The sequence below is a fragment of the Rhopilema esculentum genome, unplaced genomic scaffold (assembly GCF_057945365.1).
Source record: "Rhopilema esculentum isolate cy_ngs unplaced genomic scaffold, ASM5794536v1 HiC_scaffold_35, whole genome shotgun sequence".
NCBI lineage: Eukaryota > Metazoa > Cnidaria > Scyphozoa > Rhizostomeae > Rhizostomatidae > Rhopilema > Rhopilema esculentum.
The window spans coordinates 144,634-250,000 of NW_028300846.1; the positions used below are offsets into that span (position 1 = coordinate 144,634).

General features: G+C 36.2%; 7 protein-coding genes across 10 annotated transcripts; 1 reads left to right on the forward strand and 6 right to left on the reverse strand.

The window, feature by feature from the left end:
• Nucleotides 1–1,042: 1,042 nt before the first annotated feature.
• LOC148957268 (filamin-A-like) lies at nucleotides 1,043–14,883 on the reverse strand. The gene is made up of 6 exons (XM_089115626.1): nucleotides 14,233–14,883; nucleotides 7,375–8,976; nucleotides 6,270–7,121; nucleotides 4,554–4,814; nucleotides 3,081–3,401; nucleotides 1,043–2,237 (listed from the first exon to the last, which is right to left on the reverse strand). Exons 1-6 carry the CDS (start codon nucleotides 14,531–14,533, stop codon nucleotides 1,903–1,905), a joined length of 3,672 nt encoding a protein of 1,223 aa, XP_088971752.1. The 5' UTR covers nucleotides 14,534–14,883; the 3' UTR covers nucleotides 1,043–1,902.
• A 3,116-nt stretch (nucleotides 14,884–17,999) lies between these two features.
• On the reverse strand, nucleotides 18,000–34,480 carry LOC148957269 (F-box-like/WD repeat-containing protein TBL1X). Its single transcript, XM_089115629.1, has 13 exons — nucleotides 34,030–34,480; nucleotides 33,121–33,266; nucleotides 31,021–31,283; nucleotides 29,702–29,837; nucleotides 29,269–29,332; nucleotides 28,734–28,831; nucleotides 27,988–28,048; nucleotides 27,230–27,351; nucleotides 26,392–26,466; nucleotides 25,559–25,665; nucleotides 23,370–23,535; nucleotides 19,475–19,576; nucleotides 18,000–18,501 (listed from the first exon to the last, which is right to left on the reverse strand). The coding sequence occupies exons 1-13, from the start codon at nucleotides 34,085–34,087 to the stop codon at nucleotides 18,460–18,462; spliced, it is 1,440 nt and encodes a 479-aa protein (XP_088971755.1). The 5' UTR covers nucleotides 34,088–34,480; the 3' UTR covers nucleotides 18,000–18,459.
• A 94-nt stretch (nucleotides 34,481–34,574) lies between these two features.
• On the forward strand, nucleotides 34,575–36,837 carry LOC148957270 (large ribosomal subunit protein uL2-like). Its single transcript, XM_089115630.1, has 4 exons — nucleotides 34,575–34,692; nucleotides 35,129–35,418; nucleotides 35,551–35,885; nucleotides 36,618–36,837. Exons 2-4 carry the CDS (start codon nucleotides 35,139–35,141, stop codon nucleotides 36,780–36,782), a joined length of 780 nt encoding a protein of 259 aa, XP_088971756.1. The 5' UTR covers nucleotides 34,575–34,692; nucleotides 35,129–35,138; the 3' UTR covers nucleotides 36,783–36,837.
• LOC135684295 (uncharacterized) lies at nucleotides 35,140–50,203 on the reverse strand. 3 transcript variants are annotated; one of them, XM_089115627.1, is made up of 8 exons: nucleotides 47,295–50,203; nucleotides 46,753–46,871; nucleotides 45,478–45,790; nucleotides 44,851–45,055; nucleotides 44,279–44,328; nucleotides 43,375–43,457; nucleotides 43,161–43,260; nucleotides 35,140–42,148 (listed from the first exon to the last, which is right to left on the reverse strand). In XM_089115627.1, exons 3-8 carry the CDS (start codon nucleotides 45,737–45,739, stop codon nucleotides 39,300–39,302), a joined length of 3,549 nt encoding a protein of 1,182 aa, XP_088971753.1. In that variant the 5' UTR covers nucleotides 45,740–45,790; nucleotides 46,753–46,871; nucleotides 47,295–50,203; the 3' UTR covers nucleotides 35,140–39,299. The 3 variants fall into 3 exon arrangements, with proteins under 3 accessions (XP_088971753.1, XP_065055875.2, XP_065055873.2); XM_065199803.2 differs by having other exon boundaries at nucleotides 44,851–45,100; nucleotides 47,295–47,640; XM_065199801.2 differs by lacking the exon at nucleotides 46,753–46,871 and having other exon boundaries at nucleotides 44,851–45,100.
• An 8,334-nt stretch (nucleotides 50,204–58,537) lies between these two features.
• Nucleotides 58,538–97,199, reverse strand: LOC135684293 (DNA-directed RNA polymerase I subunit RPA1). Of its 2 annotated transcripts, XR_016145252.1 has the most exons (40): nucleotides 96,719–97,199; nucleotides 95,931–96,343; nucleotides 88,174–88,409; nucleotides 87,467–87,631; nucleotides 87,032–87,178; nucleotides 86,247–86,369; nucleotides 85,884–85,981; nucleotides 85,552–85,684; nucleotides 85,102–85,185; nucleotides 83,635–83,773; nucleotides 83,101–83,215; nucleotides 82,569–82,677; nucleotides 82,033–82,113; nucleotides 81,225–81,308; nucleotides 80,420–80,512; nucleotides 79,643–79,854; nucleotides 79,085–79,201; nucleotides 78,573–78,858; nucleotides 78,204–78,419; nucleotides 77,901–77,978; nucleotides 77,553–77,687; nucleotides 77,254–77,309; nucleotides 76,564–76,716; nucleotides 75,937–76,036; nucleotides 75,375–75,469; nucleotides 74,385–74,514; nucleotides 73,885–73,937; nucleotides 72,943–73,006; nucleotides 72,504–72,613; nucleotides 71,948–72,009; nucleotides 71,401–71,516; nucleotides 70,779–70,830; nucleotides 69,916–69,966; nucleotides 69,436–69,527; nucleotides 68,159–68,236; nucleotides 67,951–68,010; nucleotides 66,200–66,307; nucleotides 65,773–65,883; nucleotides 61,300–63,841; nucleotides 58,538–59,074 (listed from the first exon to the last, which is right to left on the reverse strand). XR_016145252.1 is itself a non-coding variant. In XM_065199795.2 (39 exons), the coding sequence occupies exons 1-39, from the start codon at nucleotides 97,063–97,065 to the stop codon at nucleotides 63,545–63,547; spliced, it is 5,199 nt and encodes a 1,732-aa protein (XP_065055867.2). In that variant the 5' UTR covers nucleotides 97,066–97,199; the 3' UTR covers nucleotides 60,793–63,544. The 2 variants fall into 2 exon arrangements, 1 of the variants encoding a protein (XP_065055867.2); XM_065199795.2 differs by lacking the exon at nucleotides 58,538–59,074 and having other exon boundaries at nucleotides 60,793–63,841.
• Nucleotides 89,636–91,076, reverse strand: LOC135684320 (uncharacterized). The gene is made up of 2 exons (XM_089115631.1): nucleotides 90,879–91,076; nucleotides 89,636–90,238 (listed from the first exon to the last, which is right to left on the reverse strand). The coding sequence occupies exons 1-2, from the start codon at nucleotides 90,889–90,891 to the stop codon at nucleotides 89,808–89,810; spliced, it is 444 nt and encodes a 147-aa protein (XP_088971757.1). The 5' UTR covers nucleotides 90,892–91,076; the 3' UTR covers nucleotides 89,636–89,807.
• A 1,044-nt stretch (nucleotides 97,200–98,243) lies between the features above and the next one.
• LOC148957271 (hypoxia up-regulated protein 1-like) lies at nucleotides 98,244–104,809 on the reverse strand. Its single transcript, XM_089115628.1, has 10 exons — nucleotides 104,606–104,809; nucleotides 103,600–103,738; nucleotides 103,300–103,363; nucleotides 102,910–103,001; nucleotides 102,264–102,449; nucleotides 101,547–101,686; nucleotides 101,219–101,429; nucleotides 100,334–100,552; nucleotides 99,791–99,965; nucleotides 98,244–98,795 (listed from the first exon to the last, which is right to left on the reverse strand). Exons 1-10 carry the CDS (start codon nucleotides 104,686–104,688, stop codon nucleotides 98,473–98,475), a joined length of 1,632 nt encoding a protein of 543 aa, XP_088971754.1. The 5' UTR covers nucleotides 104,689–104,809; the 3' UTR covers nucleotides 98,244–98,472.
• Between the last annotated feature and the right edge of the window lie 558 nt (nucleotides 104,810–105,367).

Consider the following 105,367-nt stretch of genomic DNA (forward strand, 5'->3'; position numbering starts at 1 on the left):
TTTCGAAAAAGCAACTTCTAAGAAGGGTCGCTTTTTCATAAAAGAGTAAGGCTATAGGCTTAGGAAATTTGTCGAAATTTTTCCATAAAGTTTTTCTTCATAAACAGGCCAAATCGGTTCTAAATGTTCAGAAAAAACAGTAATTTTATTTACTTCTTGAATAAAAGTCTTTGTTTTCGAAAAAGCAACTTCTAAGAAGGGTCGATATTTGATAAAAAAGTAAGGCTATAGGCTTAGGAAATTTGTCGAAATTTTTCCATAAAGTTTTTCTTCATAAACAGGCCAAATCGGTTCTAAATGTTCAGAAAAAACAGTAATTTTATTTACTTCTTGAATAATAGTCTTTGTTTTCGAAAAAGCAACTTCTAAGAAGGGTCGATTTTTGATAAAAAAGTAAGGCTATAGGCTTAGGAAATTTGTCGAAATTTTTCCATAAAGTTTTTCTTCATAAACAGGCCAAATCGGTTCTAAATGTTCAGAAAAAACAGTAATTTTATTTACTTCTTGAATAATAGTCTTTGTTTTCGAAAAAGCAACTTCTAAGAAGGGTCGATTTTTGATAAAAAAGTAAGGCTATAGGCTTAGGAAATTTGTCGAAATTTTTCCATAAAGTTTTTCTTCATAAACAGGCCAAATCGATTCTAAATGTTCAGAAAAAACAGTAATTTTATTTACTTCTTGAATAAAAGTCTTTGTTTTCGAAAAAGCAACTTCTAAGAAGGGTCGATTTTTGATAAAAAATGTAAGGTTATTGGCGTTGGATTTTTATAATTATAAATCTTCTGGAAAAAATGGTCATTTTCATAGGATTTGTTGTGAAAACAGTCTCCTTCGAAGGCCGTCATTCGGTTGTCAATAATCTTTGAATTTTCCTGAAAGTAACCTCATCAAATTATCAGAGTTTCATATCTCAGTCTACCAGAGCTCAAAGTACAGGAGTTCAAACAAGCAGAGTTGAAAATGTCAAGATGTTGGCTGGATCCTGCAACAAAGTAAGACGCATAAAACATAGGAAAGAAATCATTTCAAAACAGCCACAATCTTCATAAGCCATTTACGTCCAATATTCTTAAAAACAACAATACATGTGAAATTTTACATTACTTATGTAATAAATTTCACTAACAATGCAGACAATGAACATAAATAAACATAGAAAGTGACCGAGAGTTAACGAAATTGTTCTTACATGATTTTCTACCAGCTGAATATAAGTTATTAAAAGTTATATTTTAAATGTGTTTATTTCCCTTTTAGTTTCAGAAACTCAGACACATTAGTATATGTTTATGTCTGAACATCTCAAAATGATTAATAAAACCAATACTGCAATATACAAACGCATGATGTTATCATAAATCAACGCAGAGGTAAACTGACTATTAAAATTTTGTGCTCTCTATTTTGCATTATTACAAATAAAATCAAAAGAAACATCAAAGAAATACTAATAATTTTGCTGGGAACCAAAGAATATGTTTCTCATTTTCTAGTAGGCAGTGGACCACTGATATGAAATCATTTAACATCACCAAATTGCCTTGCAATTTTATAATCGGTGTCAGTTGCTAAAGAACAATGTGGTCAATTGGATCTACCTTTAAATATTTCTAAATGCAAACCAAAACATAACAGATACACTTAACGATTCATCTAAAACAGGTGTAGATTTCGAGCATCCAAACTTCAAATTATTACTGAGAAGGAAAATAAAACATGAAGGCAAAACAAAACAAAAAACATTATCAAAATAGCCGAGTACTTTATTTAGCCCATATTATGTTTCAGATAGGGCATTGCTAATATGCATAACAAAGTAGTAATTAGTTATCTAAAATATTATGTAAATCGTTTACAGTATCAAAAATTATTTTAGTGTATAATAATCGCAAAGCATTTCAATTAAACCCGTTTATCCTCGTACCCATTGACCTGTTGTCCATCTGTCCTCCCAAACAGACTAGCCCCGTTGTCATCCAGCATCTTAGCCAGCTGCTGCTTATTTTCTGCAACATAAACTTGATACGGACTTCCCTCGGCATGCTCATCCGACCACATTACATTGACCGTATACTGACCTGGTTCCGTAGGATGGTACATGACACCAATTGTACGATCTTTGGCACTTTCTCGGTACATTTGGACTTTGAATGCCCCCTTTGGTCCATGAATACGAACCTTCAGTGTGCCAGGTCCAGCTCCTCTCGTTTCGACGGTGAATTTTCCTTCGTATTCACCTGTCAAGACAATCACTATGATGCTACGAAGTCATAAACAGTTAACCCCCTGATAGCAGCTGGACAAAAGAGCTGCAGTTATGGAAGTATCTAAGTCATAATTTTGACAAAATGCGTTGTGTTACAAATACAAAAGCATCTGTATGAAATGCATAGGATAAAAAATTGAGGGAGACATTGTTGACAGGGATAGTAGTCAGGGCTGAAGAATATTCTGTGCTGAGAATATTGACATAAATTAATAGCCGGAAAAGGAGGCAATCTGGCAGGACCTTTTCAATGCATTTTCGCCCAAAAACTGTCTTAAAACTTCCAATGCGGTTACAGTGTTTCGGTAAAAACCCAACAAATTATTCAAAAACATCAGTGCAAGTCTAAAAAGCTACGATGGTCTCTGGACACTCCCATAAAACAGCCAACACTATAGATGTCATGACTGCATTGAATTGACTGCACTGTCAGTTTAATTTAAGGGTGTGTCTTGGGACGTCGCTGGGTGGGGCTCGTATAATCCTCCCCAAAGTGAGCTGCATTCTCTCGCCACTTGCTGCCATCTAACGCGGATTTACAGGAGGTTGAGGAGATCCAAAACAGAGGAATTCATTTAGCTTCGAAGGAACGTTTTGACTGGATTGGCTCACTGCCCAGAGAAAGGATGAGCATTTTTCTGGATCTTGGCGATAGGGTATATGGGAATGATAAAGATGAAGTTTGATAGGAAAGGAGAAGTCTTATTTTTTGTTTGTGTAGTAATGACAACAATGTAAGCCCAACAATAATAATAATGTTGCTTGAACAATAGAAAAATAGAACAATATTGATAAGAATTATTGAGAAACTTACTAAGAAGCCCGCTTTTCAGGCCAGGTCCATGAACTTTCACTTTGCCAACATCCGGTGCTTGCATTATTCGTACCATAAACGGACTTCCAGGCACTGGTTTGCCATCCCATTCTAAATGTACACTATGCACACCAGGCTCTTTAGCATTTAAATCGATAGTAAACGTCCCATCTTCATTGTCTGATATCAAAACGTGAGTATCTTTCCCGTTCGGAGATTTGCAGTTGCATGCAAGTTTTCCTTCGCCTGCCTTCCTGCTGTCTAGCGTAAACATTACTGGCTGGCCTGCAGTTCCTTCTTTCAGTCCAGCTCCAGAGAGAACTACGAATATATTTTCTAACTTAAGAAAAAGCGACGTCTCACGTCCTTAGCTGCATCGGATATTTTGCATATGGCAAAGAAACAAAAGAGTTCTTTCCGCATTGCAACGATTTAAAATGGGATGTACTTTGCTTATTCATGCTCTGGAAAAAGCTAACAAAGGCAGACGAATTCTGGCATTGTTACCTAAATCGTACTTAATTGGATTCACATACTTGCTGTGATATCCCCATTTAAGCTTACAGAGGCCTTATCTATCAATACAAAATACAGATACAAGTAAAATCCATGCAACGTTGTTATTTAGGCCCTTTTTATGCGAAAATGTATCACAAGGGAGTCACTTCCATTAAAGTGGCCTCGTTATCAATCGGTATCCAAATCGTGTTGAGTTTAGTCCTCTACATGGTATTGTTTCATTTTATATTGATTAGCATATTTATACAGGTCACGTCGAACCTGAATCGAAACGTTCATCAACACGATATTGAATGAAACAGAAGGATTTCAATGACTGAATCTGCCATGGTTTGAAAAGGAGGCCACTTAGGATACAAAAGGCAGTCTCATTTTAGATCTGCTATTTTAGATAGACGAAAACAGTCAGCCAAGAAGGTTTAAAGTACTTTTAAAATAAGGTCAGAAACATCGGGTAGGGTTGTGAAAGATCTTCATATCGTAGTATTACGGTGGTGTTTTCACCTCAATTTTTTAAAAGTACGGATCTTACTGTTACAAAAGGATAGGTCCTAGACCCTCCCTTATATTGTCTCTAAATATTGTCTTTTAATAATATCGGCATGTTGCATTGATAAATAGACCAGTCATCGTGTTCTCTAGCCCCACCTGCCATGGGATAGTATTGTATGAAATATTTGTAAGCATATTTTATATGAAACAATTACAATACCAAGACTGTGAAGGCTTCAGAACAGCAACCTTATTTATCCACCCTTAAAGGCAATCGACAGATACTTGAGTGGCTTAAGCCATCCGTCAGTCAACAATTAACCAATGAGTGGCTAAGTTTGATTGACAGATGACTTAAGCCACTAAGTGATCAGTCTATTGCTTTTTAATCTGGTTTTAATCTGCATGTTTGTAGCTAGTTAGTTTGTAGCTATCATTAAATGAAAATGGAATACAACTTACCAACTTCTTCCGGGTGTGCTCGGTTGAATCCAGTTACCATAAAAGGACTCCCAGGAATATGTACGTCATCGTACTTAATGGCAAACTCATAGGAGCCTGTGCTCGGTACTGAGTACGTTACTTCATATGCGTTATCTCCAATGGACCTCACTGCTACAGGTGACAATACATTGGTCCCTTGACCAACAACAACAGCAGTTAGCTCGCCTTTCCCTGCTCGTGTACAATCAACATGAACCTTTGAAATCTCGTTTACAGGAGCTAAGGAGAAAAAGAAACATTGTTGCCCATATGGAACAAATCACAAACAGAATACCTCTGCTCTAAAAGACAAATAATTCAAAATACGGGCACAGAACATTTAAAATAAGCGAAAATAAGGCCTAATGTCATATTCTAAGCTCCTCCTCTGTTTCTTTTAGAACTATATACCATGTATGGATATATAAAATTCAAAAATCGTAAGATCCAATAATTAAAAAGCGCCTTGTTTGATAAAGCTACAAGTCATCGTGAGCTATGATCAGACCCCGACATTAGAAGGAGAAAATATCTGCAAAGTTGATTGGGCAAAATATTTTTTTATTACGTGAAACAAAATAGCCACGATGCCGACGCAATTCCACATTATTCATAAAGAAGCTGTAGGCCCCGAAACTGGATTGCTAGAGAAACGGGCTGACATTTGCGGTAACACAATAGTTCAAACAAAAGTTAAAAGTTTGCTTCATATTTTAAAATAAGCCCGCAGTCAGACCTCTGTCCTTAACCTTATAACTCTTCCACTACCCGATTTTTAGCTTCCTCTCATCTTTACTTTTTAAACAACCATTGTTAATATTCGAACTATGATCCAGTCGATGTGTAAAGAGATTCTTCAACTAATCTGTGCTCCATCAACTGCATGAACATACAAGTTTAACTGGCTATGTAACTTTTGTACAAGACATGGCAGTGACATTTCACCACCTTCGCGACAAATGCTAGGAGACCGAGAACTCTATCGTTTGAAGAAAGTGATCTTTGAAAACATATTAAATAATTAAATACGAGGTGGTTTCATTTAAGCATATAATTCAATAGAAAGAATAAAGTAACCTGCTCTGTACGATATTAAACTGGGATATTTACGAGGTAATAGTTCTCACACTGGCTGTTTACATTTCAGTTTACAACATAAAGCAGTTAACAGAAATTACCGACAAAAAGCAGCGTTCACTTGCGAACAATTCTTTTTATGACTTTTGTTTAAGCTGTTACGTCTAACTGATGAGGCGTAGATCTGAACTTTCGAAAAAACTCATTTTGTTACTTTTTCATTAAGTAAGGGTCTGACATGAAATAAGAATATGCAGTTATAAATATCAAAATGATTTTGTAATTTTAGTTTCGAAAGGACCAGTACATACCATTTCAAAGGGCTTGCAATGCAAGCTTTTGCCAGATTTAGCATAATCTTCGAATTAGCATAATCTTCGAAAAATATCTCGATTTTGATAATTGTACGGTACATTCCTTTCTATTCTTTTAGAAATCTGTTCTCTTTAGCAAATAATAGCAAGGAAATAGTTCACTGCTTTTTTACCCATTCTATATCTTTGAGAAATGACGCCTTTTAGCATTTAAGCTTGATCTAGCAATAGATGTTTTCTTAGTTAAGGTCGCTGGTTCAAAATTAATAAGGAATGAAAATAGTAGATAAAATGCTTTGCCTACCTTGATGCAATCCATCTCCATTTGCAACGATTCTCGATGCATCACTGGCTTCAAGTACTTCTATCATGTATGGACATCCTTCTAGTGGGGCCCCTGCGAAGCACACATTTACCTCATGCATCCCAGGCTGCTTTGGGGTGAAATGTATTCGCTTGGCGCGTTGACCGTTGTCAATTATCATTACTGGTAGCTCTACACCACAAGGGCTTTTAACAGTGCATGCTACATCCCCATGCCCTGCTTCTTCGTCAAAGTCTATGCTCAATGAGTACTCTGAAGCTACTTTTACCGGCTTGATATCAACAGTGTGGAAACGACATTTTTTGGGATTTCCAACCTTGACTGTGAAGGGACTGCCTCGTACTGGAACTCCGTTAAAATCAAGGTAAACATCCAATGGTTCAAGGGTATCTGGATAATACTGCCCGCAATAGCTATTCTCATCTAATTTGTCTAGTTCAATGGGGATGGTCTCGTTTCCGCATTGGGCGTACCCGTGGACTTTACCTGGTCCTGCACCGATCGTGGTGACTTCAAAGCATGCAGCTTCGTTGAGTCGTGCCTGATACAATCCTTCTCCATGAGCCACGCATTTACCAGGGTCATTAACGAGCACAGTGAACGGGCAACCATAGACTTTCCTGCCGTTCCACAAGATGTCCGTATGATACACGCCAACTGTGGGGGGTTCGAAAGTAATGCTAACAGAGCCATCGTCATTCTGTATAATTGTGGTTGGGGTGTCTGAATAATGAGGTCCGGACGTTGTTGCTGTGATTGTTCCTGGTCCGGAACGAGACACGTCTATCGTCATAAGCACTGGTTCATTCGGAGCGACACAAATCTCTTTCCCTGCAAATAGATTATCTTAAAAAACCTGCTTGTTTAACATCAAAACAGCCACATAAAAGAGGTTTGACCCTCAGCTAGAATAAAAATGCTGTTTCTAGTACTTTTTGGGAAACCAGATAATCAATACTATATAAGGCTCTCTTTAATATGTTCCTAAAAATTAAAACGAACACGATTCCAAATATTTTGGGGCAATAAACTAACAAGGGTTGCAAAGCAGTGTAAAAATTATCACTAATAAGTCGAAACTCACCATCCTTTTGTTGAGAAGAACTGACAACGACACTGCCAGCGTCGACAACTTTTGCCACGTAAGGACAACCAGGTAGATTTTCACCATTAATATTAATGAAAAGTCCATGAAGTCCTGTTGCTTTGGGTGTGTATCTAATCATATATATGCCTTCTCCTTGACTAATTACAGTGGCAGGAGACTCTTCCATTGTGGGAGAAACAGTATACGCATGGAGTTGAGCACTGTCAAGCCCAGTTTCAAGCTTTATCTCAGCCGGTTCATTGATAAACACTTCGCCAAGTCCGGAGCCAGAAACAGTTACTCTTGTCAAATCTTGCACGATCTTTATGCTGATCGGGCTACGATCGAGATGCTCTCCCTTGTATGTCAGGTCGATTGTGTACAAGCCAGGGGTGTCTAAAGGATATTTGCAGACAACAAGTCGACTGTTCATTTGTTCCTTATTCAATGGCATGATTCTGTCCTCTTCCCCCGCATTCAGACCTGGCCCAGTTACGATAACTTGAAGATCATTGTCATCAAAGTCCTCTTCACATCGGATATAAAACTCATTGTTCTCATCCATTTGGGGATCGGTTAGGCCAGTGCCAGATATTGAGAACATGTCTGCCGTCACAACTTTTTCTGGTTCTGGGGCAGTTTCAGTATCAGCTGCAGCCTCAACTCGAACCACCTCCTCAACTTGAACCATTTCCTCAACTTGAGCCACTTCTTCGACTTGAACCACTTCCTCAATTTGCACCTGTTCTTCCAAGTTTTTGAAGATATCTTCTTGATCAGGTGAGGTCTCCTCCTTAGCAATTTCTAAAATAACCATGGGTTCTTCCTCAGTCTCTTCGATTATACTCACAATGCGAGTGGTTTCCACCGGCTTTTCAACAGAAACGGCAACATCTCTGAATTGCATCAGATAGGCCATTACAGCTATCTCGGGTATTTCAGGTTTGATGAGATCTTCGGGCGTAAACAATTTCTTTACACCAAATTCTTCTTCGGCTTTACTCATTCCAAGCGTTGCATTTTCAAGGCTGTTATCTGGGTTCAGGTTTTTGTAGTTTGGTATTGTCCCTGGCTTGATACTCTCCACAAGGGTGCACAATTTGATGCCATCGTTCCAATCAGTGTTGAAATTACTGAACGTGATATCGTGTGACCATGATGCGACAAGCTCCTTCGCATACTCTTGCCCAATCGCGTCGTCCTGAATGAAATATGAAAGATATGCAATCATACTTTGTTCGTCGATGCTTGGGTCTGCCATTTGCTCTGCAGTCAATAGCATAGGTATTCCCAGCTTCTCTTTTGCCAAATTCAGCCCGAGTCCGCAATTCTCGACCTTATCCTGGGGCTGCAGACTGGGGTACTGGGGACACGTTCCAGGTTTCACTGACTCTATTAAGGCACAGAGCGCGATTCCAGTGTTCCAGTCTCTTGTGAGGTTGGTAATTGCTTGTGTGGGTATCACATTTTGTGCCCAAAGGAGAACCAGCTTCTTGACCGGAATCTTGATCGTCATAACTCCAATCTGGTAATGCAGAATCATGCGCCAAATCAAGCCAAGAATGAGCTTGAGGCTTCCATTCACGATGTGTTCACTGTCTGCAAAATTAAAGAAAAGGCGTTTTTAAAAGTTTAACACACACCGCACAATTGATAGCAAAGACCGTCTCTATACCAGGGGGTTTCTGATAGTGTAACTTGGCTTACTCTGGCTAAAAGGGCCCAAATGGGTACTAAGGGGTATCTGATGGTGTAACTTGGCTTACTCTGGCTGAAAGGGGGTATCTAGTCACTCCTTAAATGTCACAAGTCAGCTTTCCTTATAAAAACTCGGATGCCTTTGATTTCATTTACTCTTCTAGCAGTAAGGAGAATGAAAGAAGAGCGAGACATGTGTTCATTTCACTCAACACTCTTTTAAAAAAGACAAAAAATGCTTGATTAAGTAAACTTTATATCTACTGACCAAAAAACGATGTTCGTAATGCACATTAAGATAACGGCAGAAACCAAAGAAACAAATAACTTAAAAATAGCTAAGTGCTAAGGAATCTCTTTAAAAGTATCATGGCTTTGCTTCTTAAAACGAGAAGGGTGAAGCAATAGTAAACACGATGCTTTTCAAGGGCTACAAGAAGAATTAAAGATTCTCTATCTGCAGAAATTTTTGAACCTTAACAGCGAGGGTACTATACTTTTTTCCTATGATATAAAAAGCCCCACATTATATGTAAAGTTCGTTCTAAAAATTGTAACAGCTGTGAAATATTTCCTAAACGTGTGAAACCAGGCAGAGAAAATCCCCCGTGTACCTCAACATCTGCGTAGAATACAAAACATTGTATTTTCATTATGAATGGCAAAAGAAACACAACTCAAACCTAACCTGAACTAGACCCCAGTCTATCAACCTTGGAAGATGTCTGAATTTCTTGAGACGTTATCACTTATGCAGTTATCCAGTGGCCTATGTATTCTCCTGGTGACTTCCCATCCTATTCCCACCCCCCTGTATAGTAACTTCAGATACAAATATCTTCAAACGATTGTGACGTTTCTGTCGTTGTCTTGTAGCAAGCTTGAGGTTTGTTGCATTAACAACAGTGAATAGATAGGTTGGATTTCGCATGATAACGTGAACCACAATTAACAAGTTTAAAATATCAGGTCGACCAGAGGTCTTTGTTGAATTAAAGCACTAGCACTGATTTGTTATTCATGACTCACTTTCCACAGGCAAGATTACTTCATCTTAAGGTGACTTGGAAATAGAGCGTTACCTAGATACAAACAGTGTTAGCGAAATGAGACAGGGTAATAAAAAGATAAATAAATCATATACATAGCATCGCCGAAGAAAACAGGGGGTAAATTGATTCTCAATACACTTCTATCCTTTTATCATATATTTTATATCGTGTCGTCTGCTATGTAGAAAAAATTTCAAAATTGCATCATAACTGAAAATTTGATGTTTTCTTATCGAGTAAATGTAATTTAAAGCCAAGACAAACAAATGGATGAAACACAACTCTTGGATGAATTTGAGTGACCATATTGTGACAAGGGTGGGGGAGGGGAAGAAAATTGCCCTTTTATGCCACCACTTAAACAAACTCGCTGAAAATCATTGATATGCCTTTAAAAACAACCTTGTGGCGTTTTTTTATTTCAACACTATGTCCTTATGACCAATGAAACACTTAACTTGCAACTTCAAGTAAAAGTTTAATATTTTGGTGTTAATTTTTCGAATTGATAGCAGTGGTGGCGCCAGGGGAGGGCTCGGAAGCATCTAGCCCCCCCCCCATCGGAGGAAATTTTAGGTTATTGTCGGAGCAAATTTTAGTCATTTTAGCCCCCCTGTCGAAAGCTCCAGCCCCTCTGTTGGAAGATTTCTGGCGCCACCTCTGATTGATAGTGGATTGCCATCATTCAAAAGCAACATAATAGAGTACTCTCCTCCACAGAAGCTATTGTGAAGCAAGAAAGGGAGTGAAAAAAGGTGGAGCTGCGGAGAATAGTACGGGGAAGACGGTCGAGAAGAGAAAAGGGAAAATCTGGCGCACTCTCCTCCTCCCTCTCCCTCGCAGCTCCTCCATTTTTCCTTTTCTTCCGCAGTTCCCTTTATCTATCATTTTTCCCTCCCCATCTCATTCTCAAATAGCCTCTATGGAGGAGAGTGATAATAGAGAAAAAGGATTGTTCACGCTTTACAAATAAAACAAAATCTAGAAACACAAAGGATATCACAGATAATTCATACTTATATCAAATTTTAACATACTTTTACTTAGAGAAAAGAGGCAAGCAGAAGTTGGCGCTTTGAATTAAACAATATGGGACATTCTGACTTATTGGTAAAATATAACAAGGTACTGCAAAAGAGCTTACGAAAAGAAAGAGAAGAAACTGCTCCTTTGAAATGTAAGAAAATTAAATTTTATAAAAACTTCTAATGGACATTAAAAAGAACATGGAAAAATTTCAAGTCTTCTCTTCAGTTACATATTCTTTCGAAATAACTCCTCTCCCCCGAAACCAGAAAAAAATTTGATAAAATGGACTTGAAATTATCTCGATTAGTGATGGTATTCTTGTCACTCAGTTGGAGATCGATTTATCTTCAATATCCTAACGGTAATGAGTCTTGCAATATTCTAAACAAAATAGTAGAGTAACAGCCTCCGTTTCATTAGAAAACGTATGCTTTTTGAGAGTTTAGTGAGGCTGTTTGACTAGAAAGCATCCCCCCCTCCCCCTCATGATGTAATAGGACTGGAATCTAATCGCTTATTCATGCTAATTCATCATCATCAGGTACCATCTTCTATCAGAAGATTGGCTACCATGACCCTCCAACTATCCAAAAACCTGAGTTTTGGTTTGTTGTCATGGTCATAGATAAAACTAAGGGGCTAATAGTAGAGATGGGCCCCCAGAACCACCTCTACTATGCTTATCTATCATGCTAATTATGCTTATAATAACCTTCCTGTTTGTATATATTGTAATCGCTGTTGAGAATCATTAGTCAGCAGTTTTATTCAGTTCATTACATAGAAATAAACTATTGCTGTCGATATCTATCTACTCAAACCTCATTACAATGAAACATGCTTTGGAAAGGGTAAATCGATGACTGAAGATTTAACACACATGAAATAAATAATATCAAGGTTTATAAATGAAGCATAGCAATGTGGGTCTATGCATCCCTCTTTTCAATTGTATTTAATGGTACTCATTCTTCGTACATAAAAATTCTCAAAACATTTTCTGTGACGTCATAACTTAAGAACACTTTAAATGAGTCATTGAATTCGTGACAACAAACAGAACTGCTCTCCTTGGAAACAAGACAATTTACCGTGACAACCATTCATGTGGATGCCATTGGAGCCAAGGAATTCCTTTGTTTTATAATTCGATTCTGAGAAACAAAACTGTAGTGATAATAAGTCAAATTATATCCATGGAAAAGTGAGGACAACTACACAAAGAGCATTTATGCAACCTTGTGTACATTCACAGCATTTTTGTCCGTGCGTCGCCGAAAGCCGCTTTATAAATTGTATCTTTAAGTGGGCCTATTATAAGCAAGAGCGGCGTCAAAGGGAAGCTGGGGGCTTCAGCTCCCCACTTTTTTGCAAAAAAAAGATTTTTAGGAAGATTAGATGAGAATAAAGGGAAAGAAATAGAAGAAAAGAATAGCATAATAAATCCTTGTATTGCTTAATTTCAAAGGAATAATCCGAAGTCCATTGCAAGAAATTGACTGCAAGAAATTCAAATAAAATCATGGGCATAACATATCGTGAAGCATCTTAGTGCGTTTTTCAAAAATGTTTTTTAGTAAAATAATGCTATCAACTCAAGCCCCTTCCCCACTTTGAATACCCGCTTAAGCGTACCCTTATTTCTCCGGTATTCGTTAACTGTGAAAACTTGTCCCCAATATATGTAACAGCACCAATTTCGTTAATGGCTAACCGCACTATCCGCAAACTGCTCTCAAATTGACGACAAATCCGTATAACCGCGAATCTACAACGGGCCCACATTGAAGAGGGAGGTTGTGAAGTGGAGAGTTAAGGGGCGGGGGTGAAGAGGGGCGGGGTTTGGTGAAAGAGAGCAAAGAGCAACACACAGTCACAAATGGGTAAGCAGCATTTCTTTGTGTTATTCCTTCGATATAAAATAAAACCTAGTCATAACTTTGGGTTTGGATGATCTGGCTTGGGAAATGTTGGACATTGTTGCTTTTGTGTACCTTTTATACACTCGAGCAACTTTTCTAATCACGTAAATATTTGATAGTAAAGTTAGTGCTATCCTTAACAATTATTTGATGCTCAAATACTCTTTGCATCTAATCTCTTGAAACCCTTTGGGGATTTAGACCTCAAACCCCTTTGAATACAACCCTCAAACACTCGGGATCATATAACCTAACAACAACGTGGAATATAACCATAAAGCACCTCTGGGAAATATCTCTCCAACTCCCAGGCACATACCACCCATAAAGTATACCGCTAGTGCGTCACCCCCTTTGGAGATTAATAGATTAATTATATTTCCGTGAGGATTTACTTGAATCACACGAAACATCTAGCAGTAATATCTATAATCCCTCACGTAGAATTTCAGAAAGATGCCTTGTTCCTTTTACGATGCAGAGTGGTGTCAAGAAAAGTCGTCTCAAAATGCGTTCCGAGTTTTCAACTTCGCTGAAAAGATATGCTTGCAAAGAGGTCCAGTGGGAAATAAGAACTCTTCCCATAAATTTTACAAGAGGAAAAGAGTAGCCCCCGGATCCAAAACACTCCCCCATGTGCTGGAGGCAAATTTACGATGGAAAATATTTTTATAGACAGCGGAAGATAAGACCTTAGACACCAAAATTATGTCAGAGCGGAACATGGGAACAGAATGCAAGCAAGAACACACAGAAACAGGAGAAGCTAAAACCCTTAACCCTAAAAACTCGTATTTGCCTGGGTAATTGCCCCCCCCATGCATTATTAAGCACAGGTGTTAAAAACAAGTAAGCTTTGAGATTGGCATAAGCATTAGAGGGCCGCTGTGGCTTGAAATTAAATATTGATTACAAAGACCTAAAGATTTTTATTACCCGGGACTAAAAGCAGTCAGAAGATGGGGATACATTCATAGATATTTTCGATGTCTTTGAGATGGGTGCGGTCATATGTCAACACCACAACTCAGTTATAAATCCGCAAAATTTATAAAGAAATGACAAATATTTACCCATGTGATTCACGAGAAGTCAGACTGCAAAACCTGTCATTAAATTAAGCAAACAGTTTACTATTAGGTAATAAAACATACCAATGCTAAGCAGATTAATGCCATCTTTTTCCATCGCCTTCAAAGCCAGTGTTACATTTTCGATCATTTGAGTCGGCAGCTTTGGTTTCTTGGTGTAACGACCGATCTGCTTCTTCGAAACAACCTCATAGAGATTGATCAATTTTATGCCGTCAGAAAACCCTGTTTCAAACTCAGCTATTTCCATGTCGCGTAGAGATAAATTTTGATTTACCCAGTTCTTGAACACAGCAGATTGCGTTTCAATCCAGTTGTTTTCATCTCCTTTCACCGAAACGTGTCTCCTCGTTGAAGCTGGCATGATTTTCGCTTTTCTGAAGAAACAAGCTCGACGTAATTCCCTCCCAAATTAGCTGTATTGCAAGAACAAACGCCGATCTTTCTCCTTTCTGAAGTTTAAAGTTCACTGTTGTTCAGGTCAGTTCCGCGTGAGCACCAAAACAAACGGGAGATCAGGACAATCTCGGAACTGCAGTTACTCCTTTCGCTGGAAAGTTCGATCTAGATCTAGTTTGCATCCAGTCGATATATTACTGTGAAATATTTCAAGCATGATTGAATGCACACGATCTTCGGGTTGCCATGTTGTTTCACGCTCCGCATTGTTTTGTCAAGAATGAAATAGTTTCCGTATTGTCCTGCATTGTCAAACCAACACGCCTCCAATTGCAAGAAATAGAGATTCAGATCAACAATCTAATCCTTAGTAATTATTCATAAGATGACGCAAGTGCCTTGGAAACGAGGTCAAATTCAGATTATTTCCTTGCAACGGAATAAGATTATTGTATTCTTAAACATTACTTACAGTCCAAGTAGAGTAGTGTATTTTATGTGGATTCTAGTTTCAGCTTCTTGGGATGATTAAAGATAGACTAGGGGTCGAAGGATAGCTAGACAGAGAAAGGAAACATAAACATGTATCACTAACAATCTATCGTAAACAAAAAAATCAGGATAAAATGTTTGCATATATTTTTTAGGGTAGATCTTGAATCAAATTTTTTAGGGTAGACTTTTCTACAGTGCACAAAGTTTCTACGTCAAGTTCTAAACTTGAGTTGGCACAACTTAATGTAATTCCTTAATTCAAGGTCGTAAAATTTATAAGAAAAGTCCCCCCTCCCCCCACTAAAAAGCAACTTGAAAACGATATCAACTCCTTTTTCATAATAATATCATCATAAAAAACCGAGGGGCACTCTAAGAAAATCTCGTACACCTTTTGTGAAAATCCTATTGTTTTATCTGAAAATCTCCAGAAATCCTTTTGTTTTAGGCAAAATCTCGTACGCTATTTGCAAGAGCGAATCGCCCCTCGCCCCTTAGAAAATTGAAAGATCGTGCCCTCGAAGTTACTTTAAGGGATGGGTTTTCTGGATAATTCGATATGAGGATAACTTCAATGCGTTTTTGACATACAGTATGAATGACATAAAGTCAATTCAGTTTGGGGAAGAAGTATTCAAAGAACATGGTTAAAAGTAAACCCCTTAATGACTATTGTGGCACATGTTAAATAAAAACACCAGCAATGAGTTTTGATTCAGTTTATTTTTGCTAACTTAGTCATGGTTTTGTTTGAAAAGGTCTAAAAAAGATAGTGCAAATCGCCATTGGCTTCATGGGAACATTGCCCGCTCTTGAATAAAAAACCATGCTTTTGTAAAACGAGAAATGTCGGTTCTGAGTGCTAAAAAATGAGACACAAATATGCGAGCTGAACCTCAGTAATATTTATATTATATTTTTTGGTGATTCTGAGGTTGAATATTCTTACGAACAACATTCTTAAAGAGTCTATAGTGTCTTAAATAGCTACTTCGTTTAAGGTTAGCCTACGACGTTAGCCTTCATTTAACAATGACAGTTTTGGCTACAAAATGAAAAGAATGTTAAACCGACAACCTCCAAAGCTGTCTTCCATATTTCATCTACAAATTCCAGCGCCATGAGTATGTGGATTGGTAAAAAGTTTCCAAGGACACCGGACGCGACAATATATTATTTGCAAAGCTTAATATCTGTAGTCTCTTGTGTTGGATTCAATTGCAGATAATCTTACCGCGAAATGGTCTTTAAAAACTTTGCGAATCTTTGATGGCATAAAAAAACCTACAATTTCAGTAAGTTACCTTAAGAAAATACCAGAACAGTTTTTATAGAAGGACCAGATAAATTTTGCTCGATGGCTCGATGTTATAATCTTTAGATCATGTGTTCTTAATGTTGCTCTTGTCTTAACATTGGTTTGTTTGCATTAACATACAATAAATTTTTCCGAGACCACGAAATAACAGATTCTCATGCCACTTTTAGAAACATGTTTGACAAGCTGATCAAATATCCTCCGATTAATAAACATGAGAAAAAATTAAAAAAGCTCCCATCCAAGGACTGCTCATAGTTCTCAACTTTTCGGTCCGCAGTGTCCTTATAAATTGTGATCTCATATAAAACAATGGAACAAGAAATGTCTTATACCGTACTCCAACAGTCTTTAAATCATTGCTGTCAAGTTGCTGTCCAAGTGTGCAATCCGGGTGCAGTGGAAGTAAAACATCTGAATTCGCAAACTAGAATCACCCAACGCATGCCTAGGTAATCAAGATATACTACGTCTGCGATTAACGATCCAAAACCCCAATAAATCCGATCTCGGACACTATCTTGTGACATTGCTAAAGACCTTTTTCCTTACGTGTAATGGCCTTAGGGTAGTTGCAGGCTTTTGCTCCCCGGGGTATCGTCTCTAGTAGTAGTGTGTAGCAGTTTATTGTAAATAGTGTATTCTGCATAATTAAGTTGTAACTTCTAGGTGAAATATGTTTATATAAGAGAAACTTAAACGGTTTTCAAATGATAGTTTGTATCCGTTATATCGACGTGATTTGAGAAATATATTGTGATAGATGACAACATAGTTTCATTGATATTTATTTATTAAAACCAAGGTTCAAAAATAGTTTACATCTTAAAATATCGTGATTATTATTCAAAAATGTAATTCAGTGCTTAAGTATTATTGTGCAGGTAAAAGTATCGAGGGAGTTGGTGTTAATCAGCCAGAAGGGTTGGTTACCCTCTGACGTCACTAGCGATCAGTCGGAAAGGGATTGGCTTAGGACGAAAATATCCACATACGTCGAGGATATCAACGTATACTTGGATGCTGAAGTAACAAATCGAAGACTTTCGCTTCATAATCACGCGGATGAATGATCACTTGAATTGAAACTACTTTGAAACCCTATGGTAGCCATGGACCGTCCTAATCTGTACTGTAGTTTAAATACAGCCACGTGCAAGCATGGCTCATATTTATTGTTTCAAAGCGTAACCCACCTTCAAATTTTGTCTTTGCCCTTTCAAAAATTTCCAAATGTTTCTACACACTTTTTACATATAAGAATACTTCATTTTTTGCTGTGTCTCGAAATTCTTAAATTTATTTTGGTTCTGAGCCAAAAATGATTCAAAATCATTCTAAATCGACAGTGTGTAAATTTGGTAAAAATCGAGAAAGAACATATCATTATTTCTTTACCATTAAAATACTTCAGAAAATTAAACCTACAAGCAGAAATAAATTCAGTGCCTCAATATTCCTATAAGATTTATTCTTAAAAACGTGTGTAATGCTTGGAAGATTTAGAAAAAATCGAGGATTACCCCCACGTTTCACATAGAATGAAAGGAGAAGAATACTGTTGAAATTCTTTTAACTACATACGACAAAAGCTTGGAAATGACAAAAAACGGACGGGTTGGTAGGAAGAATACCGGAATAAAGGAAATACGGAAGCAAATACATGACAAATACAAATAAAATTACAAAATTATAATTTGAAGCTCCAACGCAAAATTGATTTGACGAAGCAACTCAGTGATGACTGTTCTTATGTCCTAGAATAAATTTATAATAGCATACGAAAAAAATTGAAATTATAGGATCCGCCTCCGTAGCTTGCTGTTAATTCATCCCGCACAAAGATAGAGGAACATGTTCCGGCCCTGTTAGTAATCGGTCTCAGCAGCAATAGTCTATTTATTGACCAGCCGGTCATGGCAGATAAATAGGACTTTATCTCAGAGATAAAGTTTCTCACTGATTTTTAAACCGCCTGCGAACAGATCACAGCGAAATCGTCAAAATTGACCGAATGCTGGAATAAGAGCTTTCTGGTTTCTGCTATCATTGAAGCATCTGTACCCATCGTCTCTGTATCATGAAGTACCTGTCAGCTTCAAAGCGTCTAAAACCTTCACCTACAAAAAACAGAATGTCACCCAAACTAGAATTTACAGAGCTAGCTCGTTGTGTATGGGAGAGGTAGTACCCAATTGATGACGTCACAAAAATCCATTTTTAGAAATTTCAATTTGACTATATAACCAAAATGGAATTATGAAATACCTCTAAATATGCAAAATTAGTTGAATGTGTTACAAATTGGCTGAGATATGGCCACGTAAGCACACGCGTCTTCCCCATCAATGCTCTGTAATTTGGTCTTGGTTCATAACTCTATGAACCAGGCCAGAATAACAGTAATCCTTTAGCAAACTTAAAATCTTTCATTGGCCGTATCTCGCCCATTTTTGAACACATCTAACTGATTTTGCACATTGAGAGGTATTTCATGCAGTTCTTTCAGATTTTGTGGCCAAATTTAAGAAATTCTAAAAATATATTTTTGATGCCGCCACACTTCGGTACTCTACTGTTGATAGATAATTACGGCTGCGTGATTAGCGCACAATTCCTCAGAAGCAGCAGTTTTAGCATAACCACAGCTTCTATTGAATTGTCTTACCAAATATAGGTATTTGTCGTTATCTAATTGGATTGCCGATAAAGTAACGTAATGCACCTGACCAAATTGAAAATTAAAATCTTTGCAAAGACGTGTAATATCATCATCAATCATTATCAAGGTTAAAACTAGGCATTGCACGATCTTTTGGCAAATCTGTCCCCATCCAGCTTAAATCGATATAATGCAATTTTCTGCGTCGAAATTGGAATGTAAGCGACTGCCGTCATTTTTAAATGAAAATCTTAGGATTAGTACCTACTTGAAATGATTGATGTTGATCTTATTACTTGGAAGCTTCTGATTGGTCTAACAAACCATCGTTTTGAAAACGAGACTCGCAACATATGGCAACCTTAAAATTGTAGAAGACAGAGAGGTTAACAACTACTTCAAAAAATTAAACCTGGCTGAAGCGTAAATACCTGTTTGTCAGATTGCGAAACGGCAAGTTTAGTGCCATCGGGGCTCCATTTTACTTGAAACAACCCACTTGAGCTTCGATGTGTGTGCACAAAATCACCACTCTGCAACGAAAATAAAATTTTTCAACAATTGAATGAGAGCTTTTGTCTCCAGGTGGACTTCATAGAAAAAACGGTTTCTGCGTTAAAGCGTTACAAGAAGATTCTGAAGTCGGGGCATCAGTCAACAAATACAAACATGTGATGGTCTTTTATTTAAAAGTGAACAATTTCTTAGGTTATTTCTTTTCTCATATGTCATGTTTTGCCATTGGAATTCATCGAAACTTATTAGACTTTGAAGAAAACAAAAACCGTAAAGGATTTGGAACAAAGGACAGCAAAACCGAATTTTTTCCTGGGGTAAATCACCACAAAATTTCAAACGTATATTTAACAATTCATGAAAATTCAGAACGCATTAACAGGTACCGGGCTAATTTGTTTTATACGCAATTTTAAGAGTCTTGAAATCTTTTATTTGGATGCTTAATAATTAACAGCGTTACCTGTCATAGCAATTGAAAAATCTTTGCAAACCCGATAAAAATAAGCTTCATGCAGACAGCCTCGTCTCGCAATTACATAACAGAAAAGGAAACTGGTGGAAAAGCTAACTGCGTTTGTAACGCACTAAGTAGTGCTGAGAAAAACATCCACGCTTTTAAGAACAACAACAAGCGTTTCTTCACTGCTAAATACATAGCTGATGAGAAATGACGCCTTGTTAATGCGAGTGAAAACAAAGTCTTGGAAAGTCTTCTCTGACAGGGCGGTCGAGAATAAACAACAAAAGCTCAGTTTTTAGTGGATCTCTTTGTACCAAAGTAGAGAAATGACATTTTTAACTGAATAAAATTAAATCATGGTGAATATATGCTGTAAGAAAAGTACTGTATTGCAGGAGTCGAGTTTAGCTTCCCACTAGATTGAGTACTACCACAGAATGAGGAAGGGTACTGGACCCCGCATAAGAATAAGAAGAACCCGATGCTACAGTGCTACAATGCACCAAATTGAATCATGGTGAATATACGCAAAAGGTATTCACGAGAGTATGTCTCAGGGTAAAGTGCAATGTCAAATCACAGAAACAAGGCCAATTTGTAAAAGCTATTTCCTAACAGTGAGCAATAAGATATATCCTTCAAAATGAACATCAGAAATGAAATAACAAAGAGATAATGAACATGTGATCCCGTTTGAAACACTTCTACATAGCAACGTAATCGAAATTTGATAAAAAGAATCTACAGATTGAGACAGTCTTTGAAAGATGTTATCTATTCAAGTACGAGAAAGTCCTGACTCCATTTCTAAGACGATGATTGTCAAAACCCGCCTGCTTTGGGTTATCCTTCTAGCCAACTACAGGCAAAACAACTTAAAATGAGACTAAGCTAAAGATAAAAGTATTGTTTATTCTCTAAACATCTGATATCACTGTTTCAAAGGTTGAATAACAAAGAGATACAGCCAGTGTTAAGAGGTTATGACTATCATTAATTATGAAAGTTGTTTTTGAATTCACTTCTATAGATAGATTGGGGCTGCTGATCGCTCTGATTAAAGCAGCAAGTATCAAGTTTACATCTTGCCTTTTCAAATTCGTTGTCACACTTACAATACTCCAATCCACCATCATTCTATTAATACAATGCTACTATGGAAAAGAAACTTTCTGCAGAGTTGACCCCCTTTTTTAACAGTACATAAACTTTGATATCATTAATCGTTACCAACAGTTACCAAAAGTTACCCATTACGCCGAATGCCTTGTGAAAAGCCTGTGAACTAAATTAATCTGAAACGATTATCTGAAATTTGAAAACTAGTCGCCCTCCACTTATGGATTTCATCTTTTGCACCCATTCTATATTGCAGCCTGGGTTTGCATCAGGTTTGACTATCTTAATGGCGTCTGATCTTAACACACGAGTAACTTTTGTGTACATTTGAGGGTTTTCTGTCATTTGCTCTAACAAACAGAGTAAAGATACACTCTGGCATGAAGTGATAATGGCGCAAATTTCATGATAAAGTGACACTGTGTCTGGTTGTAATAATAAATTGCAGATACCAGTGAACACTGCTGGAACTGAGACAGCTTGAGAGCGTTTAAAAGAAGACAATAGCTTCTTTTGACGATGCAATTGTAAGCAGATTGTCAAAAGATTGCAAGAAGCATAGCTTATTTTCACGACATGCCATGTAATAGGTGGTCTTGTTGCATGGTAATATAGTTGCACGTAGACGAAGAAAAAGACCAAGTTGTATGAAAAGATTGGTGTTAGCGACATAGAGATGAGAGGCTAAAAAATTTTCAAGAGGTGCATGGAAGCGAACAGTAGAGCAGGATTTTTGTTTTACTTCAGTGCGCATCAGGGTGCGCATGTATATATTGCTGAAGAAAAGCATAGTAAAGAGCGTGCCAATATTGTAGCGGTTTAGGGGTGAAGAGCGTACGGAATCCCAACAGTAGTTTGCTCGAGGAAACCAGCACCGATAACTCAACTAATTGATAAACGGCAAGTGCCATTAAAACATGATAAAAGATCCTAAAAGATAAAACACAAATACCCGATGGATGTTATGTTAGTTAGCTATTTGAAGGCGAATGGTAATAAAGCTACCAAAGAAAAAGGCAAATATCAAAGTAGAATCACTCCTGTGAATGACAGTTAGATACGGAAGTTGATGGAATTGGCAAAAAACCAAAAGTGCAAATGGCAGGGCAAAAAGTCTTGGGAACAGAGTGAGGAAACAACTGAAAAAAGCTTGGATTGATTGGAAAACTAAAAGATTGGAAAATAGAGCAAACTGAGCCAGATACAGGGGATTATGGCGTCCGAAGTACATTTAAAAAGCGAACAGGCAAAGAAATAAAACGGGCCCTTTCAGGAGCTCATCAGAAGAAAAATAGTGAAAAAATAGCAGAATGCTTCAACTGATGTTTTGCATATGTGTGAGAATAATTAGCAAAAAGATTGCAGAAAACAACCTAGATAATGTCTAGCATATATGAAAAGAAATTCCAATTATCAGAGCAGAAATTACTGTAGAAAATTCAAAGAAAGATTGAAGTTCGCAAATTTTACAGTTTACCTTCCTGCAGAAGTTGGCAAAAACATACATAGAATAAGAACAAAAATCCCGCCCAGGGCACAAAACTGATTATAAGATTAAAATGAAAGCACTACTGCTCCTCAACATATAGAATAGTTGATAATGAAAATATAAATAATAATCAATTTCTTACACGGGGAAAAAACATTAAATAGCTCTATCATAAGACATTGCCACACCCCTCATCCATATGGGCTATATTCCCTCATTTTAGGAAGAGACGATTGGCCGTCGATGTGTTTCGGTACAAATCGCTCCACCTAACCAATATAAACACTAAACCTTAAATATAACTTAATCAAATTACATAGCAACACAAAAATTTGCTTTGTCCCCATCCGCTGCACAGGTCTGTGAGAGGGGATGAGAAACGAGAGGTATGAGTGGGGAAGAAAAACATGAATTACTTAAAGAGCGGAGTCTATCATGAATAAAAAAACATACTGTGAAAAGAATCCTGCGATATTAAAGAGGCTTAACCTCTAAAATTTTAGTTGGACAGAAATACGATCTTTGACCCTAATTTTTTGGAGATTTCAGATTTGATAATCTCTAGCGATGACGCAACGAGGCGAGATTATTCTCACGGGGATAAGGGCCCTTGCACAATTGGAGCAAATCTTCAGAAAAATGTTTGAAGAAAGCAAAATGACGCGTTGTTTCCATGGCAATTTGGATGGTCATATTTAGGATCACTTTTTTTAAAAAAAATAGACGAAAAAAGGCTTACCTGTATGGACCAAATGTTTAATATTCCATCTAACGTTGCTGAAGCTAAATATTTACCATCTGGACTAAAAGATATCGAGTCTACTGGTTCTAGATGTCTCGTTAATGTGTGTAAACACGTGTCCTGTTCAATGTTCCATAACCGTATCGATGCATCATAGCTTGCACTAAAAATGAAAAAAAAAACACGGTAATATAGAACGACACAACACTATAGTGCGGGTATGGGTGACAGAAAAGACAACGGAACATTTAACTTAATTATGTGTTTGGGAATAGAGAGAGAGAGAGAGAGATGAGAAGTAGATAAAAGTGGGTGTAGGGCAAGGTTGGAGATCATAGGAGTAAGGATAACATTAAAAATACTCCTGTCATGTGATTATTTTAAAGGATCAAAGGCTTGGAAAGGAAGGAAAACGAGTGTCGCAACAGCAAATGACAAGGCGCTTCTTAAACACAATGATTCATTTCTAACATAATTAAAATATTTCGCGGATTTGTGGGAATTTCCGTCATATTAAAAGGACTTAAACCACAAAATTTAAAACGTGGTATTGAGCATGCATGAAGATATAAGTCTTTTGTCTTGGAAGTTTCAGAATACATCATGCCTAAACGCATAACGCCTCGCGAAGTAACCAACTATTGTTCTATTGAAACAATACAATAAAAACTATCTGCAAAATCGGTTTCTCTATGAAAAGTCATTGATGAGTTGATTTCTTTACAGTTACTATTACAAACCAATGGTCTACATCTAGAAGTAAGAAGATTAGGCTTTACAACTGGTAAGAGACTGTCATTCGCTGTCTTGAGAACAGGCTTGTATCAAACTAATGGAAGCATAAATATTTTTATAGGAAAAAAATCGAGAATTATAAAAAACTCTGTGTAATCGAAATGCTTGCAGAAAAATGTTCTTTGAGTATCAATCATGTTAATAGATGTTTGAGGAATGGCATCTACAAGTTAACAAAATCCAGCATCTACTTCAGCTCAAAATTATTGTATACAAGCAATTTCTGGAGACAAAAAACTAAAAACTAGACGGTATAAAATTCCTTCTGAAAACCTACAGATCTCTTTACTTTTTGCGGTTGGTTACGAGCCATTAAATGGCATAGCTGTGGACCCCTTCCGTCGACAATCGTAGTTAGAATCGAGGAAGTAAATGCGGTAAGTTCCAACAGACCTAGGCAGACCTCTTCCAGCTGCTTCATCATTGGTTTCGATAAGTTTAACATTACCAATAAACCTTTTACCACTGTTCCGCAACTAATGGCGCAACCTTCAAGCCTATCTAGATTATGATTAAAACTCGTAAACGGTAACCAAGAATCGTGGGATTTGGTAAGTCTCTTAGATTAATTGGTTTCAGGTTTTTCTCAGTCTATTTATAACTTAAGTATTTCTCACGAGGATAACACCTGGAAAGCAGGCATAAAAATTAAATCGAATTAACAGATAAAGGTTCCTATGTTTTTACAGAAAGGCTACTATTTTTTGCATTAATCATTATCATTAAATAAAATTTCAATTAGCATTTGGAACTTAAATTCGACAGCTTTTGTGAGTTCTCAAATTTCGTTCTAGCCCTGTTCAACCTTAAAAGGCACACACATATCAAGGCATGTGTGTGACCCCCTATGGGTTATTGTCTTGAGCCGTAAAAAGGTTGGGTCAGTTTTATTTCGTAAAGATATTTACGGTTTCAGTTTTAAAATGGTTCATAACTTGCTTTGTAGCATCATAAAAGATGGTAATTATTTTTCCGACTTGCACAATCCATGATTAAACATAAAACTATCCTCTGAAGATGACAGCATTCGCCATGGAAGGACATGCTTTGGTCTAGCAGACCATTTACCACTTCCTTCGCAAGAAAAATTACCGGGTCTGCACCTTTGTCTCTGTACATTAAAACATCCAATATTTTGTTATATGTCTATCTTCTCTTTTCTGAGTTTTCTAAAATTTCAAATTCAGGTTTAGTCTGACTGCATTATTGTATCTCGACCTGGCAGTGCTCTACGTGGGGTTTCAGGTATAGTTTCCTGAGCCCTAACACCGCCCTTTCAATTTCACTGGCTTTGACAGAATTTAAAAAGAATGGACCAATCAATTTCTGTTTTCTGAAAGACATATTCAATAATGAACATTGAATTATAACACAATAAATGATAAAGATACCTTGCTAAGATATTTGTTGAGTGAATCGGACACCATTCAACAAGTGTAACCTCCCGAGTATGCCCCGTCAGATCGTGAATATGATTATCTTGTTTCAAATTCCAAATCTAAAAATTCCAAAAGGCAAGATTATTATAACTAGCACATTTTACAGTTATAAACTTCAGATACAAAAGTATCAATTTGACTTAACAACATATAAATATAAGACCATGGATATAATGTCTGTGATATGAACTAGATAAAGGTATGTGGAATCCTTTAACAGTCTTCATCAAAATGCCAAACCCAGCATGCAAGAATAAGTTAACTAAGCACTTTGATACACAGGCATACTTATAATAAACAAAGAGTTATGTTACCAGTTTCTTGTTTTGTGTTTAATGTCGTAAACAAAGCTGTAGTCACTTGGGTGTGTAGAACAGAATAAGTTGCCTATCATCATATCATATTAAGCGTAAAGTTCAAAATAGCTTCATAGAACTTCCTATATTGAACAGCCATGTTCATGTGATAAATCAAGCATATCTGATATGCAAATCAAAAGCTGGGGGAAATGTTTCCACGAAAGTCACTGTATAATGAGTCTAAAAAGCAGTTCAACAACGTAAAGGTCACAGTTATAGAGATACAAGCTTAGAATGAATTGTGTTCGATTAAAAACGGTTTTTGGGGCTTTCCAAAATAGAATCTGAAGAAAGACTTATCAATATGATCTTTTTAGAGAAGAAAAAGGTTAATCGGTATTTTTTGGAACAGGCGAAGCTAAAATGGTAAATAATATGCTATGTGGCTCTAATAATTTAGTAGAAGATTATTGTGAATTATGTTACCTTTACAGTTCTATCATCAGAACACGAAGCCAATAAATTACCAGATGGATCCCATCTAACACAATTCACCTCTTCCTAAAAATAAAAGTTAGTGAAAACTTTTAACTACAAACTGAAGCTGACATAGCTTATAGGAAAGCTGCAAACATGATTTGAGCAAACCTCAATTTTGAATTATGTTTCTTGCATTTATAGAAATCTCAAATAAATATCAAGTTTGCTCTGCCATCAAATCCAATGAACCTTTAAAAGCCAACTGTTTTCAACAAGATGTAATATATATTTAGGGGATATCATAAAAACTTCAGTCTGTAACTATTTGTCCTTTCTTCGCTAGAACATTTGATAAAAAGATCAACATTCTCATCCTGTTTGGGTAAGATTTTAGGTACAATGAATTATTGAATAAAGCTGCCGAAAATTGGTCTTCAAAATCTGGTAAAATATTGTGTCAAGGAGCAATCAATTCGTATTTTCAGGAAAATTAAAAATTGTCGCTATTCCTTTCAAAAGTGTAGCCCTACAAAGCTCTTTCTCATTTGAATAAGCCACAACGCCGTAGTTTCAAAATATTACGGGTAACGCATAGCTTGAAGTTTACTTCATTCGAACAGGATCTAATCAATATTAAGGGGAACTGGGCTCTAACTAGCACATCATTGAAGCAAATCTATCACAAAAAGAAGAGAAGACAAGAAATATTCTATTATCATCATATATAAAGAAATACTATTCTTGCTTGCTCCTTGGGAAATAGCAAACAAAGAGATATACTTTGCCATAAATCCAAAAACCTGTTCCTTGGGAATTTTAACAAAGTTTGCCATAGAAACCTTACCGTGTGACCAGAAAAGGTCTTAACTGGTTTATCTAGCCCAATTCGGCAGACTGTCACTGTCGTATCTGTTGAGCACGTCGCAAAAGTCGTGTTGTTCTGCCAGTCGATATCTAGCACGGGACCTGAGAAAGATATGTCATTGATTAACACTTCTGATACCTTCATGGTTTGACAATCATTAATTTTTCTACATAAATATACGCAAGGAGAAAACTTGAACCAACTATCCAACACACATTGGCAAACGTAGGAACAATGGTTGAGACGAGCAGGGTTTAAAAAGTTTGCCAAAAGGACGATTTAAAGCAGCAAAGATAAATAGACTTGTATTTAAGGCAATATTTTGAAAAAGACATGTCTGATGAAAGACACTGGACCTCCTCCTCAAAGCCATTCTAGTTGAAGGGTTAAATGTCATAACTTCTTCGCAGGATTTAATTGGATAACGCCGAATCCCCAAGAATCATACAAAGAGAACATTGTCTGAATGGGGAGGAATAGCACCAATTTTGACTGTTTGCAGACATTTTAACATATGCGGGAAATCTCAATGCGAATCAAAAAATTGAAAGGGGGTCTATCAGACGGAAATCGAGAACACCTAAGCTCCGATTTGAAATAGCAATCTTTACGATGAAAAATAAAATAACAAAACGGTAATAACAGGGGAGATGATAACCGAAAATCGAATGTCTACTTTTGAGAAAAAAAGCAAACAGAGACTGAAATTATTGCTTTATTAAATATTGTACACTAGCCTTGATGATGCTCAAATGCTTGCTTCAGCTCCCAAGATGATGTATCCCATACTAGGCATCTCTGTGTAAAAAAAGATACAATTTGGCATCATAAATACCTTACGTAAAAGACAAATATTCAACAGCATAATCAGACGAGGCAACGTATTCAATTTGATTGGTCAAAATGAAGTCAATAAGGAGCACACCCATTTTTGCTGGCTAAACCTGCACCTGTTTAAAAAATGATTCATCCTATCATTACCATTGCAGTGTTTCAAATTTCAGTCAGTTTTAGATGACAAAGTTATCAAGATTTATGCAAGTCCTCTCGATTTTCCTAAGGCATTCACTGAATTGTGTTATTATTGAAAGAGGATTTACTTCAGAAGGAATGAAACTTGGGAGATTGAAAAAAATCTTTGAAAATTGTAACCGAAAACGATTATTCATTTTTATAGTTATGAGTTATGAGAACTGATTATTCCTTTTTCTAGAATCAAATTTCTAGATTAACAAAAACTTTTACATTCCTTGGGATGATAATTAATGGTGCTATATGAAGTATAAGAAATACTTATAGAGAAACTGAGCCCTTAGCCATTGACAGGTGACAATCAAAAACTTTAATTCTACTTATTTGGAAGAAATCAAGAATTGCAGAACTATAGCTCATTTACTGACTTTAAATTCCATGATAAATTCAGCTCTATCATTCAGCTCTATCCACATTATTCATACAAAATCAAACAGGCAGTGTATCAAACCTTATCCTGACTTGCACTTGATATGTATGAGCCTTTCTTGTTCCATTTAATTGCAAATATCAGCCCCTTGTGACCAACAAGAGTTATTGTCTGTTGTCCTAAAGTGAAAGAACAAAAATCAGGGGCTTAACATCCTAAGGCCCACCCATGGAGAAGATAGAATTGTTAACACTGCCAACAAGGACCAACAAGGAATAAGATGAAACCAAAGCGTCACTTCAAGCAATAGTAAGCAGCAATGTGGAATTTACTACAAACAAGCAAAAAAAAAATAAAACAAAGAAATGAGGAAGCAGAGAGGAAGGAAGGCTCAAAAACAAGCTCAAAAAAACATAAAAATTGAAAGATATTTTAGGAGCATTTTAGGAGCATTTTAGGAAAAAAGTTAATTTGAAATCAAGAGTGCATCTAGAAAAAAACAAACAACAAAAAACCAACTATGCTTTGCTACCCTCTAAATTTTTAACAAGCAATATGCAAGTTCAATTTTCAAAGCAACAAGTTTCAAGAAAACATTCTTAACAAATTAACTTACCCTCAAGGCTCCATATTCGAATGATACAATCAATGGCAGCACTTGCAAGTGAATTGCCAGTAGGCTTGATGAAAAGGAAATAAATGATAAAAAAACAATGCAACTTAGGTAGAGAGTGCAAGCCTTGATATTTCAATCAGAAACCTTCTCAGTAATTTGCAATAAGTTAGAAAATCTTGATATTGTATAATCAGACAAACTACATCAAACATTTAGATTTTCCGAAGATATTTTATTATTTGTAATCCTATGAATCAAAATCTACAAGGAAATCCTAAAAACATTGTCATCATGTGAATGAATCTAGTCTAGGCTATTCCATATGTAATTTCCCCCCTTATTTCTCTACAAAATAAGCCTGGGGTAAAGTAAGAGATAGCAATTCTATGATAGAAATTTTATACAAGACGTCATGAAAATCTACAAAGCTTACATTCCATTCCATTGCTGTCACATCTTTTGTCATAGATTTGAGGTTTGAAAGCTGATGATCTAACTGGACAGATTTTACATTTTTACCATCAGTCTCATCTCCAACATACCATAACCTAGCCATACCATCAGAAGACCTAGGATTGCAAACAAACATATACAACCAAGGACTTGAGCCCTCTTCACTTCAACATAGTTCAGATGCAATCATTTTCTTTTCTGGCATGATAAAAGTTGAAAGAAAACAATTGTCCAAAATTGTCCAAGGCGTGCAAATAATCACACGCCCAAAACAAAGAATTTACCATAAAATTTCTTAAAAAAGCAGCAGTTAAAGTAGCCAAATTCAAAGGCAGTTCTGTTGTTTTCCAAAGTGTTGTTAAAGTATTCCCATACAGGATTTAACAATGGCATCACAAAGTAGTTACAACAAGATCACTTAACATAACAGTTATTTAACCAAGGGGGTGCCAAGGGGGAGTAATCTGCAATCAACACCTGGTGCTTTAATAACTTTCAAAACTCTATGATTTAAAGTTTCGATCCAAGAGTTGTCTTCACTGTTCACCTGATAATTCTGTTCTTTGGTGATCGTGGTGAAAGGAAACAAAGTGGAGCTGGCAACATTTATTGGTTGGGGAAAGAACGGAATTATCGGAAGACTACAAATGCCATACAGTGTTGTGGTGATGCGACTTCGAATTGCAACCAATATATGAAAATTAAAATATCTTGAAAAGGGCAGCAGTGCTTCATCTTTTAAAGAGCAGAAAACGAAAGCTTGATAATGGCATTGAAATATCGTAGAAAGCTGAGCTAGAGAATGAGGAGGAAACTTAAGAAAGTTCTGAGAAAGAAGAAACAATGACTGTACTGTTTTTAATTATTCCAAACTGTTATCAAACGATTTTCAAGATTAAGAGCTGTAAAAACTTGTTTTTGAGTTCAAAGAAAATGTGTTTATTTCAACCTTAGTGTCATTTCTGTACCCATTCCTTCTCATTCGGTTGTGAAAGGAACACCAATCAAATGGTAAGATGTTTCTAAGAATATCTGCTCTGATATCGGCTATGTTAATGATGAAACTGAAGTCAGGGATAAAAAAGCAGTGCACATCGCATGAGCAAAGTACATGTGATGACATGTGCAACGCCACACACTGCCTATTTTCATATTACAAAGACTGTGATAGTGGTTGAAGGCTTGCTTGAAGCAGAGTTCAATGCTCCAACTGGTAAACAGAATAATGTATTAGAATTGTTTGTAGAGCTTCTAGGGTTTCTTTATAATAATAAAAGATTTCAAATGAGTCAAACATACCCAGTGGCTAGAACCCTAGATGCACAATTCCATGTGCAGAAAAACACTTCACTCTCGTGTCCATTCAAAACTAAATGATTTTCAATATGTGCATCAACATCCATAGCTTCAATATTCTCAATTGTGAGATCTTTTACTGGGTCTGAACTCTGGACTGCAGACTGTAAAATATTTGCAGCTCTTGCAGCAAGGGCCTCTGGGATGACAGCATCTATTAGTGGTATTGGCTCCAAATTTTCAAGATCATCAATTAGTGTTCCATCCTGAAAGAAAAAAGTCCGAAATATCTTTTAGTTATCATATCTTTTCAGAAGTTCAATGGTAACTTTTGAAACTCTATGTTAGAGTTTAAAGCCCAGATACAGCCTCAAGTATATAACATCTTTATTGTTCATATACATACAAACATACATATAGGTATTTGAATGTATGCATTTCACAAATGAATCTTCATACACTCTAGTACATATACATACAATTAACAACAACCAATAAATCACTTTTTTATATACCGTATTTCTTCGAAAGTGCACCTGGGGCACTCATTTAAAAGTCCGCTTTTAAGGGGAGGCGCTCTTTCGAGGAGGGCACTCTTTCGAGGGGGGTGCTCTTTCGAGGGGGGTGCTCATTTACAAATCTGCCTTTTTTGGGGGTGCTCATTTCATTTCGTGGACATACAAACCCAATCTTTCCCTATAGTTGAAAGTAGACACAAAAATGCAACATTAAGAGATAGGAAATACAAGAAAAAGGGAATCAGTCAAAAAACCATATGAAAATAAAAAGGCTACAATGCAATATAAAGGCAAGTAACAATGTCCATTTTGTCCTCTTCATCGTTGTCTATAAGCTTGAATTCTGGTGTAGCATCGACAATATCTTTTTCTGAAACCAGCCTTTCAACGGATTGAAGTCTGGTTCATTTAAAGTTGATAATTGTTGCTGAACTTTGAAGGGTTCTAGATTATTTTCTCAAGTAACAAGAGGACAACTTCATCAACACCCAAGTCAGTGGTAAATGAAAGCACAAAGTTGGCTTGGTTTTTCCCACTGGATATACAGCACACACAAAGGAAAAAATTGCCCCTTAATATTACAAGCAGAGTTGAAGAAAAAGAAGGAACTTTCTAGCCATTTAGATTTCTTTGTAGAAAATATGTCTGTAGCCAGATTTCCAACACATTTTTTAATGGTTTAATTGATATAACATGTTTTATTTGAGTGGTTTGGTTTGAATGAAACGAAAACATGGTATGTCTGTCATGTCTTGTCTGTCTGTCAAACGAAAACATGTCTGTACAAAATGAAAACATGGTATGTCTGTCAAATGTGAGCTCAAGACAAAAAGCCAATTACCAAGGTCTTCTTATACCTCAGCCTCATCATGAAGCGAAATTAATTATAAATTTCACCTCTAAATTAAATTTTTTGTGAGCATCCCGGCGAAGAATGTTAAATAAAAAAACCAGTGGGAGAACCAAAAAGCATCAGATTAGGAATTGATTAACAATAATTCTACAAATATTTTTCTAAAAGTGTTATGAATGTTTTTATAAGTCCTTGTTGCTTTAAGAAATGTTTCAGCATCAATATTCTGGTTTCATAAAGGCTTTGAAAGTATTTAAGTTTTTGCTTTGATGGGGGCCAGGGGACTCTTGATAACTTACTTAAGGGGCTACTCCTTACAATTATGTTAAGTAATTTATATTTTATTTTTAGTCAGTATCATTAAATTTTAGTTTGTAATGTTGCTGTGTATTTAGTTGTAGCATGCATTTATTGAAAATTGTATTTAGGATTGGCTGATGAGGAATGAAATCTAACAAAATGTAGCCTCCTTGTTGATCTTTGCTCAAAGTGTAAACCAGTTTACATGCTTTTGTTTTCATTTCATACCGTCTCTGAGTTACATTATGAATCAGGGGTGTAGCTATATAAGGAAACTCTCATGCAAAATATTACAGATAGAATACCTTATTTTGTATTGAACATAATCATTTTGTCACTTTAAGCAAGACAGGATTTCAATAACACCCATTTCTAAACATAAATACATATAAATATATATATATACAAATTTTGAATACTTAAAATTCTTACATCATGAATACATAGCTCTGCTTCAATATATTGAACTCCTTTTTGAATAATGTTGATAAGAGCACCTGGTGGAACCAAATTCCTATTAATATTTGAATCAGCAACATGGCTCTCTTTCCCAAAAGTAAAGGCTGAGTGCTTGTATCCTTAAAAACAATGATTCATATATATAAATAATTTATAAGATATAAATAAGTTAAAAATAATATTCATATATATCTGATAAAAAAGTGAATAAAATTACTGTTTAAAAATCTGTCAATAAACTGCTATACTTTCTGGGGAATAGGCAGAGCTGTAAACGCTTTTGTTGTATGGAACAGGGACAAAAGGGTATAATATAATGTAAGGGTGAGTATCTCACTATTCCTAGATTATTTCAAAATTCTTAGGAAAAATAAGCATGATCAACATTACAACTTTCTTGTGTTGTAATTTTAGGCAGGCAGTCTCAATTTTCAAATTGTCTGGCAAGAAACAAAGTGTCCAATCAGGGATAACTGCTTAAGGAACAATGTCTATCTGTTACCATTCAATTTCATAAACCACAAGATAAATTCCACTACATGACTGCATTCACCAGGGTGTTCAGACAATGATTATGACTGGAATCACCTTAGGTGACATGTCGGCATGCCCTTGTATTTTCAACAGAGAAAATCTGAGAATTTATAATTGTCAGCATTGGTGACCTGACTGTATTAACAACATGTTATGTGTCAGAAATCTAATATTCAGGCACCATTCTTTCAGTACCAGATGGCATGCCATTTTACCTGCATACAGCCTTTGACTCCATGCATTCCACAAACGCAAATCTTTTCACGGATCCCCCAATTGTTTCTGAGATGTGCCAAGTTATGAACAATGTTTAACAACAACGAGCAAATAGAAATCAAACAATCTTACCTGACTCTTGAAGATACCTATAGACCAGAAAATTGACCTCATCGCTTAAGATACTCATGGCTTACTGCTTTTGCCAGCATTCAAATTACTGAGCACAACTTAAACCGCGAGAATGGATGATTTTTCTCGGCAAATATTGTCAAAAATTCATATCGGCATTGAACTGTTATAGTTCAATTTCCATTCTTTTGTCAAGGAAGCAGAGGCAACAAAATCCTTTTGACGTGATCTACAAACTGCTCTTATTCTTCTGGGCCTAAGTACTGGTCGACTTGTATTCCAGGTGAAACAGCGTTTGAATGCAAAATATCCCAGCAAATGGTCTACAACCTGCTCTTCAGTATGGATCGAAAACATTAAAGTTGAAATATACACAGAGCCCTGGAAATAAGACCAATTATTGGCGTCTAAATTTCTCCAGTATACAAATCGATCAATTACTCTTTTCGGTGAATGGACAAATAGCGGCGGCAAAATCAGTAATCCGTTTGCTCATGCGCGAAGAAATTCGATCATATTTCGCGATGTTGAAACTGAATGCGATTCGCAAAACGTGACAGTATAATTCGCGATATCGAGACGAGGCTCAATTCCTTCCCAGGCTTTTTTGATAGCACGTCCTTCCAATCGGTCTTTCTAAAGCTGCCATCGGTAGAAACCCAGGTACATCTAAGAGTATTGAAAATTCCACTCTAATCATTAATAATTTGCAGTTACGAATAATTTCGACTATTTCATATGACTTAAGATGCCTTTTTATGAGATAAAAAGAGTATAGTTATAGTCTGCTGATGAAATAGCGTTGTTTATGAACATTGTTATATTTAGGCCAAGGTCCTGTTTGCCTGGTAGCAAATGATAGAAGTTTGTCCTGAAATATCTAAAGTCGTCTCTTGAATCATAATTTATGATTACCAGGTCTTACGAGTGTTTGAAAGAATGATTTTACTAGGGCGATAAGTTTTGAGAGAATATATAGATTCATAAGATGCCATATAAATTAACGGATAAGTTCACGTTAGAGTTGGAGAGATTTTAACAATTTGGTGTCTCAAACTATGTGTTTTGTGATATTATATTTGACGTGTTGTCATTTTAGACCAATAAAAATGGGCAGGGTAATCAGAGGTCAGAGGAAAGGTGCTGGAAGCATCTTCAAATCACATACCAAACACAGAAAAGGAGCAGCCAAACTAAGAGCTCTTGACTACTCAGAGAGACATGGGTACTTGAAAGGTGTCGTAAAGGATATCATTCATGACCCAGGACGTGGTGCACCTCTTGCAGTTGTTGTCTTCAGAGACCCATACAAGTATAAACTAAGGAAGGAACTGTTTATTGCAACGGAAGGAATGCATACTGGACAGTTTGTGTATTGTGGAAAAAAAGGTAAGTTCTTGGCCCTTATTTACTTCATCGTATTTTGGACAGGAGAAAAGCAAGTCATGCTTTGGTTTATCAATATTCATGCCATTAAAGTTATATTCAAGACAATTTAATTTGTTGTCATTAATCTTTCAGCTACACTGTCCATTGGTAATTGTCTACCATTAAGTGCTTTGCCAGAGGGTACAATTATCTGTAATGTAGAAGAAAAGAGTGGAGACAGAGGAAAAATTGCCCGTGCATCAGGAGGATATGCCACCGTTGTAGCTCACAACCCAGATGCAAGAATCACTAGAATCAAGCTTCCATCAGGAATTAAAAAGTCAGTTCCATCATTTAACAGGGCCATGATTGGTATTGTTGCTGGTGGTGGTCGTGTTGACAAACCAATAATGAAGGCAGGACGGGCTTACCACAAATACAAGGCTAAGCGAAACTGTTGGCCTAGAGTTCGTGGTGTTGCTATGAATGTAAGTTATTCTTTGATTCCTACTCATGGTTCAACATTCAGTTTTGCAAATAATGCACATAATTTTATTACTTTGCCAAGTTAAGTTAAAAATTTACCTAATATATAAACAATTGCCACAACCTTTGTTTTTGCAATTTGGAAAGGCAACTTAATCACAAGTCCCAAAATGACGGAAGTCATAATGAAAGAGAGTGGGTGGAAAATTTCCCACATGACAATTAATTGGCGAATAGCTTTAAGTTGGTACCTGCCTTTTTAAACTGAAAACAGAAGGAGTATAGTCACAACACTAGTTTCTTAAAAAATAAATTCACATTCTTACTGATGCTATGACAATTAAATGAAAATATTCTTCTCTAAATAATTTTTGACTGTTCTGTTCTTTATGTGCTACCTTATGATGCAACAAGCTCAGTGGTATACACCTTGCTGTCTCCTAAAATAAACAAGGCTCAAATATAAGAAACTAAGGGGTCCAGAACATGGATGTAATTGATGGATTTTCAGGCTTAAAGGTAGCCATTAGTGAGAACTTAACCACCAGCTTGAGTTACATGCTAGTAGCATCTAGATGATTTCTGCTGTTTATAGGGTGATAAATTGTTGGTAATCATTCTTCTTCTAATAATATACGATGTAATCATTTGTTGATGGGTTCCCAAGACTATTGATTATTTATCTAGGGAAAGTGTTTATTCTTTTATCTGTATTTTACATCCATATTTTACAGCCTGTGGAGCATCCTCATGGTGGTGGTAACCATCAGCATATTGGTTTCCCATCAACTGTAAGGAGAGACACACCTGCAGGTCGCAAAGTTGGTCTCATTGCTGCAAGACGTACTGGTCGTATACGTGGTGCTCAAATTACCCAAAAACAGAAGGAATCAGAATAGACTTGAATGAGACTTCTGATAAATATTTTGAATATTATAAAACTCCTCATCCAAACAGTGGTGTTTTCTTATTGTTTTTCACAATGTATACACATCTGGAATATGATTTTATGTTTAGAGTGCATTGTTGTACACAAAAACAAATAAATTGATAAAAGACTGTCCAAAGGAAATTTTGGGATAGCAGGAAAGACAATATATGTTTTTCTCAGTTTTGAAATGAAATCTTCATATTCCAGCTATACCAAGTATTTGAAAATAAATGTGCAAGTCTGGTAAAAACTAAAGTTTGAAAATAATTTTTTAATGTATTGACAAAAAAGGGCAGTTGCAGGTCTGGTCTTAAGACTTTTAACAGGGGAGCAGTAAACAACTCTCCTAGAAGTATTCAGGTGAGCTTTAAGAACAAAAACAAAGGAAAAATTGATTTCAAGAAGAGCAAATTTGCTTTTTAGTACAATTTAGGAGAGCAATCTCTAGCTCCCCTCCAGCATTTGAGGAGAGCCTGGAGGGGAGCAAGAGCTATGGCTCTCCTCAAATGGCAAGGCCTGGGCAGTTGCCTAGACTGGATATGCTCAAAATACTTTTTTTTCACAATAAGATTTATATTGACTAGTCCTAGACCAATTGGATGTCTTTCCAAAAGTCCATTTCAAGCATTAATGGAAAAGAGTTATTTTTCTGATTTTTCAAAACTATGCAAAAACGAAATGTATGATTATGCAAGATACTATGAATATTCATTGTAATAGTAAACTTGCCTGCAGTTTGTCTTGGTAGGAAGATAGGCTTTCCTAGAGCCAAAAAAAGTTGTTTAGTAATGGCATGTGTGATTATGGGGAGAAGTTTTAGATGAATCTGATGGGAAAGCAAGGTCTTCAAAAACAATGCCCTGGAAGCATACAACAGCTAGTGAAATAATGCCGGTGGTATCAAAACGTAATTGGCCATTCTTACCAAAACCGCTGCCAGTTACCCTGAAAGAAAATAAATTTCCGCAAGATACATTTCCTCTAAATTTTAAAGAACTTGTTTTTCTAGAAGGTTTTAGGAAAATGCTCAGTTAAGTGTATCCCAGTTTAAACCAATATTGCCAGTTTATAACAAATATTAAAAATGCTCTTCAAACGCGATACATTTATTACACACAACTCTCTAACTCCACTAGCCATCTAAAACAAAATTCAAATATAAATTTACATGTATAAAACACTGAAAACAACATGCTTTATGCTCAATCAATTTTGCCCATGCAGAGTGTTATGATTCATTTTGGACACGTGGTTCGTTTCTATTTCACACTTGACTAATTCACAGTCATTTGCTTTTGACTTTCAAAGCATTTCAGCAAAATCACATATTCCCCTTACGGTCAAAGGACATAGTGAGCTTTTATCGAACTCAATGGGCACGCTTAGTGACTGTAAGCAGGGAGCTGCCTTCCTTACGTACGCTAAGGGGCAGCCTCTCATCATTAAGGCGTTAAATTATTTGCCTCTCTTACCATCCAAAACTTGCGAGCCCAAAAAACAGAAATGGGAGCGTTAATCTAAGCATACGTCATCGTGGACAAGTATTTAAGGCTTTGCTTTTGTAATTTCAAGGAAAGATATCACTCAGAAGGGGATAAGGAGCCATAATTAAGTACGGTACACTAACTTAACTATTCCCTTTATTGTTTACAATACAATAAATAACACACTTTGATAAACTAGAGAGTTGAAAATTCTGAACTGTAAAGGATTACTGTGAACTGATGCCTCTAAAACCAAGTAAATTTAATAAAAAGGTTCAATCTACATTATATCAATAAAACAATTTGAATAAATGAATTTTTACACTGTAAATAAAATGTAATGCAAATCGAAATATCTCAAAATATATCACCGTTTGCCCATGCTTCAAATTCGTTTTACGGTAGTCTCTCACCTCCCAGGGAATGAATAGCTATTTCGCTAGAAAAACCATTATACCGGGTTTCAACTTTAAATCTTAATTTATTTTCATCAAAATTTTCAATTTTAAGGAATGGAATCATGCCTATATTCTAGAATTTGGTAAGGGACTATTAAAAACATTGCATTCTGGAAACAGATATTGGATGTATATCTTACACACATGACAAATACCAGCAAATGCAACCGGGCGCCTACCGGAGGCTGCTACCACAAAAAGCTAAAAATTCTCCTCTATTCTTGGTACCCAGGGGAGGCACACACTACTTGCAGAGTGGGAGGGGTTATGGGTGTAGGCCATGAGAAATTCTTTAGACCCCCAACTTTCAACATCATTTCAGTGCTATATACCAGAAGTTATTTTCCCCAATTCTAATTCGTTTTTTAGAAGAAACATGTGAATCATATCTTGACAAGAGTTGGAAGTAATCAGCCCTAATAGCAGTCTTAGCGCCACCACTAATGGTGCCCCGATATAACCTTACGAACAACCTTGCGAATCTAAAGAAAAAATTCTGCTAAAGACGGTCTGGCTGAAACGAAACGTCAACAAGTTAAGGAATCAAGATACTGAATCTACCAGAAGAAAATCCCCAAAACTTGGGCCTCTTTTATTACTTGACTGGCTCTTGGACACTTTATTTCTTTGACCATCTTTAGCCTGTGTACCACGTGCTGTTTTTTGGGGTGTCGTCATGATATTTTGGCTCCAAGGGCCTGCAACAGGTATTGATGAAGGCATGTTATTGTAGATTTGATCATCATTTCTCAATACGTCTGGTCGCCATTTTATCGGTGTGCTGAAGTTTGCAGCTTGTCCGGAGGCTGGATACCCTTGGGGGCCGTTCGGTGTATCCAAGAAACTAAAACCGGGGTTAAAATTGCCCCTTATTGGGCTACTATCGATAAACGCGCCAGTCTGAAGCCAGCTTGGGCTTATGCATGAGCTGGAGGTTACTACGTCATTACGACTCATGATATTATCAATACCGTATGAGAGACTCGATTCCGTCCCGGCAAGCAAAGCATCAGTTGAGAAATCAGTGAATAGATTCTGCTGTTCTTGTTGAACGAGGGTACCGTCGTTGGGATTAACAACGGAATTCACAGACTGGTTTTCAATAGTACCGCCAATAAGGGTTTCGGCTGAAAAGTTCGAGAAAGTTGATTGGATAGTAGGCAAGTTGGAATTATTTGTCAAGTGTTGTGGATTTGTTGAATTTGACAATGGTAATTGTGTTACCATATTTCCTACAGAAGCCGGGGAAAAGATGTTGAGAATAGTAGGCAAATTGCCATCTTGTTCGGTATCACCTGAAAACACTTGTGTATTTGAAGGATTGTTGCTACGTAGTAAGGATTCAGCAGAGAAGTGGCCTAGGTTACTATTGTTGTTTATGTTACTCTCTCCCCTCGGATCTCTTTTTGCCAAAGAAACGAAATTATGTGCTTTTGGTAAACCGCTTCTGCTTTGAATAGATTTGGAAGCATTGTCATTCATTTTACCAGTCTGTCGTCTGGTTGGAGGCGATTCTTCAACCCTTAGCATATTCAAAGAAGCTTTGGTATTAAAAATGGTTGCAGAAGACTGCACTGTAGAGCTGACGATGTCGAAGTCGACTTCATTTCTGCCTTGATTTTGGTTTGTGCTCTTTCTTAGTCTTTTGGCAGGCGGTTTCGCCAAAGAAAAGGTATTGTGTAAACCAGCGCTTCGTATGGACGACACTGACGACTGCGTTGTTAATTGTCTAGTCTGCGACTTCGACGAAGAGAGTCGCTTACGACTAGTCGTTTCAGCTTTTGAAATTGCCGAGGACGAAGGTGGCTGGCCTTTTGGCTCCACTTGTTTTACACGCTTGTTGTTTTGTGTGTGTTGGGACACTATTTTTTGCTGTATCTTTGGTCTATCGGCTAGTATGGCTTCAATAGACAGTGCCGAATTCTCAGTTGGTGATGTCACAACATTGCCTAACAAGCTTGTTACAGTATGACAAGTCTGGGTGCTTGTTACTCCGACCTGACTAGCAGCAGAACCATCTTGCTGACAGGGAACAGGAATACTGATATTTTTGTCACCTTCAGAGGCACAATGTACAGTTTGTGATCTTTGGGTCTTATTCACCACCTGCGTTACAACATTGCCTACAGCGGAAACTATTTGTGGACCCACGTTCTTCGTTACGACATTAGTGTGACTTGACCTTGCTAAATATAGCTGCTGGGATGAAATAGCTGAAGCATTCTCGATTCGAACAAAAGAGCTAGTTATTGCACTAATTCCGTTTAGATCCGATTGCAAAAGACGCTCGCCGGAGCCTGCAATGACAGGCATACTAACAATACTACGATTGCTGGACAAAGCAGATGTATCGCAATGAGTACGGGGTAAATAAACGTTTTTGCTTGTTGCTGCACTTACCGATGAATCTTCATTATTTTCGAGGACAGGCATAGGCCCTGATGTAATAAATGACAAAGCATTGCCATTAAGCACTGCTTTAGTCTTCGGCTGCACAAGATTCTTAATAACAAACATTTGGCTTTCCATCGAAGGTGCTTTTGAAATTGTGTCTTTGTTTGTGCGCTTATTTTCGGCGTTACATGAAGTAGCTGTCATGCAGTCTGGCATGGTTTGCTTCGAGATATTTCCGGCATTGTTACTGTTCACGTGTATAGCGCTATCAACCGCAACGGAATAATCATTTGATAGGCTAGAGCCTTTTTCGGTCATGTGTTCGGCCAAGGTAGATTTATTAATACATCTTGTTCTTGTAACTGAGCTGGCATTTAAAAGAGGTAAATCAGCAGGCAAAATGAGTCGAGAGTGGCTTACCATTGCAACTTGACCATTCTGGTCTACCGCTATTGGTTGATCTGTGGAGAAAACTGAACCTAAGGTTGCGGCTACAGCTTCTCTTCCGCTGATAATTGGCTTTTTAGTTACACTCATATAGGTCTCTGCAACAGGAAAACTTGCCTGAGTACTTGAAGCTGACGCTAAATTCAAGGACTCACTGACAACCGTTAGTGTTTCTTGCTCTTCGTTAGGGACATGTGTTTGAATTGACAGGGTCGCATTGCTGTTCGATTCCATGTGGGGCTCGTTCAACTCAATGATCATCTGATCACTTGGAAAGCTAGAATTTCCTGTGGAACAAGGAATCAGGTGCTGTTGATCGCTAGCTGAGCTGCTATATTTGTTCAACAAAATCCCGTTTTCGTCTACTTGGCCAACAGATACAGTACCAGGGTTAAGGAAATCGAACTTTGCTTTCACGTAGGTCGAATTAAATAAAGATGATGGAGCAGGTATTTTATATTTTCGCATAACTTTCAAAAGGACATCAACTAGATTTTCAAGATCAGCTATTTTGCAAACAAGCTCTTGCACTGTACTCTCCTGTCTTGCATCTAGGAAACAAAACATGGTGTAGTTACGACAAAGCAAATAGGTAATTACTTTGGTTTTGAATGAAATTCCTGATTAAATTCAGCCATTCTATCTTTAATGGAAGGGAAAACCAAGAAGTTCGTCTTTTTAACACTAAGAGATATCACATTGGCATCAAGCCACTTCATAACATGCCTGGGTTAAATTTATAGTTTTTATTATCGTCAATCTTTTTCATAAAATAACATAAGCTTTTTACAGTCGTCTGCCATGTATTTAACATAAGGCAAAAAGAGAAGAGGACCTAGTACAGACCCCTGCGGCACCCTACAAGAGTCTTGCTATACATGGTCCACGCTGTAATGGTTTCATCATAGTAATGGTTTCATTCAGCATCGAACTTTGGAACTTCGAACTTACGATTATAATCAAATCATTCCCATTGCCATTGCCATATGTTTTTGTATGTTTTTGGCCTCACAAGGCAAGCCTCGCTTCAACGCTAGATTAAGCCACGTTTTCAATCATTACCACGAAGTTCCGTTCCTGTGACCGGTTACACAAGACAAAACATTGACGATTTGGGAACAGACCGAAAGAGTTTCGCTTTTTAGTAAATCCAAAGAAGAACGGCAAGGTTTATCGGAAACAAGGAGTTACTTTTTTCTGTAGTGTAAACGAGGTCAAAGTTTGACTAGCTAAAGATAGATTTTACGAGGAGAAGAGAGCTCACTGTTTCAACTTTCTTGCTAGTAATTTTCCAATATTTTGGTGTCCACAGGATGATTGATAACACGATGAATGACTCAAAGGCCGCATAATAAACTAATGCGCATTCGTGTTAATGCTTTTGTAGCGTCGTAGTGCCCTAACTGTAATGTTTTGTAGCCTTTTTCCAAGAAGACGCGGCGGGGGATCACGGTGGTTGATAATGTTGAAAATTTGCGTCAAGTAATTTCTAAACAGCCTTCTAACAGAGCGTTTTAAGTCGTATAAAGAAATAAGTGAACATGGACTGAAAACGTATCTTACCAGATTGGGTATATGCATCCTGTCTTTCTTTTTCCTCTTGATGCAGCTGTGTTTTCTCCGCAATGAAATCATATGCCTTTTCGAGTATATAAATCTTGTGCTGCCATAGAAAGAGGATATGGTATTGTTAAAGAAATGACTGAGAGGACTTTTGAACAGCAAGAGTTTGTTAGCAAAGGTTTAAATGAGAATTTAAATAGAATGCAGCACTTACCTGCTTCTCTGGATAGTACTTGAAAAGAACACTTGCGATTTTTGAAATCCATCCGTTTATTCTCTCTTTTCGTTTCTTCTCCGCTGAAAAGGGGAATGTATTTAGAAATTTTTTGAAAGCAATTGTAAATAAAGATTGACATTAAAAACCAAACGACGAATACGCAAAACTAGAGATAAACACGCCATACAGTGCAAGACATTGAAAAGCGTCATTCCACGTCAAATTGTCCATAAAAGTCATGAATGGTCACCCACCCTCTCACATTTTGATGAACATTACAGTATTTATTCATTCTCAGGTGGGAACATCACACCCAAAAGTTTAGCAAAATCAAGGCGTTCCTGAGATATGGCGAGTCAAAACTGGGTTATTAAGAGTGTGTTCCACCAAAAAATTTGTGCCAGCATTGAATAATTACATTTAAAATCCAGTAAATGATTTTTTTGGTTGTACTTTTTACATCAAATTATCAACATAGTGAAATTAGATAGTGCAGATTTCAAATGTGAAAATCCAAATATCACCAAAGAACAAAGCTAGTTACTCAAATAGTTGGTTAAATGTTTAAAGTAGACTTTCTACATTTTGTGACTAGCCAGTTTCAATACCTGCACCTTTCACAGTATGCCAGATTGAAGAATTGTATTGGGGATAACTGCCAGAACACACTCACCATAAAAGTTTCAGTTTTACTATTCATTTATTCAAAATTCTGACACACTAACATGCTTATAGTCTGGTGTTGCTGTATTATTAAGGGTTTTCTGGTCTTAAACCATTCCTTTTCAATTTCTTATGATTCTGTCTTTACTTTACAAAGCAAAATAGGCTGAATATGTGACAAGTTAACAAAAAAAACAAATATAAACTCATAAGCAATGTGAACTATGATACAACACACCTGCATTATGAACAAGTCTCTTCCGATTACCCCGTTGCAAGCCTCCACTTCTTAAAATAAAGAAACAAGTCTTTGCATTAAGATAACTTCATAAACAGAGAAGTACCACTGGTTGCAGGGGTACATAATTTAGACGCAATTTACCAGAAAAACTCCTGTTCCATATTTCGAACAACATTTTTATCTAATATACAAAATGGGCCAATTGTGTAGATAGCTAAAATGTTCTTAAAGTTAAATGGATCCTGTATATTCAAATTACATGCTTTCACCCCAATTCAGCTGCCTTGGATCTTGAATATAATTCCCTTTCCTGTGGCTAAAACAATAAAATAATATTGTTTTTGATTTCTGTAGCACTGAATCTTTTTCTTCCTGGCAATGGTGAATATACATATTCGTAAATGAATTGAAATGATAAATAATTCAAAAATTAAAATCTGATGTGCGAATGGTTATACCAGGATGGCAAAAATACAGCTAGGGATTCTAGCCCACAAACAAACTTTCTTATGATTTTTTTTGCTTAATGTATCATCTTATTTTGAACAATTAAAAATTTTTTGAGCTACCTCATGACAAAGCCTCCTGATTCAAATTGTTGTCCTCTGTTTTCTGCAAAAATGCTGCCATGGTGTGTCCCCTCGTCTTGTACTTTTCTTCCTCCAATTTCTTGCACCTTAGCCCCTTGTGCCCTGTCTAGTGACAATGTTTTTGCAATTTGAACTCCACTAGCTCCAGTAACGTGATAACTGACAGGGGTAACAACATTCTTTGCTGTGTTTGGAAAGGCATTTGTTTTCACAATTGTAGTAACAGGTGCTACAAAATATAATAAAAAATTTTGGACTCAGTGACTATGACTAAAAAGCACATGGACATCACTAAGATACTTTTGTTGAGAATGGTTGACAAATGACTAAGAAATCAAGTTGACAAATGAAGAAAAGGTCGCAATTATAGGTTGTGGGCAATTAAGAGTTTTCTGGTTTTGCTGTGGGACACAAACCAGATGCTGCATTGTAATCAGTTGTAAAAATAAGTTTCAGCAAGCATTTGCTAGTTGTGATAACATAATGTAATTAGCAACACAATGTGACATTAATAATAATGTAAATTAAAGTTACAAGAAATAAGTATATTTAATGGAAATTACATCAAAGATCACTCAAAAATCTTTAGAAATGTATTTGCCTTACCAATTACACTCGACTGTGGAGATATTTGAATGGCAAAAACTTTTGGTAAAATTGGCTTTTGTGAAACCTTCAATGGGAGCTTCTTCTTTCTTCCTCTTTTGGTTGATGGTTTAACACCTTTTTTAACATCAATTACTGGAGGCTTTGGCACTGAAGATATACTTGATGTTAACACTTGCAAAGAGGCTAAACAGTCTGCAGGTTCATTAGCTTTTGGCTGCTCAGATTGTTGATAATCATGTATTGTAGAAACAGCATCCATTTCTTCTTTAATCAAAGATGACTCACATGATAATTTGATCTTAATCCCAGTCTAAAGAGAAATTTAAAAGCTTATATCAAATTCAAATCACGTAATATCTAAACTCAGATTATCTTTTTTATGCAGTGCAATCAAAATATTAAACATTGTTGAAGGGCAGTCACCAATTGGAAATAATTATGCAAAGACACTGTATAAAAACTTAATAATCTAACCATCAAATAATCACTAATTTTCAAATGATTCAGATTGGACGAAATAATTTTCAGATGATTCAGATTTTCAAATGTTAAACAGGCAAGTTCTGTTAGAAAAAATCTATTGTTTTAACATATATTCAATTAAGTAAAAAAGGTTCCCTTGAAGAAAATAGGTGCAGGCTTGATTTTGCCTCAAAATATATATAGACAATATGGATTGATTTTGTCTCAAAATTTCCTCAAAACAAAGAGACCTTTTCCCTTTATTGATTTGTTTAAATTTTAAAATTGTATCCTTAACTTTTTGAAATGAAAAATGAGCATAAGATTATGTTTAGGTAGTGGCATTGCTTTTAAAATCCATTAAACTAACTGCTCAACCTGTATAAAAGTGTAGCTTTTAAAATATATACTACAAACAAATAATGAAAAGTTATATCTAGGCATCTTGCCAATAGAGTATTTAAAGCTATAAATCTTTACTTAAGAATCTGGCATTCCCTATCAAGAATCTTGATCAACTTTTCATATATCATAAGATCATAGCATATATCATTATTTTGATGCATATATACCAGACCATTCGTTTTGAATGTTTATATTTTGCAGACCATTTATTTCTATCACAAAAATTATACAATTTACCAAGAAGATTAAAAATATAATATATTTGGAAAACATTTTAGATCCCTAACCATTGTGAACAGAATATGAACTTATGATGAATGAAAGTGTAAAATGAATACAATAAATACAATGAATGCAGGCTAAATAGTATTCACTTTAATAAAAAAAGATAAAAAAGTTCCTCGCCTAGTCAGAAAAGTGGCAGCTAAGCAATGTCTTGACCCTAGGCAATGCTTGGACCTTGTTCTTTCCAATAATGATTATTCATTTGAACTTTCCGAACAGTATTATCGTTAAAGTATAACCTAAACAAATTGAAAATTATTGCATGAAAAGAGAGATATGGTCAACTTCTTAAGCTTAACATGGCTGATTTTCGGAGGGGGTACATGTACAAAACAAGAATCGGGTGGCTTGTTCTGGTTACATAAATGTGTATAACAGTTCAAACATCTAACCAACAGCATTCAATATAGAGTTCTATGGCATTCAATACAGATTTGCATATTCATATCAGCATAAGACCTTTTTGCTAAGACTCCTGCCTTGGGATAGGCCTAGAAAACCAAACTTGCTTTCGAAAAGGGTCGCGTCTTCTGAGAGAGTCCGTTGAGTTTTATTACAGCATGATCACCATTCCAACAGTTATTTATAGTTCTGGGCTTTTATGACCAAGCAATAATAAGATTTACTTTACATCCTTGAAATCACATGGTCAGTTATCTTACCTTTTTTTCGGCCAATGTTTTTCTTTTCTGGATTAAACTACAACGCCATCTTTTTATGATAGAACTGCATCAAAACGAGGTTACCAGTCTCGGTCGATATTCCAACTTCGGTACATTTGGTTCTTTGCCATAAAGAAAGTATTATAATAATTCAACTTTAATGCTAGGACTTCGACCTAGTGCCCCGCTCCCAAAATAGCATTTAGGAGAAATTTTTAGATGAGATCCTTCGTTGACAGTAGTTTCACGGAGACAAGGTGTATGAACTGTGGAAAAGGACTGGAGCCGAGTACAACGTTCGTGGTGGTTTCTTAATCCTGTCTTTTTCAGCAGCTGATATCATAAAGTACACGATGCGATGAAAATATCCCACTAAGAAACCAGACTTTGGTTATAGAGAGCTTGGATCATGTTTTTAGCTGGTTTTAAGAGGAGAATCACAACCTAAAACCACCAAAACAAAAATTTGTAACATGCAAACCTTATACGGTACATTTTTTATTTACCCGCCTAGAGCAAGAACTGACGAGAGATTTACGAGCCCTTAGATACCTTAGACAGCAAATTAAGAATCCAAATGGGGGTTCTAAGAAATTGTAAATGTATTGAGCACACCCTTAAACAGACTAAAATTCCCATCCAGAAAATATCTTATCTAGCAGATCTCTTCGATTTCGTTTGATTTCCTATTCAACAGTGTAATTATCAAAAGGAAAGCAATTACAATGTTGCATTTTTTGATGTAAGGGTATTCAACCTATTCGCACCGTCGTACAGAAACCAAAAACTAGACAACAATTTTGCAGGGAATGAAAGAGAGAAGAAACGCGCGTACAGTCAAAGGGTTTTACTAGTTGAGCATGGTTCTTTTACGCCATTGAATTTCGCTCACAGTGGTGGTTCAAGTAGAGAAACTGAAAAGTTTAGTTCCGTTTTATCTATGAAGATATCAGAGAAATGTGATCTAGCAATTTCACTGGTGACTGATTGGATTCGCACCAAGCTGTCATTTGTACTTCTTCGTAGTGCCATACTATGCATACGTGGTTCCAGGAATAGGCGAACAAAAGTTGAAGTGGACACAGCCAACATAGAAATCGTAGAAAGAATATCCCGGATTGATTAGTTAAAATTGTTGGAAAAAATAAAATAAAATTCAAGCTTTTCAAGTTTTATTCTAAACATATGTGAACCGGCGGCCTTTCGGTATAAAAACAGCACCAAATGTTGTATCATTGATGAGAAAAAAAATTACAATGATGCATGTATTGCAGCTGTCATGATGCATGTATATTTGTCAATGAATCTTTGCATTTCTATTATTCTAGGGGGCAATAGAAATCCTTTCCCTTCCACAGGAAAGCATTATAGATAAGAAGTAATGCCAAGAACGGCAGCGATTTCAGCGAATTTGACAAAGAACAGTGATTTTTGGACTTCTCTCCCCAATAAACTTGCATTTGAATATCGCTAACAGTATCAGGAACACAAGATTACAATCTTAAGTATTTTTGTAGTTTGGCATATTTACATGGCACAAGCAAGAGAAGTGAGCAAGGGAATTGAGAACATAAGACATGCCAGTAATGCACTTAGAAAACGCATCCTGTTCACATTTCACTTGTTTCAACTTTCTCGTTTAGATCTGTGCTGTGCTCCCCCTTTTCAGTATCAAATTTGCTTGAACAAAATTGATTGAATGGAATTTTGCATTGAAGAGTTCCATAATTTTGAAACTGTATTATTAATTTCGGATTAGCAGGCAAAATACAACAGTAAGATTTAAAAAAGTCACTTTTAAATTGAATTGTAAGCTCAACATAGTGAGGATAACCACAACAGACTTCCAAAGTTAAACTTGATTTAGTGGATGATTGCCCGATATTGTTGTTGTGAATTAGTTAACACTAATAAAGATCAAGAGCAGTTTTTAACATCAGAGAAGAAGGAATCTGCACAGTGAACGAGATCGAAACGGCTGCTATCATTGTAACAAGTACTTTTACTACAATATTATAACAGTCTCGCTAACCTACAATATTATAACAGTCTCGCCAAATTGATTGTCTTTATCATATCATACACATTAGCAAATGGTTTTATTATCAGTGAAATGCCAATTGAAATCTTAATCACTTAATGGAAGGAGACAATTCACTATTTTGTTGATGTATATTTTTAAAGCTCAAGAAATATTCAAAGGATTGAGCTCAAAAATTGAAAGCTCTTTGTAAATGGGGAGGTTATGAAACAGTTAGAAGTCAAACAGTAACAACACAAACTAATATCAAAATGATACAATATACATATGGAATGCTGCCCAATACAAGAAAATAACCTTATATTTCACACCACAAGAGACAGCCCGCCACAAGCAGCAGTCCATTGATATGTAATGTTTAGAGTCTCAAAATCTCGCAAAATTTGAAGTCTCTTTGTTGCGGTTCCGTAAAATGGTAAAACTGAGACCTAGTATTTGGGGCTCTGTCAAAATTCAAGACATTAACCTCTCGTATATAAATTTATGGACTTAATTTCAACCCGGCATACTGGGCTTAATTAAAATGACTGCTGCAAGTGAAATGATTTGGGTGGTAGCTGATTGGTGGATGTGCATGCATCGCAGAGGATTGAAGACTTATGGTAAAGAAGAACCGGGTGTTATGTGAAAAACTGAAACAAATATAGAAGAGGTTTAGATGGGTTAATGCCAGGCACCGCGCGGTGAATGGGCTAGCGTGGCTATAGCCTCCCCCCCCCCCCAATATTTTGCAATAACTGTTTGTATATACCTGTGACAATTAATTTTGAAGACCCTGTTCTAATGCTATGTCTAAAAAACAGACACAGTAACGCTCTTTAAAATCCCTCCCATATCAAACAGAGAAATCTAAACAACTATTTCCTAGCTTTTTGCATGCTTAATTAACAGATCCCTTATGCTTCCTCTAAGTTGCAATTGAAGAACAGTTTTACCATTTTTGTTTTGAGCCAGCAGACTTGGATTGCCTTGCAGCAAACTCTTTAGCACCGGTATATCACCAATAACGACAGCTAGGTGAAGTGCAGTTTCATCGAGAGGTCCTTAGAAAAAGAGCATTTCGTTTAAAAAGTTTGTAGAAGTCAGGGAATTTTGCTAAAACAGTATGTAGGTATGTATATTTGTATGTATATATATATTTCATTTTGTACAGGCTATGTATAACTTATGTTATTAGCCGATGTGGGCCTATTGAACAGTTGGTGAGTAACAAAGACATTTAAGGAATTTCTACTGGTAGGGATGCTATGCAAGCCAAAGAGCACCTTTTAGTGGGGAATCATGAGGTAAACTTGTGCTAAATTACTAGGGACTTAAGGGAATCTTTTTAATAGTTTACATGCATAAATAAAATGTCCAATAATAATAACGTCAAAGCCTGCCAGGACAATCTCTATCAGGCAAGAAGATTATGAAACTTTGTAACATTAAGAATTAGCCTTAATAACTTTAATCGAATTTTATTTGATTTCTTTTGTAGCTTTACTTTCGATTAAAGTGGGTTTTTGAAAGTTTTTGCGTAGTTCTTGAAAATGTTTCAAGAGTGCGTTTCATCTATGAATTATCCAGAAACCAAAAAGACATTATAATTTCAGAAGCTCTCCTCAGTTTTTCTGTCTGGCAGTAGATGTCACTAGAATGAGCGTAAGAAGGAATGCTGAAAAGTTTTATTTGCTTTTTTCTATAGATTGACATTTTTGGGGAGAAAATTCATACCTTTACTCGACTAGAAAACTAATAGCACACCATTGACGGCTATTTTTTAAAAGAAATCATAACTGAGAAATAGCAACTCTTAGTTAATAATCTATAATTTATTCTTAGTAAAATTTTACCCAAATTCCTAGCCATTTGCTATTACATTGTACGGCACGCAAGCTAGTATATTTAAACGTTGTCGATATTACCTCCCTTTGAATCGATGCAGGCGCCCATTTCAATAAGTGTCGTGACTGCATCCTCTTGGCACTGCCTCACAGCAACATGCAAAGGAGTCCATCGCTCATCCGTGAGAGACTCAGTATTTGCACCGCTTTGTATGAGTTCAACTATGCTTTCGACTTGTCCATACCTTGCTGCGTTGTGCAATGCAGTTACATTGTTCTTGCCGCATATGTTTGGGTTTACCCCATAATCAATTAATGCTCCTAGAAAGTGGGTGTGGCCATGCTGTGCAGCTGTTAGTAAAGCAATAGTGGCCATTTCTTCTGTCAGTTCAAAACCTGTTGTCTGTAAAATGCGACTAAGAAATTCAGTTTGTCCGCCAACAGCAGAATTATGAATCCAAGAAGGAAGCATATCAGCTGGAATATCTGGATAAAAACAATGTACAGAATACAGCAACTTCAAATCTCTAATTGGATCTTTATTATCAAGAATTGAAGTTATTTTCTACTCTGACCTGCTGCACAGAAGAACTACAAGCAGCTAAACAGTACTCAACTAAACAGTACGGATAGGCGTGCTAAGGCAAGGGACCAAACCATCAACCCAACAATTTTTAGCGTAAGAATTGGCTCAAAATTATAATTTTTCTACTCCCTGCAAAAGAGCGTTTGCAATTGTCTTTCTTCTATTTCATTAAACTTTTCTTATGTTCGAGACCCAAAGAACAAGTCAGAATTTCATAAATCCAGAAATGTAATGGTAACATGTAACTGACCCCAAAAAAACTTTTGCTCAAATTCTAAGCCCAAAAAGTAACCTGAGCAACCCTATCATAAACACATATGGGCAGCCCCCGAGCTGGACGAGGTGATTGTAAACAGCTTAAATGTACTATAAAGTTTGGAGGAATCTTGATGCTGTAACATCATGAAAATAGATCCAAAGGAACGGTATAGATTGGTATCTAAAGGAACGCATTCTTGGCTTTAGGAGATTTTAAAGAACTCTTATACTGGGATTTCTTTGGTTCCTGACTGCAAGAAGTTAAGCAGTAATTACAAATTAATTTTTTGTTTAATACATTTGTTGTTGCTGTGACAATAACGATATCTGATTACAGACCAAAGGTTTCTCTAACATTGCTTTGACATCGAGTTTTGTTCTGTCGTTCTCTTCACCTACAGAGGACCTTGTTCACTTTGATACCAGTTACTTTGATTACATTTCAGGGGTTTGGTGCCAGTACGCGAGTTTTAAGCCAAAATCTACTGGTTAAAAAAATAGATTAAGAAAATTCTGACATTTCTACTTCAGCCACGGAAAAGTGTTTGTGGCCAGTTCAAATACGAAAATCTCAAGATCGCGTCATATAATCTATTCCCAAACAGCATAGTGAAACTTGGGGCATAAAACAATGCAAAAGGCTCTAATAAAAGATCTAATAATAATTCCATGTTTATTTGAATTTGATGGTGATGTAGTGAGTGATTGAGTGCAAACTGCTCTATTCATGTGCCGGTGTAATATGCGTTTTGGTACCCTATGCAAAAGTGTAACATTGTGAAAGTGTAACATTTTGTATAAAATAAACCATGTTTCTGAGTAGCAAATATATAATTTACACTCGAGATTAAAGACCCCGTTTACACGAGACCTGGACTAGATTGGATCCACAAGTATCCGGATAATTTTGGATCCGATCCCTGAAAAGGCAATGCGTTTACACGGGATCCGATCCAGAACCATTTACGTTTACACGGGAACGGATCCAGATGAATTCAATTGGTTACGCGCATGCGCTTTTCGAAAATTGGCGCCCATATGACGTTTTCAGAACTTCGTGCGTGATCAAAACACAGTTCAACCTGAACATAGAGGGAGGTAACGCTAAAAAGGGTCAATTTTCATGGACTGAAGATGAAACTGCGCTACTTTTAAAAGTAGTATTGGACTACAAACTGCAAAGCTTGCAGGTGGATAGGATTGGGAAAATATGAGGACAAAGTACGACGACATATCGTCAAAGTTTCGTAATAATTCTTCAACATGGTAGTCTGTCAACTTGATTTTCGGTTTTCTGGCGCCAAAAAGCCACGAAGTACATATTCAAACTACCTTGAATTGAAAAATATTCTGTCTCACTTTCGACAAATAACGTAGACGGATCCGATCTGGACCAGATCCACCTGTTTAAACGGGATTTTACAGAGAGAGGCAATGACTACACTCTTTGACACCCAAATGAGAATAATACAAATCAGCTAAAAATAAATATTCTTAGTGAGGTCAAGATCTACAACGTCCCTCGTGAAATTAACCCTGATAGAATGTTACTTGATCAGCATTTTTCAAAGCATCTATTGCCTAACAAACGCAAGAAGTTCACAAAACTGGAAGAGCAAATTTTCAGTGCAAGCTGTCCATACTTATCTAATAGTTACATATTCATACAGAATTTAAATCAGCTTTCATTCATTTTCACCCTTGTCTTCATCTCCATTTTCCTTCGTTCCCGGCCTTAGCCACTTACTTTCGTCTTCGGCCTTTTTTGTTCTCGTCCTCATCCTCATCCTCATCCTCGTCCTCGTCCTCGTCCTCGTCCTCGTCCTCGTCCTCGTCCTCGTCCTCGTCCTCGTCGTCGTCTTCGTCTTCGTCTTCGTCCTCATCTTCACCCTCGTCTTCGTCTTCGTCTTTGCATTCGTCTTCTTTTTCATCTTCGTCTTCGTCTTCGTCCTCATCTTCGCCTTCGTCTTCGTCTTTGTATTCGTCTTTGTCTTCTTTTTCATCTTCATCTTTGTCTTCGTCCTCGTCTGAGTCCTCGCTCTTGTTCTCATCATTGCATTCCTCCTCGTCTCAATACTAATAAAGTCCTCGTCTTTTTCTTTGTTGTCCGTTTCTACCTAGTCTATTTTTTGTTTTCGCCTTCGTCTCTGTCCTCTTCGTCGTCGCGATCGTCATTGTAGCTGCCGACACCATCAATGGTTTTTTATGGGCGGGTTTTTTTTTGTCCAGAAAATCTGGAGCAAGGCAATTTTATCTAAGAAATTATTGTCATTTTCTTTTAAAGAAATGAAATCCATGGGTCAGATCTAAACGAAGTTTGTCTGTGTTATTGCAAAAAACTTCAGCCACACAATCAAACGTCGCCCAAGCACACGTCGCCCATTGTTGATGGTCGTAATTTAATTTACTTAATTCTAACTGTATATTTAGTGCCATGAAAAAAGCATAGCGGTAAGAAAAACAAGATTAAAGTGTTTTTATTTCTATTGAAGCTAGAAAAGAAGGCTAAAAGATAAAGAGAGTAAGAAAGAAAATTAAGTTGCATAAAAGTAAAATGTCAATCAAGAAGTGCCGTTGCATAAAGAGAGGAAATGACTAGACTCTTTATGTAAGAATGCTATAGATTCTGTCTAGTCTCCATGTTCTTAAAATTGGATATTTTCTAAATATAATCTTATATTTTCAAATCTGATATGATTTCAAGAGAAAATCGCTCGCTCGCGAATAGAAAACACGAGTTTTAAAAAGGAAAGAAATGTCAGTATTGCGATTTTGAAAATTGCAAAACATGTAAAAAATATGACAGAAAAAGGCGATTTGTAGCTGAGCAATATTCTCGTGATATTCTTTAGAACTGGATGATTCTGATCCTGAAAATTCTTATAAACAATATTCTTATAAAATAATAAATTATAAACAGAGACAGCAAAGCCGGAAACTGCTCAAGACCTGATTGATGCATAGCACACTTCATGCGAGTTTTGACTGCACAATTGAATAGAACTGGCGTTCTATATCTCGATTATTTATAAAGTTGATCCTAATTAATGAAAAAGTGTTATCAATCCAATTATAAAGTCATTAAAAGTACTAAGGAATATTTGTAAATAACTAAGAGCTGAAAAAGTACTAGTAATTAAAAATATAAATTATTGTTTTTTGAGTCATTTGCCCCTCAACTGTGTCCATAACACCTATCATAAATTGGTTGGTGGTGCCATTACCCACTGCACACTTCAATTATTTTGCTCTGTTGCCCCCCACCCCGAATGACATGACAGATTTATGGCTCTTACAAATACAAGAAAGTACAAAAAGTAGCCAGGAGCGCCACGGAAAGGAATCAGGGGCTAAATTCCCTTGTATAAATCCAGGAAGATTTTTGGGGGCTCAGTTCCCTCTCAACAAGCGAGCACATATTTAGATAGACGGATTCTGTGCTGGCAACCCTTTATATAATGCTGTAGATGTTTAGTGAATGAGAAAAATCCCATCAGTCTAATGGTGTGGTCTTGGCTATAACTTATAGTAGTTGACGATAGTAGAGCCCCCCTCCTAACGTTTTAATACGGCACCTTTGGAAACAACATGAGAATACGTTTTTGAAGACCATTCATAATTGGTAACGTCTACATATCAGATACTTCTTCTATATCTAATAACAGTTTAAGGCCTAACTGACGTCATTGAATATTAATTAAAGGCCTGGCCGTCGACCATGTCACACTATCCTGTCCTGCGATATCACTCACCTGTTGCTGATAAGTATTGCAATACTTTAGCATTTCCTCTCTTCGATGCCGTATCCCAGAGCATCGCATCATCTAAACCAAATTTCTTTGAAAGTCGCTTCAGACAGTCGATGTGATTATGACGCGCTGCATACAGCATCGGTGTTAGGTGACCAAGACCATCTTTTGGAATACCGTCTGCAGTCGCTCCGTGATGCAACAGTAGCTGCAATACCTCCAAGTTTCCTTGGAGACACGCATCATGTACAGGCTTGAATCCAAAGTTGTCTTCTATGTTTACATCAGCCCCACGTGCAAGAAGCAGCTTTACACAATTCATATGGTTGTGTCTTACGGCCAAATGCAAGGCACTCAGACTGCAGGGAAAGCCAAACTCGTGTCAAGCTCATTCAATAACAAGAGTTGCAAAAAACAACACTGAATTGGATAATAAAAATCGAATCAGTTACTGTTAGCATAATCATAACAGTTTCAACATAACGGTGATTACCATCTCTCTACAATCAGCAAAGCAAGCAGCATTTTGTGAACGATGATCTTCCATTCTTCCTATAGCTAAAGTCGCAAAAGACGGATTTTTCAGACCAGACAACATGGTCCGACTTATGCGGAGTACGGCAACACGAATGAAAAACTGAAATGAATCACCACAGAGCGAAAGCTGAAATCTCACATTGAAAAGCTGCATCAAGCACCAAAGAGCAAAGAATTAAGGATAGAGAGAACAAATATGCCATCACGTCAATAGCGCTAATAATACCATTAATGACTGTGCTGTTCGAAAAAAGTGACAGATCTGTTTCTCAAGACGACCACTGACATTAAAATATGTAGCAATACCTTGTCTTACAGTAAAAGCCCGACATATGTGATGCTATTTTAATACGGGACTTAAAAAACAATCCGACTAACGCAATGAAAATTGATATCATCTATACCGAATGGACTGGGACCACGCATTTTCCTCAGAGGTATGAAACGTCCGACTTATGCAATTCAGACTTACGCGTGTTCGATTAATGCAAGTTTGACTGTGCTACGATTTTATGGGAGTTTGTCCAAATACATTTCCCCTGCATTCACAACCGTTGAAGCTGCGGATCAAAGGCTGACCTGAAATCAGCTATTATGTGTTAAGTGTTCAGACCGCGTTACATCCTTCTCTAAGCAAGCTATTTTAAGGAACCCTTGTTTTCAACGAAGGAACCGCTTAATTCGATGTGATTTGAAACTAGGGGTGGAAAAAATCTTACATTAGACATAAAATTGAATTATCATCATATAAATGGAAGGCTGTGTTTTAGATAATAATCTTTTCAAATGCAAGGCTTTCAACTCTCTTTTTGCGCTGTTAATTGTTATCAATTATTTATCATGACGTCATCAAAGACCGCGTTGCGATGTCGAGGTAATGCGACAGCTGATTATATGGTAGCCTTTCCAGCGTGTCCACTCTCATTCAATGGCAGTGGCGGCTCCAGCCTGGGATAAGTGGGGGGACAAAAGGTATGACAGAGATCACGCCCTTTGGACCACGCCTTTCTTTCCCTGTTTGAAACATTTTCTTCCGGAGGAAATACCTCTTGTCTTCCAAGAAATGTCATTTAAATGTGACGATCTAGAGAACGTACATAAACCCCTACCCGAAGTTTTCTCGTCAGATTTGCAAAAATCTCAAGGACCAACTTTCTGAAAAAATGGTTGGGACTAGACTAGCCCCCCCCCCCCCCATTCCTCCCGTGGTCCCGCCACTAAAAGGTGTACCCAAGCTCATCTAAAAGATCCTAAGATAGCCCCGTTCCTCTGACTTATGTGTGAACTTTTTATACCCTTTTCACTGAGATATAATACTAAATAATAAAAACAATAAAACTTGTTCAAATAGACAAAGTAAACAGGAGTTCCTGCTTTGCTACACTATGTTTCTGTGAAACTATTTTGGCTAAAGCTGCACTTATTGTAAAAGGCTGAAGTTCAAGTTATATGATTCTTATTTTGATAGGTTTATAGGTTTGTCTAGAATGGTGATAAGTGTAAAAAGGAACACATTGTGAAAGAAAACTGCCAATACTTCTAGTATAAGTTGCAAATGACCTTATACATACAGAAGTCTTTTCTTCCAAATGTTGTATTGAGCCAAAAGGTAACCAACCCTTTTTCTAAGTGTCACAGTCCTAGGTTTGAGAAGAAGGCCACCCCTTTCTCAGAGGTTCTCTGGGTGAGCTTGGGTAAACCTCCAAATGAGATTGGACACACCGGGGTAGCCTTTACCTTTTCTTTCTTCCCACCACCTAAATAGCCAGCGAGTCTTTCCGCTTTGGAAAAATTTGAGAGACTTTGTGAAGCTGAGTCATCGTATTTTAATTAGACAAAGGTGCATAAACCGGAAGAAACATGACAGCCATAGGTTTATTATGCAATATAGAAATATAACAGATTGTATCGACGTTTTCTTTATATAGGGTTGTTAAAAGATGTGAGTCCTAGAGTAAGCATATTTGTTCTAACTTGGTGTCATTGAAATGATTAAAATATCACGAACTCAAATTGACTGTAGATTGTTCAACTCACCCTTGAGATGCTGCCTCCTTCTCTGGAATCACGTTTACATTAAGTTCTTTGTTTGATAAAAGTGCTTTCATTTCGTTGTAACTGCCATTTTTGGCACATTCGTGTAACGCGATATCTGTTGATAGATGCATTGGAGCAACGTCGTCTTCATCCAACTCGCTCACATCATTTTCTATACTAGACTTACTCGCTGATTTGGGCAGGCGGTCCATAACACTTTCTGTTTTCTAGCTTGCAGAAAAATCGATTGAATGTCGCATCGTCAAGAATTGACTAAGTATAAATTCACAGCCTGAAGTTTTATAAAGCTGAGAAATCTCCATTGACGATTGAAAAAATGTCTTAAATGTTAAACACGAGATTGGTTGCCGAATCTTTGTTTTGCTTCTTGGACCTTGGAATTCAGGAACTGGTTGGCTGATGTCGATCAAGGAGTCGAAGATACAGCATTGAAAACACCATGAATAATTTTACAGGAGCACTGGCAAAACAAACTAGAAATTAATTCACAGAAGTTTTCTCTGGCGACCAGACTTGCATTGTAGTATGTAATCAAAGTGTACATCACACGCAGCTTGGTAGTCATAACAACAGAGCTGAATTCATTCACACGATCGTTTACTTAAGAAGCCATGTTTCCAGGAGGATTAAGCTGCACATAATCCAAGTGCACTGTGATGTGTTTGCTAATGAGGCTCTGTGGTCTGCTTCTAAGGTATTATTTGATCAGTGCCTTTTAACATTCACTGAAACAGAGTGAGTTTGTTAAATCATTAGACTTACAACGTTAGCCATCTACAATTTAAGATATTTATTAGGTTGATTGTTATTAATCAAAAGGAAAGTGCAAGCATATCAGCGTGCATTTGCAATAGGCAAGAAAATCTCAATATAAATTATCCAATAGCGGCGCAGTATTCAGGTCACGAGAACAAAATGTATGTGATCACTTGACGAAAAGGTTGAGACAGGTTTGGCTGTCAATTCAAAGTTCCACAATAAACGTGAAACTTTCATGTGATCACATTTAAACTTTGCATAAAGGGCATGCCTCAACGGTTTGTTATTTCTAAACCGCTTATCTTACTTTTTCTCGTCTGTGCTCCAGACTCCTCTTCATTGAGGTTAGAGGTCGTGAACACAGGCTAGCTCTTTAAGGAACACTTCATCGATGTCGCACCTTTTACAAACTAATTTCACAATCGGCCTAACGGAGGTGATTAGGGCTCTAATAAAAAAAACTTGGGACAGTGTCCCTATTTACTTGCAGCAAGAAAGGTGTAGAGCAAGTCAAACACAATAGCAAGATGTAAACAAGATAACTTTTTTGCTGGCTAGAGGAGGGGAGGGTGGGGGACAACTGTTAAGGCTTTTGAAAATTTGATGAACTTAAGCTATTCTTAGAATATGAACATATTTAATTCAGGGGCCCCTTTTGATCGCGGAACCTTTGGCATCGAACTAAGCAGACATAAACTGCAATTAGCTACTTAAAAGTTCAACACAGAATATCATATATGTTATATGTCACTTATAACAGTATCTTTTAACATCATCTGTCTTTTGGTTAAAAAATAAGTGTTTATTACTAATATAAAAAACAGTTTTGTTACCAATCTTTCCTAGTACTCGGGTAATATGGATGACAGTCCTAATCTGTCATAGCATCTTAGAGACATCAACAGAAAATGCAGTAACTATCAACATATGTTTTATTAATGGTTTATTTGAAGTATTGTATATTGGCTTCTGGCAGTTAGAAAATTAGGTGATAAAAATTTCTGAAAAATGTTCCTTGCTGCAGCTGGCAGAACTTTAATCGTAGTATTCAACCAAAATATCTTGCGAATTGCGATTATAACTACATCTCAATATCAAGCGCAAAAGTTTGATCTGGCAATATGTTTTACGAGCAGAACATAATTTGCTTACAGTGATTCCATAGTTAACAGAATACGGTGACGATTAAATGATTTTTTGTTTCAAATTTTGCTTCAGACTATAAAAAGTGAAAATCGTCTCATCTTGAAGCGTTAGACACAGTCAGAAATAAACAGTAAAAAAATACGATCTTTAGCAAACTTCAGCAGTAACTGCGCGAGTTCAGGAGCTTTAATTATTTTCTAAGTCTGTTTTCAAGATCAATCATTTTTCAAAGTACGAGAACTCCCAGCTGCTTTTGCAGTTATGAATGCTTTTGCAGTTAAAATGAACACTTCAAGTGGTACTCTTAATCACAGTGGACTTTAACCATTTCTGCATGAAATTATCTGGGCAATACATAGCTCATTTTCATTTTCTAATCGCGTCTTTTAAAGAGAAATAATAAAATTCTTAGGAGGAATATAATTTCGGTTGTCAACTTTGGTAGGGATCCTTCGATGTAAATTTTCCTTTTTGGGTTGGTGGATGGCTGTGCCACATCAAACAGTTGATTTTGATTTTGTACTGATTTTTGTGCATCTCAAGCAGCGGGTTGCTGCGAACTGGGTGTAAGGTGAGGAAAGAATCGCGTCAAAATCCACGTTCCATCTCTTGATGAAGGGCAACCTTTAAAAAACAAAATCTCAAGAACATTTTATGTCGGCAACTTGCTTGTAATTTGCCTCCAGAATAACCAAATTGTAAGAAATCATTGATATGCTAAACGACAAGAAACTTAACGATAACTTACAGATACACTGCTGTAATTCAATAACACCCAATGATAAACCTGGCGGGGAAAATAACTGTTTGCAGAAAATTCTTTCACTATCTACAAACCAGCTACGTGTGTGCTGAAAGCCGCGAAAGAAGCGAGAAAGAAAACTTACAATTATACAAAAATGTAACTAAAATAGAAATTTGTGAATATACAAAATATTTGTAAATAAATGTAATGACAGACTTACATCGAAATCCTAGGGAAAACTGAAATTTCGAAATAATCCTTAACAAATATTCGCAATTATTGAGTGATATTTAGAATTACCTGTTCGATCGAGATTCGAGGACTGTCCTTGCTTTCACTCGCTCACAACTTTTATACATAAAACAAAACATTTCTGACACAAACTTACAGAATAATTCCTTCAAGAACAGTTTCCAATTCTGCAAGCAAGGGTTTTTGGACCTGCTAAAGTATTTCGACGTCACAAAATATCTTAGCAACGATATTCGCCGCTAATAGCAAGTTCCAATAGACTGTCGGTACTTTACCTGTATGCTAACGGATAAGGCTTATCATCGAGAGGAATTATGGTTGGATATTGCTCTAACAAGCAAGCAAAATTCTAGGTCATCAGGAGACTGTTCAGTGAGGGGCTGATTGAGAGCAAAGATTGTGCGGAAACGGGATCTCCGTTTGAACTAATAAGAGGGGTTGCTAAAACAATGTTACTGACGTATTACAGCAAGACCTAAGAAATATTATAAATTAAATGAGATTAATGTTGATATAGATTAATGAGATATACATTAATGTTGTATTACATTAAATGTGAGATGTATATCAACACAGTTTGGTATTCATGATGATAATTATGCACACACTAATTAATTCAATTTCAAGTAGAATAATTTTCAAAGAGACGAGGACGTTGAAATTATAAACCCAAGCGTCTTTGCGCAAATCCAGCTCGTTTTGCGGAGCTAGGAGTCAAGGAAGCTGGCTATTTTGCGACAAGCAATAAAGGTAGGGCAGAGATGGAAGAAAGGAGAACAAATGCATTTCTCACTGAACAGCAATTTCGCGTTGGAATCTCGATTCTTGATAACAGGGAATAGCTCTAAACATGAATCAGTGTGACTGGTTGCAAATTTTATAGCATGCACATTTCAAATTCTGGACACAAAAGTTAAAACATTTAGGCCTTCGACCGCATATTAAAAACAGAAATTTCGGGTCTCCAGTACTAATATTAAATTGTAGGGAAGTGCTTACATTTTATAGCATTTAGCTCAGGGTCGACAAAAATTGTTCCCATGGTAACTCAACAAATTCTTTAAACATCTGAGCACAATTTTCAGTGAAAATTCAGAGGGCACCAATCCGATAGGAGACCCTCTCTTTAAACGAGTGATTCTCTTCAAAACGCGTAAGCGTACCCGAAGATCGTGAGCAAATTATAGTGCCTAAAAGCATTTAGAATTGTACCCTATCTATGATTTTATACAATCAAAGGTGCAGTCAGCGAACTCCTTTCTAGATAGGAAAAAACCAAATATGGTCGCGTAAATCAGCTGCATACAGCTGAAAAATTCAAAGAAACATTGCTGAAAGCAAACAATCGGTAGCCAATATCCTTGCGATATTTTCTGAAAACAAGTCAATGTAAACTCGATGCCTCAGAAAAGATATCCTGACAAACTAAAAATTTTCTCGTGTACATGTAATACTCATTTTGACAACACGGTTTCTAAGGGAGATAGAAGATATACGACTTGTTATGGCAAAATGCTTTATCAAACAAATTTTTCTATATTTGAAATGGTTGTATAGTATATATCGCAACCAGACGATTATCAATCAAGGGAGCAGTATAAATAAAAAGTAGCTTCGGTTCGGAAGGGAGTGGCGGAAAACCTCAGTGGTCTTTGAGATGAAGGAAAACCGGTTGAAAAGGACGGCTTTACCTTTTCGGGGCTTCAATTTCAAGCCACGGAACTACAAAATAGACATGGGCATATAAAATCGTACCGTTCCGGGGCTGAACCTAAACATTCTGATCTTGTCCCTTGAGCAACTGCAGAGTCTGACATTTGCAAGGATGGGGTTTTATGAACGTCTCATACAGTTGTGTTGTATGTTGATGTTTGACACTGATTTAACACGAATTGAGTTAAACTTACATGAATAGAATCAAGTATTGATTTATGTAATCGCGTTTGCATATGAGAAATCACATCCTGAGCTAAAGAAGCCCTCGCACTGATCTTAACAGCAAGCTTTGGATTATTTAAGTTTATATAGTAATTTGTTCTCAGTATAAGAAGGTCCTTATTACGACAGTTCATAGATCTTTTGCGTAATAAGGCATAAATGAAGAGATCAGTGATAAAGAGAAATGCGCAATGGTTTAAGTTTAAAGAAAGGCCATTGCTATCTTCGCACTATAGCACCACTGAGCCACTGCAACACTCGCAATTCAAGGACTTCAGAGAAATACACAAAATTAACTCGTCTCGTCGTAGTTTCGTTAAAACTATCTCGAATCAACTATATTTCGCATGTCTTATTACCATTTAAGAGGCTGTCTTAAGTCGAAAATCCCGGTACCCGACTTTACAACACGCCCTACAACAAGCCTGGAGGAAGGAGAATCAAGAGTGTCCACGCGCCCAAACGCAGAAGCCTCGCGCAGAAAATGTGTGGTTGTTTCGAACGTCATTTTTTGTAGAGGGAATGGATTGCTCTCGATGCCTTGTCTGTTGAAAGGTTTATAGCTGCCTTCAAACGTCATGTAATCAGCCACCAAAGAAAGATGGCGCGGGTCTATCTGAATGCCATAGACTCTGAAAACATTTGTGATTTCCTGAAGGGAAAATGGAAAGAAAAATTAAACAATCTGACAATATGACTTTACAAATCTTTCAAAATCTGCTAATCATGCTTCTGTTCATCTAGGGTTTCAAATTTATTTCAATTTTAAAACTTTTAGAACAATCCAGGTAGGAGCAAGTAACTCTCAAACACAATTTAAGTTACTTTAAAGGATTAACTAAGAAATGTCTCGCTAACGCAACCTTAAAAATCTGTGTATTTATACGGATCAATCAATAAGAAACAAAAAGATTTCCAAATATTTGAATATTTAAAAAAAGTATTGAAATTTCAAGCATCAAATCTCTGATTAATCGGCAAAGACGTGAAACAGCTATTTACAAAAGCTATTAAGGTTTACAAAACAGCTATTGCTTTACAAAACAGATCTTTTGCAATTCTTTTAAGAATAGTTGTTTCTCATAACTAAAGATAACTGTAATAATCTGTATTCAAAGCATGCATTAATTTGGTGTATTATAAAGCAAGCATTATCATACATTTTTAGTTCATCAATATTATTCTACTGCAAAGAAATGCTTCATTGCTATATTAGATTCAGAAAGTTTAATTTCATCATAATAGGATGGTAGGAATTACGTGTCGAAATGACAACTTTATACAAAAGATTGCAAAAGGAATTCTACAACTGGCATAAAGTACCAAAGACTGGAACAGAGAACCAAAATGTGACGCCATCCAAAATATATTTTTGGAATATTTAATTTTTGACAAAAAAACCTGAAAAACATAATGAAATACTCCAAATATGAAAAATCCAGAATTTAAAATTGGAATAGATATGGTATTGAAAGTTTAGAGGTAGCTAAAGGATTTTATTTTAGCTTGGCATATAGAAACTGTTATTTTAGCTTGGCATATAGTTATGAACCAAGACTATATAACAGCGATTTTCGTAACATATCCAACTGATTTGGCAGATAAGGTTGTATCTCATAATGCTCTGTCAGTTTATGCGAGCAATGCTGAAATTTTTGAATTCTTTTGTGACGTCATAACTTCAGTAATCCCAAAATGCAGCGGGAAAAAGATACTACCTTCAAAGAGAAGTTTTAGGGCCCGTTTCAAACGTTGAGCTTCTCATATGCCAAACTCAAATCGAGAATCAAGTACATGAGAAGTGCGACGTTTGAATCAATTAGGTATGGCAGATTTAATTAACTGCGGCAGAAAAATTTGGATCGGCAGATATTGGCGAGCTACGCAAGCAAAGAGCGGCTGGGTTTCAAACGTCGAGCTTTTCATGTACCGAACTCAATGCATAATTTATTTTCTATCTCACAATTCCCTTCTTTGGCGGATAGTGCATGCCCATAATTGGATTTCGGCGCGAATCAACCTAGAAAGAACAAAGCCAACATCGAGTCTTCATATGCGGTTTGTTGTGATTGCTCTCTTGCTTTTAAGTATCGTGTTCCAGACGATATTCCAACAACCCTGGTTGCGTTGAAGTCTTCTGCATGTCCTGTTAGCCCTCATTCCTTGTTGGGGTCCTGTCAGTTTGCTCGAAGCTGTCAACAAGAAGACAGCAAGTAGCACCACTTGAAATCTCCTTCATCTTTGCTTCACTGCAATCTTCAATCTTACCTCTGCCAATCTCATCTTTCTTCTGGATTTTATCAGCAATCTTTTAACAAATGCGAAACGCATGTTTTCGAGCCATCTTGCATGTCCGTAATCAAACCCGAAATACTTAATGCAAAAACATTCATAGACTTAAGCCAGGTGAGCGGCACAATTAAGTTCGACGTTTAAAACGGGAGTCACGCTTAACAAGTCCAGGTGCTGCACCAAATTGAATTTAGTTCGGCAGATGAGAAGTTCGACGTTTTGAACGAGCCTTAAATGATTTACAAAACAAGCAGGCCCTAAACAGCGATGAATTTCTTATCAACATCTCACCTTGATAATGACCTGTCTAGCAGCTTCAATCCCATAAGTCCTTGCAACAGCATGTATATCATTTGAATATAAACTGGACAGTTGCAATATCTCAGGGTAATGCCATAATTCCTACAAACAGTGAAACAATGACTTATTATGCTAATGCATAAAGTGGCATCGAAAAAATGATACATAACAAGTGAAATAGCATTTACTATACATTAATTGGTATTAGCAAACCATCTTTCTGTGGTACAAAAATGACTTGGAAAAAAGTAAACATTTTGAAAAATACTAAAGCTTCTCGTCTGACACTCTTCAGGGTATAAAATTCTGATCAATGTTCTGACGTTTTATACTCGGAAAAGTGTCAGACGAAAAGTTTTAGTATTTTTTAAAATGTTTAATTTTCTCAGAGCCATTTTTCAATTGGCATTACACTTACCAAAATGTTGACTCCTTCTGTTTTCATACGGTGTTTTCCCTCCTCTCCTTTGGCGATGCTTTCCGACAAAAATGCTCGTTTGATACCAATAGCTTCATTAACAACAGCCTGTAACGAGGTTCACGGATAATCACGGATAAGCGGATAATCGGTAACAAAGTATTTCAACAAAACTTAGCATTGATTTAAGAATAACCCGTATCAAGTGGTGTCCTTCTTGAGATTTCTTATCGACAGCAAGACTGATCAGTTATTGTTAAGGGAAACAAGACTTTCTTGGTCCCTACTTAAGAGCAAGGGGAAAATATTTAAACAAATTAAAGATAACCCCAAAGGTGGAAGTGCTCTTACGTTGTCTTTTAAAGCAGGGGGATTATGTGAAGTTAGGGGCTGGACAGTGTTTTTTAGAACGATTGGGAAGCTTAACAGAAAAGCAGTCCTCTTCTGCTTCAGTATCGAGCTGGTTCATGGTTGCCAATCATGGCGATGCACTGACAGACAAAAAAGCAGGCCGGCACAATGAGAGAGTTTTAAAGAGCTTTAATTCCCTTCCACATTTGTCCCATTTTAGGCAACAGATTACTTTTATAGTTGCCTTCGAGTAACTATATATCAGTTGCAATGAATGACACGAGATCTTTGGCAGCAAACTGAATCAGTGTGTCACAAAAAGATATTCGGATCATTATTTAGGACTTCTGGTTTCAATTGGATAGTCGCAGCGGCGACAAAAGTTTCCACGGTTCAGTCACATTGAGCCAAACACCTATAATCAACTTGACATTGAAAAAGGAAAATGTATTCGAAACTTATACTGTTTGTGGGAAAATTTAACGAACTTCAAAAAACATGATACATCCCCATACGCAGGGTCAATTGACTGAATAGAGCCTGGTTAAACTCACAACAGACTTTAGTTCCACTTCCATCAGGTCAAACGTCCTGACGACCGACCAGGATTAAAAGTAGTCCTTACGAGTTTCATTTCCCGCAAATTTGACCTTTTTGAATTCGAATCTAGGTGTTATACCATACTCAGTTTTTGCTTTGTTGTTTTGTTGTTATGTTGTTTTGGATCCTTATTCGTTAAGCGAAGGTTTCATGGTATCACTTTTGTGTCTCCTTTCAAGAAAGAAACAAGATATCTTTGTTGCAATTTTTAAAAAAAACAAGTTCCCCCAAGACCATCAAATTAGGGTTAAATATCCCATTGAGCAGCCATTCCAGTCTCGTCATACAAATAAGGCCAGAACATGAACTATCTGTATGAAAATCTATTCAAAGCTAGTCGAGAAAAAAGCATAACTCAGCTAACACAAGAATTTAAAGAGTTTTAACTGGGACCTTTTCAAGTAAAGGAAAAATTCAAGACTTAGAGACGTGCCTATAGAATTAATCAAATGTGCAGCCAACACAGGTGGTTGGCCAGTACTGGCAAATGAATTACTTTGCGACACTACTGTACGACGTTCAATGCAGTAATGCGTGCTTATAAATTTTGACGAATATGTTCTAAAGTGCAATTGCATAGTTGATATATAGTTGAAGCATAAATAGTTGAAAGCATATAAGACTGGGGCCTAGCAACGAAAATACGTAAAAGGAATGAAAGCACCAAAAGGACATTCTGAAGGTGTCACAGGATTGTGAACAGTGATTTCTAAGAATCTGGGCACTATTGTGTAAAGGTTCCTCATACTCTTTTGAAATAAATGTTATCCTAGGAAGCTGGTGAAAAATTGTGGTCATACCTTTTCTGCAAGAGCTTCGATCAATGAAAGCAACATGACCTTAGTTCCTGTTACTGGAAACTGAAACAAGAAATAGATTGAAGCACTAGCTATCAATTAAATTTTAAAGTCATAATTTGTAAAACAAAAGCTATGGACACAATTTCTAAAACTATTTAAATGATAACATTAACGTGAGAGGTATTAAATTGTTTTTGAATCTCGCTACCTTAACAGTGACGTCACACCACAAGTTTTTCTTTTCATCATAGCTGTAATCCAGGACAGTATCCAGGCTCAAAACGCTCTACAATTGCAGAGTGAAAGATTTAATGTTGGCTACTGCGATGTACAAAAACATACAAGTTGAATAGTCAATAAGCAAAAATTTGTGTTTCTGTAATACAAGTTTAAAAACGTAAGAATAGTAGGATATTCAACATAAATGATAGAAATTTGCAAGAGATTTCAACACCCTTTGGGGGTAGAATTGAATTAAAGCAACACTTCTTAGTAGGTGTAGAAATCTTAGCAACATAACAGGAGTAATGTTGTCTATGTTAACGTGGTTATGAAGCATAGAAAGCGCTTCTCAAAAACCATGTTTAGAGTAACCTATCAAGGTGGAATTTGAAGGCGACTCAAGATAAGCAATAGAAACTTCTTTCATTGAAAACCTTTATTAAGGTGGAGGATAGGGCAGTTTCCTTCCCTAATCGTATTTTGCAGTTTACTTTCTTTTATTCACTGTTACAATTCTGTCGAAAACTTCAAATTTTGGCCATCTCAAGAAATTTGTTCAACCATCAGCCTTCTCAGGCAACCCGTCACTGAGGACACTGGGTTCTAAATTTGAAAATCTTAATAACACAATTATCAAAATTTGATTCAATAAAACATTAGGCTTGTGGTGATATTTTGAGAAAAAGAGACACTTTTCAGGGTCATCGTAACCTTGCAGATCCCACAGCTATGGGTATCAATTCCAAAAAGCAAACATTTCGCGGCCAATAAATCCAGATGCAGCCCATTCCTTCCACCATATAGAATACAACATAAATTAGAAAGAGCAGACATTTAAGTATTCTACTATGGAGTGCCGCCGCAGCAAAGGACTAGAAAAGTCATAAAAATAAATCTACTGCGAATAAGATTTTATTCGCATACGCGTTGAAAACAGTCATAGCCAACGTTTTTAAGTTTTCCTAAAAATCTCAAGCAAGCTACAAGATCAACAGTGTATATATATATTCGTAAATCACAATTCTTGTGATGAAGTGATTAAAACATCTACCCAAAGGTAAAACACTCAAAATGGTCTCACAAAGAGAAGAGCCACATCCTGCTAGTTTTATTGAAAAGCTCTCGAAAGAAAACAATAACATCCCAGCTTGAAAAGTAGAATAATCAAGAAATGCAGAATGTACCTACTTAGAATTCGATAAATATTGTAAGAGAATGTTTTGAAAAGAAAATCGAAGCCAAAATTATCGACTCTTTATTTACCGTCAATCTTTTTTCCTTTTCCGTTTCACCAGCTGCCTCGTTTTCCAAAGCACCGGCCTCATTTTCCAGTACTTCTGCATCATCTGTAACAACTGATGACGAAACAAGAACAAAATTGAAAGAATAAACTTAATACCTAAAATATGTTGAAAATGTATGAAATAGATCAGCTTCTACGACTGATATTGGGAATTTTTAAGTTAGAATTTCGAATTCAAGTCAAAGGTTCCAAAGTTTTCTGCCGACATCAATGCTTACATGCAAACTGTTCTACGAAATTGAAACAGACAATGGACGAGACTTCTGTTGAAATAACCCTTGACTACAAACATAACAAGGTCCCTTTCGTCTCTGGGGCACCAACAATCATAAAACAAAAGTCTTTACAGAAAGCCTAGGCAAGCTTTATAATACAATATTCATATTTGCCTTTTATTCAATAACAAATTAGTAAATTTAACACAGTAAAGTTTTACAGACCACCAGCAGCGTTGGGGGAACGTTTTCTTGAGCTTTCATCTTCAGAATCAGCTATAAAACGAAATGGAAGAAACTTAAAATTATCTGAGATATAAGCAGTTGCATTTCACGTAAACGGTAAACGATACTATGCAGTGTGCTATTGAACTAGCCTTATCTTTCCCTCTCTAGGTACTCAAACAAGGAAATCGTCTCTTATTATATACCCATTAAACTGCATGTCATACAACATTAAAATATAGCACTGATATCAGAAACCCCTCTCCGGAGTAGGCCTTGCCATTTGATGCGAGCCATACTCTTGCTTCCCTACAAGCTCTCTTTAAATGTTGGGGGAAGCTACTGAATTCTCTCTTTAATTTTTCTAAAAAGCTGATTGTTCTCTTTGAAATCAAATTATTTTCCATTGTTTCTATTTTTTTTATCTATAAAGAGCTCACCTCAATATTACTAGGAGAGCTGCTTACTGCTCCCCTGCTAAAAGTATTATGGTAAGGCCTGCTCCGGAGGGTGTCAGCTCAATTCTTATCTCCTCTCTTCAACGTTTGACAACCCTCTTTTCAACTCTTCTGAATACCCTATGTCCCTTTTTACTGTCAAACATTACGTAAAGCTCAGCTTTATGGAAAGTCCTGTGATTTCCAGTCTTTGTTTCCTTTGATTTCTGTCCCCTTAAGAGGCTCCAGAACACTTTGTCCCAATGAAAAGTTAGAAGATTGGTCAGCTGTTATCATTTCCATAGTTTTACATACTTGAATTCAAAGTCAGACATAAACATTGTCACTTAATTTTTTTCTTAAGCAAATAAAAAGAGGGTAAATTTATCCTGTACTGCTGGAAATTTTAAAAACAATGCAACTTACATCCACTCTGATTCAATTTCTCTTCCTCATCTGGTTCATCATATGACGAAAACTGAACGAATCAAAGAGTATCAATAAAAATTTTTTTCATATGAGGCTTCGACACATAAAGAAACTAGCACAGTCTTTTTTAACGCATACAAGGCACGTCTAATCTAAATTGATAATGATATATAACAAAAAAAATTACTTAGTTTATCTTCAATACAGCTGTAGGCACAGATAAAATTCTAGATAAATGATCAAGGATAGAGATTTATATTAGAAACTTTGCAATATTTACTTTTTCTGTTTGATTTTTTACGTCTTATTCAATGGCCTAGAACAAGCTGGCCTACAATGTTGATTTACTGCTCCATAGAATTAATCTGATCATGTTTTGAATTGTGAACTTGCCATACAAATCAGTATTAGAAAAAGGGTTCAAAGTACAGGCTACACTGCGAATAAAACTAGAATGTGTGCACGACTCGAAGCTTTCTTGAGGTTATTTGCGTTCTGTAAGGCGTACTGTGCTTTGCCGAACAAACTATCAATGATTAATTGCATTCAAAAAATAATTTGAGTAAATCTTTCTTGAATTTTGAGAATTCACATACAGGTTCAAAATTTCCCAACATACCTGCATTTGCCTGCTCTTGCTCTTGCTGTTTGCAGCATCGTCATCCCCAGCAAGTTCTTCGTCCGAAACATCAGCTACGTCGTCATTTTCATCTTCGTCCAGAAACCCTCCCTGGCCTGCGCAATCATGAGATAAATAACTAGTAACAATGCTTACTCGTTTGAGTATAAAAAACTTTAAAAAAGAAATAAATTGTTAAATGTGAATCCTTGAGGAGCTTTTGATGTTGCCTCTTCTGTCCAGCCTTTATAATTGGGTTGGGCTGTTAACGAGTCATGGGCTGTTTTTCCAAGAGCAAACCGCTGTTGAGAATTAGATTAGATTCACACGAAACGTTAATTCGAGCCAAAGTAAAAATTAACACGTAAAAGGGATTTACGGCCAAATACTCAAAAATTTAAAAAAATGAACGCTATCTAATCCTCTGACATTTATTTGAAGAGAAAGCGCATAACTTAAATCATAACATTACAGCTGGAGGAATAAAAATACGTTAACTTAAACTTAAGAAAAGGACAAGTTGATTAAAGGATAAGATTTGAGTTACCTCTACCGTCGTCTTCAAAACTTGCGGCGGTCTCCAATCGTTCCTCCATCGCCTTCATTTGCCTATAACGAAATAGATTGGAATATAAGTATGACAACATCAATTTAGTTGAACCTTTATCGTATCTTTATATATACTCGAATTAATACATAGAGGTAAAACACAAACAAAAAACCTGAGTCGGTAGAATTCATTATTTGGGATCATTTATATTGGATACGGTGCTGGTCGACCCAAAACGCGATGATACAGCACAAGAAATGCGAAAGGACAGTAGAGGCAGTCATTAAACTATGGCAAATTTTCGGTATTCTTTAAAGACGATATTGCAATCAAATCATTATATCTTGGTGGGATTGTGAAGCCAGCCTCGCGATCAACTCTGACAACAAGCATAGCTAAAGTTGAGATTATATAAGCGAGGCTGAGAACTAAATCAATGATACTGGCGAAAAACTTCATTCATGCAAAAGTAAAGGTTAAAGTGTATTTCAATAACGTCTTTGGAGCAATGATTTTTCCGATAAGCAGAAAGATCAACGTTGCATAAACATACTTCTCGACTGCCTTGACTCTGCACAACTTCCTCACTGCCATAATAATCCTTCGCAGAAAAAATCTTTCAACGTAAACCAGAATGTCTTTGGGCGTGACTGAATAATCATCCTGGAATGGGAACAAAAGATCAATAATTTTGACACAATTTTCGGTGCAATTTCTCAGTTGCCCTATTCCCAATAACTGCATGATCCAAGTTTTATTGTACAAAATCAGGTCAGGAATTTGTCAATTTTCGTAACCTGCCTGCCTGTTCTCTGACGCGACTTTAATTAAATTTCAAAGCCTGCTTCATAGAGACCCAAATGCAAGAGATGGCTTGTGATACTGATTTTTCTCTTGCATCTCTCAGCACTCCTAGATTAATCATTGGAAAATCCTTTCATAAACCAACAACGGACAAACTTCAGAGTAAACACACGACAAAAAGAAATTACCTTGTAAACAGATCGGTGCAAGAATTCCATTCTTATTCTGAACTGTCTGTACCTCTCTTTAGCTCTGTTTCAAGAGAGAATCGTGTAATACATGAACAAGGGATATAAAATGGGTAAAAGGATAAGAAAATTCACTCATTCATTTATCTATTTATGTTTTTTACTTTATAACTAACTAATTAATTTTCGATTTTATTGTATTGTATTGTTATTTCATTGTAATGGTAATGTATTGTCTTGCATTGCCTTGTATGGGTTGTATGAGAAAGTAGATTATTTTTGTATTACATTGTATTGTATTGTATTGTATTGTATTGTATTGTATTGTATTGTATTGTATTGTTACTGCATTGTAATAGTATTGCATTGTCTTGCGTTGTTTTGTGTATTGTATAAGAAAGTAGTAGATTTTTGCATCGCACTGCATTGTATTGTATTGTATTGTATTGTATTGTATTGTATTGTATTGTATTGTATTGTATTGCATTGTATTGTACTGTATTGTATTGTTATTGCAATGCTATTGTATTGTTATGGCATTATAATTTTGTTATATTGTCTTGTGTAGCCTTTTGTGTGTTGTATGATATAGTAGCATATTGTATTGTAGTGTAATTGCATCGTAATATCACCATTTTTGCACTGTAAATGCATTTTACTTGTATTCTAATTGCAAATTCATGCATCACATTATTGGTGATATTATCATTTTCCTTTATCATCCCTTCCTGTAACAAATAAGTAAGTAAGTTTTGTTACCCAAACAAGTTTTTGTTACCCAAACAAAGCAATCAATTATAACATCTTCTGTTCACTTTGCATTTTATGAAAATCTATCGTTTTCAGAATCAGAAGAGTGGTCCATTGTGGTAAATTAATGTCGTATTTTAAGGGGCCATATCAAACCATACGGTAAAAATCTGGTCATTGAAAAAAGCCTACCCTGACTTTGTATCCTTGGCAAGGCTCTCGAAAACTTCAATTTTCTGAATAACCTGAAACAAGCAAAACAAGAAAAAGACTAGAAAACAACCCTTCCTCGATTACAACGTAGTTTAGTCTTTGCTTCACCCGGACGATATATGACTGGTTTCTTGATGAGAAAATTATCTTAAAAGCCGATCAGCCAAGTTAAAAAGCAAATGAATTTTCACAATGAAATAACTAATCTATGCCTAACTACTCAAGTAGGACTTTGTATAAACCGATAACGATTCCTCTACAAACATGATGTAGAGATTCCCTTGTTATCTATGGTGATTCCCTGTAGGAAAGAATCCCCCCCCCCCAAAGATTGCATTAATGGTTTACGAACAGATCACTTATGAATTTTCTTAAATAAAGCTAAGCTTACATTAGCTGCTATATGCAAGTTTAAATCCTTGATAAATTGAGATTGAAAATAAGATGTAAGACAAAGGAAGGTAAAGAAACCGTCGTACATCTGATAAGGTGACTCTGTTAAGCTTTTTCTGCAACTTTTTAGCTTGCTTCAAAGCAGCTGCGCCATCCCATACTAAAACATCCATCGTTGGGGTTTTGATGGCACTGCTCGCAGTCATGAGAATCTCTCTGTCGAATGAAATCACAAAATTATTCCATATATCATATAAATGGGGGTACACAACAATGGGGATAAAGAGAAGTTAGGTTACTTAAAAAGTTAAGCACTCGGTTACTTTTAGCAAAAACATTTGCAGATAAACATTCGAAGGCTGAAGCTAGCGTTCCGACTTTGGTGAAATTGCCAGTTGCTTCTTTACTTTAAATAGAAAGCTTGTTTTTTAACCTCCCCTCTGATCTTCCCTAAATTGTGCTTGGCCGAAAGGGAATTTCAGTTCTTTCTAAATACATTTTTTAATTACAACGCTAATTTTCTAATTTGACGGATCGCCTTTTGCAAGGTGCCTTTCTTTGGGTGAATGGATCAAATATGACACTCTGATGAAGCCCTGTATGCCGGGGCGAAATATTAGTATATTTCTTAAATTTAATTTATTTTGAAAATTTTATCTCGTGACATTGGATTCTCGTCGTCGTATTGCTTTGTTCCTGTATATCTTTCATTTTAAAATCTCATTGCAAGATTCACAGAATCCGGCGGACAGCCTATCCTGCGGTTCTTCCTTCTTACACAACATATGCCTTATTTGTTTTGCCTTGTTGGCGATCAAAATACTTATGACAAAAAACCATAATCATAAGTATGTTTAGTTAAAAGCAATTTTAGTTCAGTTAGAATCAAGACACGTAATAAGCACATCATCTGTTCTCTGGCTCCGTGTTCTCTGCACGTAAAATAAGACACAACACAAGTTGGAAATGACAAGCTGATCGATGGATGGATTTGTTTGTGAACGAAAGGCATCTAAGAATCCACAACAATGCGCAATTATCTTTACGCTAAAATGGTGACCAAAGTTTACTGATACCTGAGACGAGGAATTCCCAAGGTGACGTTCATCTCACCACGGCCAGCGAAATGGAATGTATTCAGTGTCATCTGTGTGGAGGGTTCACCTATGGACTGAAGGCTAAGATTTTTATGAAATGGATGAAAACGTTGTAGCAGTATTGTCGTTCTTTTCGTTGATATTCAATAATTGCAAACAATTCTTACAAGAGTTAAGTGGGAAAAAGTGCATGTTCATATATTCTTGCAGGTTCATAAATTGAGAACCATATGAAAACCAACTGGAGAATTTGAAAATAAAAAAGCTTTTTGTATGTTTTCTATAAACAGCGTGCTTCAATCATAATTTGAATCAACTATAAACAAGGTTCTTAATATCTACGCTGCCACCATAAGTACTTTTAATCAATCCTTTTAAAAATGAGTAGCACAGTCAGAAAACAATTCGGCAGTGAATGATCATTATACCTGTATGATGACTTCATTAGCTTGGCATCATAATTGAATTTAATTATAGAAGAGAAAATGAAACTGTTCTTTAGATATATAAAAGATAAATGGTTCTTCTAGTAAAAACTCACTTGTCCGGCAAGAAGGCCTACAGCTTCACCTGGCTCTGCCAGCGATCTTGCATACTTGAATAGCATCAAAGCATAAAACTGATCTGTGCGAACGAGTTTTCTAGAAAAAACACAAAGGTTACACTAACTGCAGATTCTGTAGCCTCCGGTTACTTCAAGTTACGGTCTTTTCGAATCTTTTAACCATAGAAAAAATAGATGTTATCAAACAAGTTGGTCCAGCAGATTCTCGTTGATATTTGTGGAGGCTAAAACTAGTCTCTGTAAAACAACTCGATCATCCAAATGTAGGTTTTTGAGGAAAAGGTACATGATTTTTGTTTGGCTATGAGTTTGCAAAGTTACACGACAGTGCAGTTTAAAGCAAGCATGAAAAAGTACAAAACATCACTATTTTCATTGTCATAGGAATCTCTTGGAACATAGTGGTGAAGAATCTTGCAAGATTTCTGCCATTTCCTTTTCATCAAAATTTTATTCAATGCCTTTGGACAACATCCAATAAATTATTTTATCACAGCAAATATCCTTGAATTAAATGTCTATTCAGCTGCAGAATTTCGGATAAACTTAGAAGAACAATTCTTGTCGAAGAAGACAACCATTGGCGCTTAAAAGATGTCAAACCTGTCATTTTCTTTGCTAAGTAGACAATTTGGGTTCATTGCAATGTACTCATTCAGCGTGTCGAAAAATGCCTCTGAAATGGAGCCAAAGTGGCAATCTGGACGGAGAATAGACAAAACAGGGTCCGGACACGGACGGCATTTTGACTCGTAGCTGCAAAGGAATTAAACAATTACAACAGAAACGATTGTATAAAAAACAGGGTTTATTAAAACATTATTTACTTTTCACATTGTTACGAAGAGGTTTTATATAAATAAAGATAACGACCTCTTTTTTCCTAACTTGGACAATCACCTTTTGCACAATCTTTAGCTGCCATAAGGTCATTTTTCAGGAATTTGCAAAAATAAGTTGGTCTAAAAAATGTTTTCTGGGATTCACAACACCTTTTTCGAAATAGCCTTGAATCAACGACTTAGTGACTTAGTGAGGTATTACAACTTCGTGACAAAAAGAACAGTATATATTTCTAATTTGTTTTCATCACAAACAGATTTTCGGGTACCTTGGTCCTCTAAATAATCTCATAAAACAGAAATGTAAACATGGATAATTTAGAACAGGCAATCTCAGGGACACCACCGTTTGTGATGAAAATACTATACAGAAAATGTTTAAAATAAAATCAAATTCAAGGAAATAACCATCTAAATTGCAAAAATTTACAAAAACAGACAAAGAAAATACCTGTGTTTTGTAGGCGCATTAAGATTTGCCCAAGAATTGAAGAGTTGCTCTTGTACCTGCGAAAAATCATTAAATTCAATAGCCTCGAAATTACTTCGAATGAGGATAATATGGCGATATTTTAGCTTTAATTCGATAGAAAGACCGCAACTGTTATTCTTGTGAAGTGGGCTTGTCTATCTGGCAGTGAATAGGTACGTAGTTGAGGTTGGAGTAAGTCAATGGGTACCTAGTATCGGCGGTGTAAAACCTATCTCAACCGACAATTTTCAATAATGTAAGATATGCATTTCACTTACCTCCTCGGAGGAATGTTGGCTTCTACTCAACAGCGTTTCCTTATGATCATCTTCAAATAACAAGTAGGGAGACTTTTTCGTATGAATGAATGTTGAGCTTGTAGGCATTCCGTGTTTATTGATCCATTTTTTTACCTAAAGGAAAAGTCATAATTCCAGTTAATAAAAAGGGTCCGGGAACAGCAAAACATTAAGCCATATACATTTCGGCTTCATCCTTTCTTTTAACAAACGTGGTCAGATTTCTTGGGTTTCGTAAGATGCACGGGGAAAATGGCTCCATTCTCAACAAACACAAATCCAATTACAGCTGAATTGAATTGGATAGAAATATGCAGATATTGTCACCTTTTTGGCCTTCTTGGTAGCCTCCTCTTTTTCCATTGCCTTCAAAGCCAAATGAGGCTTTAACTGCCGCATATAGCACTATAAAATGAAATATTCTCGTAAGCTTAAGAACTACTACAAGGTTGCAGATCAATATATTCATTGATTGTTTCAAATATATCTATAAATGAAAAAGAAACTTTTCTACGGAGCAAGAGATGAATATTAGATTGTGGAAGGTAAAATTTACGTTTTAGCTTCCCTTCAACAGATTACTCGTTAAGTATCAGTTATCAATGAATACGAAGTTTAGCATATTCGTACCTTGTAGTTCCTTGCAATGAACTGGAACTGATTACCGCCTAGGTACTGGGATTTAAGTACATCGACACCATCATCGCCATATAGGAATTGCACTACGGAGCCATCACTGTCCCTCACACTCAGATCATATTGCACCATCAGGCCTTCCAAATGCTTGATGAGGCATCGTTGGAGATAGCCTGAACGACTAGTCTTTACGGCAGTGTCAACCAAACCCTTGTAAAATAGATCAGAAGAATTATCTCAAGGTTTTATGCTATGTTTTAAAACAGAATTATACGCACTGAATGACCCAACCGGCCATTCTGAAGCTCTACCAATACAATATAGATATCTACTTCAAAGCAATGCAGACAAATAAATCATTACCTCACGACCAGCCATGCAGTGAAAGAAATACTCTTGTGGCCTAATGCCGGTAAGGAATCTGCCATCGACAAAACCCCCGGCCCTTGGACTTGTGTCGTAGGCGAGGAAAGAAGGCAAAGAGCGACCTGAAAGCATTAACGGGGGTCTCCGTCCTTCCAACTCAATCTGTCCCAGTAAACTAGAGATCTGCATGCAGTTAACAGACGACCCTTTTGCTCCTGACTGAACCATTAGCTGCAATGAATTATCTGGGAACTGCCTGTAAAGACCTTGTGGAACACATGCCCTAAAAAGCAAATATACACAAGAATTGTTGACAGGTTACATATATATCATATATATTAGTGATTTTTAACTGATACAGTTCTTCAAACCTTCTAGGTAACAAAGTAAAATATTATTTTTAGCTGATCTGTACCTTTAAAGCATTTACGTATTATTATAATACTAAAATTTAAGATGTAAACAATGCTGGAAATTTGTTAATTGAAAAGCAATAAAGTGATACATACGAATTTATCTTATTTTGGTACATATCCGTTTGTTTCTTCATTGCTAAATCCAACTGCTTCAAGTCAATGCCCTGATTAGAGTATTGTGCTTTTTGTAATCGTTCTGTCAGCTCGTTTCTATAAAGAAACAAAATAAGGGAAGCTATAAGCAAGAACCACCTTTTCAAAGGAATTAAAGTTCCATAAAAGGTCCAACGTTGCAAAGGAATATAAACTCTAAGCAAGGACAAACATTCTGAAAAAGAAAGAAGCAATCATTCTTTCCATATTATACATTACGGCTCTAGAAGCAACTATACGGACAAATGGACTCTGGTAACAGTCCATTTACTTATCGACAAAAAACCAACATAGGAAAACATGCAAAAACTGTAAGCCCAAATGTCACTAGGTTAAAATTTTAAACTAAACAATCATCATAATTTTGAGAAGAACCACACAAATGAAAGACCCTTTCCCTAGCAATATACAAACAATAGAATTCCGATTGAAACGTCTTGCAGAGTAAGTAACGAAGAAGGTAAAAATCATTCGCAAGTTATCATAGAACCTATTCACCTTTCACAATTCTCTGGCAAACCAAGGGCAGAAGCAGCTGCTTCCTCTCCACAGCATCGGCTAGATTCGATCAGCTGCCATCTTTTTCTGTTTGCTTTCGGCGTTACAAGAATATCTTCTACACCCAGACTGAATCCCCGCAAACGTAAGTAGATAGTAAACAGCCTCGCAAGTGCCGAGAGAAGCTTGCCGGAGGTAACCCCACCATATACCTAGCATAGGTACGAAAAACAAAAACAACAACGTTATTTCTAATAAGACCATTTTGTAAAAGTTATTTCGTATAAGCCCGCTTCTCCAAAAATAAAAATGAAAAACCCTTTCTCTGTTCAGCTCCATAGCCTCTAGATAGGAGCAGTCGGAGAGAAAAATCTGAAAATATACCTTCTCTGGACACAAATAAAAGTTGAGCTCCAACTTAAAAGTTGCCTTGCCCTTTTGCTTATCTTTAATAAATTTTTCAAAAGCTTTTGAAACATACAAAAAGGTAAGAAAACAAAAAATTTTCCATTCTGTTAATCTCCTGAAACACTTTTTCTAGAAATTCAGGTACAAGGAGCAGGCATTATGGAGCGGTTACTGTTGTTTGAAAACAGGAGTACTAGAAAAATAGAGGTAGGAGAGGAAGTACAGTCTTATTTACCTTACATGGTTTTACGAGGCCATCTCCAGACAATGATCATGGTGAATATTTAGTTAGAAGCAGTCACGGTGTTCGAGTATGTTACTACGACTATATGTCTAGATCCAGGAAATAAAGACTTAAAACTCACTCACTTCATATACGCAGTGCACAAGACCAAATTGCGAAGAACCATATTGGTTCTTATCCAAAATCCCTGTCATAATTTCTCCTGACCTTATGATAACCTGAAGAAAAACCAAGAAAAAACTTTTTTTTCTTGCACTGGAAATCTTGAAGATTATTTTGTTGGAAAAAAACTTTACTAGCGATGACAGAAGACGACATCTGAGATAAAAACAGTAGGCATGGGGTTCAGGCTATATTACTGATCCGTTAATCGTGCCACATGCATAAAGCAAGCTCATTTAAGATTTTCTCCATCCTGGGCGATAGAAATGAAAGTATCATTTGACGTGCCTTCTTTGTCTCGATGTAAAAATTATCTACAGATGATGTCAGAGGGAATAACAACAAACTATGAGCTACACAATTATGAAGTTCGAGTAAGAAAATATGCTGTAGTGAAATATATCTACCCTATTGAATGATGTCATCATCACCCACTAATGAAGATTCTAGTAACTTATTATGCTTGACAAAGCTTGGCAGATATTAGTGAGCAAAAATATATTTGAGATACAGTCTGTCCTAAATCATCGTCTTTTTGTCGTCTAGACCAACTTCCAGCTGGGTAGACAACATCGGAAAACCCTTGGTTATAGCTTTATAACTATCTGTATAAACAGTTTTAAGCCCTAAATATAGTAAATCTATTCGAAATAAACAGACAAACGCTTTGGTTGTTTCACAACTGATACTGAATACAGAAACATTTGATTGCCATGACTTCGGAAAGTTTGTAAAAAGTGGGCATTAAAAGAAAAAAACCGTACTCACAAATACTTCATTAAGAAAAGGATCTTTTATCACGTTTCGTAAAAGTGGCGAGGCAGCCTGCTTCTTGTGAGTTTTCGGCCAGTTCTAGAGACAACAAGAGATAAAAAAGACAATGCTCATTGATTCTCACTATGAAAAATCCTTCAAAACAGTAACATAAAATGGTGAATTTATACCTCGACTTTAACGATTGACTTTTAAGGAAAAAGCGTAGTTGGGATGAGATAAAACAACGCTCCAACATTAGCCCCTTATCATTCGTTCATCCAATCACGATGCATGTTATAAATTGCTCAATTGCTAGCAAGAACCAATTGCAGGGAATTTAGAGTAATTATGGTAACAGCATTTCCCCTTTTTAGATTATTTGCCGACAAATTCCTTTATGGAGCTACGGGTGCAGTATTTCGATAATGCACATTTGGCCAGTTCCATCCATATTACTTACAACATAACAGCACATATATGTTGCCTGTTGCCTGTTAAGCGGAAAAGGCTGTGATGAAATCGAAAATAAAACGTCTGAGGTTATTTGCTATATTGAAAAGTTGAACTCGTTTTATGCATTAAGCTTGGTTAATCCAGCCATGTCAAAAGAAAGCTATGAAATGATTTGACTATGCATATGTTACTACATGATGCTGATTTGGAGGGTTATTCAATAATCACATAATGAATACTAGCATGTGTTGTTTCTGGCTTTAGTATCACTAGCTAAGTTGAAGGGCTAGTTCTCTTTTTATACACTGAGAAGTGAAAAGTAAAGTATGTTTAAAGGCTGTAAAGTGCTTTTAAGGTAAATACTCACGGTGTCATTAACCTTGGCTTTGCTATCTAGGTTCAGTCGGTTTTTATCTGGTATGATATTGACCAAAACGGTGGAGATAACCTGAGAGAACAGAATCGATTACATAAAAGGGCGAATTACAACCATACAATCAATGATCTAATGAAAGACAATCAACGAAATATAGCTGTTTACAAGATATTGGTTGATAAGTATGATGCTCTCAGTTGATGCTTAAATCACTCTTTGTTAGGCAGAATTTGTAAAAGCTAATCAAAAGGGCACAATGGCTGCAATGCCTTGTTTGAAACCTCTGTTGCCTAGAGTATATGTAGACCTTTGCGTCTATGTGTTCACTGGTACTTTGAGTCACTGACAAACTTTCATAGGTTGCACTGATACGTTGGTAATAGGCGAAGGCTATGAGAAGCCTGGTACTTAAAGTTGTGAAAAATGCTCCTAGGTGCCAAGGAATGCGTCCAAATATCCTATAACTGATGTTCTATTTGTTTGTTTCGGATATGCAAAGCCATATGATTTGTACAAGTATCAAGTACCTGTTTTCCTGACCAAAGTCGCTCTGGCTTCAATATACATGGAGGCAAAACGACTAACTTCCCGGGCTTGTCAGTCAAAGCTCCAAACACAAGTTGATGATAATCCTCTCTATCAAAAGGGAAGGCAATAGTCGTGACATTAGAGGACGTAAGTTTGACAATATTTCAGCAGAAAAACGATAACAAAACAAAATTATGTTACTTGTTGACATGAGAATGCCAAAGCTACTAAATTGAGTACAGCTTCGGCTGACTAGGTAATTGGCATGGGCAGCCCTTGATATGTAACTAGCTGCTAGGGCTTAATGACTTCATCAATAAAATCAAAAGATAGAAAATAAACAGCAGTAAAAGAAAAAGCTAGCAGCAAAGAAAACGTGAAAATGTATGCTCTTTTAATTTTTTTTTCAAACATTTTTCTAAAAAATTTTTAGGCCATGCTGCTTTAACTTGAGATAAAAAATTAACAATTTAAGACACTAACAGTCTTACAATATGTGCCAAATATCAAGAAATAATATTACAAACATACTTATTGAATAAAACGCCTCGACTTGTCATTGATACTCCTGACACAACATGATCTTGAATAAGTCCACTTAAGGGCTTGCCATCCTTTGGACTTAGATACTGGAAATTGGTGCTCACTAAAAAATAAGTTCAAATGCCTTCTACACCAAATCAGATGCACAAAGAGTCAAAGCTTGGATACTGAATAATAGCAATTTCTGCATAAAAGCAGTCCCTTCAAAAATAATTTACTACGACAATCCCCCCCCCCCCCCTATTGAACCCACTTAATCGGAAATCTAAGATACCTAAAGGTAAGGGTTTAAGGAATTATGAGTATCTCCAAAAACCCAAGTAAAAGCACGATTGCAATGTTAACAAGATGTTGAAACCTTTTTCGAGGAGAGAATAATGCTAAATTTATGGAACATGATAAATACTGCTATCATTAACATGATACAAAATAATAACCCAATGAGATTTAGTGAAAAAAGCGGAGAGGAGTTGCAAAGGGCTAAAATAACCATTCAGTAAATAGAAAAGAGAGTGAGAGTACCAAGATTGTATGCCTCCGAGCGTCCTAGTTCGTTTTGTGGGAAATGTGCATTCATTTCATCGCCATCAAAGTCTGCGTTATATGCTTTACAATTTGCATAGTGCAAACGTATTGTTCGTTCATTTGGAAGGACTCTTGCCTAAGAATGAAATAACAAAAGTGACAGGAACACACTGCACTGATATCCAACAAAATTTGAGAAATCTATATAGCGAGCAACGGGCTGGAGAATTAGTCATATTACTGTACATTTTAGTACGGTATAGGGTTGCGTGATAGGGTTGACACTAGAGCAATAACTGTCCAAGCTCATTGAATTACTTTTATGTTGCAAAGGATGTTTGAATATAAATAGTTCCCTTTGAGGACTCTACTCATTTTGATGCTTTTTCGTGATGCAATGACGAGTTTTGTGCAGAATGAATGACTTCGAGTAAATATAACGAATTCCTTGATAGCAATTTCTCAAAGAGCAATAAAATTTTGAGAGTTAATTTTTCGACAAAATTCCTCGCTTTATGTCTGCTCTTAGTGATAGTTAATAATCAAAGCAACAAAACGACAGGCTTTTACTATAATTACTCTGACTTCTCAAGTTTAGCTTATAAGTAAAACTAAAGCTGCAGTGTATGAGATAAAAGTAAATACTAAAATACAACACATAAGATAAGATAAGATAAGATAAGTGAAGATAAGATAATATAATAAAATATAATATAATAATATAATATAATATAATATAATATAATATAATATAATATAATATAATATAATATAATATAATATAATATAATATAATATAATATAATATAATATAATATAATATAATATAATATAATCTAATATAATATAATATAATATGATTTGATATGATATGATTTGATATATGATTTGGTATGATATGATATGATATGATATGATATGATATGATATGATATGATATGATATCATATGATATGATATGATATGATATGATATGATATATGATATGATATGATATGATATGATATGATATGATATGATATGATATGATATGATATGATATGATATGATATCATATGATATCATATGATATGATATGATATGATATGATGTGATATGATTTGATATGACATAATATAATATATTGACAAGGCTAAAATACAAATTTTTCTTTTTCTAACCAAAAATTAAGGACACCTAAATAACAATAAATAATTATAAAAATGCACTTATAGAGCACCAACACCTACATATATATATTCTGAAGCGCTGAACAAATTAGTGTTAAAAATCTTTGATTTACAGCAAGAAAAGCTAAAAGAAAATGTTATTCGTATATCAAAATAATTATCACATAAAAACGTTTATAATCTTGTTTTGAAAGTATAGACGCTCTAAATTGAGAAAAGGGAAAATGAAACAAACAGATACAAAAAGGAAAGACAATTTTCAATTTTATTTCTGGGAAGCAAAAGCTTGCTCTACCTTATGTGCCATTATACTTGGGCGATGCAAAGTCGGTTGTCTGTTCAGTAACATAACGTCCCCAGTGACAAGATGCCTGTAAACCTAAACGAAAAGGAACTGAAATAGAAATAAACGTAACAAATCCGCCCGTTAAGAGATCTTGTTTTGCCCTTGTTCCTCAGCTTTCAGTAAGCAGGGTCAAATTCATAATATCATAACATGTTTCTATCTTGGAATAAAAAATTATATATTCTCTTAGTGGCAGGCCGTTTTCCTAGATATTCTGTGACATTTGAAGGTATCTATCTAACCATACTTTTTCCTGAAGACAATATGGTTAAAAATAAACTGGTACAATAAACATCTGTGGCTTTAAAAGTATAAAACAGACTAGAATTGCAGATAAAAAAGAGCATGCAATCTTGCTGTTTTTTCCTGTTAGCAATGCTTTGTAAAAAAACCCAATACCTTTTTGCAACCGAGCTGAGGCTTTTCATTTGTAACTGGAGTAAGCAGCCTTTTTGCGATAGCCTCCCTTTGGCTTTTGTTGGTAGCACTCAATATCACTTTTCTACCGTCTTCATGCTCAACCATCACGGCTCTATTTAAAGTTGGAAGATGAAGGAAAAATTAGCTCGATAAGATACGATACTAATTTCAATTGAGAAATAAAAAAAATACACAAGCAAGATAGTTAATATATGATAACTTGATGTGGTGTCGAAGAAACTATAAACTTTTCTTCGCTAACGTTGAAATGAGATCGCAATACAAAATAAGAGAAGACTAACAAATTTTACCCAGGATGGTTGTTAGGCCCATTGGTTACAGCTGTTCTGAGTTTCTGGCAATTCCAGGGCGTAACAGGTTGTGCATACGTCAGTTTTTTCGCAAAGATCTAACAGATGTAACAAAAATCAAGAAATTATTGAAGGAAATCTTAGTCCTCATCTAACGTATAATAACTTGAGGAATGTTGGACAGAAATATCTTTAGCACGAGTTGTGTCCACACTTAAGTGCTACTTCTAAAGTTTCAGCTGTTTTTAAAAATTTCAAAATCATATCATTAAAATATGAAAAATAAATCACACTGAATTTGGTGTGGTTAACATGACGTTATAACATTAAGCAAACTTAAAGGTCTTATAGGTTAGGATTTACCTCAGGAATTCCAATTTCGTCTGTGTTCAGGTAAGGGTCAGGTGAAATTACAGATCTTGCCGCAAAATTAACACGCTTTCCCATCATGTGTTTGCGAAAAAGTCCTTCCTTCTTTTCAAGCAGCTACATAACAAAACAAAGCAGAAATCAGTTAGACCATTGAAAAAAAAATCAAAGTGCTTTAAAACCACATTTTAAAGGAAAAGCTGAAAAGGATAATATTTTTAATATTTTTGTCAAAAATTTTGCCGTCTGTCTATATTTCACCTACATTCTGTTTTATACCTAAAAGTCAATTGCATATATCAAGACCAACGCCACTGATCATTAACTAGAGGGGCCACCAATGTAAAGAAAGTTTTTTCTTACTCCTTCTTGCCCCAATGGTGGCAAACATTTTGCTGATGCTGTTTTACTTGGATACTTTGGCTCAATGTATTTTTTGTAAAATAAAGGTTTATCAATATAAATAATTTAAACCGATGTTATTATATTTAGCGACAAACTGGGAAACCCATTGCCCCCTTGCCTACCCCCCCCCCTGGTCTTATGAAAAATTCTGATACAATCGCACGGGTCCTCTTCCTTGGGAACGCGACAGGAACGTAGGCTTGTTATCAACAAATGTCTGAAAACGAACGTGCATTTCCCATTCAAGTTCCTTTCTCCTAGTTGCATGATATCGTATGCTTTTGCTGAACCCATCCCTCACGTCTAAGACTGTGCGTAATTTACAAGGGTTACCAAGGTAGAAAAGACAAAATGATTTCTAAGCTTTCGCGTACCTGCCGTATCCCAGGAACTTTGTCCATGGATAATTTGTCAAGGTCGCTATCCATATGGCAATTCACATCAATCTGCAACTTTATCCAAGCATTCTGAAGCCTCTCAGCTGGTGTCTTACCAGTTACTCCAATAGGGGCACTGTTTTTCTATTGAAATGAAAATACATATATTCTCAAATTAACATTTTATTTCGGACACCTCCAAACAAAAAAACATCTTATCGCAATTTTTCCCCATGTCAAAGCCTTTTACAAACCCAAAGACAAAACCCTCCTCCACCTAAAAACACAAAAAATGGTTGTTTACCGTCTATCATCCTTTCGTACCATCCATTATATCAAATCCACAGTGCTTTTTGAGAATCCAGTTTTCCATGCAGACACTATATCAATCAATGGGCAAATAATTCATTTCTGTAAATAGGTTAAACTCACCCTTCTTGTGGTCATCGTAATAGTTGTCTGCCCGTTATCCTCCGTGTCTTTGTCTTTCTTCTGCGTCTCTTCTAAACATTTGCAAACCAGTTTACAATCGATGAGAATTTTGTTCAGATTTGCTGTCTGTGGGTTTTCGAATCTCTTTTCGCCAAAACTAGATACCTATATAATTTTAAATAAATAACTTTCAAGTGTTGTATAACAAGGCTACACGAAGATTTTTATGGCTTTTAAATAATTATACTTAAGGTCTTCTGCTGAATGGTCAACATTTTAATTCAAAAGTTTCTAAAGTATTTGCGTCAACCTAATTCTACACTGCTCATGAATCAACGAGTCGGCATAATGCGAAAATTTGCAATCAGGTTTATTTTACTGTGATTAAAAAAACGAAGCAATTAAACGAGGGAATTCCATAGGACTTTACCATCATTGAAATGGGCTTTTGGTACTTACAAGAAGCGAGACCACTAAAGAACGAAACCCGTGCTATTCCTTAAGCACTTTCACGGTTTATTCCTGCGCTTATTGCGCTTACTGAACAAACCATTCAATGCAAATGACGACATCACAGTTTGTCTTTAACGCGACACCAAAATGGCGGTTTTAGTGTTCCTTATTCCTGCAAATACTTTCTTAAAAAACCTGTTTACCTTATCTTCAATATGGATCGAAAAAATTGAAGACATCCTTTCGATACATACCGGTCTGAACCTTGATGGCGGAACAGCAACCAAATCAATAAAAAACATGTCCACCGAATTAAGGTCTGCGCTTTCTGTTGTTAGGGTGCTGCCAAAAATAGCTTTAAGAAGATCCTTGCTTTTCTGGAAGACTTTTCGAAGATGGTCTCTGACCTCAATTGGGTTTACAAAAGTTTGATTGGCTTGCTTTCCATTCTCCACTTCTTCACCATCTAACTCCTTTTCTTCTTGTGGATCTTCAAGAATAGAATTACTATAATTAGCACCCTGAACATTAATCATTGATCTATTGGATCTAGCTACCTGGTTTAGTTCTGGTAAATAAGTTATCATATGGTTCAGTTCAAACAGAAGCACTAGTTCAGTTAGTCCAGCTAGTTCCAGGACCATCCACTTACTTATGGCGTTCCACAAGGAAGATATCTCGCCCCTTTGCTGTCCTTTTAGTGTAACAAAGAAAAACGGTAAGTTTACCAGCCTGGATAGAGAAGATGAAGTGCCTTGGAAATCTTGAAACAAAAGAATTGAAACTAACGTCCTTATAAAAGGATTTCAACTAGAAAGTTGGTAGTTTTGTCGACTTTTGTTTCAGATAATAATTTCCTTGTTGTGACAGCACGATCTTGCAAGCCAAATTATTGCGTTATTTAAGGCAGATAAAAATTGAAGATTCACTCCTTAAGAAATTCCTCTACATACAATTCCTTTGTCTTCTTGATGTAATACTATATATTGTTTCTTTTAGGTTTCTTGTTTAGCATTTATCTTGCATTAATTAGTTGAGCATGTTATATTTAATTGTATTTAAATTTTGTCTTTTTTGGATTGTATGTAGTGGAATTTTAAAATTATATGAAACTGAACTGAAGGTAATTTTTGTAACCAAAGAAGCACGATGAATACAAAGGGCCCCTTGCACAACATGAAGAGCAACTGAGTTACTCTAACAAATTAAGCATGAAATTATGCATTTACATACCGAATAAAGATACGAATACGATTTGCTAGCTGTCTAGTAAGGGGAAGGTATGCGTGGAGTTGAAGATCACTGTGCAGTATGATTTATCTATTAGTTATTTGTGATGGTAAAACATCTCGGAATACCATTTGAGAAAAACACTGACAAAGAACTTAGTATTGTTATCAATAGACAATTATATAGACATTTGAATTTGTAAGCAGGATGCAGAAACCTTTAGTTAAGAGATCAGGAAATGATAACGTCTGTGATTTCTGAGATTCCATTGACATTTATGGGTATGTTTGCTTAGGACAACTACAACTTCCTTGGTAAAAGTTAGGCAAGTGACAGTACATGAGTGCGGCTATATTAGTCCATATCGTGAAGCTGGATAAAGTATGTTAAAGTATGTTTATAAAATTGGTTGGCTGGATAAAGTATGTTTATTAAGACCGTGTTCATACAAGCATATTCACAGTACAGGCCGAGGAGATACACGAAAAAAAGTTCATGGTATTTCTACTTTTATTATTACAGCTCACATATATATATTTGATAAAGGTCAACATACATTTTAGAATAAGCTATGCTAATGCACATTGAGAATACTACATCCAATTAACTACGCAGAGTAGATTACTGTGAGTCGAAATCTCGTGTCGTGGATGATACCTCATCCAACATAATTGCCACTTTGGAATGAGCTCAACTGTCTCGAAACTATCCACATGACTTTAAAACTAACCATCTTGCCCTTAACACAAAGCATATTTGGCCCCTTATTTGTTTCTTCTGCGTCTCCAAACTGTAGGTTACGCACAAATTTTCCACCATGGATGCATTTTTGGTCCCAGTTTCTTACTAGCCTGTCAAAGGAATCAAGATCTGCAAGATGTTTCCATTCCGTGATAGCAGCTTGGCATCCTGTGTTGATCACACCGACCATGCGTTTTCCGCTGAGACAAGCCGCGATGTTGCAGCCATCACCTGAAGAAAACTCTTTGAGGCTAACTAAATGACCAACATTGCTTGGCCAGGAGCAGTATTTCTTCTCCTTACCCGAAACGCCAGAAACACATCCAATGATGAGGAGAAAAACAATGCCTGCAAAAAGATTTGATAACAAGTTATATTAAGTTTAGAGATAATTATAGAGATTTCTACAAAATACATATCCCAAATTTCATTAATAAACCTGAATTGTGGTCCTGACCCTGATATTTGAATGTTTCGTGGAACTTTTGCAAAAGAACTTTCTTGACTCCTAATTTTGATACTTAGATTTCAAAGTCTTCGGGAATAAGGCAAGCTACTTAGGGGTCCATGTGGCCTTCACAATTCATGTAACAAACAAAATTTTCAACCCATTTTAGTACTTATGAAAGGCCTCAAGATCATTATATTAAACTCCCAGACAATATTAAAGCAGAATTCAGAAAGGAAAATTTGTGTACCATGAATTCTCCCAGAGAATCTTCACATGGGTGTCCGACTTCTTTATTTGAATGAAATTTGTGTGAAAGTATGGTAAGTTCGTATGAATGAATATCAGCAAGTTGTCAAAACAAGAAAACTGACATTTGATTCTTCAATTTTTCAATTTTCGGTCACCGATTCTATTCAAATACATAATCAAGTTAACATCTAGTGCAGTTCAAAGGGTACAAAAAATGGAAAAAAAGTTAATTCTAATAATTACTTCCCTATTTCAAGATTTGGTGTTGAACAAAAAAGCAAAGAATACCTGCAAATTTCATTTCTCTTTTTATCCTTTGGTAGTGTAGGCAGCGCTGAATTGTGATTAATTTTCTGCAGAGACAGTCTTCAGGTAACCTGGATGCCGCGATTGGGTTGATAGTTTGTGATGCTTTTTCGCAGGCCACTAGTTACTATTTATGGCATTCAAAAGCAAGAAAATGCAACAAAAATTCTTTTGTCCGTGTAAAAGAAAGACCAATGTGTGAAATACGACAAAGGATCTGTCATGATTAAAAAATTCCTTACCCTCTGCATCAGTTGGCAAGCAACTGTTTGTATCACGGAAAAATATTTTAGATATTTGAATTAACTTTAACTGGAGATAATACACTATTTGATCTGTTGCTTTTTAAAGCCTAATTGTTAAAATAATACAAAACACACCAATAAAATGAAGACAACACACACAGCAGTGCTCTCATACGTACAAGATTACCAGCGCTGATATTTGATATGTTTTAAAAATCCCTTTTTGAAAAGCAGGACCATCCATGTCTTTCAAGGTTAAATGTTTTGGATGATGAACGATTGTTTTGCATGCATTGTAAACCCATTTATTGATATGTTTGCGAATCTTGTTCACATGTTAAAGATTAGCAAAACATGCCCCCCAAAAGAGGTGATCAAGGATAGTCGATCATGGGGCTACACCCTTTTATATATATAATGCAAACAATATCAGCACTCATTGTTTCTTAAGACTTTCTCAAATTTGATATCATTAATTTACCATATGCAGTCTTGAATATAGATTTCCATGCTTGAAAAATGTTTTATTTTATATCTTAGCATTATAATTCAAATTTATAAGCGTGGAGTCAAATTATAAATTAAATTGATTTAATACTGTCTCGTACAGATGAAGAGAAATTTGGAACACTATCCAAAATGAAACTAAATGCAATATATGTGGCAATGTTCAAAAGCAATATAGTAAATTTGTAGTGGGTTCGTCGATAAATTCTAATTTAGTAAGCTAATCATTTTTCTTGCTGTGTTGTTAGTTTAATTAAGATAACCCACAAGGAAACCAGCTTTTTAAAGGGGCGCGTGAACATCGATCTCGACATTTTGATAAGATCTTGATAAGAGGGCTTTAATGGAAAGTTTAGGGATAATGGCCATTCTCCTTGCTCTCGAAACGACCAATAAGTGGCACAGAGCTCTGAGAGTCAAAATATTTTACGAAGTAAAGGCCAGTACATTTTAATTTTGCGCTTTGCCACAAAGATAAAACGTTAATAGTAATCAAACATGAGATATCTTCAACTACAAATCCTTCCTTTCTAGCCACTTCGAAAACTGAAAAGGCTTGAGTTTTTTAGTCAATAAAATTGTGCGTGTTGTACGTCGAAACTGTGCGTGTTGTGCGTGGTGTATTTGGTACAACGTTTCGAGCTTAACTTTTCATCAGGTAAATAAAGAATAGAAGAAAAAAACAGTTAAGAAGAGAATAGAACAGTAGAATCGAAGGATAAACTATATGGAACGTAGTAGGAATACGACGTAGAACGTAAGACGAGTTGGAAATATGTCAAGGGTGTGTATAGATAAGATGAGATGAAAATAAATAATAGCTAGATTAGGAAATAAGCGAAAATTGTTTATTAAGACCATTAGGAATAAGACATATTACAGTTTGATAATGGTTGCTACAAAGGCAGGGGCTGATAGATGCAGGGCTTGAAAAATATTTTCTTTCTGGCAGCAAAATAAAAAATTCAGGATTTCCTGCAAAGGTTTGATAAAGTTTCCGGCCACTTAAGGTGATTTTTTAAGTTGTTTAAACATTTGTTCTAAAAATAAACTGTCATACTAAAAAAGAACTAATTGTTGGTCACCGATTTTTGATCATAGCTATTCAAACAGCAACCATTTCGTTTATACTGTATTAGGTGATCAAGGAAAACTTGATCAAGAATTATACTCATATAGTTTGTTTTTAAGGTTAATAATAGTAGATCTGAAAATCTATAATAACTTTGATTTAATTTCATATCAGTACTAGCGAACTAGATACTATTGAAGTATCGATGAATCCTACATCTTGCTCAGGGTTTCATGTTTGATGCTCATCATCAAAGCTAGTAGCTCATACAACATGTAAGAACACTTTTTTATTTTCAATGGTTTAAATAGCCCAAAACGCTTATATTCTATTAAGCCAGCGACGGAGAAATGTATGCGAATGCCAGTAGAAAAGTATGAATAATAATGGACACATCCACACAGGTTTTGGGGCATTTTCACCCTCAATACAATTGATGTAACAAGAATGTCGGTGTTAAAGTGCAGGCCTGGCCGTTTGTATTTTTATAGGTGAGCTGTCAATCGTTCCCCTCATTTGCTGAGGCGAGCTAAATCAGTAACACATAGAATGTACTGTAAAGACAATCGACAGATGACTTAAGCCCCTTTAGTATCTGTCGGTTGCCTTTAATAGCCTCAGTCAGGAGTATGCTGTTTTACTTCTTTCAATTTGTATTTGCTTTAACCGTGACTTAGGCTCCCCCTTTACTTGAAGTATTTAAAAGAACAGACTCTTTCAGTTTCATGTACTGGTACAACACAAAAACAACAATTCTCTTGCCAAAAAATCTTTGTGTTGTACAGAATTTGAAAATGGCTTTGAAAAACAAATTTTGAAACAAACTTAAGTTATACGTCTAGCACTCTTGAGTATAAAACGTCAAAACATAGATGGAAAACTCTAGGCTAAAATACCCAGTTTTGAATCGAAATAGGCCAATCAAAAACGCGAACACATTATTGTTGAGGTTGTCCAATCAGTACCTCTTTCCTATTGAAAATATTACCAACGGAGTCCTAAGGTGAAAACAAACTCCTTCTGTCTACACAAAAGCGGTCTGTCATGTTTATATAGTAGGTAGCTAGATGGAACGATGATCAGACTTTGCCAATAATGCGAAACATGTCGCCGTTATAGTTTTCACCCAATCTGGGTTTTTCAGTAAATGCTGCTCGCTAGTGGAATTCCATGTTTTGGTTGTCGTTTTTGATCTGCAAGACAGAGTACCCTGTTCTCTTTGAGGGATAGTTTTGTTTCTATTGGTGGAAGGGACCTGCTGTTTTAGTATATACCCCAATCTACAATTCCTACCAATTTCTTCGACTTTCCTTCCAAAAATATGCCTGTTTTCTTAAGATTGAAAGGTTCTAATCGCTACAAACGTACCTTGCGCTTAACTATCCTTTTCCAAATAGATCAAAGTTCATGCCTATCATAACAAAAACCACCCAACAAGCAAAAAGTTAATTGCAAAAGATGCAATGACTGGAGAAGTCGCTGTTACAAAAATAACCCAATCAACCCTTGTAAGTTTTCAGGGTTCTCTGAATAGGAAAAGGGCAAATGAATGAAAATTTTGGGGGAGCAATTCTCTCTTCATGTTCTGTTTAGGAGAGCAATTCATAGCTCGCCTCAAGTTGCGAGGGGAGCGTGGAGGAGAGCACGAGCTATCGCTCGCCTCAAACCGCCAGGCCTGAAGTGTTTTTACTTATCTAGAATGGCTAATGTAAAAAAGAGAAATGAACTATGCTTTAGCTTGCTTGAATTAAATTTTAGAAGCAGTAAATCATGCCCAAATTGCCAGAAATTTGAATCACAAGAAATCACAAGAAAACAGTGTTCCATAGAAAGAGAGTAACATAAATTTAATGTTTATCTTTAAATCAAGCAATGGAGATTTCACACTAAAAATTTCCTGGCAAACAGCAACAATTTCCTGCAATGAATTTGTGCTAAAAATTTCTTGGTAGCATCGCCACGAAACATTTCCCAGCCCTGGGTAGATGGAAACTATTTTCAAAATAGGTATTAACCAATAACCAATTGTATTTACATAACTTGGTTGGATCCCAATATATATGATCAAAAGCAATGATTATCCATTCAATGTGAGAAGCACAAGGTCTTGGAAGCCATCTTAGAGCACTGTTGTTTATTCTGCTATGGCTACAAGTCGTTGTCAAGTCAGCTTTCTTAAGGGACCTTTAGTTACTAAACTTGGTTGAAATATACATTTCATTGCATTATCATTCTGGGAAAATATTTTTCACTTGGAATAATATTAATAATAACAATAATCTTTCATATTTATACAGGTTAATTTGTTCAATAAGGAAATTACTGTTATCAACCAAAGACCTGTAACAACCAATGACTTTTGTGAGCAAAAATTTTCACATTCACTTTTGTAACATAAAGGAGAAAGTTCTTACAAGGATTCATTGAATGGTCTAAATACACAGTCCTTGCTTTCAGTAGCAGCATGAGAAATTTTTTTTATAAATCAATAACTAGTCCAACAGATTGTATGAATGACCAACCTACAACCAGAATCTGTACAAGTGGGACTTGCAGACAAAAAAGTTTATGCTCCAAATTTCTGCAGCCACTTTCTGAATCAATCATTCTTATTTACTAATTCATAATCAGGCCAGAATGATGAAAGAAATCATTACTTTAATAGCACAATTTTATCTTTATTTGCTTGGCTATTCTCTATTCCTTTGATTTATCACCCTACCTTTATTCTCTGATCACTTAGATTTATCACCTTTTCCGTACACATTATATAAATACTTGTAAACTTACTCTCACATAGTGGGCTGAAGAAAGCACGGTCCTATGAAGGGCATACAAGCCTTATTTCCTTATGATGTCTTTATTTGATGGCATTCACAGAGCTGCCTGAAAGCCCAAACCATCCATAGGTAAAAACTGGATCACTTTATTTCCTTTCTTTTGAACTCATTTTATTCATATCTGACCATAAGTTGTTTTGCTTGCAGGAAATTCTCCTGCATTACGCTCACGGGGGAGAAATATTTTTAACGAGCCCTGCCTACAACTACAAATTTTTATTATCCACACTGAAAATTATCATTACAATAATTGCACATTTGCAAATCAATGAAATGACAAATGTTATGAAAATAAAGTTGAGTTTTTTATGAAAGATTGTTTATTCAAAATCAAAAAAGAATTACTTTTCAAACATTATCATAAACTTACCATTTTCTTTGTTTTCATCAACATTTTCTGTCTCTGTGATGTTGCTTTCAGTTTTCAAAGTGTGTTGTCTCTTAGCTGCCTTTGCAGAAAGTGGTTTCATGTACAACCTTGAATTGTATTGTGATTTGAAAACTCTTGCCTGGGCTGTACACCTAGGGCACTTCTTGGTCTTAGTAGTTCCAAGAAATTCTTTTACCAGCAACTGTCTATATTTTGTTGTGTTTTTTGAAGTCTTTTCAGGACAATCCTGGATGCTTGCAGAAACTGTATTAAGAAAAGAATCAATTCTCTCAACGACACTGTCTTCTTTGTCGTTATAGTTTAGATGATCACTTTCGGAAAGACCTGCATTGAAGATCTCTTCAAGATCCAAAATAAGTCCTGGCTGGCCCTTTTCAATGACAAACAGCTGCCTGAAAAGTAAAGGCATATGTGTGATTTCTTTACCATAAAAATAAGATTTTTGTCATTAGCATTAGGTAAACATAAGCCCATTTGCAAGTTAAAATGGGGTTTGCAAGTCATTGTATAACTTCTATTTATGACAAATTCACAAGCCAAGTCATGAATAATCTTGTTCTTTAAAGGCTTAAGCCATCTAACAATCAATTATTGGCCAATCAATAATCATGGTAATTGCCCTTTACTTTGTTGTGCTAAATTAAAGATATGATGTTTTATGATGGAAAATGCCACAGTAAGCAACAGAAAAACACTGAGTTCCTTGCGAAAGATATGTCACAAACTGAAAGCTCTCTTTTAATTGAAAAGTTAAAAATCATACTCACTTTAAAAGTAAATGCTCTTTTGACCTTGATATCAACAAGCTGTGACAGTTGTAACAGGACAAATTGACAAATTGCAACAGAATCCGAAAGAATATTGGATGATATACTGGTAATGGAAGTTCAATATGGCCTAAGTGTCCTGGACAGAAAACATAATTCAAGCCGCAGGAGCCACAAATATCAGTTTTGTCCGTAGGTCCAAGAGTCCTATCGTAGAGGCCTCCTGGATTTGGGTGAAGCAACTCATCGAACGTTTCTGGATTTGTGATCTGTCTCACGCTTTGCTTTTTAATGTCTTCAGTCGAGAAAGTTTGGAAAGACACACCATGCATGCGTGTGGAAAACATTTCCACTTTTCTGTGTTTAAAATTTTAAAGCTTTACTTCCCTCACATTATGTAGCAAATTCTAAGATGTTGATAGACATCACATTGCACGTTTTCCTCATTGGCCTCTTGCAGTGGCCTCTTCCTTTAGGGAACACGAAAGCGAGGCAAATTGATAAGGCTTGTGTCAAATGGATTTAACCACATGTCTATAAAAGTCTTTTTTATATGTAGATCAGTGGATTTTATAATTAATTATTTAATTATAAAAATTAATTAATCCACAAAAGCAAACATCTGTTTCCTTTGGAATTTTTGAAAAACTTTTTAGTACCCACGCCACGGAGGGGGGAGTCGGAGGGGCCATAGCCCCCCACTTTTTGGTAAGCAAAGATATTTCCAAAGAGGCCCCGTTTTGAAGCCATAGATTCAAGCTCGAATTATAGAACTTAGCCCCTCCACCGTGAGATTCGTGGCGTGGGCCCTGCTTTTAACTACAAAACGAGAGGGATCACACCTCTTTTGATGGTTACAAGCAAATGCAGGGTTTAGCAGGGACAGATTCTAAAGGCAAGGTTAATGGGTTAGAGGAGGGAGGGTTTAAGATAAGGGTCGGACTCCGGTTTGACACCCTTTTGGTGCCTAGACAAGTTGGAAGCACCAATTTTTACAATAACTGTTTTAACTAAAAAATAAAAGAAAATAAAAAATTAAACATACTAAATGTTGACGTCATTTGATTACTACTGACTACCATAAAGATCTTTTTGGGGGAATCAAAGCAAATTGACACAAGGAGGTTGGTGGAATGTTGCACCCTCACACCCTCGGTAGGTCCGTCCCTGGGGTTTAGATTTAAATGAGATACCAAGTTAGAACTACAAAAATAAATCTGGTTATTGGGAAAACCAAAGACGTAGAAACCGGGGAGACAGTGGGCATGTGCCCTCATACTTTTGAGAAATAAGAGGCAACGTGTATATTTGCATGCAGCTCACGGAGGTGCCTTTCCCACATTTACTTCCCTTTTTGAAATGCTTCCTGCGTCTATGACAGAAAATAATCGCGCTTTAAAACAGGATTATAAAATCTTACCGATTTCGTATCAAAACAAAGATTAAAGAGCTTCAGCTTGAAATAAACCTCAAGTTGTATAGTACGGCCTTGAAACAGATTTAGTTAAAAAAAGACTCGACGAGATTTCGATTATTCATCCATAAGTTAATAACAAAAGCGGTTTTTGAGCAACAACAACAACACAACCACGTGTCATTACCTACATCACTTCGCAAATTAAAATAAGCGTCTGTGCGGTTACTTCCATCACATCCTATTCGGAGAACGTTTTCTCAAAACAATTAGCGAAGCACCCACTTCAAGTAATTTGCGCACAAAATTTACAATTCCTAAATGCTATTAACTAAAATTGTTATAGTTCTTTATGCGCTTGCTCTTCTTTTTCTTTTGTATTTGATTTATCGCTAACTTCTTCTGTAGGCTTGCTCTCTTTCTTCTCCATCTCTGGAAGCTCGAGTGGTTTTGCCTCTTCAATCTTTTCTTCCTTAGAATCATCTTTCTTTCCGTCACTGGTCGAATCAGTCTTATCGGTTTTCTTTTTTTCTTCTTTTTCGGATTCTTCCTTTTTGGAGGTTGTTTCCAATTTTTCATCCTTTCCCTTCTTCTTTTCATCTTCCTTGGTTGACTGATTCTTGTCTTCAGCTTTGGTGGTATTTGAGGCAGTCTTGTTTTCGGCTAAGATTAAATAAAGGACATTAAACCCAGAGTAAACAACAATCCTTGCCAAAACATTTAAAAAAACTTCCCTTAAACATAGCATGCAGCGGGCAGCCACCTTTCACCAAAACATTAATGAAAATGTTTATGTTAATGCATTATCAAGATGGTTTTGAAGTTCTGCTGCAGCAAACGAGAATAAAAACCTGCTAGCTAACACGGTTTGAGGGCGAGGGGGAGTATGTACTGTTTGTAGTTGGGCGGTCAGGAAAGGTAGAAAGAGCACCGTATTTAAGCTGATGTCATGTTATATTCATATATTCATATGTTATATTAATATGTTATATTCATGTTAGACACAAGTTAACGAACGAGTAAGCCGATTGGCGGCGGTAGCAGGATAAGAACAAATTTAAATTTGCACAGTTTCTGTTAGTAGCAAACTTAGCCAAGATGAAGTTAAAATGGAATTCCCTACGAATGAAATTCATAGACATCTGCATTATTCAGGGGTATAAATTCTTTAAAAGAAAGTAAATTCAAGCAAAATAATGTTTTTGCAGTTATGAGCTGGGGCTACCCAAGGTTTGGCATGTCTCTTGACCTTAACAGTTTTACCAACAAGCAACTTTTGCATCCACAAGCATTATCTTGCCATTATTTGACTCGCAAGTGCTTTAAATGTGCGCTTCCAAACTATCTTTGGAATAATGATCTTTGAATTCAAAGTTAGCATCTGGGTTTTTTTACGAACTTTCCTCATATTTATAAGGTACCTGGGCCTTCATTTGGTCCGATCTTTGCCCGTTTCGAGGCTCCAACAAACATGTGCTTGCCCACAGAAGTGAAAGGCAACCGCGTTATCTACCATGCCAATGAGCACTATTCGGGGTAACAACCACATTTTGGACTTTTGGTTTATTCATGTATTTATGAAAAATAATTCTCCTTACTTCCCTTACTAAATTTCAGTATAACACCTCGGCAAACTCAAAAAACGTCGGCAAACTGACCTGTTGTGTTGGCTTTTGGTTTCGGTTTTGGGATGTAGTACTTTGCTTTGTTGATTAGGTAAAGCAATTCCCTGTCCAGTTTACCCTGCATTGATACAATGTCTTTGACCAAAAGAACCGGTTTCGTTTTTGGATCTGTCTCGTTCTGCTTTTTCCAGTTGGTTGCAAGCCAGTCCTGTGAAGAGGATATTATAACACGGTTGGCTTATAATTATACTGCAAATCTGACATTTGGTCACACCAAGTTGCGACCCCTTGAAGAAGAATATTCAAAGAGACATCAACCAAAGGAAAATACTGTTGTTGATAAGCGTCCCATCCCTCGAATCGGCAATATGATGAAATCATTAAAGAGACTTTCCGAATGAAGAAGACAAACAAAAGGGTGTGGTAGCCATAAAATATGTTTTAAAAAAGAACTCAAAAGAACAATTAATTAGAGCGATTTTCTAATTGTCATCAAAATAAGAGAGATTTTGAACAACAATTATCAATGTTTAAGGACCGTATTGTGAATTGGCAACAGTTAATTTCTATACTTACAGAGACTTCAGTTGACACTTTCTCTAGATCTTTAAGATCCTTTTCAGTGTAAATCTCGTATGCTTCTGGCATAGCCTTGAATTGTTTCTTAAAAACGTTAGTCAAGTTCAAGCTGCTAAGCAATTCGGCGATTGCTTTTGGCCGAATCTCATCTTCAGAAATACGGAAACGGAGATCTTCAGTTGCCTTCTCTAGCTCTTTCAACTTGCTTTTGTAAACCTAAGTCAACATGGAAATAAAGTGATTTAACAGTCCTGCAGGTTTAAGGGCCTTTTTTGCTTTGTATGAAAAGAAATTGAAGAAAAATTACATTACAAATCAAAGTGAAACTAGCACACACACACATACACACACGTAATGTGTTAGTTTAACACATCTTAGTTTGAGTTGATATGGCATAATTATGACCACCATTCCTTTCTATATAGTAGAGGCATTTGATACATTAGTTGTCATACTAAATGAGTTGAGAATTTATAACTAGAATTACGGAAAAGCTAGATGATTTGAGCATAAGTTTATAGATCAAAAGAAACAGAAACCTAACCTATAAACACCTGTAGGCTACAGGCTGTACCACAATAGCTACGCTCTCGTTGATTCTAAAAGACTACGTCAGAACCAGTCAAAGAAGATTAGATATCTAAAGCTCAGTACTATGGGTTTTTCATGTTAGTTTACCTACGTTTTTTTCAAATTTGGTGACTATCAGTTAGTGACTAGATATAAATCGGCTAAATATAAATTTATTAACTGAATGTAAGAGGCACGCAGAAACCTTAAATTTCACAGCATTGGTGTGAAAAATATCTGCAGTCTCCATCAATCGTGTTCACGCTAAAGCAGCAATTAATAGAGAGAAAGACATCCTGAAAGTTTACTTACATCGGCAGTTGCATCGTAGCCATCTTCCATTAGCCAGTCTGATACCTCCGAGAATTTCTCACTTATCTTTTTCGTCTCCTCCTCGGTGGCCAGTTTTTCGACGTTATCACTGTACAGCTTATCCTTGAATTCGTACAAGAAACTTTCCAAGGAGTTCTTGGCCTGTTCATTCTCTCTTTTTGCTAAATCTTTGACATGCAAATCATCTAAGCTAGAAAAAAAACGAAATATAAAATACAAAGATAATAAATATAAGCATAGCCTACCGGCCCACTGTACGTCAAATAAGACAATCGTAGAGTGTATGCAGATGAGAAAGGATACTTACTGCTTCACAGAAGCTGCAAAGGCGGTCTCACCAATAGATAGGATGTCTGTTTCAGAAACGATTAAACTGATGTTTTCTTTGACAAGAACAGGTTTAGAAACTTCTGGTTTCTCAGTTTTGTTAGCTGTTGTGTTGCTCTCCTGTAGAAATAAGGTAAATTGAAGGTCAACTGAGCATGAGACATGTTCCAAGACTATGGCCATTCTAACAAGGACGGCTGTGTTTGACAACAATTAACTTCCTCTAATGCATTTCTAAAATATCCTTTTAATGCCGATGACACCTACATAGCTTATGCATCCCTTTTACTCTGTGTTATAGATGAATCAAAATGGCTCGTTTAAATGCCCCAGTGAGTTAGACTCATTTGCAATGGTTGTCATATATCTGTCATTGGTGTAAGCACATGCTGTCAAGTGTGTGCATAGCACCGCTGACTTGGGAGGCCACCATTCTCTCGTAACACATTAGGTACTTATTTAGTGCATCCAGCTAAGAAAATGAAGATTCACAATGTTACTGTCGTTATGGTGCGATTTGAAATTAAAGCCAAGCCAATCCTATAGTCAATCGTTAATTAATCCCATTGATGATAGTTAATCCCACAGAAAAAAGCGCCACGCCAATCCCACCAATCCAGCCCCATAACTATCACGGAATCTTCGTGAAAATCAGATCTAACAAAGGATCAGATAAGACTTCTTATAGATTTGATACCTTTGCATTAGTTGCTGTTTTGTCATCGGTTTTGCTATCCTTTTGGTCTTCTTCCTTTTCAGCTTTCTTGTCCTCTTTCTCCCCCTTTTTCTCTTCTTTTCCCGTCTTATCGGTCTTCTTTTTGTCTCCTTCTTTACTGCTGTCAGTCTTATCTTCTTTGCTTTCACTCTCACTCTTCTTTTCATCCTAAAAAAATCATGCCAAAAAAGTTCATATCACAGCTTACCCCCTAAACATACAGATAAAAAAATATGAAAAATTTAAATAAATTCCAATATATAATAAATAGCAATTTCTGATTTTATGATTTTGGAAATTAGTTCCTCACGCATTCAATTCCTCAGATCCATAGTTTACACGTTTTGCCGCAATTTTGGCACGTATACCTAATGGATACCGGTTGAGATAATACAATTTTTAGGGATATGTTGTCTCCAGTTGAGAGATTCCCTTATTGATGCCAGCTACCAATGCAAAAATGAATCTCTCAGAAAGTGAGCTAGCTCTGTATTGTACTAAACGAAAGCTTTCCCCATTCCATTAAAACGAGTGCTAATTTCAATTATTAATCATCCGAGGCAACTAATAAAAACCTCCAAAGTTTTCATTTGCTAAACCACAAGCATTAAAACCAAGATATGCATACCTCTTTCTTTTCGCCACCCTCTTTTGTTTCTTCTTCCTTTTTCTCTTCGTCTTTGCTCGAACCAAAGAGGCTAGATAGCGTGTTTCCGATCTCTAAAAACGATACGCTGTCTATCAGAGCTAGTAAAAAGCATTCAGAGCGGGTAATCTTACGAGATGATCTGGCAATTCTATGAGGAAGTATGGTGATGATCCGGTTTGAAAAATGCACAAGGCTGTGAACAGAAAGCGCCAGAAAACAATGGCGAGCATCCCCAAAGGAAAACATGTTTATAGGCAAACCACCCTTAATATATCGCAAAAATATATCAAACATGGAGAATCATTTTAACGCAAATTCTTTGATAAAATTCGAACAAGCTTATATAAAAGAATTACAAGGCTAGCATACTTGCAAAAGTTGATTGCTCCTCTTCTGTTTTCTCTTCGGCTTTCTTTTCAAAATGTGCTTCCACCTTGATTCAAGACAACCAATTGTGAATATCAACAAAAACTACCTCCTTTATGATTAAACAAACGACTGAGATAAAGCAAACCTAAGAGCATGCAAAATTTAAAACCGAGAGGATAGGATACTTGCAAAGTAAGATCCTATCAACAAGATGGCGAAAAACGTGTTGAACAGCTAAAATAGATGGCAAAAAACGTGTATTGCTTAACAGCTAAATCTTGCTTGAAAATTCATGATTACCTTGTCCAGGGTCAGAATACCACTATCATCCATATTAAAAAAAGCTTTGACTCCTTTTGGCGTAGCCTCTTTGTTATTTTCATTGGCAACAGCTACTCCCGAGAGATCAATCTTTCTCAATGATCCCAAATCCAGATACCTAGAGGATTGAAGGATCATCTTATTCCTTATACCCGTAGAAGTCTTGTTAATCAACAGTTTCACCTATGGTGCTGTATACTTTCTTAGAAAAATGGTCTCACTTTCATTCTTATAAATACAATCAACTACTGACACTCTCAACACAACAGAGGAACCTGAATTTGATCATAAGTTTGAATAACCAAAAGTCTGATTAAACAAGGATACCATTGCGTCCTTAATAAACGTATCCCCCAATCATTTACATTTGTAAAAACTTCACGGTATCTCGGAGCCTGTCACGACTTTCTGCTTAAACATCTTTCAGATTTTGTATAGGGTAGCATACGAAGCAGTATTTGTTAATTAATTAATTAATGTAATATTCGGCAATTATGAATTCTTAACAATAAATTGATCTGCTTTTGTTTATTTTCAATTTCCTTTAAAATAAGTATTCTTTAATAATTCAAACACTTCATTCTTCCCCTCACTCTCCATTCTGACCCCTCCAGCCCCCCCCCCCCCCCCCCCCGTTGGTAAATAGTGGAATAAATTCGCCAAGTCCATATTCATTACGCCTTCATCGTTCATTTTACACTCTCAGGAATAATTTGTCAAACAAATGGGAACACGTACACACCCTTTCCTGTTTCCTAATCTTATACTAAACTTTGCCCTACATTGTGTCCAAATGAACATCATTTGTCATTATTTGATAATTTGTTGAATTTCGGACTTTGATACTTTTAATGTCTATGCAATAATATTCCAAGCGTTTTGAGTCAAGCTAATATATAAATAAGATGGCAAAAAACGCTGGAGGTTATTTCCTGTTTTCAACTTAAATGTTGAGATGTATCACGAAAAGAACTTTGAATAAAACCTTTTGATATCTCCACTGAAAACACTAGTATCGCCGTATGACACATTGAAATGAAAGTCTTTCTCCTGTTTGTTAAACGTCATCACTTTCTTCTGGGGAAGTGGGTTCAATCTATGAAACAATGTCCGTGTAACAACTTTTGCGTCAGCCTGTCCACTTTCTGACGTCGTCTTTCTGAAGAATGACACCTAAAAACAACAATTATGGTATTGTCAAATATGTATCTACAGCAGATCTGTCTATGATGCAATCAAATCGAACGATACACGGGTATACACGGGCCTTCACGTAAGCCTGCTATTATGAAATCTTAGCATATATGGGTCACACAAATATGGGTCACACAAAAATATGGGTCAAAAGAAAGAATAAAATATATAGAATTTGATGATTTCATGAATGTATATAAAATACAAAAAAAAGGACAAATCCAAGACTTTTTGAAGTTGCAATAGTATAATACTTTTACTAAAAGCAAACATAAGAAAATACCCCCAGATCATCTATAAAGTACGTAAACTCAAAAAAAAGAAGGTAGTCTTCACGAAAGTGTATGTCACAAAAACGTAACATAAAAAACATGAGGGAGAGCAAAGGAGGGAAGTGTAAATTAAATTTTCGTACAACCTCAAATTCCTTTGAAGAAATAAGTGCTGAAATTAATCTGCAAATTATAAATTGGCCAAAAATATCCTATATCCTTCAGCAAAGATATTGTAGAAAAGGGATTGTACAGCTTTGTTTCCTTACTCTTTTTCTCGC

Bases quoted from the DNA above. Each gene is read 5' to 3' on its own strand.
- LOC148957268 (XM_089115626.1), bottom strand. From the start codon at position 14,533: ATGCCAGCTTCAACGAGGAGACACGTTTCGGTGAAAGGAGATGAAAAC. The intron at 8,977-14,232 runs GTATGTTTTATT...TTAATTTTGCAG, and splicing joins CATTAATCTGCTTAGCATTG to ACAGTGAACACATCGTGAAT. The intron at 7,122-7,374 runs GTGAGTTTCGAC...ATCTATTTGCAG, and splicing joins TTCTTCTCAACAAAAGGATG to GGAAAGAGATTTGTGTCGCT.
- LOC148957269 (XM_089115629.1), bottom strand. From the start codon at position 34,087: ATGAGTATCTTAAGCGATGAGGTCAATTTTCTGGTCTATAGGTATCTT. The intron at 29,333-29,701 runs GTAAGCTTTGTA...CTTTTCATCAAG, and splicing joins TGACAGCAATGGAATGGAAT to CCTACTGGCAATTCACTTGC. The intron at 25,666-26,391 runs GTAACATAATTC...TGGAATTTTTAG, and splicing joins CTGATGATAGAACTGTAAAG to ATTTGGAATTTGAAACAAGA.
- LOC148957270 (XM_089115630.1), top strand. From the start codon at position 35,139: ATGGGCAGGGTAATCAGAGGTCAGAGGAAAGGTGCTGGAAGCATCTTC. The intron at 35,419-35,550 runs GTAAGTTCTTGG...TTAATCTTTCAG, and splicing joins TGTGTATTGTGGAAAAAAAG to CTACACTGTCCATTGGTAAT. The intron at 35,886-36,617 runs GTAAGTTATTCT...CATATTTTACAG, and splicing joins TTCGTGGTGTTGCTATGAAT to CCTGTGGAGCATCCTCATGG.
- LOC135684295 (XM_065199801.2), bottom strand. From the start codon at position 45,739: ATGGATGCTGTTTCTACAATACATGATTATCAACAATCTGAGCAGCCA. The intron at 45,101-45,477 runs GTAAGGCAAATA...TATATTTTGTAG, and splicing joins TCCACAGTCGAGTGTAATTG to CACCTGTTACTACAATTGTG. The intron at 42,149-43,160 runs GTAAGATACGTT...TTTGTTTCCTAG, and splicing joins GGATGCATATACCCAATCTG to ATGCAAGACAGGAGAGTACA.
- LOC135684293 (XM_065199795.2), bottom strand. From the start codon at position 97,065: ATGTTTTCCACACGCATGCATGGTGTGTCTTTCCAAACTTTCTCGACT. The intron at 79,202-79,642 runs GTGAATAGGTTC...GTTTCTTTATAG, and splicing joins TTGCCAGAGAATTGTGAAAG to AAACGAGCTGACAGAACGAT. The intron at 73,938-74,384 runs GTACGACGGTTT...TGCTTGTTTCAG, and splicing joins ACAGAGTCACCTTATCAGAT to GTTATTCAGAAAATTGAAGT.
- LOC148957271 (XM_089115628.1), bottom strand. From the start codon at position 104,688: ATGACGTTTAACAAACAGGAGAAAGACTTTCATTTCAATGTGTCATAC. The intron at 103,364-103,599 runs GTAATCATGAAT...TCTTGAATCAAG, and splicing joins GTATTCTGACCCTGGACAAG to GTGGAAGCACATTTTGAAAA. The intron at 101,430-101,546 runs GTAAGTATCCTT...TTTTTTTTCTAG, and splicing joins TTTGCAGCTTCTGTGAAGCA to CTTAGATGATTTGCATGTCA.